At 50.9% G+C, this 125,571-nt stretch overlaps 7 protein-coding genes across 10 annotated transcripts; 4 read left to right on the top strand and 3 right to left on the bottom strand.

Moving 5' to 3' along the window:
• Positions 1-9,896: 9,896 nt before the first annotated feature.
• Positions 9,897-16,729, bottom strand: LOC122368732 (chitin deacetylase 1-like). Its single transcript, XM_043342946.1, has 11 exons — positions 15,899-16,729; positions 15,393-15,569; positions 14,936-15,040; positions 14,382-14,522; positions 13,954-14,078; positions 13,176-13,384; positions 12,659-12,780; positions 12,171-12,400; positions 11,584-11,754; positions 11,048-11,179; positions 9,897-10,678 (listed from the first exon to the last, which is right to left on the bottom strand). Exons 1-11 carry the CDS (start codon positions 15,936-15,938, stop codon positions 10,532-10,534), a joined length of 1,599 nt encoding a protein of 532 aa, XP_043198881.1. The 5' UTR covers positions 15,939-16,729; the 3' UTR covers positions 9,897-10,531.
• Positions 16,730-18,847: 2,118 nt separating this feature from the next.
• Positions 18,848-28,647, bottom strand: LOC122368730. The gene is made up of 11 exons (XM_043342943.1): positions 28,566-28,647; positions 27,902-28,119; positions 25,319-27,573; positions 24,900-25,051; positions 24,436-24,598; positions 23,908-24,128; positions 23,476-23,637; positions 23,054-23,192; positions 22,266-22,420; positions 21,883-22,042; positions 18,848-21,609 (listed from the first exon to the last, which is right to left on the bottom strand). Exons 2-11 carry the CDS (start codon positions 28,057-28,059, stop codon positions 21,452-21,454), a joined length of 3,723 nt encoding a protein of 1,240 aa, XP_043198878.1. The 5' UTR covers positions 28,060-28,119; positions 28,566-28,647; the 3' UTR covers positions 18,848-21,451.
• A 14,230-nt stretch (positions 28,648-42,877) lies between these two features.
• On the top strand, positions 42,878-71,936 carry LOC122368722 (maternal protein pumilio-like). Of its 2 annotated transcripts, none has more exons than XM_043342932.1 (7): positions 42,878-43,184; positions 54,037-54,148; positions 62,127-62,213; positions 63,637-63,948; positions 65,658-66,720; positions 68,708-68,847; positions 69,915-71,936. In XM_043342932.1, the coding sequence occupies exons 1-7, from the start codon at positions 43,074-43,076 to the stop codon at positions 69,989-69,991; spliced, it is 1,902 nt and encodes a 633-aa protein (XP_043198867.1). In that variant the 5' UTR covers positions 42,878-43,073; the 3' UTR covers positions 69,992-71,936. The 2 variants fall into 2 exon arrangements, with proteins under 2 accessions (XP_043198867.1, XP_043198866.1); XM_043342931.1 differs by having other exon boundaries at positions 54,037-54,157.
• Positions 70,062-109,809, top strand: LOC122368723 (probable endonuclease 4). Of its 3 annotated transcripts, none has more exons than XM_043342934.1 (8): positions 70,062-70,718; positions 81,441-81,798; positions 86,301-86,437; positions 87,709-87,868; positions 98,245-98,363; positions 104,197-104,305; positions 108,467-108,571; positions 109,504-109,809. In XM_043342934.1, exons 2-8 carry the CDS (start codon positions 81,441-81,443, stop codon positions 109,689-109,691), a joined length of 1,176 nt encoding a protein of 391 aa, XP_043198869.1. In that variant the 5' UTR covers positions 70,062-70,718; the 3' UTR covers positions 109,692-109,809. The 3 variants fall into 3 exon arrangements, with proteins under 3 accessions (XP_043198869.1, XP_043198870.1, XP_043198868.1); XM_043342935.1 differs by lacking the exon at positions 70,062-70,718 and adding an exon at positions 79,184-79,458; XM_043342933.1 differs by lacking the exon at positions 70,062-70,718 and adding an exon at positions 80,868-81,030.
• A 415-nt stretch (positions 109,810-110,224) lies between these two features.
• Positions 110,225-115,332, bottom strand: LOC122368724. The gene is made up of 6 exons (XM_043342936.1): positions 115,118-115,332; positions 113,776-113,932; positions 113,098-113,451; positions 112,693-112,815; positions 110,935-111,048; positions 110,225-110,661 (listed from the first exon to the last, which is right to left on the bottom strand). The coding sequence occupies exons 2-6, from the start codon at positions 113,930-113,932 to the stop codon at positions 110,501-110,503; spliced, it is 909 nt and encodes a 302-aa protein (XP_043198871.1). The 5' UTR covers positions 115,118-115,332; the 3' UTR covers positions 110,225-110,500.
• A 317-nt stretch (positions 115,333-115,649) lies between these two features.
• Positions 115,650-118,530, top strand: LOC122368721. Its single transcript, XM_043342930.1, has 6 exons — positions 115,650-116,130; positions 116,342-116,492; positions 116,807-117,127; positions 117,294-117,578; positions 117,838-117,975; positions 118,214-118,530. Exons 2-6 carry the CDS (start codon positions 116,342-116,344, stop codon positions 118,375-118,377), a joined length of 1,059 nt encoding a protein of 352 aa, XP_043198865.1. The 5' UTR covers positions 115,650-116,130; the 3' UTR covers positions 118,378-118,530.
• A 457-nt stretch (positions 118,531-118,987) lies between these two features.
• LOC122368726 lies at positions 118,988-121,718 on the top strand. Its single transcript, XM_043342937.1, has 3 exons — positions 118,988-119,106; positions 120,850-121,012; positions 121,354-121,718. The coding sequence occupies exons 2-3, from the start codon at positions 120,850-120,852 to the stop codon at positions 121,716-121,718; spliced, it is 528 nt and encodes a 175-aa protein (XP_043198872.1). The 5' UTR covers positions 118,988-119,106.
• Positions 121,719-125,571: the final 3,853 nt, after the last annotated feature.

Raw genomic sequence — 125,571 nt, 5'->3', positions numbered from 1 at the left:
AACTCCCTCGCCGTTTCGCCTCTAATTGAGCTAGAGCCTCGCGGAAAAAAGCTTGTGTGCCGTTATAAGACGCAAAAATCAGGTACTACCCGATTTTAAGGTCTTAGGTCAGCCAGTGACCTCTTAGGTCACGTAAGTGCCACAAGGCACGGGTTCGGTTTTAGGTTAATTACTTTACCAAAAAATGGTCGCACTGCCGCGATTTTGGCATCATCGTGTTTGTCTAGCTCAGGCGCGTTGAATGCTATACTTGGTGTTCGGGTGAACTCAACTTAAGGTGTTAACCTCGGGTCAAGGTCAGGTCGGAGCCCCTCAGGTCACGAAAATGGTTGAATGAGGTCATATTGCATATCATTCGATTCGGCAGGTCTTCCTGAGTCCAATGGTGGCTTTCCCGACTCTCTAGCTCCATCTGATCAGGAGTTATTGACGAAAAACTTATATGGCCTTAGTGACGTCATACATGACGTCACGCAAAGTCAACAATGCTTAAGTCAAGCACTGGACCTTGCAAGAAGTGCATGAAACCATTCCCGGTGCCCGAATAGCAGCTCCCAATTTCCCTTGTTGACTTAAAGTGGTGTTAGATCCTGTATTATACTCAATTATGACGTCATAACTTAACAGATGCACGTCATATATTTAGTGCTTGACATCCAAATGATAGCTTACATATGACAGAGAAGGTATGCAAAGTTTTATGAAGTTTGCTTGACTAGTTGTGGAATAACAAGCAAAAAACTTTTGCGGGAAGGCCGCTGGCCTCTCGCTGGAGCGTTTCCGACCAGTGTGCGGCGGCGAGGAGTTTCACTCGGCTTCATGGGCGGAGCAAAACAAACGATGCCAACGATCACTGAACGGGATGGTAATGGCACCCACAGCAAAATTGTATCAAACGCTCAGATAATGCGCGTAGATTTTAAACTATGGTAACTTGAACGTTAATAAACTTTGGACGGACAGCGCCATACGACTACCTAGCATTTGTAGTTAGATTTTCCAATCACGTAGGGAATAGTGGGGTAAGACGGACCAGCTAAGGCTGGCTTGAAGTCGAATATCTTGCTACACTGCTCTCGAACCTCATATTATAGTCTTCTGAGTGTTTATTCCTTTCTCGGTTGATATGTGCAAAGGCTGGATTTAAAATTCAAGATATCTAGGCGGTGGTTACCCTTAATTAAGGGGACATGTCAAAAACACCGACAAGAAAAACGCGAGGTAAGACGGACCACCTAGCAGTGTCTGCTATCTATTTATGTTTGTGAGACTTGTGCTCTGACTTATGTGCTCTTGTAAGAAGAAGTAAGCAGAGTGGTAAAATAACGAAGTAAGCCTTTATTCTGTAGGACTGAGGACATGGGTGGAAAAGCAACTAAAATCTGGGAAATTATGTGTTGACTGTCGTTTGACATGAATGCATGTTAACTCAGCACTTACATATATATGGGTCATGGCTTGCCTCACATGCAACAAAAACTCCATCCTGAAAAAGATAAATTATTGAAAGTTGTGTCAATGTTTTAGCAAGATTTTTATCTGATGGTAGAATGGACCACCACAGGGTAAAATAGAGCACAGCATGCTCCGTCTTATCCGTAATCTAAGTTTTGTCATTATCATGACATAACTTTGAAACTTTGTCTTAAAGTGTAAACATAACATTATTATTAACAGTAAAGTGAAAATTAAAATTAATCATGCAAGAAAGGCGCCTAAATTGAATCATCTTTAGACCTCTTACATTAGATCAGTTTGACGTAAAACAACATTGTTTCCAATGGTTCTAAAGCCATGCATCCTGGCTGCTGGCCCCATGAGCCCAAGGTTGCAATTAACGCGAGGGAAAATAAAGGTAGTTATAGCATAAAGCAGCGGATAACAGCAGCGGTTTAGCCGGGAAGGCTGGTGGTCCGTCTTGCCCCACTGGGCCGTTTTACCCCACTTCCCCATCCCATATACCTACTTAAATAATTTATAAATTGCCTTAAATTTATCAATCAGGCAAAGCTTTGTGTTCGTCTTTGACTTATGACCTAAACATTATTGGCACCAGGTCAGATCAGGCTTACTCATGGCTCTAAAAAGACTCGTATTTTGTCCCAACCTAAAGGGCCCAGCAGAGGTATGTACTTATCTGATGTTTTGCTCCGAAAAAAAAAAACAGAAAATATTAGAATCCTTACGATTTTGAGTGGACTTCAGCTATTTCTCGTCCTATGCCTACCCAATTATAATCACTATTATCATTATTATTGATAAATAAAAGAAACGTTTTGACCGATAGGCCTACGCATGAAAAGCCTGATTTTCTAACCTTTCAAGTTGTCTATCATTTTCAACAATTCTATTTTAACATATAAGCGACTCATGCGCCCGCGACAGAGATTAGAGCTGGTTTGAAACCGATGTTATTGACAGAGACGGTACACCTGGCCAAAACATTTTATCTACAGAGCACCTGGACGGGTCGACGTGCAGATACGCCACCTTTTAGCCGTCTAATTGGCCTAATCTTTCAACTCGGCTGCAGTCGTTCCAGAAATAGCACATGCACGGCGCGTTTATCTCTATTTCATTCGCCGCCATTTTCAGCATGCAGTCGACCGCACGTCTCATCCGTGAAGTGAAATAGCGATAGTGTATAGAAGTCTACGCTAATGAGGTCTCGGCCCAGCTGCCATTTCCCGCCCATCTCTTGCACCGACCTCTCTCCGGTAGAGGAGCCTACATCAGTCCATGTATGAACTACCAACCCGTGACGCGACGCAGATGAGTCGGCGGAAATGGCTGTGGTTTGGATGGGGGACCTCGGCATGTTCAGCGCTTCCTTCGTGCGCGTCCATGTCCATTGTAACTCTTAAGGGATTCATACTTACCTTACGGAGATGCATTTGCCGATATACCTAATAGGAATTTCGACAAACCATTTTAATGACCGTGATGCTTGGAAGATGAGATTCGATTGGTTGAAAGACTTCAAAACAATGCAGATCGTTACGGTAAAGCAAAATTAAGATATCCATTCGTTAAAGGGACTATCCCACCTTTAACATGGGGTTTAAGTTGAGATAGCCAAGTTTGCGGCGAGGTTCAGAAACCACTATCTATCTAGGTTGCAACCCCCGCGGCCTCTTGGTGTTGAAGAAATTCGTTCCCTTCATTTGAAAATGGGCCTTGCGCAAGGCCCTATCTTCAACATGGAGCGACCGTTAGTGTGACGTCACCTCGTTTAGTCATTCTGATTTAAATGGGTTTGTTCGTTGAAAAATCGCTTAAAACTTGGTCTGAAGTTTGTTGTGGTGCCTACAGAGTAAAAAGAATCAGCTTTATGACAGTAATGTGGCCTGGGGAAGTAGGTAATTTTGGGCTGTGACGTCACATATTTGAAAGTTTGTGTTTGGAATATGGGAAGCCTAAGATGTTTAATGAAAAATAAATGCCAGAACCGTGTTCCTGGTCATCCAATCTATAAAGTCGGGCACAATTTAACTGGTTTTAACAACATTTTAGAAGGTAGGATAGTCCCTTTAACAAGAATGCTAGCCATTGAAAATAGTCTCGACTGACACGAACAAAACAGTTAATTTCCCATTTCAATTTCAACGGAAGGTAGGCATGATAAACGTTCAGATAGTAGCGCCCACCATTGCGCTGAGATCTCTTCAACGTACCAGCGCGCACTGGGGAGAGGGAGTGCTCTCACCCGCCATCAATGCTGCATCCCCCCAATACTGATTACAATGCAATGCAGCGCAGCGTTCGCGTTGCGGCTAACCATTGTGATCGAATGAGACAATTGCGACGCAGCGCGGTGTTTTGCAGCGCAGGGTGTCAATTGACACGGCCGTGTGATATGTGTCGCGCGCGCCACGTCTGCAGTGTTGGGTGACGATTGCAGCGCGCGGCGTCGAATGCAGCGCGGTGCGCCGGCCGTGCCGCTGCGTAGGGAGCCCACTGCGCGTCTGCGGCCTGTCGATCTCGAGCGCCGGAAACCGACCTCCTTCCGGCCGGAGGCGGGTGATATCGGTCCCCGGATGGCGACAGCGCATAATACCTACGCAGGCCATCCGTTATGAATCGGCCCCGGGCGGAGCGTTACTGAGAGGCTGGGAAGAAAGGATCAAAGGCCTGGTGGCACGAGACTGCAAGTTGCGAAAGGCATATGAGCTGTAGAAGTTGGCCAATGACCAAAGTGATATTCACTGAAGCGTTTCCGGCAGGCCAGAAATATTAAACGGTGGGTGAGATATATGGTTAGCATGAGGAATCCCTCTTGTGTGTAGGCTGTAGAGTGTAGAATGTAGATGCACACATTCATAAGCGCAGAACAGCGTGGCTATCAACCCGAGTAAGAATTCCGAGTAGGAGGGAATGCTATGAGGAACATGACGTTTATCGATATGGATATTATCAGTGACTGTCAGGAATGTTTCCCATAACTAATACAACTGTTGTTAATGGGCAATGTGTCGAGAGACTACGAAAAATGCATAAAGTCGACGACCGATGTGGGCGAGAAATGTTAACAATGGCTAAGAAATGTCGTTGGCTGCGTATGATGAATATGCGAAAAGGAATGTCGTGTAATAAATAAGTTCTTGCATTAGCGTTTTAAAGTCAATCTGCGGCTCCGAATAAATTTGTCGGTCGGTTTGACTTATTCATTAATTTGAAAATATTTTCAAACGTTTTGGATGATTGCAATACATGCCGATACATGCTATCAAAAATCGATAAATTATGTGAAATTTATGAATGAATGTTAGACAATTTAACGATGCGCTGTACGGGAAGGCATGCGGTTGAACTCTGTGACAAGTAAGGTCAATGGCTGTGAATAATGTGGTCGGATACTGTACCTAAGTGAGTGTAAGAGGCATGATCGGATCGGATAAAAATGAAACCGTCTGTGGCTTAGTGTGGCTAGTGTCTGTGCCTGTGGCTAGCTTGGTGTTAACCCGCGACCGCCTGGGGGGGGGGTCGGATCCGACCCCCCCCCCCTCCGTTTTTCTTGAATAACTCATGAACCACTTTCGCTATCTACTTGAAACTTGGTATACCTTCTCCCCCATCAATTTGACGTCTCCTGTGCGATTTGTAAGAAAAAATTTCAAAAAAATTTGAGATATATCGATTTTAGTGATGTAACTACATGGCGTTTTTAGTCAAAAAGGGGTAAATGTTTAAAAAATCGCCAAAAATCAGGGTTTAAAGCAAATTGCAAATTAAGGACATTAAAAGACGCAGCTCAACGAGTTCTTTTAAATGGTTATCTCGGATTTTCCATAAAATGCGTTTTTCACCCCTAAAAATTCAAAAACTATATTTTTTGGAAAACAGCTAATAAAATCCAAAATTTTGGGAATTTCCAAAAAACCGGAGTACATGTTGTAGAACTCTATTAGAACATTAGATGTCCCAAATTTCAACTTTCTATCTTGATTTTTGACCCCCAAATTGTAAAAAATAGCTCCAACATGCATAGGACATGGTGACGTCATAAGCATTTTCGTGAATTAGAGGCACTTCTGAACATCGCATGTGAAAACAAATGGCACCACTAGATTCCTGGGACAAAGCTCGTCTAGAAAAGTGCATTTTTATGTCAAAAGTAAAAAAGTTGAAAAATTGACCTTTTTTCTCAGCCCTCGTATAGTATAAACGATTTTTATGCTTTCAATGCACACTTATCACTAGTACAGTGACTTGGGGTCACATATAACCATTACCATCGGATTAGGCGTGAAAAATAAGCCATAAAACATGTGTCGCACGCCCATGTAGCAGAAATTGAAAACCGTGACCTTTCGTGACCTGACCTGACCTTGACCCGTACTTAGTATGACCCCTATACACACATGGTACCTTCACTAGGCCTTTGAGGTCATTTTTGGTGAGTTTTGAGCAGCAGCTATCGATTCCGCTGTCCGTAAGCCTAATCATGCAAAACCCCTGAATTTGACCTTTGACCTGACCTTGACCCGAAAGTTGACCTCAATCTTAAAATCTTAAGAGTGCTTTGGGAAGGTCTCGTAGAGACCTTTCGAACGCCGCCTCGCGGGGCTCGATACGACCATTGGTTCTCGAGATAACAGGGGGGGGGTCGGATCCGACCCCCCCCCCCCCCAGGCTGTCGTGGGTACGGAAATAGCCCAGGCGGTGCCGGGTTAAGAAGGTGTTCTCTAACTGTGAATATGGAGAACCTACGTTGGCTAAGGCCAGGATCTACTACTGTGAAGAAAGTTGTCAATGGCTCAGTCATGGCTATGGTGAACGCGGTGACTGTGAGAACTGACTGACTGAAGAAAAGTCGGTGACTGTGAGAGAGGTGCCCTGTGACCACTGACTGTCAGTACTGTGATGCAGTCTTAACACGTGCAGTTTAGCGCGGAGTGTATGACTATCCCGCAATCATCACTGACTTGGCACGACCGTCTCCTACTCCACTGTTCATCTGTAAATCGCTCAATAATGGAAGCTTGCTGCGGCCGGGGGAAGCGACATATATCTTATGACCTTAGCGTTGAAAGCAACCTTTTTACAATGTGGCGTTGAGGCGATATCGTCCGTAGGTATAATCTTAGAGCTTGGCCTGCCTGTTTCGCTTGCGTTCCGTGCAAGGCCCGTCGCTAAAACTGCAATAGGAACGAGTCGGTGGCATGACACGGTACTGACAATACGGTTTACACCTAATCGCTGTTATTATGTGGTAAATATAGAGGAGAACGTCACTTAACGCAGTCACGGAAAATGATTGCGTGAACAAAAAAGCTCGTCTTTGTGACTTGCAGATTGTTTTGTGAAATGTGCACCCTTCTCCAATCGTATAAGAGCCGTTCCACTTGCGTGTTTTCACACGACAGGTGATCTATGTCAAAGTGGAGATACTTTGCGAGTGTGAACGACACAGTATTGAGCCGACGGCTGGCGTGAAAATGACTGGTTGCAGCGGGCTGTTACCGGGCCGTTCGAAAGAACGATATGCTAAAACTGCTTTGCCTTTTTCCGGTCTCAGAAATAGGAGACTGGCAGTGTTGGCGGAATGGCTTGTGATCGTCGACAGTCCAATGCAGAGGAAAATGGGGCCAACATCGGTAGTAACACCTAACGCCACGGTCAGTTGCCGCTAAATAACATGACTTCCGGCGGACCTATCACCAAGCTGATTGTTTTCCACGATAACCGACTTCATCAGAAAAACTTCACGAATGTTTCAAATATTCTTACAGAAGTTGATCGTGTCTTGCAGAAGGCATTCTTTATATAATGCACAGCTGGTACACGAAGTTAACATTTGGTGCAGTGCAATCATGAACCGTTTAGCGAGGAGCACAACAGATACTGACGTTAGTCCCCGGTATACCTATAACTCGCTGGTAGAACTCGGTATCAGATTAAGCAGTCTGATCACGTTTGTGAGCCGGTGGAACCCCTCGCTTTTTTCGCGAGTAATTTGCGTTAAGAGGGGTTGGAATACGACGAAAAACCTCAAGGCTCAAGCAACAATTTTATACCTACCTTAAAAATTGCACGACCCAACTCACATGGCCTTAGACCTGTGGTCTGTTTTTCGAGACCATATCAGGCTAGAATAGCGATTCGGTGTATGTATACAAGTCAGGGATGTTATCCACATATTACCATGTTGTTTTGTAGCTAGAAACGTGCGATGCGAAATGACGTTTGCCCCATCGATTATGGTGGGTGTCAAGGTCACGTAAAGGTTAAGTCAAGACTGTTGACGACCTCAGATGACCTCGGTCGACTCTTTTGATTTAACAAATTTTAGTGTGAGTTTTGAGGCTGATTTCGAATATAGCACCCATTTGAACACTTGATTATATATTAATTTAAGTGCTTATGAAACATTTTCATGGGCACCAAAAGGAATGATCGGATCGATCCCTTCCCACTATAAGTTAGCGGCTGTGAAAATACAAAAACGGGCGAGTGCTCTAACGCAAATCTTTCAGAAAGGGAGCACGGCTCCAAAGATGCTTGTATGTAGTGTACTATGTTGTATGCCTATCAATCGAACAGTCGGTGCGGGTAAAGATCTGTTGAATCGCAGGGACGTTTAATCTGTAGGTATTGAATGTTGGTAGTGACCAATATAGATTAAACGTCCCTACAAATATCCAGAAATAAATCAACGCAGTAGGAAGCCCTAACATTGACCTGACCTCGGACATAAACGTTCGACGCTCAGCAATGCTGCAGGCGGACTAATTGGCACCGACACAAAAGGCCTAATCTGGGATTATTCGTACGCATAAATAAGACAATAATGGAGCATAATTACCTGAACTTTTATTATTTAAATATCTAATGTTAAAATTAAGGAATGTGCAGCGGACGCCAGGGGCAAGTTCAAGCCGCTATCAGGTGTGCCATGAACAGGGTTAACGTGCTTGATGTTGAGCCTGTAGCCATACGATCCGAGCATTGAGCATTTGCATGGCAGGGCGATTTTTCTTCCCATCAGAATTTGCATAATACGATATCGTCTGTAATCAGCATGAAGGGCTGGGTCAACCTCACTGATGACCGGCATTTTCGCTGTGAGAACTGTGACCACTTTCGAAGGCGCCCAGGCTTCTGAGCCCACCTCGCTGAGGGCATCAGCGCCATCTGTGTTGCAGTAGTTGGTTTTACACCCACAAGGCTACGCCCGAAACAACTGTGACACAACAGATGGATTACACAAATGCTTTTAACGATCGAGGGCTGCTGGACGGTCAGGTGTGAGTATTCTGGTTATAGCGACTAAAATCGAAATCTGATAACATTACATCTTTTTGCGTCATCCATCCGCGCCAGGGCGGCCAACCGATCGTAAATCGTAATACTTCTAGGTGGGGTGGGGACCTTTTTACGCTCTTCTAGTTCGGCTCATATGTCACTTTGCAGCATCACCTTTCCATGCTTCTATCCTCAGGATACTGAAATCCTTCTCCTCCACGCCGCAACCCCCCTCCGGGCTGGACAGGCAACTTTATCTCATGCGGGCTGCTCCCTTGGAGCGGCACCGCTGCTCCTGAGGGAGCGCACCCCGTAGCCGGGTGCAGTGAGTGCCTTGGGGCTGGGTGGCCTGTCCTCTGGACGGGCTCAGCCCCGGCGACTCACTAGGGTGCCTGCCCAGACCAATGTCTCCCCCTAAATCCTATCATCCTTCCGGCTCTGCAATGGTCTTGTCGACCGAAAGGGCCTAACCCAACAAAACAAACAAACAAACACTTTGCAGCAGGTGATCTGCAGTGTTTGAAAGAGCGTTAAAAGATGAACCAGTCTATAGGTTATTTCTAATTTCAAGTCTACGGTCAGGTACCCAAAGATCATCAAAGATCACATTTTTCCCATTCTGAAACCATTCGACAAATTGGTTCATGCCTATTGCCTATTGCCTAGCTCACGAAATATTAGGGCTAGGACGTCGCAGAAAAATTTTTGAAAACCCATTTAAAGGTCTTTCGCTAAGGTGCCCTCTGATCTGACCTAAGGCCATCAGCTTGGCCTCCGAAGGGCAAAAACCGTCAAAGTTGTTCTGTGTTTTTATTCATTTTCAGGCAAAGCTTTTAATATATCGAAGCACAGCACATCTCGGATGTATTCATCGCTCTTAGGTGCCTATCAAAGATCATTGTCGAAAACTGCTTGATACATTCAACGATTGAAATAACCTAATGGGTGGTCAGTGGTCCCTGACGTAATTTCCCAATTCAGTATTCAATTATTACCTACCTAATGAATGATATTTCAAGGTTCTGTGCTTACAACTCACTCAAACTTTGCAAGCACCCGCCATGTTCCGAACAATTTAGATTTAACGATTACACGATGGCTTATGACATGCAACTACCATTTTTTATCCAAGCAAATAAAACTCAAGTACCCACATGACGCTTTTGAAGCCTTTATTGATAGTCGCAACCAGTGTCCACGTTCCCGATAACTTCATAAATATGCCATAACAACTCGCAACATCAGCGTAACAACACCGTAACAACAAAGGCAGCACTAAGCAGATGCATGTGCGTGTTGAGTATATAAAACAATCAACACCAATAACTTAGGGTTGGTGCAATAAAATACTGCGCAATTCCTCACTCGCATTTCAACGCCGTAGCAGGCTACATTCACGCCCGTACGACTCGCATAACATCCCAAAACGAGCTTAAAGGTAAATCGACCTCAAATCGCCGAAAAAACGTCACTCGAGATTGCCCCCAGTGCTCTTTTTCGGAGTCACCAGTCACTGACTCACGCAAGAGCAAATTGCTGATGATTAAAAATTAGCATGAGCTTTCGGTAGACGGTACGATGTATCAATTATCTGATGTGTCCCTCCGTCATCCTTATAAACTGCGTATGTATCATTAATCTTACTCCATAGTTCTAGATCACTGACAATACTTAGTTCGCTTGCCTTAGCGGTGGGTTTCCTCATTTCATAGCATCACCATTATTGGGTCGTAACAGGTTGGTGATACTGGAGTATCGTTATAGCATTTCTCGTGCCGACCAGCGCTCACAGGTCCACTCCGAACTCATCCCTCAGCCACGGGTAGTGGATGGGACACTCGAAGCACGTGTACAGGTAACGGTCCGTCCGGAGCACGCGGCTCCGAACGTGGCACGTGTTGGGAATGTTACACGCCTTGTCCTCCAGCGGAATCTGAAAAAAAAGATAAATTCACCATTAAATTGGGAAGATTTAAGGAAAATGTTCTCTGTTACAAACGATGCACATAATATAAGCGTGCTATGACGAAAAACAGGTAAATGCTCAAAATTCATACGCATGTCGAAAAAGGATATGAATATAAATTAATGCTTTCAAGTGAAGCACGAGTGGGTCAAATAAAAACGAAATGCATCCAACAGTTACAGCAAAAAAAAAAGATATCGCTTTCCATATTCAGTATGTGCTCACACAAATAGCCATTACCCAATTTCTGAAACGCGAAAACCATGCAAGCCGAGAGTCACAGCTCAATTTTGCTGTGACTGACTCTCCTCTGGTACAAACAATGGAATATCTGACCTGTTTGCCGCACTTCCACTCCTCCATCTGGTTGATCTGTCCCAGCGGTTTGGGGTTCTTCATCCACTGGATCACCTCACGGTTGTTGAGCACCCAGACATCCTGCATCTGACCGATGGCGTCCAGGAAACGCTGTATGCGGGACGGGAGCGTCAGAATTCAGAACTCAACAGTTGGGTCGCAGCCAGCCAACAGCACAACCGATCGGCAAAGGGCGTGGACACTGAACACCGGACAGTTGTCAAAACTGCACACATTTCACGAACAGTGCTGGACAAACTTTCACCAAAGCGTGCATGCAGGAGCTGTTGTCAAGCATCGCAATGGCCAGTGCCGAATAACGATGCAACGCAGCATTCCGGTTTAATTGAGACATAAATTTAAGACTAATCGCCCTTTATAGGTTTAAACGACGTCGTTAAAAATCAATTAGTGTCATGATGGCAGCATTTACGTCAACTTGATGTAAGGCAGTGTATTCTGCCGTACTTTTCATGAAAAACAAGAGGACAAACCACCGTTCGAGTGATACTCACGGAGAAGGCCTTGAGGTTGGACTTTTTCTGGAACCATCCGGTGTGGAAGTAGAGTCCGAACGGTGCCCGGTTCGTCGTGTAGTGGCGCTTGAAGTTGCTCATGAACACCTGGAACTGTTCCTCCTCGTCCTCCACTTGCGGACAGTTGTCTACCATCGCACACGTGTATTCCTGAAAATCGTGGCCAGTGGTTCTGAGGTAATGTTCTCAGCTAGCCTCACTTAGTCGGAAGTCAGTTTCTCGGTCTCGATAAGACTGTCCTAAATTTGAGATAAATTGCCTTATTAGGTAGAGAGTACGATAGCATGTTAAGTAAAACACAAGCTTGAGAAAAGTGCTAACTACCAAATAAAATAATAGTACCATTATGAGAAGCTAACATAATCTTTAACATTTTGATTCGTATGAAACTAAGCAGTTGCACCTAATTGATACATAACCGAAGGTTTGTTGTCAATAGTTAAAACACTATTCTTTAGAATTGTGTTTTTCTATTGAAAAACAAATCTGAGTTCCCTGACAATTTGGCAAAATATACGATCCCTTAGTTGTACCTTAACTGTCGGATCAATCTTGAATCTACTCACGTGCACTTTGAGCTGGTTCATCACCATCTCCCAGATGCCTGGGAAGGACCGCGACGGGCACTTGACTCCCTCTCCGACACACTTGTGCGGGATCCGGTAGTCGAGGGTGTACGGCCAGAAGGGGATATCGGAGTACGGAGCCGTCACAGACGAGTCGTACACGAAGCCGAACTCCTGCATCATCACAAACTGGCGGTTCCAGCCGACACGCAGGAACGGCACGCGCATACCTGAGGGGGAGAGGGGATGAAGAGTGTCACAAAATGACGGCTTTGGGGCGAGGTGCTTGGGATGCTGGTTACTTACTGCTTGTTGCATGGGACTGCATGCATGGGACATAAAAGACTTCGTTCGGCAAATTGGCAAGCACTCCTTTGAAACAACGTTTTATCACAGACTGATTAAAACAATAAGGCTAGTCGCTTAGGAAGACAACTCTGGTCGTTTAAGAAGTTTAGGAAAATGACTTCGGGAAAAGACGGACTGACCCCACATGTCCTCCATGGAGATTCCGGCGTAGCGGTTGATGATGTTGGCCTGGCCGACCATCTCATCGAACCAGTCCTCGATGGTGGCGTTGTTGGTCCACCAGTCCTCCGGCTTACGGTGACTGTGAAAATAATACAGGATCGGTAATCATGCCAATCACGAGACCCATCGGATTACCTTTGATTTAGTAGGACCTTATCGCTGTTTATGCCATTCAAGGAAATTATGTCTAACATTCGCGAAGAGTTACAATTCATTTAATTCATTCATTCGCTTATTCATTCACGCCTTCATTCATTCATTCATTCATTCATTCATTCATTCATTCATTCATTCATTCATTCATGCATGCATGCATGCATACATGCATGCATTCAATCATACGTTCTTTCATTGAGTTATCCATGCGTCGCAGGGTGAACGAAATCTGCCAAGGGCTTGACATCCAACACCCTCTTTGACACGGACTGACTGTCAGAGCTGCTGCTTTGTTGCGATCCAGAGTCCCAGACTCACGTGATGCTGTGCACGGCGATCTCGTGTCCGAGGTTCCACAGCTCCTGCACGTCCCGGTAGTTGGTGAACTCGTGGGAGACGAAGTAGGTGGCGTGGTATGGGCAGCCGTTCGGGTTCTTACGCTTCTCCTTATCAAACAGCTTCCTGTAGATGTCGATGTTCTGAGAGTTGACGGCGTCGTCGAAAGTGACGACGACCATTTGCGGGACCTGAAACGATAGGCGTGAGTGACTTATTGCCTCACTTAAGTGCGTTACGCGAGTCTGAAAGCGTAGGGAATCATGAGTGCCTATTTAGCTTTCTGATATTATTACAGAAATACAAAGTGATAAAAAAGATAAATGCGATAACGTACTTTAAAGTTCCATCAGCTTCCCGCTACTTCAACCAGCATTAACATATAACGTGGCCACGTTTTCTACTTCCCGAGTTTCACTTAACCTATACCGTGGTATTATACCTCTTTGCATTAAACTTGACCTCCATTTGGCTTGTTAGTTGTTTGCATGTGCATTGTTTGTAAATTAGCCCAACCATAACCGCGTCGGTTCCATATAACGACCCGCTGGCAGATCCCGGTTTCCAATGGCTTAGTTCCGCTCAAATAACTAGACTCTAAAAACAGCTGCCTACGCACCAATGCTTGTTCCAAACGACATTCTAATAACCTGACCCGATTCTAAGCGACACCCCACTGACCTAGCTCGACTCAAGAGTTAAGTGACACTCAAGTGACGCTCTACTGATCTGAGCGAGCTCCAAATGACGCTCCACTGACCTGGCTGGGCTCCAGGTTTCCGGGGATCAGGGTGCCGTCGGTAGAGCACCAGCAGCTGGGCAGAGTGCAGTTCTGGTACTTACACTTGGGAGCGGCGTTCGGGTCGTGCTCCGGGTCACACCAGCCTGCGGGGACGAGGTCACATGGTTCAGTGGTTCATGGTTCAGGAGAGTTCAGTTGGAACAATAGACCACAAATCGACTAAGCGGTGTATATTAATCAGACCACAGTCAGTCACACAAGACATTTACAAGTATCAGTACAAGGAGAACATAAAAACAGTCTCCAAATGCATGCATGTTAAATTTTTCAAATGTAAAACAACACACTGGAGTTCGTTCGAAAAGCTATTGTGCCACGATCATTCGAGTGCAGAGAAGTAAATATGTGGTGATTCGGTGATCGCTATTGAACTTTGAGGAGCATACCTTCATCGCTATTGTCCGGACAGTCATTTTGCCCATCGCAGAAGAGCTCGGCAGGAATACAGTCGCCCGTGCCGCAGGCGTGGTGGTTTTGAGGACAGATGGGCTCGATCGTGTTCAAAATCGGCTTCGGAGTGGTCATCTCTGTGGAAACAATGAGCGACATGTTAATGTCGGTTTTCGTTACAGAAGCACGAGTGTGTCATAGGTGTTATGCATGTAGTAATTGCAATATCGCAATGTGTCTGTGTGGTGCTACATTTGATATCTAACCGCGATTATAGAGAAAATTGTAAGTCTGGTGAATAAAACTGAAGAGAGAAAGAGAAGAGATCGAGAGGGAAGGAGGGAGAGGAAGAAAGAGAGATCAAGAGCCCTAAGGAGAGAGTCACGACCACCTCTCATGGCTGTGATAAATGCTTTATTAGCATCGCGTGGTAATCTTCACCGCTATCAAAGAGAAACGGTGCGAGACCACAGCCTCTCTAACCACTGAGACTCTCCGAAGTTAGCCACAGACGAAACCCACCCGAACCCGTAACCCTACCGGTACTTACGGACATTTGCTCCGCAGTTGCGCACTTTGGCCTTGAAGTCACAGATCTGACGGTCTATGTCGAACATTAGATCTCGGGAACATTTAAACTCGTACACTTCTTCATCTGAAAAAGGAAGAAGAAAGGACGGGTAGTCGGGTATGAATAAACACAACTTTAAGCCACAAATCAGCAACACCATCCTGACTGGTGGGATACTTTTCATGCCTTCAGCCATACAGTGCTCTCATCCCTGACCCGGCCCATATCGCACCAACTACCGCTATAGCATGCTTTGAGTGACTACCCCAGCCCTCTGTCGTATATATCCACTGAAACCCAAGCCCAGGACGGCAGCAGAATTGTAATTGCTCACCGATGCAGAGGTAGAACCTCGAGATGCTGCCCGAAACCATCCGGGCACCCGCTCCATTACAACTGAAGTGTCATAACACCTAAGTTAGTTATAAACACTCACCGATGCAGAGATAGTACTGGGCGCAGCTGTCGCTGGTGTGCATTAGCTCAGGGTCCCGGTTCGGGTCTCGGTAGAACTTGCCATTGCTGACGCACGGCACCTGGTAGCGCGAGCTGTCGCGGTCCTTCTGCCAGGGGAACCGCAGCTTCCCCGGCCATTGCTTACCGTTGACGGCACCTGGCGCACGGCGAAGGGAAATGACTGGGAGCAAATGATATGCTACAGAAGGCAAAGAATGACTAACTACTGGCGGTATGTGCCAAGCTGACCAATACCGTAAGGTGAACGAAATCCTTCTCCGATAGATCATGGCGGTTACCGGTTTCACTTCAGATCAATGCACAAATATAAATGCACTTTTGGCAAATCGCAACATGAAGTTGTTCTGACTGCACTCGCCCTGTAAGGAGGGGGAGAGACACTTCTTCACTTCTCGCTAATTCGAATGAGATTATTGCTAACATCGGCGGCAGACCACAGTCCAGCCGTAGGTAATTTGATCTTACCTGCGCAGAGGAGCGTCACCAGCCATATCGGGTGCCACATGTTGACTATCTGTCGTCTATCAGACGCCGCCAATCGAGCGACCGTCGAGCTCGAGCATCACACCAACACTGAGCTGACAAAGTGTGTCAGAGCAGTCTACGGAGCAGGGAAACCGAGCCACACGGCGACGGAGGCTGCGGCGACGGAGGCGCACATCGGGGCCAGCCGGGTCGGCCGCCCTGGGCGGAGAGAGGTAGAGAGAGGAGACACCCCGCGCGCCCCTCCTCTGCCCGGAGCAGGCACACGTCGAGAGGGTTCCTGGCACCGGCTGGGAAGTGTCACACTCACAGACATTCGCCGGAAGAAGAGGTCGGAACACCGCCTCGGAGGGTGTGGTCGGCTGAAGGAGTCGGGGACTATCGTGGAGTGTGGCAGGATAGATGTCACGAATTATGCTTCCTAAATGCGTTACGACATCGCTCTGCGTCTGACACGTGCCGAGCGGTATAACTTTGCTCAGTCATCTCCAACAAAGGACGATGACCAATTCGCAGTCATCCCCACAGCGATGTTCCATATTCTTTGTTCCGATCCCCGCGGCTGGTCTGATTATTCGGGTTTCGATCGATCTCCTTCACCCCATTATTGGCGGCTGTGTCGGCGACTCGTGTGGCCAGCGGGCCGGAACGGGGCCGTCTCTGCCCTCGTCCCGCCCGTCGAGATGTCTCCAGTCACGACACGCTCCGCTGCGCCGCCGGGACGGCTCGGGACGCGCCGGCGCACTGCACGCGACACCGGCCGACAGGAAACCGGCGAGAAAGTAGAAACTGCTCCGGCGCGGCCCGCCGACCTGAGACTGCAGTTAGGGGAACGACACCGGCGGGAGGCGGTCACGACCGGAGTCATCTGCCGCGCCAGGGGCGAGTTCATTGCTCTCAGCAGTGACCGGTCATCGCTCGACAGTGATTACAGTCACGTCCAGTGACCCGTCACCGCGTGACAGCGACTACGGTCGTTCCAGAGCACGCAACCATATCGCCGTAGCTATGAAAAAAAAATCAGAAACCAACACGGCACATAAAACTGCCACGGCTTGGGGATTGCAACAGCATACACTGTCATAACACCGCGGGCTGCAATGGAGACTCAAGTCGCAACTGCTTCGCAACATAACAGCAACGAGCGGTGGAGAATTCAACAGCAAACAACACACTAACACCGAGCGGTAGTCTTTGACAGCGTACAGCGCAGAAACGCCGAACAGTGGAGACTGCAATAGCAAACAGCACAGTAGCACCCAGCGGTGGAGACTTCAACAACAGATTGTACAGTAGTTCACAGCGGAGAAGACTTCAACAACGAACATCACCGTAGCACCAAGCTATAGAAATGTAAACACCAAACAACATGCAGAAGCACTGAGCGGCGGAGACTGCAACAGCGAACAGCACAGTAGCACCGAGAGGTGGAGACTTCAATAGCAAACAGCACTTAAACCGCGAAGACTTCAACAGCTAACAACATAGTAGCACCAAGCGATGGAGACTTCAACAGGAAACAGCATAGTAGCACCGTAAACACCAACAGTAGAAAACACGGTAACACCGCATGCTAGACTTCTATAGCAAACATCACAATACCTCGTGGAGACTTCAACGGCAAACATCACAATAACACCGAGAGACGGAGACTTCAACAGCAAACAGAACAGAAACACCGTAACACTGAGCGGTGGAGACTTCAAACAACAAACAACACAGTATGATTACGCGGTGGAGACTTCGACAGCAGACAACAATGAACACAGGAACACCGTAAATAACTCAACAGCAAACAGTAGGTACAGTAACACCGAGCAGTGGACAACAGCAAACAGCACATCAACACGTGGAGACTTTAACTCCAGACAGCAAAACAACACCGAGCGGTGGGGACCTCAACAGCAAGCAGTACATAAAGTTACACTTGGAGAATTCAACAGAAAACAGTACAGTAGCATCGAGCGGCGGAGATTTCAACAGTAAACAGGACAGTAATGCCGGGCAGTGGAGACTTCAACAGCACGCAACAAAATACCATACGGATCCCACAGGAAGACATCAACAGCAGACAGCACAGTAGCACGTGGAGACTTCAACAGCAAACAGCACAGTAGCAACGAGCGGTGGAGACTTTCACGACAAACAGGACAGCAACACATGGAGACTTCAACAGCGAAAAAAGCAGTAATACAGAAGCACCAAGCGGCGGAGACTTCAACAGCAAGCAGCATAGCAGCACCGAACAGTGGATACTTCAACAGCGAACAGCACAGCAGCGCCGCAGACTTCAAAAGCTAACAACAAGTAACAAAACAATGAGCAATGGAGACTTCGACAACAAACAGCACAGAAACACCGTGGTGGAAAACTCAACAGCAAACAGAAAAGTAGCACGAGCGGTTGAGACTTCAGTAACATGAAATTAAGACCACGCGAGACTGACAGAAAATTACAACCACAGAACGGGGCGGGAACTACAAAAGCACACTTTTAGTAGCAGCACGGGTGGGGACTTCAATAGAAGATACTACAGTAGCACAATAAGGAGACTTCAATGTAACACACCACGGTAGCACAAAAATGTGGCCTTAAATATAAAACAAAGAGTAACATTGCGGAAAAAATGTTAAATACGTGCTGGATGTAATAGGGTTGGGCCCAGTGTGTATTGGGGACAGTTGACGGAATTGGTTACTATAAACATATCGACTGAGCTTATGTTCTTCGTAGAAACATTGCAAGGATTTTATCTTCGCACAACTCTATGTAGCGTTATTGTGTGTGTAACTGGGTAGACTATATTACACTGAAGCAGTCAGGTGAGGTGTCCGAGAATGCTCGATGATTAATCTTAATTAGAGAAATCGTTAAATTACACCGTTCACCCTATATTCTGGCATTTGATCTTTTCCAGGAACCAAACGCATGTCACGATATCACATTCACGTATATTCCCTGTATTACATTGACAGCCCCATATAACATCAACACTGTTCCCACATAACATCGAGCCATTGTCTGCCGTTTGGCAGATATCCAGCCGCGTCCAACGACTATCAGCAGGGGGTCTCTTGACCTCGGAGGTCGGGCAGCTCAGTTCAACAGTCACTTGACAACACCAGCGCAGCACGGGCAACACGGCGGTACAGTCTATTCGAGCACTGTGAGCGGAAACGACCAGCAGGGGGAGGGAAGGTTGAGAAGAAAGATGAGGAAGGGATGGGAGATGGGAAGAGGGACAGTGAAAGGACGGAGAGGAAGGCGAGATAGGAAAGGAAGGGAAGAAAGGAGAGGAAAGAGAGATGGAGAGAAAGAGAGAGGCAAAGGACGAGAGAGGGAGGAGAGAAAGAGAGAGGGAGAGGATTAAGGATGGGAGAAGGGAGGAGAGAAGAGGAATGGAGGGGAAGGCAAAGAGGAAAGGATTGGGAGGAGAGGGAGACTACAAATGGTAGCAGATTGAGGACGGAATGACAGATTTACCAGAAAGCAGCTACAATCAGGGATAAGAATCAGTTGCAGTGCCAGGGCCGTCGCGGCGTGGCCGCCTCAGAACATGAGCTAGTCCGTGGCCGTTTCACAGCGAGGAGTCATTGCACTGGAAGCTCTCGGTCGGAGAGCGGTGGGGAGGGATGCCACTGAGCAAGGGAGACTGACGGGCCAGGTCAGGTCAGGTCACGACGGCACAGGTAGGGGGGACGTACTAGGTAGGTCAGCTCAGCTCAGCACTCAGCTCAGCTCAGCTCAGATCACAGAGATACACGACAGGACAGCCAGTTTGGAGGGGACACGACAGTAACACCAGCTGAGCAGATACCGACAGAAGGGCGCACACCGGACACATTGGCGAACGGTACCAAAGCTGTGCGCTCTACGACACGACACGACGGCAGGCTGGGCTCCAGCTCCCAGTTTCTACAAGAGGTCCAGGGGTCTCGGTTGACATTTGTCACAGTTCGTGTCCCACGCTGCCGGAATATAACGACCACTAGCAAGGACAGGACAGGAGCCGGTGCAGAGCGAGACGCACAGTCAGTGGCAGGCTGTCTTATTGCTACCCGCCGCCCAGGCCAGCCAACGTCCTCAAATCAGCTGCGCACAGTGGTTTACGGACAGCGCGCACAGCGGCTCACGGAACATGGCGCACACTGCCATCGAACACCACACGACAGCGCGATCGCGTCCGCCGTCCAGCGGCTCTTCCCCACATATATGCATACCAAAATATTAGCACTATCCCATATAATAAAAATACTCAGGATATGATACTGGAATGGATACATATGCCCGGTCGGGGGTGGCACCATACAGGTAATAATAATAACACATCTCGGTGGTTAAATATATATCAGGTACGACACACATACAGGATATTTTCAATACTGTAAATAGGATAGGGTAAACGAGGCTTCTCTATTCCCGCTCGGCCCAGCCGCCCTCCGAAGGGGCGCCAGAGCAGCTCCCGCTCCGCCCGACTAGCTAGCAGCTACGATTCGCAGCAACACCACACACGATACACATGCCCCCGTCTATAACACAGCGAGCTGACTTAGCATAATATGCCCGTATTTGGCAGAGCCACGCCACCCCGACACGGGGTACTAGCCCATCCCGACTTCCGACCGCCAGAGAGACGCTGTCGTCCTCTGAGGGAGGGCCTCTCCGGTCCTATAACCGGGAGCCTGGTGCTACACTATGTTCTGTCTATTCCAATCAGCAGTGACCTCCCATCGGCACCGAGACAATATCGACTACAGTGTTGCTGTGGCAGGCGTGTGCGTATGGAGACGGTAACCCCGTGGACTGGGATCTGGGGTGATATTGTGCGTGCTGGGGAGCGGAGAAGGAAACCTTGACTGGGTGAGGGCAGTCAACGGCAACGCAGTTTTCACAGCGTTCGCCGTCCGCTGGACAGACAGGGACAGGTCTCTGAGACTATTGCACCGCCGTCCGACATGTCCGACAGACCGAGGCGTGGCGGGCCGCCGCGGTGACTGTCTGCTGACAGTCAGCCGGCCATGAGAGAGCCTGGCCGTACACGATGACTGGTAAATGGGAATGTTGTGGTGGAAACAAGTGAAAACAAACGACTCTTCTAAAGTATGTGGCTGCCCAACGGCCTACAATCTATCAAACGATGAACTAAGACTGATAAATATCACACCAACTTTGATTTTAAAAGAATGCCGACTTCTCAAAACACATCGCATCTCTCCTCTTGAACGAAGGAACTTCTTGCCTTTTCATACAACACTTAAAAACTATCTCGAAATCCAGCACGAAAGGTAAACTGTCTTCACCTATCTGTTCATAATAAATTATTCTAGGCTTGTTGAGATTATTGCCACAGCTGACAATTACAGAAAAAAAAATCCTCCTCACACAGGACATCACATGGGGCGCCAGTACCCGCACCTCTCGACGACTAAACATCTTATGACGATTCTTCCCAGTTTTAAAATCGCCCAAGGCCATGACCCAGTGCCTTCCAATCTCATTCCGCGACCCCTGACTCCAGTTCAGTGCCCCCTGACCTCAGCCAGTCGAGCCCAGGTCGGGTACCAGCTCCAGGAGCAGGAGGTCCAGCAGCTGGAAGGCCAGGTCGCGATTGATAGTGGCGGACTGGAGCGAGTCCAGCAGGCTGGAGACCACCAGGGTGACCGTGTCGCGACCCAGCGCCAGACACGCTGGACCTGCGGCAGCACATCAACAACGGTCAGCGACTTAAGGAGCCGTGCCTGATATGGTAAACCGGTAAACCAACATCTTATTGTAGCATGCTATAGCTGCCTCGCGATTACACAATCGCAGAGCCTCAAAATTCTGGCCTTCATTTCACAATTTCGGCCTGAGTGGAAGAGATAATGCAAAAGCTAAATTGTGAACAGCGGACATCGACGCATCCACCGCTGATTTCCCAGTCCCATTCTACAGCCGCCCCTATTCTCACGTTTCCTCTAACTTACCACAGGCGTCCACGATGGCATTGACCACCTCTGCCCGGACGTCGCCGGGGCTGGGCGGTCGGGACGGCTCCGGCTCCGCCTCAGCGGAAAACAGGGCCTGTCGCACCATTCGCAGGTAGTCGACACAGGCGGCGGGACCAAACAGCTGGTCCATCACCCTCTGACGACAGGGAGAGGGAGCGTTAGAACAAGGGTCAAACGTCCTCTGGCTCTGACAGTAGGAGATGGCATACAGACAGAACCAGCGTACCACGAACTGTGCGAATGTCCGCAGAATATGAGCAACAATGGACGATCGAATGGGTGACAAACGAACTGTAGTTTCTTGATAGTTAGACTTTGAAATATAAAGCTACGCTCTGCGATCTGCGCTGTAGGCTCACCTGCAGTGAGTGTTCCAGTAGTCTGCCAAACACCACTTTGGTGGTGCGGACGGCCGGTCCGCTGGCAGCCCAGTGTCCGTTGTGACGCAGCACCTCCACACAAAGGTCCAGCAGGGCAGACGAGAGAGGCAGGTGGTGTTCATACTGACACACCTCTGAAAGACAGAAGGGGAGGGTCAGAATACCATCACCACGCACAGATCCAGGAAAGCAAATGAGAGGCCAGTCATGGTGCTTGGACTGACAAACCTGTGCCGGAGGAAGAAGGGTCAGAATTGCTCAGAAAAAAAAACTAAAATTAAGCACGGAGGATGGTGAAAGGTTGCACTCATTTATACGGATACATCTTTCAACGGATAGCCTGTCCCTCAGCTCAGTTGGTAGAGCACCGGACTTCCGGTAGTGAGAGCCCAGGTTCGAGACGCTCCGGCGCTCGATATTTGAGACTCCTGACGGGGATGGTCTGCGGTTGGTGGGAGCAGCCGCAGCCAGTTGAAGTCAGTTGAGTGGGACAGGCCGTGTCCGGCTCTGATGGGTACGTTGAACTTTGGCATCTAAATTCTCCCGTTACCCGGCATTGCGCGATCGGACGGTAGGGTTTGGGGTCCACGCAACAAGCCCTGCTTAGCGTGGGCTCCGGCTCTGTCAATCCGTCCATTCAAACATTCGAACTATTTTTTTTTTTTAAGGAAGAGGGCTCACGACTTCTGCAGTTCCGCACACATAGAGGGGTGTCTATTCACTATACAAGACAAGCGCTCCATTCGAACCACCCCACCAGCACCCACCGTCCTCCGAAGAGAGGTCCGAGTCCTGGTGTTCCCCTCCGCCCGGCCCGGCCGGGGGTGGCGGCCTCTGTAGGGGCACCGCCGACAGCTTGTCCCAGTCGACTATCAAGTCCTTGAGCCGCATCTCTACCGGCGACATCTGCAGATACAGAGCGGGGTGGCGTGTTATAGTAGTGGCTACATAATGGCAGTGTAAGGGGGGGGGCGACCACGAACGACAGACACTCCATACTAGGAGTGGGAGCGCGGTGGTAAATGAGCGCAGTGATCTGCTGAGAGAAGATTAATTACTGATAAGTACCACGGACAATGAAGATTAATACAAAAACAGACAATAATACGAAGTAATATCCCTACATTAAGCACTTCCTTAAATCGCCGAGCACTCCCTGAGCATCGAATACCACTCCGAAATCCCTCACCTGTTCGTCCGTTCCGCACATGACGTGCACGTTGTACTTGTAGCTGACGCTAAGCGCGCGCGGTTCCTCCGTCGAGCTCTTCCGCTGCGACTCGTGACTGTCGAAACTGGGCAGCGCCGTGCGGATCGTCTTCAGCACCCCAGACATGGTCTTGGTGAACATCTGACGGAAAGGGACGGAAGTCAGCGAAACGCTGGGATGACAATTATATTAAACCGGGCGTGTTAGACAAGCGTATGTGTGAGGCACACGAGCAAAAAAACTAATGCGAAATCAGAGGAAATATATAACAAGAGCCAACACATGCAGATCAGGGCTCAACAAGAAACCGCATGTCTGTAACTTCAGCAACCAACATAACGACAAAAAAAAAAGGTCCTTATCCCCAAGTCTCTCAAAGTGGCCCCCTCATCTTTCTCGCAGTTTCCTTACCTGATCGATTCTGGGCACGTTCATGACCGGTTTCCTGATGAAGGCGATGCTGCCGTCCGTCTCGTAGGCCATGAACTCCTTGAGCTCGGCACTGGTGGAGATCTGTGGCCTCGCGCACAGCTCACACAGGTAACGCTCCAAGAAGGTGCGCCGGGACACGATGGCAGCGTTGTCCAGACGGTTGAACGGCAGAGTCTGCCATCGGTTCGGCTCCTTGATGCCTGTCGAAGGAGGTGGTTGGATCGATTACGGTTCGGACAAACGTCGGGCGATCAGCGAAGACAGCAACAGTTATAACCTGAGATACCATGAATGCAGAACGATTTTTGATTGAGTTACCTGGCCGTGTGTCGTGTGCGCCCGGTCCTTCTGCATACAAGAAGATAGCCGAAGAAGAAGATAGCCGTTTCCAAACATACAGCACTCGAATGTATGTATATTACTCGGTAATAGAGCAAAAAGTTTGTAAAACATCACAGACGCGAGACGCAGCTTAGCTAAGCTGACTGTACTCTTGGGCTGACTCACCTCTCAACAGGTGCTTGTACTCGGGGTTGGCCTCGAGTCGGGAGTGCAGGTTCAGGAACTCCCTGAAGCGGCGGCGCACCACATTCGTTTTGAGCACCATGGACGTCTCGGAGGGGTCCACTCCGTCCTCCCCGTCAGTGGCCGCCAGGTACAGACCGTCGTACTGCGGCCGGCACAGAGAGACGGTCAGGAGTGTCAGCAATACGGAAATACGTCGATAATGGCGGCGACAAGGCAGTATCCTATCGCTCGCTTGAGTGTAAACTGGGGTTCTTGGAAGTGTCATCTGCAAAGATCGTTTTGCATAGTGACCTTTCGAATAGGTATTCAGTGTTCAGAACAGTATATCCACGAACCATGATTAGCCAAGCATCATCGGTGCTAACGGGAACAAAATACGCGTTTCAGTCTGTGCGAGCGTGGTCGTTCGTGTGCAGTCGGTGCTTGCTCTCTGTCTAACTCACCTTTACGGTATAGAGTGTGTACTCGCCGCCGCCCCGTTCCCGCACCGTCTCCGTGCCGCTGATGACCACGTTGATGAAGATGCGCCCGTCCATGGGGAGCTCAGCCGCCTCCATAATCTCCTCGGTCAGAGAGGCCAGCTCCAACTCACGCTCTGAAGAGAGACGAAGGACGATGAAAAATAGGCGAAATAGGTTAAATGAGAGAACAAGCTGTGGACAACGAGCGGTGCGGGTAGAGATCGTTGTAAGTGACATCAAAGAAACAGACAACATAATATCAAATGATTAGCGACACAGTGCAGGGGCATGCACCAATTTCAAACGAAAAAAAAACTGATTGCGTCTGGAATGGGCCACATTGTTGCTATATGCCCCTATAAGACCGGCGGTAGCGTCTCCACAGAATACCGCCGACTCACCGGACTTGTTGCTGTAGAGTGACGTGGACGAGTCCCGCTGCAGTCCGTCCAGGGACCGCGGCCCCGGCGAGCTGGTCGAACTGGCCGAGCTGCTGTCTCGGTTAAACAGTCTCTGACGGACTCCATCGATCACAGAGCGCACCGCCTCCGCGCCGCTGCCGCTCGCCGTGGAGGCTGCGGACGCCGGTGGGGCCGGGGGCGGGGGTGGGGGCTCGGGCGGCCCGTCCTCCGCGAACGGCGGCAGCGCCGGAGGGCAGCTGCTGTAGCTGGGGGTGTCCGTACTGCTGCTCAGACTGCTGCGGCTCAGCTGGCGACGCTCCTCCAGCACGGCGCGCAGCTTGGCGATCGTACCGGCAAAGTCCTCCGCCTCCTCGTACTCGGGGGATGACATTGGGGAGCTGGAGATCGGCGGCGCGGCTGATGGAGGGGAGGAGATCGAGCCGCCGGCTGAGGCCGGAGTGGTAGTTGGAGCGCTTGGAGACGGCCCCGCGGTGAAGGTAACCGTCGTAGACAGGTTAGACGCCGATGGAGGCGGTTTCACCGGCGGTCGGTCCGTCTCGGTCGACAGAGAAGTTCCGGAAGGCTGCTGCGGGGCGGCGGAGGCTGGACTCGCCGCCGGCGCCGCTACTGTCGCTGGTGTGGGTAGAACGGCTAGCGCCGGCGGCGGCCGGTTGGTCGGCGGCGGCGGCGCCTTCTTGGAGATACCCAGTGCCGCCGACTGCAGCATGCTCTGGAACTTTGCACGAGCCCTGTTGGGGATGCTGTCGCTGCTGGCACTGCGGGAGATATTCCCGGCCGGGCGGGCGTCTGCAGGAGTTCGACTGTCGGTGTCTATCGCCGAGCCGGGACTGACCTGGTCCTGTCCGTTAGGTCGGGTCTGGGGGACGGTCAGACCGACCGACGGAGCTACTGCGGCGGCAAGCGCAGGCGTAGAAACCGGGTCGATCTCATCCGCCCTGTTGAGCGGGTTCCTCTGGACGGCTCCCTCGCGGACCAAGCTGGCCTTCCTCCGCGACTCTGTGCTATCCTCTCCAGACACACCCAGTGCGTTCAGGTCAAACGCCGAGCGGGACGCACTCAGCGCTGTCTCCGAATCCGCGGCGGGTAGCGGCAGGCCGGGCGGCGCCGGCTCCAGCGCCACCACATCCCCCACACTGCTGCTCCGTCGGTGCTGCATGCGCCGGCGGCGGCGACGAGCACGCTCCCGGGCCCGACACATACGCTCCGCCTCTGCGTCCAGTCTCTGTCGGTATTCCTGCTCTGTAATCCCCAGCACTACCTCATCGCTGCCGAACGGGAACCGACTCCGGCTGGTCGGATCTCCGAGCACCGCCGCCGGCCGCCACAGCTTGGCGAACGGACCGCAGGGCGCCACCTGCAGAGCAGCGTCGGCGGCAGGCTCCGGCGGCCGCTCTCGACGCCGGCGAGGCGTACCGCGTCTCGTCTGAGTGCCGCAGCGTGCCGTCTGCACCACCGCTGGCCGGGTTACAGAGTAAGACGGACTGGCTGTGCGTGCTTTGCTTGCCAGCGGAAACACGATGAATTCGTCGTGGGTTTGGGATGCCTTGTCGGCCACGGTGACTGTAATCATGGTGGTCACAGGTGCCGGGGAGACCGGGGAAGTCGCACGGGTGATGGCAGCAGCAGCGGTGGCAGTGCCAGGATCAGCTGTAGGTGCAGCGGCTGGGACCCCGCAGACCGCCGCGTCTATATCCGGCACAGAGCTGGGGACCGGCTCCGCGGCAGTGAGCGTTAGAGAGGGCTCGGAGGCAGTCAGTGACGGCGCTCGGTCCCTCTCTGCGGGCAGTGGCGGCTGCTCCGGCGGCTCGGACAGAGCCTCCAGTATCCAACGCAGTAGAACCGCCGGATCGCTGACCAGATCCAGCAGCGACCGCAGCAGACTGGCGGCCAGCAGGCGCGCCAGGCACAGCTCCGGCGAGCCCTGCAGCCGCAGCCGGGCGGGCACCAGGTCCCGGATCAGTCTCCCGGCCACGGCCGTCAGGTAGGCGGCCTCAGTGACGGCACCGCGGCTCACCGGGTGGCGCGGTCGGTAGGAGGACTCCACGGGTCGCCGGCCGCAGTGGGTCGCCGCCCGCCGGTACTGCTGGTAGTGCAGGTGGCCCAGCCGGGTCAGACGGATCAGCAGCCGGCGCGGGCTGAGCGCCGCCGCCCGGCCGGCCAGCTCGTACACGGCGTCGTCCAGCAGCGCCTTCCCCCGGCGCGGGAACGATACCTCGCGGCTGATGTGCGTGTACCTGGTGAGCGGGACGGCGTCAGACTCATTTCAACTTTAATAAAGCTAGCCCTATCACATTCCTCCACCTACGGGCCACGGATGTCTTTATTTGTTTATTGGGGCTTTAGAGCGCACCGATATGGATGCTAACAAGGGTGTCTTGTCAGAATCCATACAACAGAGTCAACCAATGACTTCTTCCTTACGGGCAGCCGAGAGCATCGTGAATATCTCGGAGCGTCGGCATCTCGATCACTCATAACTCTTGAAATCCCTTCACTTAACACAGCTCACCCCACCGTCTCCCGAGAGCTCCCTAACGACCCAGCATCCTCTCTCCAGCTCACCAGCTCAGGATGTACTGCCGCTCCACATCTCCGACCAGCCCGATCAGCTCTGCCTGGAACGCATCCCCGGCCGGCTCGGGCGGCGGCGCGGCCGGCGGAGGACTGGCTGTTGGTGTCGGCGCCGGTACCTGGTCAGGCAGCGCGTGGTGCGCCAGCATCTGTAGTTCGTCCAGGTAGTGACCCCAGCGCTCCGAGGGCAGCGGACGCCGACCCAGCAACTGAAGGGGGAGGGGGCGTCAGACGGGGGAGGGGCAGGGGTGACGTGGGAACGGTTGGGCAGTGACCTTTGAGGATGGAGTACTGACGCAGAGCGAGTATGGAGGTCTGTTTGTTAGCAGGTAGGTATGTTTAATCAACAGTCGCCATCATTTACCCAGTTACAGACAGTGAACACTTGTGTGATGTCAACATGTGTCTATGACCACCTGTGACAATCACATGGTGCCTTTGGTATGGTTATACGACTAAAACGCGCGAAAAGTGCATCAAAGGGTAAATTCGATCATATGTAGCTGAAAGATAGCATTAAACCCCTTTGAATTGAACTGAACCCTCCCACCGAGTCCTCAAAGACGCGCAGAGCGACGAATGCGCCCCTTTCATACACCGCAATCATGCATCTATGTTGGTTTGAAGTCCAACCACTGATCCCTATCCTGCATACCTGCAGGACGAGTCCGGTGGCCAGACAGAGCGAGCAGAGGAGCAGCAGGGCCAGCAGCGTCAGCAGCGGCACCGTCAGCTGGGGCAGCAGCAGCACCAGCACGACGGCCAGCGCCGCGCAGGGCGCCGCCGCCGCCCGCTCCATTACCGACGCGCCGCCCCCGCCCCCGCCACCGCCCCCGCCACCGCGGGCGGCGGGCGGCGCGCGACCGCCGGGCTGCCGGGCAGGGAGGGGGTGGCTAGCAGCGAATGGAGGGATAGCCATTGGCTAGCCATTGGCTAGCGAGAGCAGTCTTCACACAGCTGAAGACTGCTCTCGCTAGCCATACCTGCGAGAGCAGTCTTCAGCTGTGTGAGAGCAATAAACTAACTTAATGCGTGTAATTTTTATAGTCAAGGTAGGTAATAAGAGTTCAGGACTATGGGTTGCCTTTCAGATGGTCTGAAAGAGAATCCCTTCCCTTACTGCAGGTACTGACTGATATGAGTCTATAAATAGATTAGACTGAGAATCAAAAGCATATCAATCAGATTTATTTTATTTTTGATGCCTTGCATAATTTACCAGAAACACACAAACTTTTATTCTTCAACACAACTTACCCTCACCAATAAAACTGTCCCATAGATTACCAAATAAAAATGCAGCCAATGTTTGATGAGCATATTTTTGAAAACATTGAATGCATACTCCTGCATCTCATCTTATCTAACTAAATTAGTATCTATATGTATTCCATCCTTGCACCAGCCATAAAAACATTAACTGAAAATACATTGACAAATGATCCTAGCTGACACAATTGCTACTCATGTCAGTTCATGTCAGAACTCAGAAGCATTATCATTAACAGTTTTCAATGACTGTAGGTGCCAATGGAAATTAATTGTTCAAACTCCAAACACAAACAAATACATATCAAGATGTTGAAACAAACTTTGAGCTTTTGTTAAAAAGGCAGCTAAATGCAAAAATTCATTCATCCTTGTTTTGATGAGTTATCTGAAGACCTTGTAAAAATTAATCTTTCATAAGATTCCAGCAACTAGAACTACTGATACATGCAAGAGTACAATTGTTTTTTATATTGTGCCTGTTTTGGGAGCTCAGCATTTGAACATTACATATATGCCATGTTTCCTAAATCAGACTAAATATCAATATCAGGTATTTAAACTAAGTCATTGTTTAAATGAGGCATGAGTTGGTTTGTGAAATAGATACCTACAGAATCTCCTTTCTCAGATTTTGAGAAGAAAGGTGGCATTGCTAGCATACCTAGATTGTAATGGCAATGGCGTCCTTCATCCAGAGGCCAGAGGGTAGGCCTAGGCCTAGGAGGGTTTTGGTGTGGAATTAATGAGGTAATGATTAGTGCTGCCTGCTACCTTCCCATAGGAATGCCACTCCCATATGTGCCACCAGGTATTGGGCAGGCTCCCAGGCCAGGCCACTGGTCTGGTTGGTCACTGCTACCATAGCAAAGGTGGCTGCCGACTGGCCAATGGCCATACTATTATCTCAATCTGGATAATTTGCCAGCTGGCACCGTATGGTGGCGGTAGCAGAGCTTGTTAATTTATGTGTTCATGGCCATCTTCTACCATTTTCATATCAATAAATAACATAGCTATCATACTTCACCAGCTAGCCAGCCAGCTGATTTCATCCAGTTGTTAGTAAGGCCCCTGCCGACTGGGGAGGCCGTCAATGAAATATATCCATTTGATAATCAGCACCAGATGCTTCAATTTACAGACTTCAATTCCATTCCAATGTAACTGGCATGGCATCAATCAATTTCAGCAAGATAATGTTCACTGTTGGACAGTGCTGGAAATGAGGCCGCTTTCTGGTCCCGGCGTTTTATTCTCCTCGCAGGTTAATCCCGTCCAGCGTTTAGCCTTTCGGGACCCACTCAGGGTCGCGGTTGTTTTCGCCGCTCGCCCTAGTCGAGATGCAAAGTTAATAGTCACACGAAGCTTATTTAGGGCCAGCCAAACCAGTCTAGTCTGGAGTTACTGTTAAATGTATGCATATAGATGAAAGTAAAAGGTTTTGTAGAATCGATTTATTTCGAAGTCGTATATTCAGAGGCCCCAAATAAACTTCGTGCGACTATCAACTTTGCATCTCGAATGGACCGAGCGGCGAAAACAACCGCGGCTCTGAGAGGGTCCCGAAAGGCTAAGCGCTAGACGGGGCTAACTCACCCGGAGAATAAAACGCCGGGACCAGAAAGCAGCCTCATTTCCAGCACTGGATATACCATATTGATTATTAAATAGACTTACCTTGACCTTACATGACATAAGTGGTGCCAGAATAAATGCACCTCATCTTTACATTGCAATAGCTCTGAAAAAGAATGAAGTGGAAGTTTAGCGACCACGGACTATTGTGGGATGCGCGGTGTTGACGTCAAATCGGAAAATCAATTATCAAAACCACTATAGCTTTTGATGAAAAAAAATACAATGCAACCTCCTATTGATCACCAATGAATCAGACGCGTCATTATCGGTGGCAAAGATGGTATTGAAGAAAAAGGAACAAGGCCGCTAAATTGGCCAAGGCCTAAAAATTGTGCGATGCATTGCAATTTAACGGTACACTTGTTACTTGTTATTAATTGTTATACTTATATGTTTTGATCATAGCTTCTTTCAAAATTGTTTTTTAGAGATAATTCATGTTAGTTTTAAATTAAAGAAAAAGGGGTTTCAATAATCATGGAAATAACATTTGAAAGCAAGCTGTGGAAAGTGAGACACCACACTGCACCGAGAATACTGAAAATATAGCGGCACTTAAGTCGTGTGCATGTCCAGTAGCGGCGGAACACCTTCATTTAAGGGGGGGGGGACACTGCCGACTTTTGATCCCATTCTTTCCATGCAACGCCCATAGGGCTAATGTTAAAATGCCGAAATAAAACGGGGCACGGTGCCCCGGTGCCCTCCCCGTTCCGCCGCCTAGTGTATGTCAATGAGTTCGCGGCTTCAGCCAAACCCTAATCCTACGTAGTTTTATCCTGTGGTCCACTCCAAGGCCGTATATTAGGGTCCACTCCTTATCCATGATCACGCTTCCCTGTCCTGTGCTGATGGTGGCTTCACTTATGGGAGGCGGGGAGGACGGCTCCAGTAAAAATTACGATAAATCGCATCGGCATCCGGGGCAATGTCCGTGCCGGGGTGACTATTTGAGAGATTTGGGCCTTTCCCACTGGGACCCGCCCGTCCGCTGTCCGAACGAAGTGGGCTTAGGCACTGCTGCGGCGCACCGAAGGCGCGCTACCTACTTCAGGGCCAGGGGGTGACACCGTCCCGACTTCCCTTTTTATCCCTTATACATCCTCTCGTGTAGCAGAGAATGGACGCAAAAAAAATGTTTAAAATTGACCAACTGAGCCGAAGGCGGTAACATATGACATTCGTAATATATTTCATGCGATCGGTGAGAGCATCAGTCTCGGAAATTCTGCAGGTAGATAACTAGGTACTTCTAGTGAAGATTCGTCCGCGCCGGATCTTCATAACATGCGGCTCGTCTGCCTTCACCTGCCTATGACAAGTAATAGGTACATATATGAGCTGGGCAAGGGAAAGGGCAAGGTCGGGGGAGGGAAACGTGTTGTCAACAATAGACGTCACTGCTAAGCCCGCTGGGCTGAAAACTTCCACTGAACCGTTCTCACTAGCGGGGTTTTAATTGGGCTCATTTTGGTCAATTCCGCTTGTTTGCGGGCCCTGGGCGCCTCTCCCGCTCCGATATCGAGCCGGACACTGGCCGATTATTGCTCTTGGCCATGAATCATCTGCCGTGATCGGGGCGCGGAGTGTTTGGGTTGGCCGCGATACAGGGAGCGTAGCCCGGCGCTGCCTTCGAGCCATTGTCGGTGCTAAGTGGCGGGCCCGGCGCACGCGGCAGTCGGGGCGCCCCCGAATCGATCCCCGCCCAGTCGAGTCGGTCGCTGCCGGAGACTGGGGAGGGTGGATTTAGGGGGGGGGGCGGCTCATGTTTCGGCGGCAGACTAAAAGGAGTCGTATGAGAACTGGGTACTGACAACGGCAGCCGGAAGTCACGTGAGGTCCTATCGCAACGGAATGCCAACGATGAGATCCAACTGACGGCTGAGTGTGGCATATGATTGCGTTGGCTGACCCGTTCATTTTCATATTACATCCGGGCCAAACATCTCAATAATGCTAAGGTGAAGAGTATAGCAAAACAATATCATTCGACGTCTGCAGGCGTTCATGCCACTATTTCTAGTCAATGCTTTCGCAGATCCTTATTTACAGTAATAAGTCTCACTTGCTTCAGGTTCTTTGATCTCGTTTCTTCAAGTGACGCTTGCAAATGATTTGTAAGCTAAAACGCTTCCTTTGATATTCAACTCACAGTTTTCGGCTGTCTGAAGCTTTGGTGGTGCCTACGGTTTGGAGAACTGAGGTCCAGGAAACGACCTTGACTTGACCGAACCGGCCCTTACGCTCGAAGTCAAAATTTTAAGCGTTGTTGGATATATCTTAGCATAAAGCTTATAACGATCTGAGAGGACATTAGGTTGACTTAGGAATTATAAAATAATTATGTCATGGCATTAAACCAAAAATTGTAACTAAAGCACGAGTATTGTCTTTTTTTTCGTAATCTACCGTATGGAGTTCTGCAAGTTGCAGCCCAGAAGAGTCTCCGCTATCACATAGCCCGTGGCTGTTCCTGCCGATGGCCCTCCACTCTACCTGTCCCCGGGGAGCGGGCAGCAGGTGGATACTGGTCGTCAATATGGGAGATCCATGCGCTGGGTACACCACAGGCCGTGTCGACACTGCGGTCCTGAGGGACGAGGTCGAGGGAAGGTATAGCGGTATAGTGAGGAGCGGAATGAGAAGCGCGGTCTGCTCCTATACATATATACATCGAGCTGCAGAGCTGGAGGAAGAAGACGTGTTTTATCGTTCCGACATCGGCTATTGAAGCATGATTGACGGTAGTGGGATGTGTATTGAATATTGTGTATGGATTCTCGGGAAAACGCGTTCTTCCAAAAATGCCAGGGGCTCGAAGGAACGAGGTTAAATTTTTGTTCCCTGCCCGGTATCGCCCTGACCTCGAACGGCAGTTAACGTCTGCAGCCCCGGTTGCCTTGCCGCTCAGCTGTTTCACCGGCTGCCAGCAGGTCATCAGTCCACTACAATGGCCTACGAACTGGTTTTATGCTGTGTGTAACCACTTCCTGAGGTCGCCGTGCCTCGGCACATGAATGACGTTAATCCCAGCAGCATAAGGTTGCACGGTCGATTAATTCAATGGACAATATGCTTTGTGCAAAAACATTGAGCTTATGACCACCGTCCGTCTGTCGGATTGCATAGAACAGCACGTAAAGCAATGCAAGGATTATTTTTCACATCTTTTCTATTTATTTGAATAGCCACTAACTAGTAAGGTTGACTAGTTTTGTACACTCACGTCAGGATTCAGAGCACCGAGCGAAGCTTCAGCCTCGCGTGTTGCCAATTCCACGTGCAGTTTTTACGTCCACAACCCCGGTCATCGGCCGATTCAACTAACGAAGGCCCATCTGCGGTCCATCCTGCTACCCGCACCGGACCACGCCTCGCCGCGCCGGCCCCGTGCTGATGGAACAAAAACAGCGGGTCGTGATCGACGCAACTGATCTCTTCCGCCCGCCGCCGGGGACGGCCGAGCGGCAGCGAGCCGCTATCTGGCTGTCTGGCTGTGTTCTGACCAGTGAGCACACGCCACTTGACGACCCAGTCATGCGGTAATTGATGAATATTTACAGTCGTCGTGCGGAGTCGTAAATCTGTGGCGATGGTGCTAAGCGGCACAGTATACTCTCAGGCGCTGACAACTAGCGACATCTATGGACACTGGTGGAAGTTTGAGGAAGACGTGCGACGGTTCGCTATTCGCGTCTGTCGTGCCTTGCTGCTTGGTAAAAGAATCTGAGAATAATCATAATGAAATAAGAATAATAAAGATAAACTTAAGCTCACAATTATCAGCTGCTTGCATGGCATAACTTTATGCATGTCTGACAGCCGTTTATCATTAACAAATGATTATTCTTAGGTTGGACAATTTAATTAACAAGTAGGTAACCATATTCTCCCCTCCCCACCCCCACCCTGCAGCTAGTTGTCTGTACCTTTGATGTCGTACGGCAACAGGTTTCTATTGACGGAAGGTGAACGGTGAGCGGTGGGGGCGGACGGTGGACGGAGGATGGTTGACGGTGGACGGTAGACGGTGGACGGTAGCTGACGAATGACGGGTAGAGGGTTGCACGAACTTGCTTACCGTCCACCCTGCAAGCGCCCTGGGCTATCGAGTGCAGGCAGCCACCGGATACGCCGTACCGCTACCACCACTGCATTGTTGTGGGCACGGGCGGCGGACCCGGTCAGTGGGTCCGATTACCCCTCCCTCTCCCCACTCCCTCCTCTCCCGCCTCTGCTATTCGACCTGGTGACCTATGGCGTTCGGCGCTCTGACCGACCGGGCCAGTGGTGGCCGTGTCAGGACCACCCACTCGTCGAGAAACATTAGATGGGACATAACGAACGCCGCCGTCGCTCGGCGGCAGCTGGACGTCCGAGAGCCTCGTGCCGACTGCCCGCCGTGGAATGTTATCTCAGCGGGTCCGACTGGCGCGCCGGCCGCTCAGAGTATCGTCAGACCTGTCCGGTCCCGAGCGAGCTCTCCCGTGAGCACCGCGCCCGTGAGAAGGACGCACAGGTGTCAGGGACTGTTTGATGTCTGAGGAGGTCTCAGGGTCGCGGTCCCGGTCCGCCCCTCCCCCGCCAAGTGGCTCCAATTCTGGCCCGTTGGGGAGCAGGGTCGACCGGCCGCTTACGTCGGTGTCTGGCTGCTGCACGTAGCGTGCAGCTGACCGTCCCTGCTGTCATCAGCACAGTTCGTGTGGGCTGTCCGACGGCAGGACTGCAGGACAGCTGCAGAACGGCTCCACAGTGACAGGCAGGCGTCGTGGCGCGGTCAGGGGTGCTTGTTCTTAGAGATTGGATGCGGGGGTCTGCTCCACTTATCTCGAGCTCCTTTGAATGCTATGGCTCGCGCCGTGATATCAACATAATTTATTCTCGACTCGGCACTGGTCAAAGTTATCTCCTGGGTTAGTTTACCGCACAGTTCGCGTTCACTGCTCTTTTTTAAGTTGTCAACATTTGCAGATTCTATTGAGACACATGATTATCACCCGTTTGCAACTTTCCTGCAAGGGAAAGTTGCAACTAGCTTACATTTTGAGCCAACAAATGCCCCCTGCCTGCACCTGTATCCCCACCTCTTCTTTGTACCCACCTCACAATGCACTCAATAGACAGCTCCTATCACTTGGCGCTGCTACCGGTTAGTAACGACCGGCCGAGGCCAAGCACCATTGATCAGCTCGGCTTTATCTGCCGGCGCGAGCTGTCGGGGTGCCGTCCGACGGTAACTGAGCACCTCCTCCGCCTGATCGCCGCCCCGCCGAGCCGGAAACTCCGCGACTTCCTGCCGCTAAGCCCACTCATCTCCTCCTCTAACTCATCGCACAGCGGTCTGAGTCTGACAGAGAGGGAACTCGGACAATGGTAACGAACGAGCAGAGGTTAAAGGATCTAAATAATCCTTCTCAGCTGCAGCTTCGAGTTGGGTGCTTCAGCGCTGGCGGATCTAAGCAGCCTTGTACTTACATACGATGGAGGGGGAAGAATGGGGGGGGGGGTGATACATGCCCTCAAACAGGCTAAAAAAGTATGATTTCGCTTTTTAGCACATCGCATTCTCGGATTTCGCATTTCATTAAAGTTGAAGCAAGCTTTTCCTTTTAAAAAAGCTACCAAGCTTTCTTTCTTTCTTTTTTATTCAGACCTCCCTCCAACGGGCTATTGGCTCCCAATTACAGGAGGGCTCCTGCTCTTCCCGGTCATTGTTTTCCCCACCCCCAGGCTACGGCTGAAGTGGGAGCCTACCCCACACCTGGTGACACAGCCGGGGACGACGCCCGCGGAGAGAAACGGCAATTTTCATCTATTCCGAACGTTTCCGGAAAGGTAAGTGTGGTAGATATGGGGGAGCATATGCTTCATCTGTCCTCCCTCTAGCTTTGTCAGTATGTTTTACTATGCAAACTGTAGGATTCAAATTCTTGGAAGAAACTAAAACAGAATTACGCTGTTATGAAATGCCGATGCATCCACGTGAACAACGAGTGTTTGGCTCAAACGAGCGCCATCCAAGATCGCAAATAGCGACCTGATGCAACAAGTCTTTGCTTTGTATTTGCATTTATCTTCCTGGAAAATCTGTCCGACATTGTTAGCTCGGTAATTTGTCGGAAATCTGTCAAGCAGCGCGAGTTAACATAACATGATAATTTAGTACCATTTATCGTGTTTTGCGTCTTACTAGGATGTCATTAGCGTTTTACATGCCGAACCGGAGTGAGTTTGTGGTGCCTCAGCTGTCTGCTGGGCTCCAGCTGTCACTACCTGGCCTTCGGCTACCATGTCTTGCGCTCAGCCGGTCTGTACTGAGTGTCACGCACTACAGCTACCCTGTCCTGTTCTACCATCGACCGACCTGTCAACCAGCGAGCACCTGGCAGGCGCCTCAAAGTCGCCCTTTTCGCCTGGCCAGGGCGATCGTACTTACATAACAGTATACCTGAGCTGCACACTCGTCACCGTACTTACATATACAGCGGATTGTGCACGTTTGGGGACGGGCCTGCTCCGTAACGAGTGACGACTGTAGACGTCCTCGCGCAAAACATCGCGTGGGCTCCTTGACCCCTGCATGGCATGCCTCCGAGCACAATGCCAGCGAAAGTGTCTCTATTGTCTCATCAAACACAGTGGTCGTTGTGCGGAATTGAAAGCGACATTTCTGTCACAGCTGGGTCACTCCCGCGAGGAGATGGGCTCATCGTGACTCTCGGGCTAGAGCCACTGTCAAAGACACTACACGTTCACTTAGAATCTGTAAATAATGCATGACACCTTCCGAAGTGCTATTGACAACGCGAGACCGGAATCTGAGCACCCATTTGTTGGCGACGGCTCAAACCCACAAACTCAGTACCCTGACAGTCATTTTGTACCCAGGTGTGCTTGCACGTCACCCCATCAGCTGACGTTTTGTTACGTTTGTTACCGTAGCGGTGTGGTGCACATTGATCGCACGAGCGCGAGCCTGAGCCCCGCGGATCGAAGGTGGTCGACTGGCACCCTAGGCAATGTGCAAGGTGCATGGAAAACTGCCAGCACGCCGACCGAGTCACGCTGGACGGAAGTGTGGCAATCATGCAATGTGAGGTGCAACTGAAGACATTGCTGTTAGCACTATCATGTGTTCATGCTTGTGACATATCACGATTGACGAATGATGGTGGCGAAATATTTTCCTTCCGAGTTGTTTCATAAATCTAAAATGTTATGATTTATCTGCCACGTTTCCCGATCAGTCAGGTTAAGACCCTTCCGGCCATAGCAATGGTATGTCTTCCGCTTCATTTCATCTCACGGAGGGCACGCGCCAGTTGTCATCCGTGGGAACACGTCCCGCTGCACGTGGCGTGTCACGTGCCGCGGCGACCCGGCCCGTCCTGACCCGCCGACCAGGCACGTGGCACGACGTGACGCGTGCCCGTCTACGTGAGGTCATTTACCGTGACGCTGACGAGCCCCGGCGCCAACCAGTGGCCGTCTCGGGGTGGGATGTCCCCTCGACATGCTGTCTGTGGCCACTGGCCGTCTGCAGAGCCGGGCAGATGACATCGAGCTAGCATGATTCTGCTCACTAATTGGGCTATATGTGGCATGTCCGAGCCAATGGGATTCCCTCCGTTATCCACATTAGTGGCAAATGGAGAACCCTTCGATGTCCGACCGGACCTTGCAGAAAGTCCCTTCGCCGTACTATACCCGGTGCCCGAGGCAGCTCCTTTGGCGACCTAAGCTCGAGCCAGTTTACTCTCTGGTTCGGTCTCTGCACACATTCAACACGGCAGCATGCTCGCCATGCAATATATGTGATCCTGCAGCACGCTGAATTCATGCGGAACATAGGAATGAGTAATTCGGCCCCTAAAGTAATGGCGATCCCGGCAGGGGCTGCAGGGCAGTGACACTATACGTGGGTCGCTCGTGCACTGGGCGAAGGGCTCAGTCCCAGGCGGTCGCCCTGATGGAACTAATTCCCATGCATTGGGGCACTTTGGCCTGAATTTCGATTGGACGCCCGTAGACGAGGTTATGCTAATTTATGGCTAGTTTTGCTCCGCAGATCACATTCCCATCCATTTCCATCCAGTGGGACGGCCGTTTGACGAGACCGTTTTAAAATAGAGGGCCGCTATATATGTAGTCTATATGCCTTGGAACATTTGCAGATATTGTGACATTATGCATTGTATATTTTTCTAACGATCGCCGTCTTATTATCGCATTGACTGTCGCTATTTTTATGTCAACATCTCTGCTATTAATGGTCGTCATTCATCGAGACCATTTACTTTCCGACCACGAAGAGCGGAAACTGCTCTTGCCGAGTCCCGACCAGAGCGTTAGCCGCGGCAGTGTTGATAGCAGGATGGATGAAGCCTGTTTTTGTGGCCGTTTTATCGCGTTCTTCTGTCGTTTGGTCTGTTTATCAGGGCAGTGGGGCGTAACAGCTCGTGGTTTCCTTCAGGCTCATAACAGATAGCTCAACGGGGACAGAGGATTACAGGTACATTGATCAAAGACCTGGCGGCCCACCAGCGCGACAGCCGGTATCAAACTTGCTCCCTATCGTAAACAAAAATATTGTTTCGGCTCAGTTTGCATAAAATGTTCCGCAAGCCTCCGCGCCGTTTGGCGCTGCAATGCGGGCATCCTAAGTCGTCTTTGAAAGCTGGAACTTCCGCGTTTGGCACACGCCAGATTCCTCGCCGGCATATCTGCATTGGAATTGAGCGGGTTTCAGCTCGGCTGCCAAGAACAACGCGTTACTGTCGGGCCGGTTTACTCCCCGAGAATAATGCATTCCACCCAGGGCGTGTCGCTCGCCGGAAAAAGTCACTCCTCTCTCGGATTGTGCCTCTCTTTCCGCTGTTGTCGCCAGCATTGGACTTTGTATAAATAATCTAGCCGCATTGGCGCAGCGCTGCGGAGTCATTTGCCTTGACTGTTCTACTGCCGCAGCATCGCAATGCGCCGGGGTGGGGTGGGGCTGATTCGCCGCTCCGTCGGTGGGCTCCCGTGTGGCTCCGCTGGGGCCGGGCCGCCAGCAGCCCCGCTCATGCATCACGCTTCATCACGTGATGAGCCGATCATCCGGGCCGATCGCCGGCGGGCCGCCGTCGCCGCCGGCCGCGTCGCCTCCTAATCCCGCGGGGCGGTGTCGCCGTATCCCTATCCCACATCGCCATTGATCCCAGCACGGAGACGTGGCGACACGAACGGCCGACGAGCCCCGCGGGAGGAGGCGCCGAGCCGCTGGCGGGGGAGGGTGGGGTCTGTATCCCTTCTAGAAGAGAGTGGGAGGAGTCGCTTGCTAGGGATAATAGAGCAATGCCCACTGTCCATTTGCCCTTTTTTGGTGTGTTTGTGTGTAAGGAGGGCTGCTGCTTCTCGCATGAGCAGACAGAGACGCCCGGCGCTGTCCTGAGAAGGACAAATGTTTCTAGTGACGGCCGAAGGACCACCGGCGCTCATGGGACAGAGTGCCGGCTGCGGACACCCCGGGGACAGCCGGGTGGCTGCAGCTGCGCCGACCGAGTGGGGCCATGAGCAGCGGTCGCCGCAGCGCCCGGGCCCGTGAGCAGAGCGTGTGATCGATGTTGGACGGTTTGTCTTGGCGGCCGGTCGGTGGGCCGCTGACGGTCTGCAGCCGGCCGCCGCACCGGGCACGTCTGTCACGGAGTTACAGCCGCCCCGCCCCCGCCCCCGCCCCCGCCCGCGCCGATCGCCGCCCATCGCCGGCACTGCGGGAGGCGGAGGACAGAGAGGACGCTGGCCAGGAGAGAGGTTCGGCTGCCGGCGGCTGCCTCCCGTCCCCCCCCCCTGCCCACCCAGTTCCCCGCCCCGTCCAGAACACACGTCTGTCTTTCTGCGCTGCTATGCACGATGTTCCTGTCTGTACCAGCTCGCGGGAGACGGTTCCGCTTCTGACGCGATGAGTGCAGTGCCATTCCTGCCTGTCAGTCTGACGAGAAGAATGATGGAAGAAAAACGATTGCCACACACGTATAGTGTTCGCGAAAACTATCTTTTAAATGCTACAAAAATAAACAACGAGTCGAGTTATCAAATGTTTGTAATTTTAATTGCCTGAATATTTGCCAGCAAGCTATTTCCCCATGATTAATGGTTCATGATGTTTGTGTGTTTTGAAAAGCCAGTGCATGCATGTAACGAAAAACTTTATAACATTTTCGTAAGAGGAGCTTCTCCCCTTGCCGAGTATCTGTTGATTTTTCCGTGTGGCACGGTGTTTTTCGTTAGTGCTGTCTGCTCAGCTCGGTCGGTCGGCTGCGCTGACAGCATCCTGACGGATACAGGGACGATGGTCGGCCGCGGGGTAAGAGGCTGAGTAGGTAGGATAGAAAAGCTGGCCGGGGCAAAGGGGTAGCCGAGTGAGCAGGGGAGACAGAGGAGCTGGCCGGGGGATAGGGGTAGCCGGCTGAGCAGGGGAGACAGAGGAGCTGGCCGGGGGATAGGGGTAGCAGGCTGAGTAGGGGAGACAGAGGAGCTGGCCGGGGGATAGAGGGACCGAGTGGGACAGAGGGGTCGGACGGGGTAAAAGGTTGGGAGGGTGAGTGGGGCAGAGCGGTCGATCTCAGGGCATAGGGATAAGAGGCTGAATGGGGCGGGACAGAACAGCCGGCCGGATATACTAGGGCCTGTTGAAAGACTGGGACAAGGATGCAGGCCCGGGGCAAACGACTTAGATATTTAGGTATATGTTTACCTACTATTTATGAAATATTTGCAAACTGCCCACATGTGTGACTTCGCAGTACCTACTGTCAAGTGGCAGTTACTGGGCGTAAAATATTAAAACCCTCAGGCCTGCTAAAAGGCAGTTTTCAAGGTCCTGGATTGCTTGTCTAGTCTAGTCTATTTATAGCACTATTATTCAGTTCGCGATATGGAACATTGGCCACCTATTTGATCCGTTCGATCCATTATTAGCATCTGCCAAATTTTAGTCGTTGTTTTCGTAGGTTTTCCGCTTTTCGAATGAAATGCCAATTGTTTTGCTTTCTTGGTTCCATGAATTTCAATCAAATAGGCACCAAATGTGCATTGTGAGCATAGCTTATATTAGAAGGCTTTTATATTCGTCAACGTTCAATTAACATGAAAGCAGCACATTATTAGATTCCATGCATTTTCAACATAAATTTATCAGTAAAACATCTGCTAACAGCCATAGGCAATAGTCGTGGTGCATTGTGTGTATTGACCCAATTCACTGAAGAACAGGAAACACTGTACTATCAATTTTAGCGTTCCTTGCACTTTGCAGATTTGCTACCTTTTAGCTGCCATTTTCATTGTACCTAATGGAGCATTTGCAAAGTGCCTGCCTGCGTGTGTGATCTGTCGGTACTGTACGTACATGCATACCTATTACCTATACATACTGCAGTGACACCATTTATAGCATTAGAACATAATCCATGTTGACAGTTGACGACATTGTTGGTCTCAATATAGCCTCCCAGATACACTGTAATTTTCTTCACCATGACGGTGCAATAAAACATAATGCGATTGGCACGTGCCACCCGTTCGAATGTCTTAGACCAGGCGCAGCCCTGCAGTTCCACCGATAAAACTCCCATTACGGTGCCACCAGTCGTAAGGAGCTGCCCATCGAATCAAACTAAACTCGCACTAATTGGCCATTCCGCGTCACTGGCGGCGGTACGTCAGTTGGTCGGAGTGGCAGACCGCAGTCCCCCACCCCCTCCCCGGTCGGCCAGGGGACCCGGGACCCACTGCCCGCCGTCGTCCGGTGCGTGCTGTTCGGCCGCCGCCGGCAGCGCCGATTGACGCCCATTACTTCATAAAGCCCACCCATTTATTGTTTCATTGAGCTCGTTGTGAGAACCGGCTGCGGCGCCGTGGCACGAACGCTGCTCTGATTGGCTGGCGGTGCCGCCCCGCCCCCTCGGCTCAGACCGGTCTCGTCTGACCCCCGCCAGGCGGCGCTGAGCCAGCCGGGTAAGCACTCTTAGCGGCGCTAAGTCGGCCCCGGCGGCGGCGGCGGCGGCGCCAACATATGTGCCGACCAACAGTCGGTCGCGGCGGGCCAATTGAGAGGGTGCCGGCGGTGGGCGGTGGGTCGGTCGGGCGCCCGTCGGCAGTCGGTGGCCGCGGGTGGTGTCGGTGGGGTGTCGCACCGAGTGTCGCCGGGTCAGCAGTGTCGCGTGCCGCGCGGGCCGCCGCGCCGCGCCTCTGAGCGTCGGTCGTCTCTGACATGGGTGTGGTGACCGTGGAGCGCAACATGAAGCTCAAGGACAAGCGCTACGTGACGCCGCACGAGCTGATGCTTTACAAGCCGCTCAGCTCTGAGACCAAAAACAATAAGGTGAGTGCCGAATTAGTTCGTCAATTCTTTAGCCGAAGGGAGCAACCAAAAGTGTGATTCGAGGACCAGAAACTATCGGGAACCAAGAACTATCCGGGTGGAAGTAAGGCTTTCTACAATTCCAATTGGCTATAGTTGAGGTTAAAATCATTTGACAGTAGCCGTCCCACGAGCCTTCTCCTGCATAATTAACGTCGAGTGCAACATTCGCTCCTTCCTTTACCTCATACACGCTCGATAATTTGCATCATATTTACATTCATAAGAGGGTGGAAATGTGGAGCTCGCTTAAATCCTGCAATTTTTCAGCAGTTCGGCGAAACTTTAAAATGCCATTTAAATGTAAATGCGCTGCTCTGACAGCCTGTGCAGGCTCGTGGCTGTTTTTGGCTTGTGGACTGCCTGGACTTGGACCGGTGAAGAGTGGGAAGCAGGGGGGGGGGGGTCCTTACAATGCAGCCCGCCGACCGGCCCTGTTGAGTATGCGACCGCTGTGGGAAGCTTGTATGAGCTTCCGTCCGGGCTGACAGCTCACTGGGTCGGCTGCTCAGCGTTAGGGGCTGGAGCAGCCGCCCTAAAAGGAGCTGGCATGTTGGTCCGCCCACCGCGCCGGCATAAAATCGGACAGACCTGGCTTCGGCATTGATGCCTACCATTATGCATTTGTGTGCACTCTCCTCAAAAAGAGGCGCTGGAATGCACCCTTGCTATAGTCCTTTCTTGAAGACGCGCAATGTTGCGCCCGTGGGCCGTGGGAGTCGCTCAGCCACTGTAAAGTGCAATGAATGCACCCTGGAGCAGCAGTCAAGGGCAGCGGTGTGGGCTCCAGACTGGCGGCGGCCGACGGTCGGATAGTGACGGGGGCAGGGCGGCCAGCCGTCGATTCCGGCATGTCGACTAGTGGTGCCAATTTCATGAAATTTCAATTCCAATTCCGATCCAATTCCAAGAAATTGCCAAGTAAATTTCCAATTTTGTCCAAAGCGGGTCCTATTCCAATTTTTAACGATTTTCGCATTTTTTGCGTAAATTTTAAAAGTGTTTAAAAGCGTTTTAAAGGCCTCCGTTTTAACCCGCGCACCGACGGGGGGGGGGCGGATATCCGCCCCCCCCTGAGGTTTTTCGCGAATAGCGGGAAAACCGCGGCGCGTAGCGCCGCGAAATTTGGTATGACTATTCCCTTATCAATTTTACACATGGTGTGCAAGTTTGAACCTCCTACCTTTCAAGGTCAGGTCACCAGGTCACTTTGAATGACCCAACCTCAAGTCACTGTTTTGCAACTTTGTCACCGTGCCAGAGCTACAGTAGATGTCGGAGGCCTTTGAAAGTCGCAGGATGTTATTAGGTCATTAGTAGCTACAATTTGTATATCTCGGAATTTTGATATCGGTGACCTAAGGTCAGGTCAATTTCGCGACCTCCCCATTATAAGTCAATGGGGGAAAAATCAACTCCCTGTTTTTACCACTAAAACGGGTCGGAATGGCCCCATATACCATACATGACTTCATATACGATCAACCTTCACTACCTTGAGGTCTGTTTTGCTGTTGGGCAGCTGTGAGGTCATGTGACGTCATCAAAGGTCACCAAAGGTTTTTGGCCAATAACTCCGTACAGCAACAAGATACAGACGCGTGGATGGTCTCATTGTGTTCAGCTCGTCAAGACGCATCGAATGATATACATGATGACCTCGAGGTCACGTGACCTGAGGTCAACCTTTGACCTTGACCTTTCGAGGTCAACATATATATCATTCGATGCGGATTGACGAGAGGATCACGATGATGCCCTTAGTTTGTTCCTATCTTCACTAATTCGAAAGTTATTCGAGAAAAACTCTCTCCAAATTTAGCGCCGCCATTTTGACTTTTTCGACCCCTGTGACGTCATCTTTGACCTGACCTGAAAATGACCTTAGTAAAAATTGTAGATCTTGACCGTGCGTATCCGATGCCGTTTACCGCTTGTCGCTATCTTGCTTCGTTCTCGAGATCTCAGGGGGGGGCGGTCATCCGCCCCCCCCCCCGTCGGTACTAAGTTGGCGCAGACCCCCGTCGGTGCGCGGGTTAAAATTTTAAATTTTAAAGGCCATGTGTTCCGATTAATTTCCAAAAAAATGTTAAGAATTCCGTCCAAATTCCAAATTGGAATTGGACAAAAATTGGAATTCCAAGAAAAGAAATTCCGATTGGCACCAATAATGTCGACCGTGTTTTGATTCCGCTCGTCTGGCGGGAGGTACCGGGCTCAACCAGCCACGCCCAAAACACCGGCACCTTTGTCATAAGCCCAAAATAAGCCGTGAGTCCTTGTAGCTCGGGCTTAGGGCCGTGCAGGGCCGTGTTAGTCCGTTATAGTGTCAGTTTGTGATTGGAGCAGCGGTGATGTACGATGTCGATTTATTTGTGACGTCAACCTTCATGGCTTTCCCATCTGGTTATACTTGTTTTACTTCACATTGTTTCTCTATTGTCATTGTTTGCACCAGTTTGCGAATAATTGTTGCAGGCTGTGGTGGTATTTAGGTACGCCCAGGTTTTTAATAACTGACCCTGTCAGATCTCAATAACTGAAAACTTCACGTCAACTGAACTGAGCTGCCAGTTCATGTCTAACATTTCCAGTCACTGCACCGTCGAATATCTGCTGATTAATTGACACACTACGGTCCGGGCGAATCGATGGACATCGGTCCGTTGCTGCATTCAATGCGCACTGCTTACGTCATTTCCATTCACTGCCCACTGGACATTGTGTACCTATGAATAGCTGGCACATCGTCGTCAAATATTGCCCTGCCCGTGCCACATAAACGTTTGTAGTCAGTCCAGTAAGTCGCTAGCTCGATGTGTGACTATTATGAGGGTATAAATGGCGTGCGTATGGACACTACAGTGGACTGCTTGTTTTGGGATTCATTTTTCTTGTGTCCACAGTGTGACTGTGGACATGAAACTGAAAGATGAATATTTTGTTATAGGCCGTTTTTGTGACGGTTAGCTGACACAAATTTGATAACATTTGGTGCGATTTGGTCAAATTAGGTTCGTAGTTGCTTTCAGCTTGTGTTGCACTATATCTGTTTTCGAATAAACCATTGAAATGAAACAAATTCACTGTATGAAAATATTTGTTGTAGAAATTCGGTCAAGTTCTGTGCATTCGGAAGATAACCCGTCGTCAAAACGGCTATAATAGGTATACATAAGTAGTGGACGTGGACGGGGATTGAAACAAGTTGAATTTCGCGAACGGAGGAAAGCTTGTATCTGAGGGTATGAAATTTTAATATATATTTTGCGCTATTTTGGCAGTCCTCTTTTACTCAAATGTTATACATACCTACCTAGTTATTTAATAGGTATGGCTGTTGGCCATCTAAGGCATCGATTTATGTACCTTCCACTCAGGTGCAATGAAACATACGGTGATCAGCATTGTGCTGATCGGCAGCCATTGTGGCTGTTTACGGGTCACGGCTGTCTCGCGGGAGTCCTTTACTGCCTTTGACCATTCCCATTCATTTTCTTCTGAACCATGTGCCCCGCCGGCGTCCATTCCATCGGTGCCACTTCCGCCACCGTGCTCTCTTCTGCAGATCTTGGTATTACCAGCGTACCGTTTATGCATACGTGCTCACTGGTCTCAGTGCTCCCACACCAACTCAACGATCATCACTTGCAGAGTGGGCCGCAGCACCATGCCGCGACCTCGCAGCGCCACCTCCCTCCCCCCTCCCCCATTCACCAGCCACGTATGGCCCCGGGCGTCGGGCGCGGGGCACGTTGCCGGCCGACCCCAGCCATTGTCGCCGATGGGCAATGCTGCACTTACAGTATACGATGAGCAATGCAATACTGGCACACGCCCGTGCGTTTGGTGTTGTTTGTTTTTTTTTTCGACGGCTGTTGTTTGCGACTTTAGTCGGCCAATACCAATATCAGCTCTTTGATGATGTGAATGGACTTATTAGGCAATGGTCGAGAAATATGTAATTCATTACAACTTCGTATTATAAAGAATAATTAGCCTAATATCATTAACAAATGCTGTTTCAAACGACGATTTGTTGGTTCCAGTTTCACTACTTGCAGCGCTATATGAATGTAAAATTTATGGCACCGTTATTTCGATGTGTTCTTTTGATGAAAATGAGCGGTCTGATGATAAAAGCGGCAGTAACTTTTAGCTTTTTATTCTAACATTTTTGCCATAGTTCTTAATATCTTGCGCTAGATGGTTCTTATATTTTATATCGTGACCAAAGACTGTTTGTGCAGAACGAAGCACAACAATAAACAACAACTTCATACGAACGATAAGCCAAATGCAAAGACCAGTCGTCAGACATCCTATAGAGGATGCTTCTGCCTCAAGTTATTCGAGTCTCCTCCGAGTCTTCCTGATTTTTCGCTCCGTATATGTGAATTCCTCGATCATAAAACTGGGTGGTCGGTCATGCGGTTAACTCGTTACAGTTGGCGTTTGCGCGGCTCCTAAATGTTTAAAAATAGCAAACGACATCACAAATCTGTTCACGGCGTGACGCATACGACCATCTAAACGTCTGCAGACAATCATTCCGTACCTTGACAATCTGTTCCGTATCTCTCGCTGCTGTCATTTTTGGCTAAAAATCGTGCCGGTCAGTGCAGAAAGCCGCACGGCGTGTGACCCAAGATTGTTATGCCCCGTTAACATCCTAGTCGTGTTCAATGTACGCCAAAATTGCTCCGCTCAGCGATATTTTCGTCTCAGCAGACGGCGTCTCCATTGTTCGCGGATATCTCTGAATCTGTCGCAGAGCAGATACAGAGCAGAGAGATTCGCCGGCGATATTCGCCGATGCCCGACACTGAATTCGTCGTCGCGGAAACAACCGGAAGTCTTTGTGTCTCATCAGCAAAACAGTGTCGCAACTGATGATAAGACTCAAATGACGATGAAGTGCAGCTAAAATGGCGGTCTCTATTGAGATGGCCGCATACCTTGGGGATACAATCCATCTCGGCTGGAGCATTGGGGACGGAGACCATGGCCATCGGCGGGGTGGTCGCTGGTGGGGCCGTTTTCGGCGACACTTTACCATTTCCTCGTTATATACCGATCGCTTCGAATCATAAAGTGTAGCCCGCCTGGAGTTCACCATCGATTCTGCTAACGGCCTATGAATTGTTCACTTAGTTGGCCGCCTCTTTATAAAGTGGTACGTCATTATCGGATTCGCTCTGGGATTCATCAAAGTGCTCGCGTTCTCTTTAGTGCCGAGAGCCCTTGGCAGAGATCTAGGACATCAATACCATATCACAGAGTTAATGAAGTTACCTCTGGGCTGAGAGATTTTGTGTCAGAGCACAAAGAGAAGCTTATATAACCCAACTTCCGTCGCGGTACGAGCTTTGATAGCGTAAACCCATTGCTATGCATGTATTTTGAAGTTATTTCCCGACAGCTCGTTACAATCAAAAACTTGTCGACTCGGCGCGATGAGGTGTTGGCTGTTCTCGCCCTGCCCATCGGCCCCATCTGGGGTGCCATCCGTCGCCGTCGCGCCCTACGGGCGTCGGTGGGACGCGCGCTGCGGCAGTCTCCTCTCGGTCATCGATCACTGGCCGGCGTCAAATTGGCTGACCGGTCGGCCGGCGGGCCCGCAGGTCGGCAGGACGGGGCTTCACCCCACGCACCGCCGCCTGCCGCCCACTACAGGGGCTGGGAGGACGGGGTGGGCTGGCAGAGAGCTGCAAACGGGCTACCATAGCTCCCGGAGCCTCGCAGCCGCCGGAGCTGTCGGATATGAGTAGGACCTTGGAGTCAGAGAGGGCAGCAGAGATGTGTAAAATTGGGAAGATATGCGGAGCGACACAGGGCTTGGATTTTGGTGTTCTGTGCAGAGATGTCATTGCAAGTATATGAGAGGGCTAGCATGGCCCAAAGAGCTGGGTATCGCTCCGACAAGCCCACTCAGCCGTAATGGATTTAACTAATGGAAACTGTCAATTCGAGCGTGAGAGCGCCGGCAGTGTCCATGGCATGTCTCTCGTTCATTGGAGAAGATTGTGCTGCCGTTTAGTTCAGCACGGCGCGTTCAGCATCGCACGGCATAGGCGCAAAACGGCACAGACTCAGACTCAGACTCAGACGTGTATTAAGGAAATCCACTAAAAGCGGCTATTACATCCTCTCGTCAAAAATTAAAACGGTGGTTTCAAAGTCAAGATAAAGAGAGACAAGCATCACAATCACACTCGCATACATCATAGTCAAGATAATACAAGAAACATAGATACAGACAATACCAGCACACATACACACCAGATGGTTAGCTCAACTCAGTCAGGTTGGATCCGTCAGCAGCTGCCTGAGGCGGTGCTTAAAAACAGGCACCGGGAGCCCGAGCAAATCGGGTGACAGGCGGTCGTAAAGAACCGGACCACGGCTGATGAAGCGCCTCTTGCCTGCTTCGGTTCTAGATCGGAGCACATATAGTGAGTGGTCCTGTCGGGTCACCCTAGCTTGCGCTCCTAGTGAGCTCCTAGCGGCAGCCACGGTTGACAAACCGACGGCTAACACCTCGGGCTCACCGAAGCGCAGCAGTTTGTGCACCATGCACAGTGTGCCATGCACCACAAGGTTCTCCACGCTGAGCCACAGGGATAACACGGGCAGACACCCATACGAAACAGTACGATCACAATCAGGCCCGACGACGTATGATCTCGGTATGCCTCTGCCGACCGACCCGAGTCGCAGTGCGTGTCGGGAGACGGACGCGCTGCTCCTTCGCCCGCATATAGGATGCATGGGTGTGGGCTGCGCGATTGTGACGGCCCGTCAGAGGCCGGGTGTCAGGTGCGTGTCGGCCGGCAGACGGCCGTGCCAGCCGGTCCGGTCGCAACTGAGTGGCGGCGGGCGGCAGGGGCAGCTCCCAGCCCTATACAGCGGCCTGAATAAGGGTCCGCTGAGCAGAACCACCTCCCAGCCCGGCGAGGGAGAGACTATACGAGAGAGAGGGGGGTGTGGAATGAGGCTCGTCTTTCGAGGTTTCGAGGAATATGTGTTTGAGTGCTCGGTCGTGCGTAAGTTGGTTGGGCTCGTAAGTGCTGTATAAACGTTTACACTGGCTCAATTTGTGGAGAAGTTTCCAGCTGACTGTTTAAATGTTGAGGTTTAAATTCTGAAGTTTTCAAACCAGAGTGAGTAGGTTTTACCCACGCAGTAGTTCCCAATGCAGTTAAAAATTTACCTTTTTAAATGGGACTATGAATAAGCTATTTGCATTCCATAACAGGTTGTTTCCTTGTTAATATATGCATGCTAAGATTCAAACGCTGCCTTTGTTTTCCGCTCCAGTTGCTATGTAATTCTGGCTTCTGCATAATTAAATTCAAGTTCCCAAAGGATCGTTTTGTGAACTTTTGTGTAGCCGATAACAAACTTTTGAGGCTAGGCATGGATGAACATCCATTGCCTGACTTTTGAAATGCAAACTTAAGACTTTAGAGAATTAGTAAGCATTAGCAACTATAAAGCGTATGCGCTGCGCGCATTGCTACTGGAGGCTATTATTTTTCATTTCACTTGCTTTCCACGTATGGACCTGAACTTCTCTATCTATCTTGAGTGAATCTTTATTAGTTTATTTAGGAAATTTAACTTCACCCAGAGACGGACGAAATCATTGCCATAGTCAGATTCTCAGTTCAGGCTAATGAAAATCCAATGCACTGACGGGGTCGGGGTTCCAGAGAATTAGTTCGGTTCATTTCGAGTACCTCACTCGTTGGAGTTTCGTGGAGCGTCACGCCCTCTCTGATGGCCTCGGCCTAGCGCCGCAGCGATTCATGGTGTGGCACTAACCTGCCCAATCACTGACGGTCGAGTCGCCCGTGCGCCGGAGCGCCGCCGCGCTGTTTGGGACGTCTGTCGCCGCCGACGATACGCTGCTGTCGCTGCACCGCCTCAGGCGCCGGGCTATTGACGGAGGAGGTCGACACTCAGCAGAGCCAGACACTCGATAGGGCAGGCTCGGCACTCAGCAAAGGGAGTCAGAGATTCGATAGGGCAGGCTGCAACATCTGACAGGCATCCGAGGTCCAGCACTGAACAGGGAGCGCTGCTCGGACCGTTCCCCATTTCATCCTAATTAGGTACGGTTACCAAGAGAGATTCAAAGTAATATTCATTTCGAATTTTTGAGCAATTGTAGCTGGCTCGGCTTGCTACGACCCTGCAGGTCGGCAGCATTTCCTGGCTGGAGACTCTGACCCACGGCAGGCAGGTCTGGCCGGCATCCGCCGCTGGCCGGCCATTGTGTCAGCACGTGCGCAGGTGGGTGTGGGAGCGGACCCAGTGGATCCATGCCGAGTGGACACAGTGGGCCGCCCGCCGCCACCGAGCCATTGTCCACGTGCCGCTGCGAGTGCAGCCGACCGGCAGACCGCTGACGGCGCGCCCGGCGGCGAACGTCGGCCACCAACACGGCCTGCACGCCCCTCCCCGCTCCCCGCAGCCACACACCGCCCCACATCGCCCAGCGCCGTCTCAGTACACCCAGAGGCCAGAGTCGAGTCAAGTTGCAACTGTGCCTTCTTTTTACCCGCGTTTGATGTAGCTAACTTTCTATCCGAGATTTGTTTTAACTTCTGTCGTGATTGAGGTGACTCGGCTGTCCCCGTTGTGCGGCGCCGGCCGCGCAGTTTGTTGTGGTTCGAGCTCGTGTCGTCGGGGTCGACTGGCGTGGCCAGACGACATTTGTCGTCGGTTCGGCCGGTCACTGCCGGCCCCTGGCGCCCGCCGGTGTTATAACTGCCTGCCCCGTCGCGGCCGACGGCGGTTCGACCCGCTCTGTTACCGGTCACCGGGGTGGCCAACGTGGCAACTGCCCGGCGGGCGGCGGGCGGCGGGCGGCGAACGGCGGCACGCGCAGAAACCAACACCGTCAGCAGCGGCACGCGAACACGGCAGGCAGACCGTGTAGCTGGCGGGCGGGTCGGTCTGTGCGGGCGGACAACGCGCCGCGATGGCGCAATGCCGAGCCGATGTTCCTTCTAACAGCGGAGAGGCGGGGCACGGCTGCTGTCCGACAGCCCGTCAGAGGACCGCACCTGTATCGGCCCGCCAGCGCGGCACCGGTTTGCCAGTCCCCCGGTTCGCTGGTTTGTCACTTCGTTAGCCTGCCAGTCCGTCGGCGTCTCAATCTGTCAGTTTGATCGTGTGTCATTCTGTTGACCTTGCCATATTTTTGGAAGGCTCTGCGCTATAACCAGCCCTGACGGAGCGGTGCAGGGGGCTGTGCTATCGCCGTGAGTCAGTGACTGACAGGCTGTGTGGAAAACAGCCGCGCTGGCCACACCTATCCAAAGCGGCCGACCGATTTGCATACGCACGCTGCAGCGAGCCACACCCGAGCAGAACTCAGCACTACGAGTGGTCGGGCTGGGCGCAGAGCGGCTATTTCTGGCGTGGTATCGGTAATGGGGACCGGCTAATTCCCCTGTTGACCGCGTTTCCGAACCTCTTCAGAAAGATCCCGCTCGGCCATTGGCTCGGCTGTGATGATATTATACCCTGGAGAGGGATTGACATTATCGCTCACACAAATAGCCATACCGTGGAGAGTGGTTTGTGACACCGTCTAATCGTTCCTTCTTACAGGTTGGGAAGGATAGGCGGTGGTATAGAACCGGCTTAATTGATATTTTATTCTTAAGTGTAGGTCAGTGAAATTAATATTTAAGTGCCACTGATGTCAAAAAATTGTCTCTTTTACTTTGTCGAAAACAGCGTTTGTCGGAGAAAAAGCCCATTCATGATTAATGTCCTGAATAGCTCTTAGAAAGAGGACAACCAACATCGCCGTGATGAATGATATCTCGGAATGAAGCAATCTCACCGGAACCTGGATATCATGCAGCTATTCTGCACTGCCGGTTAATTAATTAGGCGAATCCATCAGCCTGGGCCAAACCTGGCTTCGCACCCACAGAACATGTGCTGGTGCTGGAGGGCGTCTGATGAGACTCCTTCGATCTCCCACGGTGATATTAAGCCCGCTAAGCCCGTGAGCCACGTAGATTACCCACATATTAGATAGCAGCTGCCACCCTTAACTGTCTGTTTTCGCCATATGATGCGCTGCAAGATGTTATATTTCACACAAAAATACAATATCCTATATTGAGCATAATGTGGCATGTCAGCTGCGACGCCAAATAACGTCACCGCGGCATTCAGTCGAGGTCAACGCTCAAAATGAAGGTGCTTACAGTTACAAGTGTATTTTTCTGGGGTTACGACTTAAATAATCTGGATAACTTTTTTTTCGGAATCGGAATCGCGCGAATTCCGATCGCGCAATTCCGATTCTATGGCAGAATTTAGAGTCCAAAGTTTTACGTGCGCACAAAGCCGCGCACGGCCGGTCCCCTCGCTGACTTCGCCTGGTTGGTGGCAGGCCGTAGCCAGGCGAAGTCAGCGAGGGGACCGGCCGTGCGCGGCTTTGTGCGCACGTAAAACTTTGGACTCTAAATTCTGCCATAGAATCGGAATTGCGCGATCGGAGGGTAGAGGGCAGGGTCATCGCAACAAGCTTCGCTTAGCGGTGGCTCTGTCCTTGTGAATCCTTCCCATCAAAAGGTTCGGACTAAATTTATAAAAAAAACTTTTTCCAAATCTATAAGAGTCTGAAGGGTGTTATTTACATCCTATGTCTTATATTGCTGTAAAACGCTTCCTTGTTGGCAGCAAAAATGCAAAAGTACCGTTATTATGTTTAACAAATGGAAACGTTTACATCGATCATTTATGAAGGAGAATGTGTATGATGACTGCCATTTTGTTTCAGCGCAATGGCCAAGTTCAGCCGCTGTCGAATGGCCTTATACAACATCTTCTCGCGCAACAGCAGCAGCAGCAGCCGCAGCAGCAACAGCAGCAGCAGGGTCAGCTACAACAAGGTGAACATGGTTAGTGGCTTGTCTACCATGCCGTAGTTTTAGGGTTTTTTCGTAGTTTAGATGAGTTTAGAATGCATGGTGATTCGCTTTGATGTGATTCAGTTTTTGTTTTGCTTATTTAGGTATGTGACATTCAAATAATCCCCGACCATCATCCCGGACCATCATGACTTAGTCGACAGCTTATTACACGACAATCCACTGAACAACAGGCCCGATCCGACAGACAAACGGAAGCAATTAATAAAGGCTTGTTCTTATCGTTAAAAACAAATAAATTCTTCTCTCACGAATAAACTTAATATTTACCATAACAAGATTTCACGGTCATTAGCGACTAAACGTACAATATGTGTCGATCGCTAATTTGCCGAGGAATTCAACTATTTACTGGTCACCTGCCTCTGTGTGCAAAACATAGCGCCGTACCTATATTATGTAAAAACATTTAACACTGTCAACACTTGCATAGTTATATGTCCTCCTCGATAATCAGACTGATGTCGGACATTCATCAGATCACGTCAGACAGGCACGTTGTCGGTCATCTTTGGCCGCTGGCAGCCGAAGCGCTAATCCAATCCATCATGCGCTCAGCGCTCCAGCGGCCACCCAATAGCGTCTCGGATTTACGCCTGGTTTGTGTTCATTTTGTCGGCGAGCCACGGTCAATAACCAATCAGCAGCCGCTAATTGACTGTTCGTCGGCGGACTCCCGAGAGTGTGGCCCGATGTGCTTTTTCTGTCAGCAGAGGTCGGTGCTCTTGCTGCGTCTTTCTTCCACGTTTTCAGTTGTACAGTGTCCTGTTATAATAGTCTGTCAGTGTCGAAATCATGATTCAGACCTCATGTTCTGGTATTGAAATTTGAAAGTGCCATATAGAAAAGGCGACGGTAAATATCATAATTATATTGTTTTAAGAGTATGGTAAAATTGAATTATGTATCCCAATGAATGGTAAACAAGCTGGAATATCTAATCTCACCAAATTCATGCTACACAATTGAGCTTTTTCACTCTTTTAATAAATCTTTGCTATTCATAGGTATCTGTGAAATGCCTTTCCTCTTCTCCACCGTCTCAGGCGATACTTTGCGTGACCGGTGATAATGTAGCAATTGGACACACTCATTCCGCTGATTTGATGGCACATCAAAGTGTGGCAATATGTGAGTGTGTGTGCACTACGTATGGCGATCGCCATTCATTAGGGCAGTGCCGTTTGCCCGGCGTAGCGTGTGCGGCCGCTGGCAGATTTATGCTCTGTTATGTGCGGTCGTTATCTGTGTACGGCAAACACACCGGTCAGGCGGTGTCGGTACGACCATCGATGGGCGATCCCGGCGGCCCACAGCGCGTCGACACCAGGTTATCGTAGCTCAGCACACAGCGAGACGGTGTTGACAGGCGTGTGTGTGAGGGCGAGAGGAGAGAGAGACGACTCGTCTGGCGCTGAATTCAGTCAGAACTCTTCAGCCTGAATCGCTTTCGAGGAACGGTCCAGTTATATGCAATGCAATGCATTCCTGAGTGAATATACCTGTATTCCTTTCTGAACACAGAATAACAATCTCTGGAATGAATGTCTTTAGTCTGCATTCTTCCAGCATATTTACGTTTCACGTAATGCGGACAATGCTCGCCGCTGCGATCCCTCCGTGCAGTCCGTTGACCGGCTCGGATGTCCCTCCTCCCAGTCCGTTCGCTCGGTGTCGGTGTGGGTGTCTCGTTAGCCGAAACGAGCCGCTGTCGTGCAGCGTGTGTCACCGGCACGGCTCGCAGACGGGACCGGCACTGCCGTGCCAGCGTCATTGTTCGTGCCCAGCCCAGCGGCACACTGTCCGGGAGGTCGGGGTGCAGCCGAGCGGGGACCAGGGGTCCTCGCTCGCCGACCGAGAGCCGGGGGTGCAGGGGCGCCGACCGCGGCACTGAACTGTCGCCGACCGGTGTGTTCTGCCAGTGACCGAGCCGACCGTCCCGAACAGCACGGAACAAAAGGAACTGGCTCGAACGGCTCGAGTCGGGTCGTCACCTCTGACCCGAGTGACCCGACCCAGTGATCCCGCGTGATCCGGCCCAGTCCCAGGTGACCGTGAGGAATCCCGTGGCCCTGGCCGACTGCAGGTGATCCCGTCGGATCAGCTGAGATCCCGTGAGATTCTGTATGACTCTACCTCACGTCTCCAGCCACCCTCGTTTAGCCCAATCCAGCCGAGCCACGTCCATCCCAGCTCCGTCCAGCCCCTTCCATCCCAGCCCCGTCCCCACGTTCCATCCGAGCGGGCACGTGCTGTGCCGAGCGGGCACGTGCTGTGCGGCTGACGATGCTACTGTTGTGGCTGGCCGGGTCGGGGGTCGCACTGGGACCGTCCCCAACAGATGAGTCTCCGTAATGACCTGCAGGCGGCGTCACCCAGCGTCCCGCCCCTGGTGAATGGTGACCACCCGCCCACCCCGGCCGGCGCGGCGGCGATGGAATGACGCCGGGACAGGAGTCGTATCGGAATGGGCGGTCCGCTGGCCGCGCTCCCGTGACTCCGAGCTGTCAGAGAGATAGGGAGAGAGGTGTCAGAGCTGACAGCTGTCCGATAACTGGCACAAAATTTGTCTCAGGATTCTATCACTTTGTCGCAGCTGTTCGAATGTTTTGGTTCGCACTTTCCAATGCAATTGCTAGGCTCTGTCTTATTTCTTTGATGGAATATTTGAACTGTTCTAGGGCATAAAAGCGCCCAACGCTTCCGCAGGCGTCCCAAATTTCATCATCAATCAGCATCATCAGTATTGACAGCGTCGTATCCTCGTTCTAAAACAGTTTGACCTTCCGACCAATCAAATCAACCGGACCATGCGACCTTTGACCGTCAGACGATACAGTCAGCCGCCGTGGTGACGCCTCAGTCCGGATGGCACCGCAAGTCAGAGAGTGACAACTGACAGAATTGGCTGGCACCTGTCTCACAGCCACGCCAATGACATTCTAATTATCGCACAAATTGGCTGTTCTGACATGGCAGTCCTTCTGAGCGGATCTTCAGGCATAGGTGTCTTGCTTAGGCTTTTAAAATTTATTTTCAATTTATGTTACCTATTTATCTCACCTTTTTGTCGTTCATGTCTTCGACGCATCTTGGAGTCGGATGAAATCGTCTGCGATGTCATATTGTACCGTCTTATTTACTTTCCATTGAAAGATGTTTTCTATTTCTCGTTTAACTCTTATCTCTACTTTTTGCTCCGACCGTTCTACTTACCCTGTTCCTTTTGTCCTGTCCCGTACCATTCTGTCCTCTCCTGTCCCTTTGGTGTAGCCTATCCCGGTCTCCTCTGTCCCGTCTCGTTCTGACCTCTCCTGTCCCTTCGGCTTATCTGTCCCCTCAGTTCCACACCTCCTCTGTTCCGTCCCATGCTGTCCTCTCGGCTGTTCTGTTCGGTGTCCTCTGGCGGCACGCGCGCTGGCGGCCCGGTAATGACCAGTCGCTCGCCGAGATAGCGGTAATTTACGATCCGTCGCGACACAGCGCGGCCACGACTCGATAGCGACTGTGCCGACGTCGGACCGGCCGCGACTCGAAGTTGGACTCGGACTCGAATTGCGACTACTGGCGGACTGCGCGACTCACTGTCCGACTCGGGAGTCGGAGTCGGCGACGGATGCAGAGTGAGAGAGGAGGGGCGGAGTGAGAGGACGGGACACCCCGTTCCGCCGACGCGGACCGGAAGTTTCCGCGGTCCATCCGGCGCCGGCAGCTCATTATGCATGTGGCCGGCCGCCGCTGTGAGACGATGGACGTGGCCGCGGCGTCCGGCAGCGAGCTGAGAACGATCAATGGTGCGCTGGGAGGTCATCATCAACCCAGCGCCGAACTGGACCGCACGGAGCAGTGAATCCCCTGTGACAGTCCCTGGTGGTCTCTGGTGGTTCCTCGTAGAGATCTGAGGACTGACCGACCATCATCGGTCCCGTCACGTCCCAGGCGAGCAAAGCACGTCCTCGATACTACGAGTACACATCTCTCTGACATCTGTATGTCACATCTCTCTGACATACCAAGAGGTGTGAGCCCCTGCACCACCGGCGACGGGTCAGCCTTTGGTCTGGTAAGTGGACTGGTGGTCTGCATGAGAGCCTGTGAGTGTGGACCCATTGAATCCACTGAACCGTGCGTCGCTGGCCGGGGGCGGCCGCTATTGTCGAGTGACCCCGTCCGGCGCTGATAAATCCCGGCTCGGCCGGCGCCCCAGGAGCCGCGCGGCAATGCCGACCAGCCGTGCCGTTATTACTGGCGGCCCGGTATTGCCGCCGGCGGCTGGCGGGGATTACGCCCCCTCGGACTCCCTCGGAGCACCGGCGGCGGCCCCGTCCCGTCATCAGGCGCGGTGTCATCCCGCCGGACGGTGGCGGCTTCTCCCCGCACAGCGCGCGCCACCGCGCCGGCGCTGGACGGAATCTAGCTCATCGCCACCTTTTCACGCACGGCTGCTTATTGCAGCACGCCGGAAGAATTTATATGGGAAGACGTAAGCATGGTATCACTCAACGAAGCACGCTAGCGAGAAAATGTTGATAGATCCACTACTCATTTTAAAGGAAGATGGAAACCTGGTATTAATACGGTGCTAGTTATTAGGAAATGAGATTAGCTCCCGCATCAAAATGCTCGGTTGCATCTGGCTGGCGGCGCTGTGTTTATGGTCGGCCTTTCTCGCCTTTTTCTGGGGCACCGGGCCGCGCCGGAGCGACTCCATAGCTCTGCTGTCAGAACAGAGCGAGCCGCTTCATATCGGCTCGCCACATTCTATCGGCGCCCATGGTGGCGCCGAGGTTTTGCCGCTCGGTTGGCCGCGTCGCCGCTGTCGGGAGCGCCCAAAGTAGATCGATGTTGGGAGGCCAGCGGAGAAGGCAGAAGGCGCCGCTCGCAGTGGAGACGCGCTGTCGGCGCGGCCGCCCATAGCGGCTGCTCTGTTTTCCCCGGACGAGGCAGCCTCGGCCGCGCAGATGCCGCTCGGCCGACGAACAGGCCGACGTTTTTGTCCGAGCTCAGCGGCCCGCTCGAGTGGAATGATTGATGACGGAGGTGGCGACGACGCAACCAGCCGGCTTATTTCGTTTTCGAACGGCTTTGAAGTCGATCCGAATGGGATTAGTGCTACTTCGAGGCTGGCGGTGGCAGCTCGAACTCTTCCATGGCTTTGGCTCAAGTTCGGAGTGGCCTGCCCATCTTCCCATTCGGGCAGGCCCTCCCCTCCCTCCAACCGCCATGAGTTCCAGTCTGCTTTTGTGGAGACAGCTCCATCATATTCGAGCCATAAATCCGGCTAACGTCCCAAGTTTCCGAGGCGCTGCGTTCAGACGTCGTGCGACAGGCGTTTATGCCCTGGCAAGGGGGCCGGACTGAGTTACGACCGCTGGGCTCCGTCACGACAGCGGCAGAGGCTCCACGAGGCTCCCCAGTTCTGACTGTCAATCGCCCGAGCCCCTTCGCCGCGACTCCCACCGCGAGTCCCTCAGCCCAGACTACCGAGCCCCTTAGCTCCTCAGCCCCGACTTCCCACCGACCGAGTCCCCCAGCCCTGACTGCCGATTGCCGAACCCCCAGCCCTGACTGCCGAACCCCCAGCCCTGACTGCCGATTGCCGAACCCCCAGCCCTGACTGCCGAACCCCCAGCCCTGACTGCCGAACCCCCAGCCCTGACTGCCGAACCCCCAGCCCTGACTGCCGATTGCCGAACCCCCAGCCCTGACTGCCGAACCCCCAGCCCTGACTGCCGACCGCCCAGCCCTGAATGCCGAACCCCCAGCCCCGACTGCCGACCGCCCAAGTCCCTCAGTACCGAACCCCTCAGCCCCGACTTCCCACCGCCCGAGCCCCTCAGCCCCGACTGCCCACTGCGAGTCCCTCAGCTCCACGGGCTGTAGTCCGACCACGAACAGGCCAGGGCTGCACCGGAGTTAACTGGCTAATGCTGCACCACTTCTGTCGCTGAGTGCTCCACAAAGGCGCCCGTCTGCCCGGCTCAGGGTCGGGCTTAACTGCAGCAAACGGCTCACCACGGTACCGTGATCTTCAGAAACCTCTGGCCGCCGCGCCCGCTGAGCCGCACGGTCGGTATGTCCGGCTAAAGAGAGTGGCATGGGAGCTCCGGTGTCTGTCTGCCCGGCTCACCTCCCATTGGATCCGGATACAGGAGGCGAGACCAGAGATCAGCGTGACAAAACGGGAGGTCGGGGCTGGAGACACCGCGCTGGTCCCACCGGCCGCACCGCCGGCGTCGTTTCACTTTCCGCCGTTGTGGCGTCTCTTCCTTTGTGAATATGTGGAGTGTGACCTCTCGCGGCGTGGCACCACCGACGTGGAAAGTGCTGCGTGACGCAGCCCGTGACGATGACGTCATCGCCGTGACGATGACGCTGATTGGTACGGCCCAGCGGACATCTCAAGGGTTGTGAAAGATATCAAATCTGAACTTCTGGGCTATTATTCTTGGTGGAACGAGATCGTAAGGGTTTACGGCTTTTGGTTTTCAGACATCACGTAAAAAAACAAAGTTAACATCGGTCTAATTTTGGACCTTATGTATGTTTCTTTCCAATTAATTTGATATGCAGAAGCCAGTGCTGGGAGATCGTCCAAGTCTGAACTGTTTCCTCATGGTTCGGTGAGTTTAATATGCATGTGCTGCTCGGCGAGTCTGACCGAGCCACCGTCTGCGGTCGCAGTGAATCGATGCGTCACTCGGCGGTGCCAGGTGCGGTTGTCGTCAGTGTCGGAACTGGCAGACCTTCCTGTCATGAGAGCCTTCCGTCCGGCGCCGGCGCCGGGTCACCGCTGACCGCGGGATACGCGAGCGGGCCCAGGCCTACTCCGAGGGTCCAATTGTATAGCGAGAGAGATAAGCAAGCGCCAGAGCTGTCTCAGTAAGTCTTCCAAAAGTATTTTTAAATTGTTTTGGTTTTCATAAAATATCTGTAGGTCTCGGCTGCTGGTCTAAACTGCAGGCCGTAACCGAACACTGAACAGTGACAGTTTTGTGACGGATTGCCCGTGCACAGTGTCCTCTCTAACTGTCCGGTACAGCTCGCAGAGCACGTCACGGGGGGAAGGCATGCCACACAGAGTTCGCAGCCACCGGCACAGCGCGTGCTCGAACTGCGACATTGTGCCGGTGACCGCACCGCGCACATCTGTGATTTATTCTCGACGCACGCCCGACCACCAGCTGGTGAATCTGCGATCTGGGGATTACATAACACTGATGTGGGTGTAGCATGTTTATGACGTTATTTATGGAGATGACCGGTCAGAGAGGTCACTGACCTGACTACTGACCGTTGTGCGAGATCACTGACCCAACGTGATATCCAAAGAGACAATATTTTTCGTTGTTTCCATTGTAGCTAAGATCTTTATTTATTCACTTAGGGCTTAAAATAAGCAGAGCGTTTTACATGAGAAGAGACGTTAGTGCAATTTGCATATTCCTCTTCAAGAACTGCAGTTTGTCTCATTATTTTCTCGTAACTCCTCAATTTATGCTTGCTTTTTTGCCTCCACATCCTCTACAAGTTCCAAGTGTTTTTCATTCCCAACCGTGACACTCGAGCCAGCACAATTAATTTCGGGACACTGGAGACGCTGGGTGGGGCTCAACACGTGCAGGGTAGCCGCGGACGGTCGACCCGACAATTGAATTTATGGCTGTCTGACTGTTGTGGCCGAGAATGGCACACATTAATACCACTGCCGAGAGCCGGCGAACCCCTTCCCCCGGCGGGCGGCACGTGACTGAGACCGAGACCAATTCCTGAAACAGAGCCACTCCGCGCCGATAATCCTCTGCCGAACCGGACAGGTCCCGTTGTGCGGTCACGTTTCCAGCGGCAGCGGCCTCCCATCGCTGCATCATCGTACGCATGCCGGGCGGTCCGACGGAATCGGCCGCGCTGACCGCCGCCCCCGGTATCTCTGTTGCAGCGCTGTCGGGAGGAGCGGCCGGGTTCGGTCTGCCGTCGTACCTGGCGCCGGGACAGGAGCAGGCCGCCATGGCTGCCTACCTCGGAGGTGAGTCCGCCGCCGCTGAGCGCCGCCGCCCGTCCGACGGGAACCGGGTCGGCGGGTCAGACGGGCCTTTTTGCGGCAGGTCAACCACCGGACGACACTGGGCCGGCCGGCCGAGCGCTGGTCCGGTTTTTGCGAGCCGTATTCTCTCGGGCGGCGACTTTTTGTCGGCGAACCGGGCGTGGATCACCGTTGACTGGCATCTCACGCCGTCAGCGCCGCCGTCCGACGAGAGCCGGCAGGCCGGCCGCGCCGCACCTGATCTCTGGACCAGGGTCAGCCGGCTCTGCACCCGATATGTCGGCCGAACTAACCGCGCCGCGAGGTTCCGGTTTCGACGGGCGTAGAACAGCCGGCGTGTTTCGATCCGGCCTGGTTTGCCCCGACCCCCTCTGTTTCCACAAGTGTGTTTGTTTGTACTGTCAGAGAGTTGTGGCGGGCTTGGGGTGATGCCCATATTCCGACCCGGGCCTGTGTTTTGACAGCGTGTGCCCCGGCTGATCTGTCTTGCTCCACCTGCCATGCAGTTGCTATTTGTTATCAGTGTCAGCCTGCCGCTGCTGAGAGTCGCTCCTATTCGTCCGGCGCTACCGTCCTTCCCCACCCTCTCCCGCCGGCTTCGGCATCCTCCAGCTGTTCCGTGCCCTCAAACATCACCTTGGCCGCTTTCTTACGCGTCACAACGTCACCTTTTTCAAACGCGGCCCATATGTCCCCCGCGCGCCCCACGGCGCCTCTGGCGTGCCAGCCCGCCCCGCCGGCGCCGGTGCAGCTCCTGTGTCGCCGCCGAGCTCGGCCGTCTCACGGAAGCCGAGCTCGGAGCTGGCATACCTGACCGTCAGCGATCACAGCGGCTGGGGCGCCGTGAGCGCTGACGTGTCCCGCCGGGATCACGTTCGGGGCTCGGTGGAACGGCCGGACGGCTGACTCGGCTGCTGACTGACCGGCTTGCTCGGCTGCCGGGCAGAGACCCGCCATGGACCGGGGGAGGGTGTTACTTGCGCCCCGTGACCCGCCTGGCGGTCACAGGAGGTGTGACCTATGTAACTCACGACCCAGTTCACGTGACCCACCTTACGTGACCTGGCACGGTGACCCATCTCAAGGTCACTCGAGGTGTGATCGACGTGGAGGGTTATGTAACGACTGACATGAGGTGTGACAGTTTTGTCTGGCAATCTGTATCGAAACTGGCGTTAAGTGCTGATCTTTTGATGTTCTCTGATCATGTCCGTCAATGTGTTAGTCTGATTTATGTCGATGCCTTCCCTGTCTACATCACTGTGTCTTCTTGCTCGCGTCAATGTCGGGCCTTGAGTCGCATTCCTCACTCGTTAGCCCTCACCTGCAACCGTGTCACCTGTCCGCTCGTTTCAATCGCACCCCACCTGTCTACCCCACCTGACCGCACCATCCCCTTCCACAGGCGGCTACCCCGCCACCAGCGTCGGCTACCTCCCAATGCTGGGCGGCGCAGACGGTCAGGTATCCCAGGCGGACCCGGCCGCGGCGGCAGCAGCAGCTGCAGCCGCCGGGCAGCTGCCGTACCTGCTGCCGTCTCAGCAGCCGCTGGCGCTGCCGGGACTGAGTCTCCTGGGGGCCGTGCCGGGCGGCGCCGGGCTGATGCCGCCGCTGGTTCCTCCCGGCGGCGCCGTGCCCGGCTTCATGGCCGGCGGCGGCGCGCAGGGGTTGGTGGTGCCGCCGCCCGGCGCCTCTGTGGACGGAGGTGTCACCGGAGGTGAGTGTGACGCCGAGCCGCGCCGGACACGGCTTACATGCCGGGCCGGTGCTGCACGAGCTGTAACCGGAACTGGGTGCCGCAGCGGGCGGAGATCGGGCAGGTGATACGCGCTGTTTCCTGTCCACGTATCCCCGCAGCCGGTGCAGAGGTGTGTTTGTAACAACACGGCTGGTCGGAGGGGCGGCACAGGGCTCGGGTGGGGGCTCCTCCTCACTCCTGTCACGCTGGGAGAGTGGGGATATCGACGGGGCGGTGGTACCCTTTGAGGAAGCCTTTCTACCGACGGCACGCCCTCTCTTCATTTGTCGTGCGTTGGTGGCCTGTAACCATTTGCAATGCGGAAAGGAAGTGCTCAATCAACGTTGCTCAATTTTCCTAATAGAGTTTGAGAAATGAGAGGCTTCAAGCATTATCGTTGGTAGTCAAGTTCTCTTGAATCTTCACACTACCGGCGTCACAGTTTACAGATTATACAGACCATCCCACGATCCTTAGCTCGGACAGGGGCCCCTCACACGACGCCGCCGCTCCGCCGCCCCTGCTCACCGGACCGGCCTCGCTCTGCAAGCCACAGCTCGCTAAAAATTGTGAGGAAACTCGAAAACCTGTTTCCGCTCTGACGAAATTGGTTATTAAAACCGGTTGTGAGCACGGCCGCGATGTGGCACTGCCGGCTGAGCCGCGGCGGGTCGGCCGGCACCGAATGTCGTGCAGCAGTGCACGGCCTTTGTTCGAGCTGACGGACCGGCTCGATTACGCAAACGGCAGCCGGCTCAAAAAGGAGATTGAACTCATGTGTCGGAGATTGATGGCGGTCGGATGGAGGACGGCCCCGTTCTGCCCGCTTCCGGCCCCCAGCGGCCGAGGGAGGACGTGGCTGGCTTATGACCGCATGACGCGAATTCCTCTCATGATGGCCGGCTTGGCGGCGACGTTTTATTATTGGTGCTTGAGATGAAAAATTGTTATGGACGGAATTCATGATATTACACTTAGAGCTGACGTTTAATGATGTGATGCACACAGGGTTCAATGATGTCCAAAACTTTTAGCCGTGTATAGGTACCTGTGTAACTGTTTATCTCTATGGAAACCATTCAACGGTTTACCTAACATAACGGTTCTTCATGCGGATCCGTCTGCCGTGTAAACCGCGATAAGGACTGTTTTAATTTTGTTTCCATCATTAGGACGGCACTCGCCACAGCTCCAAATTTGCACGCAGAATGGCGCTGGTCGGTCTCACGCCGGTTTATGGAACAATGCGGCGGCCTGCCATGTTTTCCCGTGCACCGGTTGTCCTTGATGGCGACACTGGACCGCAGGTGGCGCCTCGTCCGGTCCCGGTCGCCGCCAAACTGGCGCACGAGGTGTCGTGTTCCGACCGACTCAGGTCGTATTATGTGCAATGTGCATGGCCTCACTCGCGTGTGTGCGGCATTCGCCTGCTACTCGAGGTCTAAGCTACCATATCCTGGTTGAAAATGGACGAAGTCCGTAGACGGTCTGTGAAATGCTTTCATAAACTATCGCTACGCAATATGATGTCGGAAATAATTTGTTCGTTTAATCCAGGATATATTGCATTGCAACTGATGAAGTTTATTTTCCCTGAAATAGGTATAGCGAAAGCGGACCATTTTTCTCGATGTTTAGGCGTTGTATTTGCTTCCTCTGACATCACCCCACCATCACTGCCTTCCCAGAGTCTCTGCCGCTGGCGCTCTCGATGGCCGGCTTTCAGAACATCCTGGGCGCTCCACTGACGTCTGTGACCGCGCGGATGCCCACTGGTCTGGAGCTGGAGCCCCTATGGGCCCGGCCTCTGGGTCTGGCTGGTCTTCAGACAGCCCAGGCCGCCGGTCTGCTGACCGCCAGCCAGCCGCAGTCCAGCCGCCGGGGACACTCCAGCCGCGCCGGCGGACGGCCCGCGCGCGGCCGCTTCCTCGAGGAGTTCCGAAACAACCAGCTGCCTGGTCTGCAGATCCGCGACGCTGCCGGTCACCTGGTGGAGTTCTCCCAGGACCAGCACGGCTCGCGCTGGCTCCAGCAGCGGCTCGAACACGCCGCAGACGAGGGGCGCCGGCTGGCCTTCGACGAGATCGCGCCACACGCCTTCACCCTGATGGACGACGTGTTCGGTAACTATGTCATCCAGAAGCTGTTCGAGCTCGGTACGCCAGAACAACGCGCCACGCTACTGCAGCGAATGCAGGGCCACATAGTGGAGATGTCCGTACAAATGTACGGCTGTCGCGTAGTGCAGAAGGCCCTGGAGACTCTCGACCACAGCCAACTATCGAAGGTCACTCGTGAGTTCGACGGTCACGTTGTCAGACTGTGCCGGGACCAGAACGGTAACCACGTGATCCAGAAGTGTTTCGAGGCGGTGAATCCGATCCCGGAGCTGATGGTGCGTGCATTCCGCGGCCACATGGGCACCCTATCGGCCAACGCCTACGGGTGCCGCGTGATCCAGCGTCTGCTGGAGCACGCTGCCGAGGAGCAGACCCGTCCGCTGGTCGACGAGCTGCACTCGCTCAGCAGCGAGAGGCTCCTCTACGACCAGTACGCCAACTACGTGGCCCAGCACATCGTCCAGTTCGGCGCCGAGCCGGACCGGCGGAGAATGGCCGAGAGACTGCGCGGCCGGGTACTGCACGGCTCCCGCAACAAGTACTGCAGTCCGTTCGTGGAGAAGTGTCTGCAGTACGCGCCGGCCGACACGCGACAGCAGCTCATCGAGGAGGTCCTGGCCTTCACCGACCAGTGAGTCGGGATGGAGGGAGTTGGATGAGATGGGGTGGGTGGGGTGGGGTGGAGGGTGGGACTGGATGGGTGCACGGTCACGGCAGAGGCCGTTGCAGAGCTGAGGCGGGGGCGGAGGGATGAGTGGTGGGTGCACTGGTAGTGAGAGCTCGGGCGGTGCTGAAATGATGACGGCGCTCGGCCGAAGAGATGGGCTGTTTTGAAAGAGCACTAGGAAAGTGAGTGAAATTACTATGGCGTCAAGATGCATGGAAATTCTGACAGGCTCTTGATAATCCGTACTCCAAAGTGTTTTACTATACGCTTACATTTAAAATGGAATGTAAAACTGAGGTTTAGTTAAATTTACCGTGAATTCAGGCACCGGTTTCGTGTGTTGCGAGACCTTGATACTGGGTCTTATTTCCCAAATCGCCAGTTCTAAGTAGACAGGCATATCAGACCACTCCACAAGAACCACGGCTTTGGCTGAGCCTATGAAAGGAGCCTGGCTGAGCATTATGGAAATCGTACAAGGTCATTTATTCGTTTGTCATATTCTACAGTCCGAGTCGTCAATACCGTTCTTTTGAAATTATAAGTTACTTGTATCGCTTTACGCGTGTGCCAAATCAATCGCCGTATTCGTCCGTCGTAGATCATTTCCTCTATCGCTGACTGCTGCATGGATCGGATACGATACACGTCCGTCATCATCCGACATCCACGTCCCAATATTTACTGAACTTGCCGATACTCCTGCTTACTATTCACCGTATCAAACTCCACATAGTTACCATAGTGTTGCAACTTGCAAATAACTTACCTTGTCCAACTATACCCTTTCCACATTGTCCACCTCGTCCAACCACCCTGTCCACGCTGTCCACCATCGTCCACCCGGTGTGCCATCCATTGTCCTTCCACCATCGCTCGCTCACCGTCAGTCTTCGGCTACGCCCGAGCGCATCGCCTGGCTTTTTAGCCGGGCGCGCTGGTCCCGGCCTAATGGGAACTCTCATCTGTACCGGCCGAACGGGACGCGGGACCAGCGCCGGTCTCAGCTGGCTCTCTGCAGAGCTCCGTCACTGCAGGACGATGGAGAGGATGGAGGGGCTGGGGAGGGCAGGGCCGACAGATGGCCTGATGGAACCCCGAGAGGTCAGATGTATTCTGTTGTTGTCGGGAAGTGCAGAACGGCAGAGATGTTATTCATAGAGATATACGAGGAGAATATCTCTATGGGAGCACTTTCAGTGCTAGTTTCATTTCATTCACTGTCCTCAACTCGACTGCGCTATTCTACGGACTAGCGGAGTAGGTCATGGAAGCGCTCAGTTTCTAGATGCTAAAAAATGCTAGCGTTTTGGTAGAAGTAGCTAGGCTGAGCCAAAGGGGTCGATTTCCATGGGGTAAGCATCCCCGTGGGTACATAAGGCGCGTGCGAGTCAGTTCAAGGAACGATAGCCGTCACTTTGCGCCGCCATTCGGGCGAATTGCTGCTCGTTGCCGCTGTCCCTTTAGGCGGTCGGGGCGGTTACCGGGGCGTGCCGCTGAACTCTTTGGTCTCACTACACGGCCGTAACTCGCAGATGGGAATTGGACGACCTTCATTCCGTATACATACGCCCCACACACTCGAACGCTTCTTCGAACTTCGATGGCGAAACTTGTGTAATCCAATTCGTGTTTCATGATTGTATTCAGTAAAGGCGATACCCAAGTTCCCGTGCAGTGTGTGATGCGTTGATGCGTTACAGCCCTTTCAAAGTGTGCGGGTAAAACTTAGCCGAAATAAGATTGCCCGTATGGTCTTTAAGGCCCATACGGGCCAATAACTATACAACTGTTTTAGTGTTTGCTTATCATATAGACCGCCGTTAGGTTATCACATTCCTCCAGGTGTATTGCTCTTACTCTGTTGCTATTTTCGTGTTTTTCTCGCCGTAAGCCTTTCCGTCGAATGTCGACTCACTGGAATGCATTTTTTTTTCCTGCACCGTTTCAGAGAGTTTTTCGAGATGTGTCAGGATCAGTACGGCAACTACGTCTACTGGCGCGCCGTGGAGAACGCCGGCCGGGAGGACTTCAGCAGGCTGACCAGCAGGCTCATGCAGCACCTCACCGAACTGAAACGGATGCAGTACGGTAAGAGAGCGGCGGGATCGGCCGCCATTTTGGAGGCGATGGTCAAAGATTAGCGAGCAAACGCTATTTAATATAATGGATTTTACCTGCAGCCAAAGGTTATGCAAGTGTGTTCTCAATGGCGACGGCTCCGCTGTTCGCATCTCTTCGGTACATATAAACTAATGCGAAAAGCATATCTGCTGAATGCCTGGAAAGACGCTGTGGGGCTACTGAGGTTCTGGGAACTTGGTGCATTAGGGCCCCGCGGCTATTCCACGAACCAAGCGTAGCTGTGCTGAAACCCAGGAAAGTATGGCTGTTCAGTATCCCAGCAGCAGCTCAGACGGTGATTACCATTCACTGGCACCTGCAGCTTCCCGGGAGAAGTCAGCCTCGCAAAAAATGTAATTTTGCCTGTCAGTCCATTTGAAAACTCCCCGGTGCTGGGGTATTCTAAATGGACAGCGTGGCACGCGTCACCGATGCCATGCATCTCAATGGAGCAACATGTCAGCCTGAAGCGGCTGTAGGACACATTGGTAATCCAATTCCCCGAGCGGGTGCGCTTCCGGGACGGCCTCGCAGACTCGAAATTAATCACAGATCGCCCGCATCGGACGGCCTGCGCAAACTCGGAATTATGTTCCGGCGGCCGGTCCTTCAGGTCGGCTGGCTAAATGGCTCCGTGCCGCGATGGGGGCTGACGGATGTCCGCTGAGCTCGACTCACTCGCAGCGGCTGCGATCGATTACCTGTCATTTATCAGGAGAGATTCAGTCGACCTCATGAGCGTGATTAGCCGAACTTCGGTTTGATTATGGGTAATATGGAGTTTGTAGATAGGTGGGGAACTTGTATAACGACTTGCGGCGGCCTGCGGTTATCGATGCATGGCGAGGACGGCAGTAAAATTTATGACTGATACAGTCACGTGACGTCACACAAAACACCTTAAACCGTCAGTTTGGTTAACGAAACAATGACTTTGACATTCACTGTAACTATGCCAGTTTCTTCTCCTCTCCACCATTTTTTTCATCTGCCAAGTCTGTCATAATTACGTGCGATTTTCTGTCTGTTCGCAGCCAAGCACCTTGTGAAGAAGATCGAAGAGCTCGAACATTCTGACCGCGGTAGCAAAGGTCAGACGGCCGGCCGGTGAGGCGAGGCGAACAGCGCTGAGGGGTGCTGACTGCTGAGGGTCGCCGGCGGCAGCACCCCGGGGCTGGGAGGGTGTATCGGGTACCGGGAGGAAGGTGTTCTGGTACTCCCGGCGCAGAGAGGCGAGCTGCAGTGAGTTCCGGTGGCTCGCTCGGCTGTGGCTCGGCTGTGGCTCAACTATGACAGACTATAGACCTCTGACACGGCAGTCGGTACACCAAATTCCACGGCCCGGGCTGCCGCGAGCAGGTATCTCCAAATAGCTCCGAGCAATTTCAAACTGTTCCGAGATAACGAGAGGGGCCCGGGCTGTAAGACCCTTGCCATGTCATCAGAGGAGTTTGATGAGCTGCTGAACGAAATGGGCAATCGACCTGGCTGTTACGGTCCCACTGTGCCAACACGTAATACGAACGCCAAGTCAGCTCGTCATTGCCTAAGAACCGAGATGGGCCAGGCCCAGGGCGAAATGGGCCGGTACGCAACGTGGTTCCTTTAGTGGCAAAGCCGAACGGAAAGGGAAGGAACAAAAGGAAGAGACAGTGATATATCAAATGAGCCTCAGCAGCGGGATGGCGGCAGCGGCGGCGCAGAGAGCCGGATGGTGATGCAGCGGTGCGCCGCACGGGCTCTCGGGAGGCATTACGGACGCCGCCGGTGGCCCGCTGCTGCACTGTTCCGGCGACGAGGGCCGACCAGCCGACCCGAGACGGCGGCTCCGGCACGCAGTGAGTATGTACGCGGGCGGCGCCTGAACGAGATCTCCTGCTTTGGATCTGTGCGCGTGCCGCCGCCTTTTTGTGATGGCGAGCCAGAGCCTTTGGCGGCGTGCGTGTCTGTATGTTTGTGTGTGTGCGTCTGTGTGTACATACGCGCTGTGCACGAGCTGTGTAGCCGCCAGCGGCTCGGCGCCACTGTCGTGTGTTGGAGACCGTGTCCGACTGTACCATCGCTTTCACATCATGTACATATAAAGACTGCGCCCGCCGCGCTGCCCCGGGCGCCTGGGCCCCGGGTCGGGCGGCGGGCGGCGGCGCTGACACGCCGACCGGCGGCCTCCCATCCGGGGCAGCCGGTCGGCCGACTCAGTGCAGCTCACTCATCATTCATGTCATAATGCTTTATAATTTTTCCATCAATGATGACTGCTCCGTGTCGCATCAGTGGAGTCGGCACCGACCGTTGCCGGGTTATTTCTCACGGAAATGCATGAGTTTATCCTTCAATGAACTCTACACGGCCAAATTTTATGGTAGACTTTTACCTCTGTCTTCATTTGACTGCTCAAAGTTAATCATTTTACCGCATTGACTAATGATTTTCTGAGAGCCGGTAGAGCGGTCGGTGCAGGATCCACTGGCGCTGCGATGTTGTCGCTACAAGCCATGACATCCTGCCAATGATGTACAGCAGCTCATCGCAAACATGTTTTGATGCACTGCATTGATTGCCTTTATCGTTAGTTTGTAGTTAAGTTCTTTTTTCTACTATATTAACCTAGTTTAGTCGGTAGCGGCAGGAAGCAGGAGGCAGTACCGTCAGCGGAGCGGAATGGCAGCACCGGCCGAGAAACTTTCTTTGCCGAAAAGATAAACTGTATTGAATAATTTTCTTAGTAAAGCACATGCACTTAGCCAGGCAATGCTTCTTCTACATAATGTGTGCACATGCATACCTCCTATCCTATTAGTGTGCGATTTTCAAACTTAGTAATTGTTTGCTTAATTTAGTTCACAAAACGTAAAGATGCCTGTTCACACGTAGAGTTTCTCGCAGCCTCGGTTTCCCCTCCGGTGTCCGCTGGCGGTGGTGCATCGCTTCGGTAGTGGGCTCTTATAGGTTAGTCTCAATATCTGCATTTTACCCCCGGCTTGGCGTGGGCCACCGGCTCTAGATTCACTCATTCATCATGTGATCCCGGAGATTTAATAAACCTGACGATGCGGCCCGGTGTGTGTACAGTGTACAGTGTTTGTGCCTGTGTCTGTGTGCGCTTCGTATGGTCGAAACACTGGCTTCCCGGGGCGTCAAGGCACGGACTTTCTGGAGCGCTGGCACCGGCTGCTCCAGACTTGGTGGAGTGTTTCCAGACAACGTATATAAAAACGACACTCCCGTACATATGGACACGGTCACTAACCAAAACACGGCTACACGACACGTTCAGTAATTGCGGAAACCCAGCTGCTCGCTCGCGACGTTTCGGGCGATCCAAACAGCATGGTGTGTGTTGTAAAATACGGATGCGAAATAACATAAGCTGCATGGTCTCAACAAGTGCATAGTAGTGTAAATAGGTAGCACATATCTACGCACATAAAACATAAGCTTAGTTTACATTACCTCATTAACTTGTGTAAACCTTTGTGACTTTTTAGGAGAGACCTGAAACGCTCTGACATTTTGTTTATGGGTTGACTTGTTTGCTCCTTGAAAGGACTTACAACTATAAAAGGAAAATAGTTGAAGGCTAAAGTATTGAGCGGGGGGTATGTTTCGCTCAGTCAATGCAGTTTAAAAATGTTGCCATTTAATGTGGTTTTGATTTGTTTGGGTAAAGTACAAAAGGTTTGTCACAGCCAGTGTCCGTTTTTGGCTTACGCAAATCTTTTAAATGTATTAAAAGGAATTAACTGCTCACAAAAATAAGTTAAGACACTCTTTATCGTCCTAGCATCTTAAGGGAGCAAACTAGCTTACAATTTTAGCTTGACTTACATCAAACGTTCTAAGTACTTCGAGGTCTTGAGTGATACACGCTGCTTTCATTTCAAACGCCTCCTTTCCATCATTTTTTTATACTTCGATAGCTACTGGCGAGCTCGTGTTTACGTCAAAACCATTCGAATAGCAAATAGAGATCGGTTTCTATCTATGTTACCCAAACGGCACCTGAGATAAGCAAAGATTAAGATAAGCCGTGGGATAGTGGGAGCGAACGGGCGGAACGCCTGCACGGTAGGCTTCCCGGCATACACCGGTGTATTGCGGGACAGTCTACTGTGGCAGGGCCGTCCAGGAAAAAATGAGGCTAGTCTATGTGCATTGCGCATAGACTACCTACCTAATGATCTGGGCATACCTAATGCTTGCCATAGGTCCCGTTACTTGCAGATTTAGCAATAATCTTCAATTAAGGTCTTGTATATCAGTCATAGCATGCTGTTTGGTGTGGTTTTGAGAGAATCGACAGGAATTAACCGTTTTACAGTTTAAGTTAGCTAATTTTGCTGCTTCAGTTTTTCCCATATGCTTCTCTCATAACACGGGAACAAAACGACCACAAAGGTCGACACTCAACTAAAAACAGAAGGTCTTGAAACAGATGATATGCTGATTGCCGAAGCCTTCATATTTCTCCCAGAGCTTCGCATAGGTATTCTTCGTTGTAACGGAACGTGACCAATACATGATACCTGCCATGAACAGCACTAATATATTTTGAATTAACGAGAGGGAGCTAATATGACATCAAAGTTAAAGGTCCTAGTCCATTGGTTGACCTTTCAAGTCAGGTCAGTGACCCAAATGTCGGGAAAATCGGGGCCTGCTTGAACTTCTCGAAGTGAGGTCTTTATATGGGATCTCGTGGTAGGTAGGTAGGGGAGAGCCGTCCTAACTCCCTAACAAACCGTCTTAAATGCCCAGGGTAGATACGGCGCCCCTGCCCTTATTCATGACACAATTGTTTCTTTGATTTTATCAACATTACCTGCAGGTGAAACAGATATTATTATAGTGAAATACTGACGAAAGCTTGGTGAGCGCCATTATCATCGGGTAAATTTTACAGCAGAAAACATGATTTTATGCTATTCCTTTAAACCGGCAGTTGCTGAGGTATTTCACCACCCGCCGTTTGTCTAGGGTGGGGGGGGGGGTGGTGGTGAGGGTTTAACGCCCTCAGCCGATAACTTGAGATTTGAGAACCAATAGATGCAGCGAAACGCACTAGGTAGCAAACGAAAGAAAGCGGTACGACGCTTCAGATGATTATTTGAAAGTTGAATTTTGAGGTCACAGGTCGGGTGAGGACTCACTGGCGGATCCAGGGGGGGGGGCCACGGGGGCCATGGCCCCCCCCCCAAAGGCCTAAAGTGGCCTGTTTGGCCCCCCCAAAACGTCAGAAAAATTTCTAAGAAAATATACCTTGATGGAGGTTTTTAGCCACTTGGTGAAGTAAAGTTTCCACAGCATAATATGGAAGCAATATGGTAGCAGTGAGGGTCAGTCAAAAGTTGCGCGAGCGGAGTCGACCTTCAAAAAAAGACTGTTGTTGGCACGTGTTTATGGCGCGGCAGCTGGTAGTTGGCGGTGTTTCGCGTGGTGTGGCATCACTGGCGGATCCGGGGGGGGGGTAGCACGGGAGCCTGAGGTGCCCCTGACAGGCCCGTGGTGCCCTTGCTAGGCCTGTGGTGCCCCTGGACCCTGGCAGGCCTGTGGTGCCTCTGGCGGGCCTAGGGTGCCCCTGCTAGGCTGCTGATGCCCCTGGGACCTGACAGGACTGTGGTGCCCCTGACAAGCCTTAAGTGCCCCCAACAGGCCCGTGATGCCCCCGACAGGCCCAAGGGCCTGCGTGATGCCGTGATGCCTGCGAGGCCGGTGGTGCCCCTGCGAGGCCGGTGGTGCCACTGCGAGGCCGGTGGGGCCCCTGACAAGCCCATGGTGCCCCTGCGAGGCCGGTGGTGCCCCTGCTAGACCGGTGGTACCCCTGGCAGGCCTGTGGTGCCCCTGCTAGGCCGCTGGTGCCCCTGGGCCCTGACAGGACTGTGATGCCCCTGACAGGCCCACGGTGCCCCTGTAAGGCCGGTGGTGCCCCTGTAAGGCCTGTGGTATCCCTACTAGGTCTCTGGTGCCCCTTTGACAGGCCCATGGTGCCCCTGCGAGGCCGGCGGCGCCCCTGGCAGGTCTCTGGTGTCCCTGACAGACCTGGGGTGCCCCTGACAAGCCTGTGGGGCCCCTCACAGGCCCGTGGTGCCCTTGCTACTTGCTAGGCCTGTGGTGCCCCTGGCGGGCTGGTGGTGCCCCTGCTAGGCCGGTGGTGCCCCTGACACGCCTGTGGTGCCCCCGGGCACCAAGGGGGGTCATGAGTCATGACCCATGTGGCCCCCCTTGGATCTGCCACTGATACATAATATATTGATTTGTAAAGGCGTTATGGCTTATGCAATATGCAATTGCAGGCACTTGGTATGCCTCACTTATCCCTTATTGGGGGCTCTGGCGGGCTCCTGAGGGCCCACGTCTATCTCCGGGAGCCCTTGACAGGCTCCTTTGGGTCCTTTCAGTCCACTATAGCATAAGAGGTCTCCATGCGAGTCCTATACATCTGAGGGCGTACCCTGACGTCTGAGGTACCCAACTGCAGCTCCAATGGTCTCTTACACTGGCGGATCCAGGGAGGGGGCATTTAGGGCCATGCCACCTTCCCAGAGGTCTAAAGTGGCCCGTTTGCCCCCTCCCCCAAACGATAATGAAACATAGTTCAATCAGTGCGTGGCCTAGGAGCCGAGTTAGCCAGGCACGTACCCAGGATTTCGCCCAGGAGGGGGCCACCTGCTTTCGAAGGGGCCCCCCACAGTGTATAGGGCCCCCCAGGTTCCCCGGGGGCCCCCGGGAGTCATGAAGAACCTTTCGATGGTGGGGGGGGGGGGCATAGTGGGTCCGGTCTCTCCTGCAGACGTAGGTGAGAAAACGCCACGTGTGTGGGAAAACGCAATTCAGTTCTTTACAACCTAATGTAGCATTTGGTTGTGATTTCTCGCGTTCAACTTCATCAAAGTCAATTAAAACGGTCTCTGTAACGGTCTAAGCCTTGAGAAAATGTGGAAAATTGGAAAGTAAAAATATTTTTGCTTGAGGAGTGTGCATGAAACGCACGGCATTTTATGAGCGAGCGCCTCAATTACTGAACATCCTCCAATTCCGGATATGTAGGTATATAATATAATAGTGGGGAATAAATGTCTCGTTATCGGAATTCCACTATCTGGCAACTAGCCCTATGTAAACGCGGCTATTATATGTTTCACTAGGAATCGAGCGCAATTGTACTTTTAGCCAGAAAATAAATGTTTGGGTAATTCTGGGACACTGTATTAATTGGAGGAATAGGACTTAGGAGGAAATGCGATTGCAGATCGACCCACATCCCTGTGTTAGCCAATGACGCCTTTGGGGCCAAGGTTGGGGGGTATTCAGTTTAGCCTTTTTGTTTTTCTGTGATATCTCCGGCACCGTGAAAGATATTGGCTCCTTCAGATGAGTGCCTACTTCAGTCACTACTTATATCCAGTAGCCAGTAGCCACTCAGATGATTTGGGATCAATCAGGTGATAAGCGTACTTTCAGCCGACCAGGGGCCCCCAGTCGACCAGGGGTTCCCAGGCGACCAGGTCCTCCAGATGACTAGGGGCCCCACTGCCCCAGGCGACCAGGGCCCTCCAGGCGACCAAGGGCCAATGCGATCAGGTCCCCAAAGCGATCAGGGGCCCCCAGGCAACCAGGGGGCCCCATGCGACCAGACCCCCGGCTACCAGGGGCCCCCAGGCGACCAGGGGCCCTCTAGGTGACCAGCGGCCCTCAGGCGATCAGGGGCCCCCAGGCGACCAGGGGATCCCAGGCTACCAGGGGCCCAAGGCGACCAGGGTCCCCCAGGCGACTAGGGGCGACCGGGGGCCCCAGACAACCAGGGGCCCCATGCGACCAGGCCCCCCGGCTACCAGGGGCCCCCTGGGCGACTAGATACCCACAGGCGATCAGGGGCCTCAATATCATGCAACCAGAGGCCCCCATGCGACTAGGGCCCCCTAGGCGACTAGGGGTCACAGACTAGCAGGGGCCCATACGACCAGGCCCCGGGCTATCAGGGCCCCCTAGGCAACTAGGGGCCCCCAGTCGATCAGGGGCCTCATGCGACCAGAGGCCCCCCATGCGACCAGGGCCCCCTAGGCGACTAGGGGCCACAGGCTATCAGGGGCCCCATGAGACCAGGCCCCCGGCTACCAGAGGCCCCCTAGGCGACCAGGGGCCCAGGAAACTGGGGGCCCTTGGATGACTGCAGGGGCCCCTCGGGTACCCAGGGCACATAAATGAAACTTTAATATCAATTTTTCTTCCGAGTAAAAGACGTTTTATCCAGTGTTTAAAAAAAATATCCTGGGGCCTGAGGGGCCCCCTGAGCGCCTTCGGCGCTCAGGGGGGGCCTTGGCCCCCGTGCCCCCCCCCCCCCCTTGGGTACGTCACTGAGTTAGACAGGGGGTGTTTTACCACCTCCCGGCCCGCAAAGGGACCCAAGCACTGACTCGAAGCGGGCTAACTGGTCGACAAAAGCAATGGTAAGTGCTTACAAAGTAATATAAAGGCATGGGTCGGGTGGGCTACCATTTATATATTTTTCTTTCTAGTTAAAAAAAAAATCATAGTGTCGGGGCTGTGACGAAAAATAAGTGGCCTAAATCCGATGAGAAAACAGGATTTGGGGGTACCCTAGGTTTGGCTCCAGCATGAGTTGCCCCCCCCCCCCCCCAAAACGCAAGCCTGGATCCGCCAGTGGGTGAGGTCCAGGCCAAACAGCATAAATTGGGCTTTCAGAAGCATTGACTTCCACACCTCGTAGTGTGCGTCTCTCGTCATAAACTCTGTCAAGACAATCCTTCATGCGAAAGCTACACGAATGTCAGATCCATGTAGGGGTCAGTTTGCACAGTTCAGGGTCAGGTCAGGTCAATCATGAAAGCACACATTCCCTAATATCAAAACTGGTATTCGCAGTATATGACATGTTTTATGGGTACTTTGGGGGGGGGGGGGGGGTAGAACACGATTGTGGCATTCCTTTTATCATACGAGTATCTAGGTATGTATTTGATCGAAAAGATCAATTTAAGAAATATATGGCATGCATCATATTTATGAAGTAGTCACAAGAAATTGCCAAGATTCAGATCTGTCCTGATGTTGGAAAATGTAGAACAAAAAAAAAACGAAGATAGCTATTTGATTGTTCATGGTATTGGCAGTCTAATGGCGTTTGCAGAAGGCGTGTAAATCTGTTCTGTAATTTTACCTTGATTATTTTTGAACTTATGCCGTTTTGGTCGAAAACTCAGAAATCATGATGTCACTGAAATCGCAATATCTCAAAATCATCTGATCGCTTTTTTAAATCTTCACGATAAACTTCAATCAATTCCCTAGAGATGCCCAGAATTCGGCGCTATAACACGGCGAAAAAAGTGGGGCGGTTAAACCTCGCCGGCACAGGCCATTTTGTGTCCTTCGACGGCACAAGGGTTGATATGGACCCCCCCCCCCTCGTGTTTGGCCCCTGATCGAGCTAGAGCTTCGCGGAAAAATGAGCGTGCTGTCCGTGACGAAAGGAAGCCGATGATAACCAATTTTAAGGTCCTAGGTGATAGGTCATTGATTGATCTTCCAGGTCAGGTCAATGACCCAAAAGTCGGGAAAATCGGGATCTGTTAGAACGTCGTTAAGTGTGGCCGCTATCGGGTTTTTGAGGTGCTGATCACGAATATCATGTTAGTTTTGATCATGCAGATGATGTCTTTATGCATTTAGGCCAGGTCGGGTCAGGTCAGGTCAGGTCAACCAGTAGGGTATTCGTAGTACGTGTCAACCGCCTCTGACAGCTTCGTGACATGTTACGAAGGCACCGAAACTATGCTTCATAAATGCTCAAATTGCTGCTAAATTCGAAAACTAGCCTAGAAACATGCAAAACTCGAAAAAAATGTCATCAAGCGTTAATGGCCTGACCTGACCTACAGGTGACCTTGACATCCACCCAAATGGCATGGGAGCAGAATCATATCAAATGTTTGAACGCTTGAAACCACGAAAAGAAAGACTGCAAACGCGCGGCTAATGAGAGCCGACATACGCCGAACCGTGATTCCAGCCAAACATGGTCTCGAGAAATACGTCACAGGTCAAAGGTCACTTGGGTCCGGGTCATGAAATTTTTAGAGCATGTGTAAAATTGATCAACTTTAGGCATTAGGATCAGGATTAAGACTACTTCATCCATGGTTCGGTTCGGTAGTCTCCATCAATAGTCTGGCCATGCCAAGGCCATGCATTGACATAAAGGTAAAGTAGAGAAATAAAGGAAATCCTCATGAGAGATATGGCATCAAAACCCCGCGAAGCAGCAAATGTCTTGTAAATAGACGCAGAAGGGACATTTATTTCTTACACCCTTGCATGCGGTGATTTGTATTTTTCCGGTGCCACTTTCTGTTAGATATACAAATATTATATAGGTGCTGTGCAAGATTACTTTACTTTATACTGCTGTGCGGATAAAGAATAGCGATTTAAGCGTCCGATGAGGAAATGACTCCGTTTATTGATATATTTACACTCAATTAGCACGACGAACAGTCACTTGGTCCTTGGATGCTAGTTCGATATTTCGCTGAAGCGCAGTCTGTTCTGCGTTTGATGGTATGTTGATGTGCTATATTATTTATCACTTTCACTTATTATCATTATCACAAGGTTTTATCACTTTCAGGACTTTTCAGGGCTGCTCATTTGTTAACTTATGCTCAACATGCTTATAAGTTATAAGCTCATTAAAGGAAATAGTTCACTTTCACGAAATTATTTTTTTGCAACGGATTTATGATTTTTTATGTTCAAAATAATCAGCAAAGAAAATAAAACCTTTTTATAACAAAATATTATTTTCTATATTTTGATATAGGAAGAACTTTTCAGTTTCTGTAAGGCACACGCGATCCAGTATGAAAAGAGCATGGGTCCCGAAAATTCTTCAGAAACAGAGAAATTATCGCAGCCACCGGCATTTGGGCGATCTGCTCGATCTGATAATGTTCCCCTGAATGTCCTAATTGATCAGTACGAGAGTTTCTCTAGAGTTCTCGTAGATAATTTCTCTAGTTTCTGAAGAATTTTCGGGACCCATGCTCTTTTCATACTGGATGGAAATATATGCAAGGCACACATCCTCAACGCAAGACACCTTTTTCGGGACGAGAAATAGAATATCTTTGCCTAGGATTCAGATTTCATTTCAGAATGTGATAGGTGCATCCAAGACTATCTAAACCATCCTATGAATCTGTAGTGTCCTCCCACTTGCTTTCACAGGTCCATAACAACAGTATTCCGTTTCGGCTATATATTCTTGCAGACGACAGCTTCAATCCAATGCCAGACAGCGACTGCCCTGACGAGTCCCCAAAACACCCGACATCAGCTCGCAGAGAACATAAACACTCCAGGAAAGTCTTAACCACGCCAGAAACGCAACACTCAAAGTACTGCCAAACACTACAGAATCCTATCCTAATTCCTATGGGTGCATCCTATGAAGGGCGAAGGCACCTAATGACCTAAGTACAGCCCTCATCTCACCGCATGGTAGGTGGGTAGGTACTCTAAAAAAAAATCAGCTCAAAGATGAAAGATAATGTCATCAGTCACTCATAAATCTTAATGTCATTATGTGTGAGGCTCTACACATCAGCTTTGGCTCATTGTGGTAGGTATAAACGTTTCTCCCACTTTGGCAGCAATACATAGAGTATAATTCATTTAATGATAGACCCAATCAAAAGAGTCAGAGTGGAGCTTGGGACATCTCTGTTCCATGAATTCCTATTGGCTGATCACAATCCCTCAAGCTATTATCAGTTTTGTCTAAAAAATATATATCTTCCAGGCAGTGAGATGAGGGCTGAAGCAAGTGGCTGTCCTAGACACATGGGTGTAAAGTGAGGGTTAACTTGCACTTGAATAGAGTTGATGCCTTGTATTGTCATTGTCCCATTCATGCTTCATAGTTTTATTAATGATCATAGAATAGCCTGTCTCATCTGAAATAACAAAGTGGTTGAATAATAATAAATAAAATCTAGATAGATTTATTCCATACTCAATTCATCAGAACAGCAAAAGAGAAGTTTTAGCAATGATTTTGTTATCCCAAGAATGGTGCTAGGACAGGACATACCCAGTTTGACCACTGACGCAGTCCAACTCACATGGAGGGTAAAGGCATATTGTTGGTGACCAGGTATATAGTTGGAACTTGAAGTCCTGAGGTTATTGTTTGATATTAATTGGCAATTTTATAAATGTAAGCAAAGGTCCTTTGCCCCAAGTTTGCACTGCTCCAGCTAGGCTTCAGTTTATCAGAACTGATGGTGCTGCTGATTTACAGTGGATGGGCTCTGGTACTTAACTGTACTTTTTATCTGCATCTAAAACTTAACATATTCAGTCTGAAGGTCAGAAGATTGGTAATCTTGAGTTAGTTGAAGGAGCAGGTGAGCCGTGACTCCGTGAGCATGACAAACCCACAAAGTGTCACCTAGCTCCCTCGGATTTGGCTGCTTCACTTGCAGTCAAAAGTAGCTAGTCGATGTACTGAGCTGTCGATGCCGGGCGTCCCCACGCAGATGGTTCAGACCCGCGGCTCCAGCCGGAGCTCGGCGCCCCCGTCAGCTCCATCGGGCGGTGGAAGGGCCACCGGTGCCGCGTCTGGTGTCGGCGAGCAGCCCACGGGATCTCGCAAAGCGCAGAAACGGCGCACGCCCTCCGCCGCCGCCACCAGCAAGAAGAAGGTGAAGGTGCTGAAGGCTGAAGACTCCAAGCCCGCCCTAGGCCCTGCGCAGGTCGCGGTGAAGTCTGCGGCCTCTCGGCCGGCTGCTGCCCGCGGTGTGCTACCCCCTGTGAAGGAGGAGGCAGCGGCGCTCTGCCGGGCGCCGTTTGAAGCCACCGGGCAGCTGTACGTGGGCGCCCATGTTTCCGGAGCGGGTGAGTAGTGAGTGAGGGTGTGAGTGGTGGTTGCCCGGGCTCCAGAGTCATCTGGTGCCTACCCGAATGGCCTACTGCCTACCCACTGCCTGTAAACTACCTAACTTAGGCCTCATTTCCCTCTTACCATCAAGTGCAATTTTCTCCTGATTGTCTCCGGATACAGTATAACTAACGGTGCTTATCAGTCTTTATTAGTAAAAAGTAAAAACGTCATAATATTGCCCGGTCCGCTCTTGATAAGTATCACGCAAATATCGAGCAGCGACCAGGGTCCTTATCGGAACACCTCATTATTCGTCATATGAGTACTCATCAGTCTCCAAGTTAATTATCTTCTCACTATTTCACTTCGTTATCTTTCCTTCAAATCTTGTCTTTGAGGTGATACACAGGATAAAACCACAGAAAAGTCACCCAGATATGCATCTTTTCACAATTAGGGCTGTACTTCACTTTCCCGGTAATTCCCGCGAGCTGTTCTACAAGCCGTCACGCCGGTCGTTTTGCGCCGTTCCTGGACATTCTCACGGTCCCAAGGTGTTCGTTTCCTGCGTGACCTGTACCCGGCCTGTGGCCGAGTTTGTGTGATGTACCGACATTCACAGAAGGATTCCCACAACCCGACAGCTGTATTCACGATTGGAGACTGTGGAGGGCTGCACGGCGGGTATTCGGGAGTCCGGGACTCGGGAGCGGTTGGTGGTCAGCTTAAACCGCCGTGTAACCTACCAAAGTTTTGTGGGATGTATTAAAGGGACACTCCCACCTTAACATTAGTTTTGAGTTGAGATAGCCAAATTGGTGGCCATGGCCTGCAAATACCGGTTTGGGCACTCACAACATCGACAAATGCTTTAATTCGGAGATATGGAATTTCAAACTTGCAGCTTTCGGATTCTAAGGGGCTAGTGCATTGGTATGCCCCCTTAGAATTTGTGACGTCAGCGGAGATCTAACGATTTTTAAATCTTTTACTAAAACGTTTGGTAGCACGCGGTGGTATATGCTGCTTTGCGCGCAACAAATGCCGCACTTTCAAATAAAGTCGCTAGGAACAGCGGAGATCCCAAAAAGTAAACAAAAGTAAAAGTATAATATCTTGAAAACCGGTGAATATTTTTCGATGAAATTTGGTAGATATTCGTTTTCGCTCTTTCTGAACCGAGCGACATCACTTTCGTGCCAATTCATTAACTTTTTTGAAGGTGGTGGTCGTTAGGTCCGATTAGCAGGTGGCGAGATAAACGGTGTGAGTTTGATCAGGGCTGATGACTGATGAGTTTGAAAACTGCCGCCTTTGCGGGCGAACCGCTAATAAATTTGGGCTGCCAGACTCCTTGCTGTGAAACACTTGTTTTAGACTGCCATACACGTAATACTTTCACCAATTTTATGGCCGTCTTTTTAACCCTCGCCGGCACAAGGGGGGGATGCAACCCCCCTATGGTTTTTCGAGAATAACTCGCGTAAAAAGCGGCTGATCGCGACGAAACTTTCAGTACCCTCGCATTGATCAATTTTACACCTACCTTGAAAATTTCATGACCCTGACCCAAATGACCTTTGACCTGTGACCTACTTTCCGAGACCATGTTTGGCCGGAATCGCGATTCGGCGTATGTCGGCTAGCATCCGGGCGTTTGCAAGCTTTTTGTGGTTTCAAACGTTCAAACATGTGATTTGATGTTGATCCCATGCATTTGGGTGGATGTCAAGGTCACCTGAACGTCAGGTCAGGTCATTGACCTTTGGTGACCTCGGTCCACTTTTTCGAGTTTTACATGTTTCTCGTAGTTTACATTTTTCTGTAGGCTAGTTTTATGAGCTGAATTCGAATTAAGCAACCATTTGAACATTTACAAAATGGTTTTGGTGCCTTCGTAACATGTTGCGAAGCTGTCAGAGGCGGTTGACACGCATTACGAATACCCGTCACGACCCCTACTGGTTGACCTGACCTGACCTGACCCGACCTGGTCTATATGCCCAATGACCTCAGCTGTGATCAAAACTAACACGATATTCGTGATCAGCACCCTGAAAACCCCCAATGCGGCCACACTTTACGACTTTCTAACAGGTCCCAATTTCCTCGACTTCTGGGTCATTGACCTGACCTGGGATGGAAGGTCAATGGATGACCTAGGACCTTAAAATTGGGTATCATCGGCTTTCTCCCGTGACGGGCAACACGCTCGTTTTTCCGCGAAGCTCTAGCTCAATCAGGGGCCAAACGCGAGTGTGTGTGGGGGGGTCGTACCAACTGGCTCTTTCTGTCGGTGTCCGCGTTTGCAAATTGGGCCCAGTTCCCACCATACTCTGGAATTTGTGGACTGCGCATGAAACATGACCCCGATAACCACTAGAGTGAAACTGGATATAAGTCCATAGCAGTTAATCTACTTTGATGGAATATCCAGAAAAGTTCCTGGTTGTGACTGTTCTTATAATTATTGAGCGCTTTAAACGTTTTCGGTACCATTTCAGGTTGACTTTGAGTAATTATTTCTTGGCTGTTATCTAGTTAAGCATTCTGATAAAAATGCGCACATTGCATCGCATCTTTAAGCGATTAGATGAGTACCAAACATTATCACAATATATCGCGAATTGCCCCAACCACGTCGTGCGTGTTTTGCCGAACAATGGAAAACGCTTAGCAGTCACAAACAAAGCCTTGGCTTTGGCTTTAGCGTAGGTACCGTCATCCCATTAGTCATTTTTCTTTGGCTATCCCAATGACGCTACAACTGCGTATTGTAGATGTGACTTCAGCCGATGCCGCCATCGTCCAAGAATTTACACGGAGGCCCCCGCTGGTTGTGTCTGTGAGCGTATTTATTTATGACACTATTGCTTTGCCCTATGAGTCGCAATATGATATGTACAGTTGCTAATGTTATTTGCTGACGGAAGATGGGGCAGCCTTTGCCTGTTTTTAACACATCACACACTCACACCTATTCGTGGTGAGCTAATTTGGTCGGGTTCTGGCTAGTGATTCGTTTGCATAAATCCTTCCATGTTGAAGGAGTGGTGCATTTTTACCGTGGTACTTGGTGCTGCCCTGCAACAGGAAATATTAACCATCACGATATGCTCGGCCTTAGCAATGCTGCGAATAAGGAAAACCTAATGCCACTTTCTCACCTAGTGACGGAAAGTGATGGATTTTCCTATAGGCTGTCGGCCAAAAAAAAAAAATCGAATCGCAATGAGCATGAGCATAGAGGAGCGCATTAACAATAATAGATTTGACAAGCATTCGTCATCTTCCAGTGGGAAATTATCATATTCCTGGCAGACGTATCTCCCGTAGTATCTCTTTCCCAACAACTGAGCACATGTTACAGTAGTACGGACTTCGACATGGCGCGGAAAATATCAGTGGCTGCTCTATACTGCCGGTCTGCCCCGCTGCCCCTTGACCCGCCGTGCCGTGCCAAGTGCTGTAATACCTATCGTTACCGCTTACATAGTCATAGGGTGAAGTCGTATAAGAGTACGCACTTAGTGGATTTTTTGCTCTCATTTGTTTAATATTTGAAGGAAAGAAATCGCAAATAGGGAATATTAAAGTTCATTGAATTAGCCATCAACCCATGGGGCAACGATCCTTCAGCGTAAATGGAAGTGGTCTAAAACTGACATTTTCTGAACCGTTGCACTTGCGTACTCTTACCATATGGGGTGTGTAAGAGTACGCACGCCAGGCGGGTGGAGTACGCAAGCATATGAACACACACCTATGCAGCTTGCACTGTCCAAATGCTTAACTTCAAACTCAGAAGGCATTTAAGTTAATTCTAGTATCCAAAAAGAAAAACATAAAATAAATCTTTCAAGTCTATAAATCAGGAAATAATCATCTCGTGTGTTTCTTAAAAAAATGCACAATCAAAAAGGAGAATAACTCGTATTTGGAAGAATTTCGGGTACGCATCTGCATCACAGTGCTCCATTGATGATATACCTACTAAACAAACGTCATTGAGCGATAGATTAATAATTCTATATTTCTGTATATTCGATTTAATGTATAATTCTGCGTACTCTTACCCTCCTGAACAGTGCGTCCTCTTACCGTACATGCAATTCGCGCACAAAACAACCCCGAAACGTTGTGCAAAACTTCGCAAACAGAATATTGCACTGTACAGTATTTCCCCAGATAACCTCACAAGTTTCCCACAACAATCACGGAAATGTACCTTATCTCAACTGCCAAGTATCAAAATTATTGTACCATATCATAATAATATCATAACGCTCGAAAATAATATTCATCGCCTTAAACTCAACAACGTCGCCGCTCAACGCCCACGTTCCGTTGGTGACATGCACGCACTGGCGGCTTCATGTCACTTCATGAACTCGACAAACCCGCATTGCTAAGCAACCGAAACAGCTGATGCGTACTCTTATCGCCCGCGTACTCTTACCCGCCCTTACCCTACTGTGACCTGAGCTGACCTGACCCGTCCCGTCCCTGTCCCCAGGCGGCCTGTGGAAGGCGGTTCGGGAGGCGCACGACATCGGAGCCCGCTCGTTCGCGCTGTTCCTGGCCTCCCAGCGCACCTGGAACCGGAAACCTCTCTCGGAGGAGGACGCCGTCCGGTTCAGAGAAGCCATGCAGGTAAGTTAGGGGGGACCCCAACCGCTGAGCTGCCCGAAGTCCGCGGCCGAAGACCGTCAACAGCTCAGTTTCAGCTTTCAACACGCAACTCGGGCGCTCGCAGGGAGGCGCTGCCCGTGTCTTTCAGGCTGACTCGACTTGTGGTCCCCCATGTCTTATCGAGCGCGGATAAAAGCTGTCCCTTGGGAAGCCGACCGATGGGAACCACCTCGGTGCCCGCTCGCTCACTGAGGCTAGTTTTTCAGCTGTGCTCCGGGGCACTACTACCGGAAGCATTGAATCGACCTTGTCTCCCGTTGATATGCGACTGGTGGCCACTCAACCTAACCCTGGCGGTGACTTTTTAGTCGGGGTTTCACATTGAATCGACAATGTCGACGTCCCTGTTGACTCTCAGCCCCGTGACCCTGCCAACATGTTGGCAGGGTCACGGGGCCCTAGACTAGTATGTTAACATACTAGTCTAGGCTGTCGTTTACCACAGTCTGGTGTAATTTGCTCCATTTCGTTTATCTACTGCAGCATTTGAGTGGACATTCATTTCGGTCTGTGCGCCGGCCGGTGCTCCACGCAGTGTGGTCAGTGGCGGCCAGCCGCCGAGCTGGACAGCACACTGCCGTGAATCGCCTCTGTCGGTGTCTAGAGAGATAGCGGCACTTCGTGATCACTGGGGAGTCGGCAGTGGACAATGCACTGTCTCAGTGAGGCTATCAAAAGCTGTATCATGCCGCCTGAAAAATCTCAGTTGACTTGCCCGTCTGACCCTAAAAGGGCATCATGTTCTATTGTTGGCACATTTTGTTTCCTTTCCCGGATTGGTCTGCACTTGCGTGCCAGCATTTGTGTCGACCCCCACAAAAGGGAAAGCAAAATCCTTGTTAGGAAATGGTATTCATGTTAGCGTGTTACTTTCGCCATCGCTCTTCAGTGCACTGGATGTAACTCGGGAAAACCGGATGAAGGCTGCACCTTCATAGTTCCTCATGGTGCAGATATAATATGAGGCCAACAATTATCATACGAGTCCAACATCGGACATTCATCCGAGCTGTTATCAGTGACATGTCGTAACCAAGGCTTCCAAAAACTAAAATAAGACTTTCATTCTTGCATCTACTGCATGGTATGGTAGACCTTGGAAATTATAATCATTGAAATTATCGGATGTGAAATTAATCAGGGTTTATTTTGCGTGTTTATAAGGCGTTTTAGTATTGGTTTCGTATTGCCATGACTGTTAATTAATGCTGTGTTACCCCTCCCTCTCCCAGAATTACGGCTACTCGGGTGACCTGGTGGTGCCCCACGGCTCCTACCTGATGAACCTCGGCTCTCCGGAGCCGGAGACCCGCTCCAAGAGCTGCGCCCTGCTGCTGGACGAGCTGCAGCGCTGTCAGAAGCTGGGCCTGCCACTCTTCAACTTCCACCCAGGTGAGGATAGCGCGGACAGTTCAGCACGTGGGTGTAGGTCTCGTGAATCGAACGTGCCACGTTTTTAGTATCAGGTTGTGATGAGATGTGATTGGGCAATTGAGAGCCATATGCGATATCGAGTGGCATTTATCTGCTGTTCGCTAGGCAGTTATATCGTCCCTTCTGTATTACTAATGACTTCGTTTCAGTTTGAAATTTGAATACACAGATGCCTGTATCATCTTCGAATTTGTCGTTTACTTTTCTCGTATTTGTTTTCTAATCACGTTCTCAGTGTGCATCCGGCAATTTCAGGATCAATGGCTCTATAATTGATCTGTGCTGCGCTGTCAAGAGTCGTATGCAGAAATTACTTTTGATCACATACAATGAGAATTGGACACGACAGAGTGTCTGGTCGTGAACCTGGAGACTTCCGGGCATGCTTGTTCCATTTTGATGAACATACATACTTCCGTCTCCTGCAAACGGTCTCAGTGCATTCGTGATCATACTGTTTTCCGTTGCATACTGCGTTGCCTGAAGTTGTACCCAAGTTAAAACGCTGCGGTAGGTCGTCCTTGGTCTCTCAAGCTCAAGTATCTACCATCCGGTCGGTGTCATTCGTGTGTTCGAAGATCCGTTTATTCCCCTTTGCTTCTAATGTACAGGCTCATGTATCACGAACGGCTCGTTTCCTGGTTCTGGCGAAAAACAGTACAGCCCCAGCCAGCAATCCCACTCCGTTCCCGATCGGGATTTTCGGACTCAGCCCGCACCACCCCGATCGGGACCGGAGTGGGACGGGATTGGGAAATGAGACACTTTGTACGGGCTGGAACGGTCCGGATATCCCAACCTACCCCGCACGGCCGGTTGGGAGATCCCGCACGTATCCGGACCGCCTTATCACGTTTTAACAAGCGCTGAACTCCGATCCCGATCGGGATTCCCCAAATCTCCCCGCACAACCGGTTCGGAAATCCCGCACGCACCCGGACCGCCTTATGGCATTTTAACAAGCGATGAACTCCGATCCCGATCGGGATGTCCCAACTCGGCCCGCACGGCCGGTTCGGGAATACCGCAGGCATCTGACATATTAACCGCAGTCTCACAACCGCAGATTGCTGTTATGCAGATGCGACCACTTTGCTTGCGCCACCGCAACCCCCTCGCCTCTTCATTATTCTCCAATTCAACCTTTATACCTAATGCCTGCACGACAAAATGAATTACATTGGACACTGAAATAAATTCACAAATTTACTGGTTGCACACAGGTCAATTTTTTACAAATTCACAGCCTGGCCAGCACATTCGTGGCGTCGGCCATCATCTTAGCGCCGCTGCAACTTGCAAGGCGCTGGCACAGCGGACTCACTTCCGGTGTTCACAGTCATTATAGCAGGCCTGCGCCTTGTTCGTGTCGGCTCCTCTGCGGACAGTGTGTGTGTCCGTGTGCCGTCACGGGCTTCAGAGAGCCACCGCGAAACTATGTAGACGGCTGGCATCTGGTCGGGCGGTTCACCACTGTGCGAAGAGAGCATCTGAAAATGACCAAGAGGTAATTAATCAAAGTCTGGGACACACTAAAAATCACTAAGAAATAACCCACATCTGACATTTTACATGGTATGCCTGGTAATTCAGGTTTTCAAACCTACAATGCAACCATTAACGACACTTGACAATGAGACCAAACATCTTCTGTCCATGATAACTGATCAAGCACGCGACAGCACGATCGTAATTCACATGTCGTACAACCACAACGAACATAACAATTTTTATTACCTATAGCTTTCCCGCTCCCTACATCACGGATGAAGTGTGCACTACATATACTCACCCTGTTCTTAAAGACGGACTGATTTCCCTGCAACGACAACAGTTGAACCGACCGCTTGCTAGAGCCAGTTCAAAAGCAATATCCTGAGGCAGCAGCTCAAAGTTACAGTTTACGTCTGTTACTGTCCGGTGAAGGAGCCCGCTGGGATACTGCGCGGGATTTGTATGGGAAATGTATTTAGGTCAATGGATGGCTGTGAATGAGGGTGGAAGTGGGGGATGGGGGTGAGATTGCTGTGATGATAATACGGTGATTCACTACATAAATGGCTAAATGAACTTTAAGTTGATTTACTCCGCGAATTACGTCGAAATACGATTCAATGTAAAGTAACGCGACCGTTCTTGCTACATATTTGGTGACCGTGACAGGACACTGGGCAAACCGAAATGGATAAATACGTAGAATTAGCGACAAGACAAGGCTTATCCGGACTGGAAGCTCTAGAATTCGCATCGAAGCAATATGAGAAGGATCAGGAGCGGGAAGAAAGAAAGCTAACAAGGGAAAGGGAGCGTGAAGAAAAGGAACTAGAGCGTGAGGAAAGAGAGAAGGAAAGACAGTTTGAAATAGAAAAGCTGCGACTTTTGGATGGTTCGATGGCCAGCAATGGTACAAGAACGAGTAAGAAGCTTCCAAAGCTCCCTCCATTTGAAGAAAATGGTGACATGGACATATACCTGACAAGATTTGAAAGAATCGCCCAGTCTAACAACTGGAACAGAGAGGATTGGGCGGTATCATTGAGCGCTCTGCTCACTGGAAAGGCTCTGGAAGTCTATCATCGTTTGAGTGCAGACGAGGCTGATGACTATGAGGTCCTCAAGGAAGCACTGCTAAAGCGGTATGGTCTTACTGCTGACGGTTTTCGCAGACGTCTGCGGGAATCGCCTCCGGAAGAAGACGAGACACCGGAGCAGTACATAACACGTTTGTCGACATACTTGGATAAATGGATGTCCCTGAGTGAGTTTCCGACATCTTTCGATGGTCTCAAACAGTTGACCCTAATTGAACAGTTTCTATCGAGCTGCCCAAAGGAACTCGAGCTGTTCTTGAAACGAAACGGCCATAAAACACTAGAAGAAATATCCAGCGCTGCCGAACAATATCTAACGGCCAGTGGACAAACCCTGCACGGACTGCGCGCAACGGAAAAGGAGGCTATCCAGAAGCGCAGCTGGAAAACTTCGACACAGCCAACGACGACCATGCTGCCTTCTGCAGCGGCCCTTCAGGTATCGGCAAGAGCGCAAAAATGCGCGTTCTGCACGCTCGGGCATGAGACGGCACAATGCAGAAAGGCAGAAGCACTCTCGGTGGACGAGCGGCGCCGTCGGCTTCTCGCTGTCGGAGCTTGCTTCATCTGCTTAGGTCCTCATCACATTGCACGAACATGTAACAACGTGAAATGCTGCGAAAGGTGCGGAAAGCGACATCACCGCCTGCTGTGCACCGAAGAGGAAGCTGCACCCATCGTGACTGCTCAGTCCCAGGTTGAAGAGAAGGAACAAGTTCTTTTCCAAACAGCTAGAGCGGTGGCAGTCGGACCCGCTGGCAAAAGGAACGTAAGAATTATCCTTGATACTGGTTCAAACCAGTCATTTATATCAACATCTCTCTCTCGGGATTTGAAATGTCAGCGGCTTGGAACCCAGCGCAGAACGATCTCAACATTCGGTGGTGATCGCATAACCCACAAAACGATGAACTCTGTTTCCATCAAACTGATGAACTGCAGTGACCCGACCAAGTCTGTGACTCTGACAGCGGCGGAAACTGAGCAAATATGTGGCCCCGTCAACGTCAAGTCAGTGGACTTGAACGACTATCCACATCTGAAGCACCTGACCCTAGCTGACTGTCCGTCTAGGTGGCAATCAGGAGATATCGACATACTGATCGGTATGGATCACTATCAAGATGTCGTGAATGGGCAGGTGAAGACCGGAGAGCGTGGCCCGATGGCGTGGGAAACCATATTTGGATGGGTTCTAGGAGGACGTGCTGCTGCCGATGGAACAGCTGCGAATGGGCAGGTCTTGTTTCTTCACACTGGAACTCTCCGAGAGGACATCGAGCAGTTGTGGGCGCTGGAAACCATCGGCATAGAACCACCGACATTCCCATCGAAAGTGAGTGAGACGCAAGCCGACAAAAACAAGGCCGTCGAACATTTCGAACGAACATGCACACGGGACGCAGATGGACGATACCAAGTTCGCTGGCCCGCTAAAACGGATTTCGATGAGCTCCCTACAAACAAAGACGTCGCACACCGACGACTGGAACGATGTGAGACATCTCTCGACCGCTCTGGCAGGCGGCAGGAGTATGATCAAGCCATTCGACAGTACATAGAGATGGGTTTTGCTGAACCCGCCCCGGTGGTTCCCGACGGACCGGTGCACTATCTCTCGCACCATGCTGTATACAAAGGTGACAAGATCCGCATCGTTTTCGATGCATCAGCAGGAAGTCCTAGGTCTTTAAACGACATGCTTTTGCCGGGACCCAACATGATAGCAGACCTCACCGGCATCCTCATTCGCTTCAGACTGAACATGGTGGCGGTGTCAGCAGATATTGAGAAGGCGTTCCTTCAGCTGGCACTCCATCATCAAGATCGTGATCTCACCAGATTTCTCTGGCGAACGCCGGACGGGGAAGTGACCACCTATAGGATGACGCGGGTGGTGTTCGGTGTAGCATCATCTCCATTCCTCCTACAGGCTGTCATAAGACGACATCTTGAAGGACAGCCCGATGAACTGAGGGACACGGCTGATCGACTAAAACGTGACGTCTACTGCGATGACCTGCTGACCAGCATGGCAACCGAATCAGAAGCAAAGGTCTTCGCCCAAGAAGCAAAGGAAGTATTTTCGACGGCAAAGATGAACCTAACAAAATGGAGGTCAAACCGAAGCATCGATGTGGCAGGAAGCTCGGACACGGCAAAACGAGCAAGTGAGCCAGGTATCCTTCTAACGACCAGTGACGGAGAGCCGACAAAAGTGTTGGGAGTGAGATGGGTACCGCACGAGGATCAGCTCATCTTTCAGAGCAAAGATCTATATGATTTGGGGATGCAGCTACGGCCTACAAAACGGAACGTGTTGAGATTATCAGCTCGTGTCTACGACCCTCTGGGTCTTATTTTAGCGTTCACCATGCGTTGCAAGATGCTGCTGAAGGAGCTGTGGACCCTCGGTACAGCCTGGGATGAAGATCTGCCGCTCTCGTCAAGGCGGAGTTGGCTCGAGTGGCTGAATGGTCTTCGGTCTCTCGAGGCACTTCGCATTCCCAGACCGTACGTTTCGAACAACGTGGAAAAGTTCACCATCCACACGTTCTGCGACGCTAGCAAGACTGCTTATGCTGCAGCAGTATATCTCCGGACATGCGGTAAGACCAGCCCTGAAACGCGCTTGATCATGAGCAAAAGTCGGCTTTCGCCAAGTAAGCCCATGGCTATCCCACGCCTGGAGCTCATGGCCGCCGTTCTTGGATCGAGACTAACGGCTTACGTGATTGAATCACTGCCCTCCAAACCTCAGGACGTCCTTCTATGGACTGATTCTGCTGTGGCGCTGGCCTGGATCCGAAGTGATCCTGGCCGCTGGGGGGCGTTTGTCAGCAACCGGGTAACTGAGGTCCAGCAAATGTTTCCACCAGCAAAGTGGAGGCATTGCCCAGGCGAGTGTAACCCAGCCGATCTGCCGTCCAGAGGAGCATCCGCAGACAAGCTTGGCGAGCCTTTCTGGCAAGAGGGACCCAGCTGGCTCCGAGAAGAAAGGGAAGAATGGCCTCCTCAGCGTGCCTACGAACCCAGCGAGTGCAGAGCGGAGGAGCGGAAAAGTGGGCCCGTGATCACCATGTGTTCCTCCGCGAGCCAGGAACCAGGTGTCGGATCACTTATGTCTGCAGAGAACTACAGTTCGCGTAAACGGCTGCACCGGGTGACAGCTTGGATGCTGCGATTCCTGGCCAATACCCGGAAGACGGAGCCGTCGACAACGGGCGATCTGACTGCAGAAGAGCTCAACCGAGCAGAAGAACTGTGGATACTGGAAACACAGAAAACAGCATACGGACCAGAACGGGAAGTATTGATAGCAGATCAGGCCGTACCTCGGACATCACACATCTACGAGCTAAACCCATATCTGGAGAACGGAATCCTCCGGGCGAGGGGACGACTACAAGAATCGAAGTTGAACGAAGACGAAAAACATCCGATCCTGCTGCCGAATGATGATCACTACGTTCGGCTGCTGATCCAAGAGCGACACGTGGAACTATGTCATGCGGGAGTGCAGCAAACGATGTACTCCATCCGTGACAGGTTTTGGATACCAAAAGGCCGACAAACGATTCGCAAGGTTATACGAGCATGCCCAAGGTGCCGTATTTTCCATGCAGAGCCGTTCACGCAAGAAACAGCTCCCCTTCCAAGAGAGAGAGCGTCTAGCGGAACCCCCTTCTCACAGCTCGGAGTGGACCTCGGAGGACCTATCTTCGCCAAAGACGGCGGCAACATCGTCAAGACATACTTTGTCATTTTTACGTGTGCGGTAGTGAGAGCCGTTCACATAGAGCTGGTTAAAGGCCTCTCTACAAGGGACTTCTTACAAGCTTTCGATCGATTCGCCGCACGAAGAGGAATGCCGAAAACGGTGACAAGTGACAACGCAACAAACTTCAAGGGCGCAGCAGCACACCTCGCTCATTCCGGAGTAACCTGGAAATTCAACGCACCCCGAGCTCCATGGTGGGGAGGTTTTTATGAGCGACTCGTGCGCACAACGAAAGAGGCTCTGCGCAGAACGCTTCATAAGAGTATGCTCTCATTTGAAGATCTGCAAACTCTGCTGTGCCGCATAGAAGGTGCAATAAATGCAAGACCGCTATCGGCGTTGAGTGAGGACATTGATGACCTTCGGTCACTGTCTCCAAGGGACTTTCTACAAGTCCCTGCACTGGACGAGCCCGATGTCCCGGGTTTGATTGAGCCTGAGAGCCAGAGCCGAGTGCTCAGGAAGCGCTGGATACATTGTCGTGAGGTTCTCGCTCATTTATGGAAAAGGTGGCACACAGAATATTTGCGAGAGCTGCGGATTCCTCCCCGAGAAGAAAGAAGCAATCCAGCTATCGGAGATCTGGTAATCATCAGAGAAAATCCGTATCAGTCCCGATCACTCTGGCCAATGGGAAGGATAGTTGAGCTTCATCCAGGCAGAGATGGACTGACACGAGTCGCGACCCTGCGAAGGGCAGACGGCACTACATCAACGCGGCCTGTACAGAGGCTGCATCGTTTGGAGTGCGGCTAGGCCTCAGGATTGAGGAGACTCCTACAAGGATGCCGGTCAGCACATGCCACTGTGTTCTATCGGAACGGATTGAGTGAAATTGTCATTTCACCGGGGGGAGAATGTTACAGTTTACGTCTGTTACTGTCCGGTGAAGGAGCCCGCTGGGATACTGCGCGGGATTTGTATGGGAAATGTATTTAGGTCAATGGATGGCTGTGAATGAGGGTGGAAGTGGGGGATGGGGTGAGATTGCTGTGATGATAATACGGTGATTCACTACATAAATGGCTAAATGAACTTTAAGTTGATTTACTCCGCGAATTACGTCGAAATACGATTCAATGTAAAGTAACGCGACCGTTCTTGCTACAGGAGGGATAGACACTTGACCAACGCGGCAACGAGACTGGCCGCTGCGCTCAGAGGACGCGTCTGCCTGCACGCGGCCCATCTGATTGCTTTTCCAGGCTTTCTGGGCCACCGGATATGGTGCCCGAAGGGCCTTCTCAGATCGGTTGGGATAACAACGTAAATCACAAGCCTGTCTAAACATGGGATTCGAAACATGGGATGGGATTCGATTGGGCTATCCGTATCGCGTCCCAACCGATTAAGCATGCGGTCCGGAAATCCCGAGTCACCCCTACCGCCGGCCTCTGAGGTCCGGTATCGATTGGGACAACCCAAGCCTACCCAACCCGGTAGGGACAAGTCGGGACATCCGGAGCCTATCCCGACCGTCCCCAACCGCATCCCGGACGAATTGCTGGCTGGGGCGTGACGCGCATGTTCGTTTGCTAACTATCTGTAGGCTCGACAGCAGCGTTGGCAGGGGGTGGCAAAAACTGGTTTTTGCCAGTGGTTTTAACCGGTTTAAACCGGCTGGCAGAAACCCCGGTGGCAAAAACTGGCAAAAACTGGATAAAACTCAGGTGGGCCAAACCACAACTTTTCTAGTTAGGAATGGATCTGAAATGTACAAATGCATTTCTTGATGTTATAGAGATGCACCAAACATTCTGAAGTTTGCCTCATTACTTATCCCTGCTTAAAATGTCTATGCATGTCAGTAGGCATCCACCACAGAATGTATTTCCATGTAGGGGAGTGGGGCAAGGCTGCCACGGTAGGGTGCAGTGCGCATGGCAGATACCCCTTCGCACTTCTGATTGTGCAGGACTCACTCTTGCACTGGCTCATTTGTCACCCCCAAAAGGCGCCTTATGGAAAGCCCATGAAAATGTTTTTGAGTTATAGAACACTTCAACGGTCAATGTCACTTCTGGTTGAAAGCATAAAGCTTTCACCGAATTCTCCTAAAAATGTTTCATCTTTAAATCCATGTCTAGGCATATCATTGTGCTGGTTTTTAGTTTTTGCCAGTTTTTGCCACTTTTTGCCGGTTAAAACCGGTTTAAACCGGCAAATGGCATAAACTAGTTTTTGCCGGCAAAAATGCCAACTCTGCTCGACAGCAGGCTATTTTGAAGTCTCACGATTTCTGCAGCCCAGTCTGTAAAGCTCACACGCCGCCCAGTTGCTGTCTAGTTTCCAGCGGCTGCATTTTACCGCCACTTCTGACAAAGGTCGGCCGATTGTCTGCTCGTGTTTGCTGCTGTAAAACCGTTGAGCGTTTGATCTTTGTCATTATTCTTGTGTGGTTGCCAACTTTGATTTCTCCGTTTTGCCATTTTCCCTGAGAATAAATTCTTCGAGTATTGATCGCGGTTCATTGCCCATCGGCGAGGGCTGTCAAGAGCACGCGGCCTGGGTCTCTTCTACAGACATATTATTCTGATAGGTCAAAGCCTAAAGTTAATGTCGAGACCGTATTGAGATAAAGTGTGCAAAGTGCATCCCACTACAGCATTGGTTTGAGATGAGAGTAAGCGGGCGATCTCCGAACATCAGCAAGTATGTATCCGTAAGCCGAGAGGGCCTCCAAACTCCCTTGAACATATACTTAGAGATGAAGGAAACTATTCAAACGAGGCCACTGCTGAACAGTAAATAAATGAAATCAATCAGCCAGTTAGATACCGCAGAAACGTGCTCTCAAAATGAATTCACGCTGGCGCTCATTTTCATGTATAGGTGAAAATACAGCAGTGCTTGTCTTAGGCTCGCATATTGTGCGATTGAAAAACTGAGGGCAAAGCTTTGAAAACAAGTATTTCGAAATAGGTGAATTGAGTTTTATCTTACAAGTGTGCATCGTGCAAGAGTGTAAGTGCCATCGAGTAGCTCGCACATTTTTCACCTTTGTCGTCCGCTGCTCAGCTCTGTTGCCTTGCTCCTACTGCAATAGGACAATGCCCCCTGGGTCCCCTCCACAGCCTTTCCTTCTGCAGCAGGACAGTGCCCCTCGCCCCGTCCCTCCCGTTCCCACTGTGCGCCGTTCAGTCCCGTACAGCGGTGTAGGCTGGCCGGTTTTCCGGGTCTGTGTCAGCGCGACTGGTTTCCCCGGAACAGCAGCGTCAGGCGTGTCGGCGACCGGCAAAGGTGGCTGTGTCGGCGACCTGCAGAGGTGTCCCACGGTCTGTGGTATCGCGCCGATCGGCGGCGGACAGACGGGTATACACGGCCACGGAGACGCGGCCGGGGCAGCTATTTTCTGGCTGTCGCAGCCGGCCGGCACCCACCGGGGTTCGGACAAGATAGTGGGCTGTAATGTGACGGTCTGGCGAGCTGATGGGTCTCCAATGATGAGATGGATTATGCGAAAAATGGTGTGTAAGTCTGAAATATATGCCGGCGGAAAACTTGGACGCGCTGATACTCGGTGTTATTTTATATGGAAGTAGTAAAATGCTATTTTATTATTTAAGTTGATGACTTTTATAATCCTATTCTAAATCGTCGAACGCACCTGAATATGACTATGGGGATAATGAGCCTCATTCACTAGTTCCTGCCTTTTGACTGCTACATCATAATCGCTTATCGTAGTTGGCTCAACTCTGGTGAATTTTTACTGTTCGGTAGTTCGCAAAGTTGGTCGTGCTCTCGTTAAACCAGCCCCCGGAGATGAGCCTGTCAGGTTACGAAACTCATCTCGCAATGATGAATTGTGTCGAAGTAATTGTCCCAGGTCTATCTGCGGTTCCGACCGGGGAAGCGAGTGCGAACTTCGGGCGCCGCCCACAAATGTCACGGGGCTGAATTAATGACGTCACTAGTGTGTGGTTTCTGACGTCATTGGTCGGATGGTCTTTTGTTGGCAGGCTCAACGTGCGGAAAAATCAGCCGAGACGAGAGCGTCGCCCACATCGCTCGGGGCATCAACGACGCCCTCAGTGTGACCAGCGGGGTCACAGTGCTGCTGGAGAATATGTCACGCCAGGTCAGTCGCTATAAGATCACGGAGTCAGGTGCTGTGAGGTCACGTCAAGTCAGTCACCGTCAGGTTTGAGGGCATCCATACCGCCGTGGCGTCACAGACTGTGTGTCGTTTTCAAGTCACTTCTTTGTTACTATGATCTGGACTATTTTGTTCCTAAAATTGGGAGGTGCGCTTATGGTCACTTTTAGATCATCTCACATCTGCGTAACTGATGGTGACTGATAGGTACAGTGGCTGATCTATTTGTTTTTTTCATCTCGGTCTGCTAACGTAGCGGAATTAGTTAATTAAGGAGTTATTATGGAATGGAGCAACCGTCTTTCATTCGTGTGCTGGGACAAGGCAGGTGTCCGATAAAAAAAATGTGTACCAGTGGAAACAGGTGGACTTTCCACCTCCAGAGAGCAAGTGGACCCGCGATGAAAGGTCAGATACCCCTTAGCAAGAAAAAAACACACGCTTCACAGACCCCGAAAGATTACAGGTTTCGATATCATGGCAAAACATGTGGATGTGCCAAACAAAAAATGTTAACATGTGTTTCCCTGTCACGGATTTTTCTATGCAGACGTTCACAAAGATGTCATCAAGCTGAAATAAATGTTGCTTTGTGCAGTGTTCATGGATTTCGTATCTCGGATGCAGCTAACGGATTAGCGGTGAAATCTTATTTTCTTCATGGCTTTGTGGTTGCTGCACACTAAACGGCTCAGCTGTTGTGATATCCTACCTTCATCCATGCAATAACGGCGGCAGAGTTCGCAGCTGGCCTTGAAACGTCTCGTTCTCGTACACAAGTCTCTGCCAGGGACTCGGAGCACTCTACTCTGAACACCCGACTCTCAAGTATAATCACTGATCCCCTGTTCAGGTGCCCCTGTGTGAGCACTAGGATTATGCACTCAGGGGAGGATTTGTTACAGTCCCGCGCCTGGTGGTGCGCCGTGCGTGAGGCTAATACAGTGAGCCGCGTGTCCATATCCCTCTGATTCGTGGAGCTGGATCTTTGTCCAGCGGGGTTAATACGGACAAGACGCCCTTGTCGGCACGAGCAGCAGTGGGCGGAGGTGGGTGGGGCTGATAAGAGTACGGGGCTCCACCTCTCCGCCCGCCCGGGAGCTCACCTTACCGAGCGCAGGCTGGGGAGCGGCGCAGGTGCTGGGCGGCTCACGCAAACCTGCGTGAGTTTGCGGGCCACGCACCCGCTCGCTATGGACTGCAGCTGTGTGATCTGTGAGATAGGTGCAGTGCCTAAAATGCGTGCGGCGATGGTAAAGTGGGCATGGGCGTCCAATGTTTAGGGTCTAAATCACTTTCGTCAGTTTCGCGAAACTTCTTGTAGCAATGAAGCGTGCTTATGTGAATCAGCGATATGCGTACAAGTTAGTAATTTATTTCACCTTCCGTTTCGTTTCATTTTTACTATTCATAAGTGAACGCCCACGTTCGCGCTAACTTTGATACTGGCTGACAGATTTCCTCAGAGGAATACGTCGGTCGACTTGCGATATATATTTGTGACGGATATCAAGATTCATGAGATGGTTGCGATATCATTTCATATAACAGGCGACCCCGATCGGCGCTGGGTGCCGGATGCCGCTTGTCGCCAATCATTTCTACAGTCAGAGCTGCACCAATCAGAGGAACGGTTCATGGGAGGGCGGGAGACGCATGGGATAGCAAGATAGACCGAGTTCTCGAGCCTCCCCACCATTCCCTACTCTCCGACTGATACTGGAATTCAGGACTGCAGTGCGACTGCAGTCTAAAGTTGATCGATCAGTTCCGGATCTCCTCCGCCCCACCCTTACGTAAATTTATTATCCTACGTCAGGCTCGTCCAGCCACCCATTGCGTTTGTGGAGCGTTGCTTCCTGGCCTGAAGGACCAGCGATGTGAACAGGCCCGTGTCTGGACGGGAGAGATGTCCCGTCTCTCCCCGGCTGGTAAATGGTGTGTCTCGGTTCGCCCACCTACCATATGGTTTCTGTGTCTCCTGTGGTCAGTTGGTGGGTCACAGACTCCGATATCGGTGTAAAAATAGCCACCCAGCCCGCCATCGGGACAGGCCAGCCATGTCGACGAAGAAACACGGTCCCACTGATTTTCAGATTCGGTGCGCGAAAAATTGGCTCGGGCCTGGCCTCGAACTTGAGGTATAAATTCCTGGCAGCGATAGGTCAGAGACACTCGATAGAACAATGTAACTGCGGCGCCATTTTTCGCTCTCAGAAACCATATACCATCGGAGGGTGTCGGGATTTACGCTTATCCCACAATTTATGGCGCTCCCGGAGAAGGTTCCAAACTGATAATGGAGTACCACCCAGTGAAGTCCTTAGCTGGTGTCTCATGAACGCAATTATTTCGGCTCATATTACGATCGCAATTTATGGAACACTTTTTATGAGGTGCATTAACAGGAATTTGTTCATCCATTATCACGACCCTTTAACATTCCTCTTCTTTTGGTTCTTTTCCCTGCCGTTTTTTCCGTGGCTGATCAATTAACCGTCTTTTCTCCTAACCCCCTCTAAAATTCGTTTTCAATGGTCCCTAGGTCTGAGAAAGCACACCGACCAAGGGGAAGGAAAAACAGCATACATTTTGACGCCCATCGATTGTGACCGTATCGATATTTCGATTGCCTGCTCCATCGATATGTCGAGGACACCACGTCCCTTGGAAAACACTCTCCCGAATCCCCATCGACCATTTTAGCGCAGGTCGTGGTGAAGTCTCTGGGTCTTGTACAAAGGAGTTACGTTATGTGGCGGTGGATTTATGACGAGTTTTCCTCCCATAGAATCATCATGACGTGGCCAGGTTTTGGCCTCTTTCCCTGTTTCTTATAGGACACGGAATGTGTGGAAAGTAGTGGCCACGGCCGGCCGCATCATGCCGGAAACTTTGTTTTGCTGCGCAAATGCAGGTGTCGACGCCTGGTGTTGGGATTTATAGATGTCAAAGTTGGTGTCGAGTGCTGAACGGACGCCCCGATTCATATCTGCTGGGTGATGCTGGTAGCTTCATGCGCATCTGGCTTGAACGTAATGAGCAGAGCAGCCCTCCCGAGACTGTGTGTCCAACACCTCCCGGCTAAGTTCGCTGGGCTCGCCTCTGTTGGGTTCACCTTGCATGCAGGCCAATCCGTGTCCGCGGCTCCACTTTCCTCTAAAAAGCCAGCCCGATCCGATCTGATATCCCCCAGTACAGGTCGAGACAAAGCCGCCTCAGTAGAAAAATCGCGTGTGGGCTGCAATAGCGTCGCTCTACCTACCCGGCTCTGGCCGCAGTGACCTAGTTCGGACTCCTTCCGCTAGAGGGGGTGGATGGCGAGACCGGGCCATATATCAGCCACAATGAACTGACCAGCTTTATCTTCCACGAATCACTTGGCTATGACGGCGATGTTTTGACGATTGGCCTGGCAAGTGATGATAGCATTAAGATTCTGCTAGAGATATTATGCATGGTTAGCCATTCTGATCGATGATAGAGCCGGTTTGTTATTCTGGGGATTCATCACAACCCAGGCGAAATAGCAAGATCTGTTTTATTGATAAACTGCAGACAGTTGTGCTATCTTCTTTATTTTCCTCGCCTTTTCGGCACCAACAACGGTCAATTTATGTAGTTTCTGACGATCCGTTCAGGGTTGGTGAGTGGTAATCTATGATCTGCACTCTGCAGCAGAATTGCACCTTTTTTCTATGAAACCTCGCCCGATGTTTTGTCACTGTCCATCGGCTCCGCTTCTTGAAACCCGTCAGCTCTGTTGGTAGACGCCCCGTCATCCCGCAGAGATGGTTTCGCGGCGCGCCGATCCTCCGGGACGGGTCGGCTTCATACCCCGGCAATGTTCCGTCACCTCCGCCTTACCCTGGTTCACATACACCCTGCTCCGCTGGAACGTGCTGGTACCGGAGGCTCTCAGTCCCCCGGACGTTCCATTGTTTGCCTCTTGGCACACACTGCTGGCATAACTGTTAGCTTAACCGGCCTTGCGACCACAATACGGTACCGTAAACCAGAGCAACTTTGTACCACTTTTTAGGTTTTTGTTGAATATCTTTTTTAATTGTTGTCCAATCTGGCTAGTTTTTTTGCAAGGTGGAAGCTACAACCTTTGTCAACAGTTTGCTCTAGAGTCAAAGAATGCTAGCATCTTGAGTTATTTTATTTTTTTTATTGAACAAGTGGTCAAAGTTGTAGAGGGGTTTTACAACTTTGTACCACTGATTATAATCCTATTTTATTCAATGCTAACGGATAAAATGGTATTTTACAGAGCATCTTTGGTCCACATAAGTTCTTTTAAAAAATATCCTGACACACCAGGACTTCAACTGGCTGAAAACAATCACAGAAACACTGGTTTACAATGGGGCAACAGATTCACAGTGAACGGCTGTTCCGGGCTTTGGATGGAGTAAAATCACATGAGCACTCTGGCTTTTAAATGAGCAGCTGAGTAAGAACCACAAAACTCAGCACCTTCAGAAGTCACTTGACAGTTCTCTAACAAATGAAGGTGAATTGTCCACGGGTGCCAACCGGATGGGAGGCTGGAGCTTGCGGATGACATCGCTGAATGAGTAGGTAAGAATATCATCATGCCTAGGCCACTTAAACCTATTATCAAACTGCTCCATGGCACGGATTTTCGTATCTTATGGCACAACTCGGACCTGAAACAGGAAAAATCATATTGGATTGGTATGGAATACAACAGGCTGGGAAATAATCTGGATTTGGAGGGCTAAAAATGAAATATAGACGCAGCAGCATAACCAATCGACTATTAACATCAATAACTTCCAGCATTGACTGTCATAAATGACGAAAAAAAGTATGCTATAGTGATGAGAAGCTTCCTAAGAATGATTTCCTGGTGGACCAAAGTTGTAGCATTTTGACGGAAAAAGTGCTTGCAACTTTGACCACCACCCCTAAAAAAATGACCATAAAAAGAAAATGGGGGTTTTCTTCCTCTAAGCCTTTGGAGAACTCATGTACTTACTGTCTAGATAGCCAGTGTCGCTCCAGTTCTTACCAGTTCCGCTCCTTACATCATCCTAGCAACTTCTGTTTTTTACGCCAAAATCAAGGCTTTTATTATAAAAATTCTGCTGCTGTCAAGGTCACATAACAAAAGCAGGTCTGTTCACACATAGTTAGGGCACATATTGGGCTAAATTGCCTGCATGAAAAAATGTCCCAAATATTACGATGGATTTTTTAAAAAATCAGCAAAGTATCTTTTCCATGGTGGACCAAAGTTGCACCGATGGACCAAAGTTGCTCTGGTTTACGGTAGGTCTCCTGGACGCCGATTTTAAGGGGCCGTTCGGCACCGGGCCAGGGTCGTCAACCGTGCGCTATTGGGGCCCACAGAGGGGTCAGACGGTACGCATCCGGATAGCTGAAACGGCGGCACATAACTTTGGCCATTTTGTAACAGGCGGTCGGCGATTAGGAATGCCGCACTTTGAACGGGATCCGATGCTGACCCTGGTGGACCATCCACCCGCGTCTTATGGCGGCTTTTAGGTTCTTGCTAAACGACGTGAACTTTCTCTAATATTTTTATTTTTGCTGTACTTTCACTTCAAGTATGATGATTGATATCAATGAGTCCGATTCCGGTATAGAACGAGAAGAAAATGGGGACACATGAGGGGCCCTGGTCTATCACTGGTCTCTGATTTGGCCTTATCAAATCTTGATGTAGCATCCTAATTAAGTTGAGTAAATCAAGCACATCTGATTAAATCATTTTAAGGATAATACGATGAACGATTGCCTGACCTCACCTAATTTTCTGCAGGGCAACACACTGGGCGGTGACCTGCGCGAGCTGCGGGCTATCATCGACCTGGTGGAGGACCAGGACCGGATCGGAGTCTGTCTGGACACGTGTCACGCCCACGCGGCAGGTGAGCGATTCTGTCCATCTCCCCCTATCCTCCCAGTCAGCTGCGGGGCTTGTTTGCGTCGACCGGCCTGCTCCAGTGTCATCACTGTGGGGCGCCGCTTTCTCAGACCCAAGGGTGGTGTTTAATTCGTGTAGTTGTTGTCCTCTCACCATGAAATGGCGCAAATATCGATCGCCTGGCCCCGTGGCAAATTTCTATCTCTGTGACGGATCTGCATGTCGCATGAAGGGGAGTCCCTGTCAGCGGGCACGGAGACTCTTTGGTCAGCGAGGACTCTCCCGCCGGTTGGTGTGGACTCACGGTGCCGATTTCCCGGGGGTCGCCCCTGCCGCTGTTCCTTCCGTGCCCCGCTCGAGGCGGTCGGTCGGTCGGTCGACTCGCGGCTATAAATCGGCCGGCGGCTCTAATGAGACGCCGCTCCTGACGGCTGCGAGCGCCAAACGACGGCGAGTCGGCCGCCGATCGACGAGTCTGCTGTAGGGCAACGTGCCGTGCCGTTTGGTAGCGTTTACCGTGTCGTACCGGACTGTTGTGACGTGTGGTAAGGTGTACCGTGTTCCTTGCACTGTGATAGCTGCACTGGAGCGTACTGCGTACCGCACCGGATCGAACCGTGTACAGGGTGTCTCAAAAGTTCGTTTACACATTTCCCATGTCAATAAAGCATATAAGAACCGGTCAAAAATCTAAGGTTTTGGTGTCCGTGTGTACACTAGACAAATATGCATCTTTGACAACTGATTCGGAAGGTTGGAAACCAAACCCTTTGCTGTATCTCCAAAAATATTTGCCCATACCGATTTTCGTCACTCCGTCAGCTGCCGGAGGCTGATAAAAGGTTACCAGCTTTCAAGCTCTTGTAGGGGAATTCCCCGCAGTTTCTGCGTCGGATTTAGGTTTGACGAGCTCCCCGGCAACATCCGCTTCTCCCTGAAAGCCGAAAGCTTGCATCGACACCATCCGTGAGTATTTTGTAGGTCTTCTCTGGCGCTAACTCCTTCATGAATGACTGGCGCCGACCTCCCAAGCACCATTTTCCTTTTCAAAACAACCCCATTCCTGAACAAATGGGAAGTGCCAGGGGCAAATTTTTCGCAGCATATCGTAGCAGAATGTGTCGGCCATCTGTTTCTTAGACACATTTTGCAAAATTTGCAAATCCCGAACGCTCGTCATTCCCAATGCCAAGACCTTCGCTGGGTTCCGGAGTGTTTTCCTCAGGAGAGGTTCTGCTTTGTAAACGGCCAAAACCTGTCCATCGTGCGGTTTTGTCCGGATTTTGTGTGTAAAAGAAAGCTATTTGCTCGAGATCTGCCTCTTGAAACTTCGTTAGATAAAACTTTACAATAATTGACACTTTTGGAGGGTCACTTGTCCTCGGCATTGACGATTTTCGCATTATTTTCCCTCAAAATTTAGCGTTATAGATATTATAAACAATTTTAAATGATATTTTGTCTTTATTTTATAATGACCTGCAATTTTTGAAACTGGGTAACCTCTGTCTGTGAGCTTCTAGTCATTTTTCAATAGTTAGGACTGCATTTTCAGCTGCTTTCCGGAGCACGAGTCTGCTGCGGTACAAGGGTCGTTCAAAGCGCTGTTAGTCTCGCATGGTTTTGTCCTTCAAAAATTTTAGCCACCGTTTTTATTAGATGACCATCATGTTGTACTCATCATCGCCGACACTTTGCCATGTGTCATTTCCGACCTAACCATTCCCATTACTCGTGAAGCAGAGAGTTTCTCAGCCGACCCGAGTATGCGACCTCCATTTTCATGCCTGATCCATGGTCAGAGGTGAACCCTTTTTGTGTGCTCATGAAGGGTCGAATGCGCTTGAAAACAATGAAGCTGCTTGAGGAAGGTTGTTACCAATGCCCATGCAAAATTTCGACTGTTAATTTCATGTTGATTCAGAATTATTGACAAAAAAGCATGGCTGGTACCTGTAAGCGAACTTTTGAGACACCCTGTACTGTGTTGTACAGTTTGGCTCGTTGGCGTACCTTGCGACTTACCCTACTGCGCTCCGTACCACGCTGTGTTGACGGCGTACTTGAACAACTCAGTAAAGACATGTCAAACTTTGGCCTTGTTGCAAGTGATGCCAATAGGCATGTTAGTTGAGATAGCAAACATGTCGGGTCCTTCTGAAGTTGTGTCGAAAGTTATCTTTGAGTTATGAAGCATTTCATTGGAGCCTTGTTAGTGTAAATCAGAGGTGTCAGGAGCCGGCGTAATAGTGAGCCGTAATAAATCGGCCTTCTGACACTAATCATGCCTATGTAGCGTGCTGTTGACAGCTGAGATGGAAAGAAATTCATACAAATTTTACGTGGAGCGGCATTCACGGAACTGAATATTCTCTCACTCGCAAAACGTTTACTCTTTTTTCATTTATGCTGATGAATGAAAGAACATGGGTGTGTTTTACAGTATAACTAGTACACTAACACACAGCAATTTGGAAGCCTTTTGTGTTGATGTACCATCCGTAATTGGCACGTTGGACACACATTTTAGTTTCGACTGTGACTGTAAACCCCAAATGTAATGCTGAGCAGGCGGTGCTTCTGTCTGTATATGTGACGCTGAATGTTCGGGTGTTTGTTAGCCGAGGGTCCCCAGAAACACTATAGTTATATTTTTCCCAAATAATAAAATGAGATTTTACTGCTTGCCTTGGTATCACGCGAAAATATTTTTGCACCAGAAAATTATATTCTTTATTTAACCCTATTCCTGGCGGGCTCCGCCGGGACAAGAAACTGGCGGGGGGGGCCGATTCGGCCCCCCCCCCCTGAGATCTCGAGAACGAAGCAAGATAGCGACAAGCGGTAAACGGCATCGGATACGCACGGCCAAGATCTACAATTTTTACTAAGGTCATTTTCAGGTCAGGTCAAAGATGACGTCACAGGGGTCGAAAAAGTCAAAATGGCGGCACTAGATATGGAGAGAGTTTTTCTCGAATAACTTTCGAATTAGTCAAGATAGGAACAAACTAAGGGCATCATCGTGATCCTCTCGTCAATCCGCATCGAATGATATATATGTTGACCTCGAAAGGTCAAGGTCAAAGGTTGACCTCAGGTCACGTGACCTCGAGGTCATCATGTATATCATTCGATGCGTCTTGACGAGCTGAACACAATGAGACCATCCACGCGTCTGTATCTTATTCCTGTACGGAGTTATTGGCCAAAAACCTTTGGTGACCTTTGATGACGTCACATGACCTCACAGCTGCCCAACAGCAAAACAGACCTCAAGGTAGTGAAGGTTGATCGTATATGAAGTCATGTATGGTATATGGGGCCATTCCGACCCGTTTTAGTGGTAAAAACAGGGAGTTGATTTTTCCCCCATTGACTTATAATTGGGGAGGTCGCGAAATTGACCTGACCTTAGGTCACCGATATCAAAATTCCGAGATATACAAATTGCACATACTGGTATCCTAACTAAACCCTGAAGAGAAGAAATTGATCGGTCAAAAACTCTAGCTCTGGCGTGATTGCAAACTTTTCTGAGGTAGCGTCACCAAACCGCCTCTGGTGACCTGACCTGAGGTCAGATCAACTCAAAATTTTCAGACATGTTGCGTAGAAGCCTTTTAGGAAAAGTCAGAAAATTTGAGCTTCCTAGCTCAACGCGTTTGGGAGATATAACCAAAAAACCTCAGGGGGGGGGCTCCTGAGGCCCCCCCCGCCAGGAATAGGGTTAATACCAATGTGAAAGAGAAATATAAAGTTTCATTGATATAAATTCATGCTTACTTAGTTTTATAAAAGTTGCGCCAAGTCTCCACGAAGTAACTACTCGTTACATTTACATGGTTCAAACTTACACTGTTGCCGCTGACTTTGACTCTACTGGCTCTTTTGATCCGTAAACTGCAAACTTTTTTTAATAAGTTTTGGGTATGTGTACATACGTATGCTTTAGTCTCTACGCGGTGTGCTATGTAACGCCCATCTCTCCTCCGTCTTACTTCCCCTCTCCCTCCTTCCTCTCCTGTCCCTCTTCCCTCTCCCTCTCCCTCTCCATCTCCCTCTTCCTCCCCCTCCCCCTCCCCCTCTCTCTCCCCCTCCCCTCCCTCTCTCCCTCCCCTCTCTCCGTTGTGCCCGGAGGCTGACCCATCTCCCCTGACCACAGGGTACGACCTATCGACCGAGGCCGGTTTCAGCACGCTGATGGCTGACTTTGAGTCCGTCCTGGGCCTGAACAGACTCCGCGCCGTCCACCTCAATGACTCGAAAAGTGAGTAGCTCAATCAAACGAATGGTGACGTTAGTGATGCCCCTTTCTGATAGTAGTGACGTCAGTCTCTAAAGATATTCCTCCGTAGGCCTTAGTAACGGAATGGTCAATCGCGAAGCATGACTGGCCAGCATAGAAATTACGCGGCCTATGGCAACTCCTGAGCCAATCAGATGAGCGAAGGCGAGAAAGCTGCTAAGATAGTTGGGGCAGTAGCTCAAAAGCACTCGCAATCATTCAGCGGGCCGGCCGCCGCGCTGGTCCGATCACGGCCGTCTGATCGGAGACATTAGTCAGACTCATGAGAGGCCGTTTGAAGTAATTCAGCGAGAGCAGCCCAGCCTGCTCCCCGTCCTGCCGTCTCCCGCCCGTTTCCTCTCCCCTCCCCCTTCTCTGCCGTTGCTGATCGGTTGTTGGTAATTTATGGCCCCTGCACTGATGTATGTGGGCCGGCTATTGGACAGCGAGAGGCACCTGACTATGACGGTGCCGGCGAAATACCGCCTCTGGATCGGAGAGGCCGCGGATCGGTCCTCCGTTGGAGAAGGGGAGGGGTTAGAGTGAGCGGTGGGACCGGGGAGGTCACCTCAAGTAGGGGAGGATGGGGTAAATTGGCCGCTTTTTTAGGAAGCGCTGTTGCTCGAAACTGGCGACATATTTCTGCACTCTCCTCAACGCTGGCAGGTGTAGCATTCATTTTACTTTCTGGTACAGTAAACTGAAAATGATAGAGCAACTACTTATGCCTGATTTTTTACGTTTTACAAAGGTATGCAAAGCGGCCAAATTGCCCCGCAGGGTTATTTTCTTGCAACACTGACACTTGCAGCACTGACCCTGACTTCGTCTCTCGTCCTTCCCATTGTCTGCTGTGCTCTCCTGTCATCTGACCAGTCAACTGACCTGTCATATGACTTTTTGTCTGATTTTAGGTCTTGTCGGAAGTCACAAGGACCGTCACGAGAATATCGGCAAGGGCACCATCGGAAAGGCCGGTATAATGCGTGTGCTGGCCGACCCGCGCTTCCAGCGGCTACCGATAGTGCTCGAGACTCCGTACGTCGACGACGACATCTACCGGCGAGAGATCAAACTGCTGTATGGCATGATCGGCGCGTGATGGCGCGGGCGCCGTGGCCTGGAAGGACCAGGTGTTGGATGGGGCTGTTGGATCTGACGGGTGTGTCGTTTTTTTGTACAACTCAGTGTGATAAAAATAATACACGACCGTTTTTTAATTATTATTTTTCTTAGTAACTGAACGCGCATAACAAATGGAGTACCTATTTGTCACAAAAACTGTCGAATGATGCGCTTACGCTTAGACAGGTAGTTAGGCTTCGGAGTGAGGCAGATTCTCATAGCTTCTAAAACAAATCAGAAATAGTTAGCTTCAGCACAAAAGGTGGTGCTCCGTACTTTATCTAGTGGATGGCTTAGCTGATTGAGCTGGGCAATGGGCGTAGCTTTCTCGGCTTCGCTAGCTGGTCATCTGCGAGGGGGCGCTGCTTGTGACTGAGGGCTTTGAAATGTCTCACCTTTTTCGCCGTTAGTCAACCGTACAATAACTTGACTACAGGTCTGTCATGCGTGGAATTGATAAAGTAATGGCCAGCATCATGGTTGCACTAAATTGCTTCGATCGATCATTACTTTCGATAGTTAAATGCCACTTTATTGACCTTGTTAATTCAAGTATTATATGACGTACTTTGATGTGTAAACCAAAATTTACGAGTATTTTGGTAAACTTTTTAAAGGAATCAGCGCTAAATTTATTGCAGTCACAACTAAATGCGTTGTAGTTATATCAATCATTTCGCCAGCGAGCTTGACCGGCAGACGCACACATGCAGCCGCGGACGAATCACTGAGGCAAAGGTTCCCAGTAAGGCACGTCCGACCATCTATTCACAGTTGAAGCAGAGTTTAGATGGGGTCGGCCCTCTTGCAGATGTGCATGTCGATGCAGGCGTCGTAGCAGCACTTGTCACTGGCCGCGCACTGGCCGTCGTGCGCGCACTTGTTGAAGAAGGAGAATCTGATGCAGAGCAGACGCAGACGGGGACACTTGCCGCCGTGAATTGACGCTGTGGAGGAGGGAGAGAGGGTGGTTAGAAACCTCAGGTAGGCCAAAGAGAGTTTGGCCTTACGGCACATTACGGGAGAGACCTAAAATGCTACATTACTGATTGGCGGGAGAAACGTTGCCGATAAGTATTTTACACGTACGCATTTAATCACGGCATTTTATCTTCCAAACATTTGGGCTGTCTTTTTTCTTGCAGGTCATTGATTTACTTTGCATCTAATGCACACTTATTGCTCGTGTATATTATTTTATCATGCATGTTTCTACTTACGGTCCCCAGCCCTGTTGGTGCCGTCGTCGCAGCAGTAGGGCTCATTGGTGGTGGGCCGGATGCAGAAATACCGGCAGCTCGGACCCTCCGGTATCGGCTCAGGCTGCACGATCTCTGGAACGGTCACACAGAGGGCCGTCAGAGGCGTAGGAGATGTGCTAAGGTGGCGCAAAGTTAGACTTTACTTTCCGTTCCATGCGCTTGTGTTGAGTGCAACTTACACGAGTTTTTTTTTGCATTATTTTCCGTTTTATCATTAAAATGATATGCTCAGTACTAAAAGCCTGTAATTCCTTTTAACGGCTTAACGAATAAGATACCGGTTGAACTGAACACAACAGATTTATCAATATATGTACAGGGTGTTGCAGGTAAATTGGGAATTTTAAGACCTAATTTCAACATGCTATAAATACGGTGAATTAAAACACAGAAAGTTGAAACTTCGCACGTGTATTGTGTCATGTACGCACAGCCTTTTCACTCGATGTGACCGCCGTCGGCGTCCCGCACCCTCTCGAGACGGCGCCGGAAAGCGGAGCACGCGCGCCGGGCCTCGTCCTGGTCAATGGTGCTGACTGCCTCCTGATGGCCTTCTTCAGGTCAGAAACGTTGGCAGGAGTGGTCGAGTTGGACTTTTGTTCTACCACGCCCCACATCCAAAAGTCGCATGGATTCAAGTCAGGCGAGTTGGAGGGCCATATGTCCTTGGGTACATATAGGGGGATCCTCTGGCTCAGGAAATCTTGTACCCTCTTTGAAGCATGTGCTGGGGCGGAGTCTTGCACCAGCATGACTTTGCTCAAGTCATAGTATTTCATCATCCAGGGGATGAGAGACTTCTTCAGGATGGTCAAATACGCGTCAGTGTCGATCATCACACCAGCAGGCATGAAATGGGGCGGCATTATGCGGCCATCACTTGCGACGGCCCCGAACACCATTACTGATCCCGGATTTTTGCCTTTCATCACGGGAGCCACTTCATCAGGGCTGTAGGCGATAGCCCGCGAGTTCCTGCGGTTGGCGACCTCTTCTACGATGAACTTTTTCTCATCGACAAATACTCTGACGTCACTCCCGAGGTGCTTGAGGAGATTGAGGACCTTCGGTGCCCTCTCCCTTCGTATCGCTCTTGCTGGTTCGGTCAGGAGGCTTCGTCGTTTTCTGGTAAAATACTTCATCCCGAGGTCCTCTCTCACGGCTCTGCTGATGGTGCTCTTGCTCACGTGACGGGCACGCGCAAGCTTGTTCATCGAGGTCCTCGTTTTGGCCTGTATCGAGCGTTTCAAGCCGCTCAGGAATGTTGGTGTCCGTTTTCGGTCACTGCGAGGTGTGTGAGAACGTCGAGCGACATCCCCTCCAGCTCCTACAGTCGCGATAGTTCGGTACACGGTAGACTTTGGGTACCCAGTTAAACTTATCATGTCCTTCGCGCTCTGTCCGGCGCGAACTAACTCACCAATCGTTTCCCTCCGACACTGCTCCATGACTGCGTGATATGTTAGGATTAAAATTTCAATATCAAATGAAAAACAATTGTTGAAATTATATTGTGTCAAATTTCGATCATGCTGCTCCGCATACCAAATTTTTTGTAAGGTCATGAACTTAGTCCCAATTTATCTGCAACACCCTGATAGGGTAGTGTACATCGCAAAGTAAGTTGATAGATATCGATGACTTTCGGGTATTTAGTTCTATAGATCCGGCTGCGTGGGATTTACTAAAAATCGATCATAATTACTCTGTCCTTACTTTCGGTTTTATTGGCGGTTATGACGAGGATGATCTCGTTGTTATCCATTATTTGGAGGAGGGTGTTGTCACGGGATGTCTGGTGAGCGTCAGGCATCTGAATGGAGCCTCCCATTCCCAAAGCTGAAAACAACCGACACGTGAAATAACTGGTATCAGGCCGTATACTCGTATATATGGTTTACACCAATACGTGCATACCTATTATCATTCATGTACGAACACCCCTATATGTATTCTTCCGCGATTCAATCAACTGTTGAAAATGTCAACTCAGCCCATTAAAATGTAAGCGCACGTATTTGTTACTCTCGTTGTTGTTTACAGCTAAGTTATCTCTCTAGCGCCAAAAGGAACGAAAAGCTCATAACGATCATTAAATATTCATCCCGAGGCATTGCTTACCTCTGGCTTGGCCCGGCTTCTTTCTGTTAACCATCACGACTCCCTTGTTTCCACCCTGGACGTTGATGAGCGAGCCCTCGACGTTCTGCTGCTGCTGGCTGGAGACGATGTTGACCTGGTTGTTGGACACCTGCCGACCGGTTCCTCCACTCCCGCTGTCGCTGCCGTCGCTGCTGCCGTCGCTGCTGCCGGTGCCGGTGGTCTGCAGGGCCTGGACGGCGCCCTGGTTGTTAGTGGCCTGCGTGGCTCCGCCGAGACCAGTCTGTTTCTGTACGGAGACGGCGCCCGTCTCTCCCCGGTTGGTCTGCTGGCCGTCACCGGTGGAGTTCTGAACACTGGTGGCGTGCGTCTCACCTGGGAACGATAATGACGCTATTAGTCCAGCCATGAGGACGAACGTTACATACATAGAGCTTCAAAGAAAGCTTGAGTCAAAAGAATAGATCCGATGCATTTAAGTACAGATTGGGTCGAAGAGAAAGTGGACTAAGCTGCTTAGTTTTGCTAAAATATTTTGGAAAAAAAAATTGTTTAAAACTGAGTTTCAGTACCAACATTCTACGCAAAATATAGGCACTCGTACGATTACGCACTGTGTTGTGCTATAAAAGATTTATTGACCTCATTTACGAACTAATGGTAAACACGAGCTCTCGCTTCTTTCTCGCCTGTGCTCACCGAACTGGGAGCTGGTCCCTACGCCCTCGCCCTGCCGCCGGCTGCCGAAGACGATGTTGGCCCCGCTGCTACCCTGAGAGTCCTGACTGGCGAGCGGCCCCGCAGCGGCCAGAGTCACCACCAGCACCAGCGCCAAGCTTCGGAGCACCAGCCGCATCTGTGGGAAGGGGACGGGGCGTGGTGCTGTCATAGGAACACGTAAACGACTCAATTAGAATATTAAAATAGAATAGTTATACAATACATCATGCATCGCTCAAAAATGATAAACATTCGCACATACGAATTCAATCACACGAGATTTTCACCGCTGCCCCTTTAGTCATACCACCCCGAATGTCGATGCTCTGGACGAGAACCGTTGCGACCAGACAGCCCACATGGTTAATATGTCACCTAGAGCAAGTGCTTGAACATTCGAGTAGTCCTAAACACGTTTCTGCACGGTGGTTACCTTTCATACACTAGGTATCTTCCCGTTCATTTCACGCTTGAATGCATTCAGGCCTGCAGCCAACAGCCCAACAGCACAGGGATGAAATCTGAACAAAGCAACACACGGCTTTTGGGCAAATCAAATCCAATATTCCGTTTGGCAGGCGCATTCACTCAGTCGCGTTCTGTGCGAGCCGTCTACCCGACATGCGCGCTGTGTGTTATGCGGGTTGCCTAGCCATCAGGCGCGCTGTGTAGTGCGGGCTGCCTAGCCGTCAGGCGCGCTGTGTGGTGCGGGTTGCATAGCCGTCAGGCACGCTGTGTAGTGCGGGTTGCATAGCCATCAGGCGCGCTGTGTAGTGCGGGATGCCTAGCCGTCAGGCGCGCTGTGTGGTGCGGGTTGCCTAGCCGTCAGGCGCGCGGAGTTTTGCGGGTTGGCTAAAGCCGACAGGCGCGCTGTGTCGTGCGGCACATGTTGCATGAGGGCTAGAACGTGTTCAAGAGCTACCGAGCAATTAGCGATGGATTAAGCTCACCAGTGGGTAAGGACGAAAGCCCATCTAAACGTAAATTTAGTAGAGTTATGCATTGAGTCATGTTAGATTTTAGTTCAGCGGTAAGTGTTAACTGTTTTCTTTGACATCATGACACCGGAAAGACCATAAAGTAAATATACCACAAAGGGCGCTGTAGCTGCGGTGTTATTTCTTTCGTTATGTGATTAGCTTGAATGCTGCAGCATCGTTTGTACTGGGAATGGTTTAGTGTAAGGCATGACTCTAAACATTATGCACTTAAATCTGTGAAAGCATGCGCTATTTTCAGCATTGTTACGTGAACGGTATACAGAAATCATTAAGACGAAAATGAAAGCGTAGAGAAAATAAATGGTTTAACAGTCACTCACTGTGTCTGTATGCGTGCTCTGCCGTCTTCCGTCTTCCGTTCCGTTCGTTCACGTGTCACTGTCGCGCGTCCGTTCGTTACTATTCCGATCTGCCACTGAGGCCTCCGTCGGACCATGGGTAGATGTTATAGCCGACACCCGGCCCCGCTGAGTCTCCCTCAACGAGAGGCTAGTGTTTACGTCTAGAGCAGTCGTGCAACACTCGCAGCAAGACTGTGGGTTTTCAGTGTTTAGAAATTATCCAAATCCAATGACGTGAGTATGACGCAGTTAGCGCAAATCGCCCAGTAGAAGAGCTCACAGTTCAATCGCCACCATGCATTACATTTGATGAATCCAATGCATAGCATGCGTTTTGTGGAATGTGACGTCAAAATGAGACGTCATAAATTTCACGCAATGAGACATATTTAACAGAAGACTGTTAGGCGATGAACACAGAGGAATCAAACGTTTCCAGCGATTGCCGGATTCCATTTAATGGGTCATTTGTTTTTACCCTATTCTATAATACATATACCTATGTACATAGGTACGGAAAGAGCCGACAAACAAACAGACAAGCAGATAGACAGAAAAAGAAACAAGAAGATAATATGATATCAAGATTTAATCATGCTGGCGCTTAAGGGTTTAAGGGTTAAACTTCGCTTGTGCCTTTTAACTTTGCTGCTCTTTTACTCAAAGGAGGGTCATTTAGCAGCGACACACAGCCCATGACATCGGTTTTCCGGCCCCTGCACGTCAGTGACGCCTGCACTGCAGATCGGCACGTGTTAATATAAACACTGGCAAGCCCTGCGACCTACCGATCAACAGTAAACACTCGGTTCGGCTCGCTCGTAGCAGCGCAGTGCAGCGTGTCGGCTATATCATCTGCCACTGGTCCGTCGACGGTCTCAGTGACGCATTGGACCGGTACTGGAAGGATCAGGGGACCGTGACACGTGGAAAGACAAGGAAACGGACGGCAGAAGAAGGTAACGCACACTCTACGTCTACACACGCACAAAGTAAGTGCATTATACTTACCCGCTTAGTTTATTGTTGATTCCATATGATTGAGGATATTGAATATTTTACGTTGAAACTACGCTAAAAATGTGCCTAGTAAAAATAATAATACCGATCATGACTATGGCAGATCCCGGTGGTGCCCGTCTAAGTTTAGTAGTAACGTAGCGCAGATCTGTGAGCATTATCCCACCGTCCTGCTCTCTCCAGATGCAGCTGGTGCTCCGGAGTCTGACGCTGGTGCTGGCGGCGACCCTGGCCACCGCGGGGCCGCTCGCCAGTCAGGACTCCCAGGGTGGCGGCGGGTCTTCGATCACCTTCGACGAGAATATGTGGAGAGGTGGAGGCAACTTCCAGGCTGGTGAATATGAAAAAACTGATGCATGACATATGTAGAAGTTCGGTGCAGACATACCTATTTATTTCAATTTTCAACCAGCATGCCTGTGTGTTGTGTAATCTTGATTGTGATAACATAAAATCTCGCTTCGTGTAAAATTGTTGAATTAAACGATACAATGTAGCCATGCAAGTCGGACATGAGAACAGTAAAATGTTAATCCTCTTTCAAAAACGATGAATTCCGTTATCCGACACCTCCTTTCAACTGAGAGTCCAGTAGGGTGCCACTGTCAACCGAATTCAGCAGCTGCCCCGCGTCTGTCTATCCTACAGGTGAGACGAGCGCCACCAGCGTTCAGAGCTCCACCGGCGGCGAGGGCCAGCAGACCAACCAGGGCTCGGCACAGGCCGCGTCCCTGCAGCGGGAACAGACCGGCGGGCCCGGAGGTAACGTGCAGGAGATCAGCAACCAGGCCGTCATACAGGCCCTACAGCAGGCCAATGGCACTGCCGGCGGCGCCGAGCAGATCTCCAACAACCAGATCAACATCAACTCCAGTCAGCTGCAGCAGAACGTCAACGGGACGCTGGTGAACGTCCAGACCGGCCTCGAGGGAGTCGTCATCATCAACGCTGATGATTTGGCCGGGCCCGGTAAGATCTTTGGAAGGTTCAAGGTGATACTAATTGTCACTAATCTGGAGATGTCGGATGATAAAAAACTAGTTGTGGTCAAATACCATTCTATAGTTTCTGCACTCCATGCCTCACCCACGACGACCGTCAGTCGCTAATGTTTGTATCTGTGTTTGACCGACAGGCGAGTCTGACGCCGAACTGGAGGTATCCGGTGACGCTCTCTTCTTCATCGAGGAGCAGGACGGCCTGACCAACGCCTCCCAGATCACCAGCAACCAGGGCGTGATCCAGACGCTGCAGGAGCTGACTGGGAACGGCACCGGCGACGGCCAGCAGGCGTCCAACACGCAGGTGAACGTGCAGGCCACCCAGGAGCAGGAGAACGCCAACGGCACGTTCGTGCACGTCCAGGAGGGCCACCAGGGCGTGGTCATCATCAACACCAACGACGAGTCCGGAGCAATCGGTGAGTGGCTCGAGAAAATATGTTGTTTTTGGTTTGAAACAGCGTGAGGATGCGGGAATGTTTGGACGTGAATAGGTGAAAATGTGTGATCAAACGTTTGCCAAATGTTATGTAGACGTTGAAATGTTAAACGGTGATCAAATGTTACGAGCATTAGCATTATGCTATCCCGATGAAGCAAATGGTTCACCAGCCTTGAAAGTCTGCAGCGCTGCCTTACTCAAACTACATACCTACTCTGTGCCTCTCTTCTCCGCAGTGGAGCAGACGGTGATCAACGACCGCCCGCTGGGAGAGGTGACGGACGACAGCGCCACGTGCCGCTACTTCTGCTTCAGGCGCATCGAGCGCACCTTCTACTGCTGCGACTTCGGCAACAATCAGGACCTCGGAACATGTGAGTATTAGCTATAATCAATTACACAACTTGTATGCGCGTTCACAGAATATCTTACTAGAATTCGGCGAGTGGTGTGTCACATTTAAGTCCTTGCATTATTTGTATCGATGGGTGGTACTAGTGGCCTGGCCATGCATTTGTTATCAAAAGCAATTTTCTCTCTCATGATAGCATAAGTTCACTCCACCTTCCAAAGTTCCCATCTCACTGATCACGTCTCCGTCTGTTCCCGTAGCCGACTATCACGACGGGGAGTGTCCGGAAATGCCCGAGCTCTGCGAGAACGACGAGACGACGTCATACACCAAGTGCGCCTTCGACAGCCAGTGCACCGAGGAAGAAGTGTGCTGCTACAACGGCTGCGCGCGGCACCACGTCTGTCAGGTCCCCTTCCTGTAACCGCGAGAAACGGTGCTCGGTGCTCGTGTGTTTGTGATGCGTGGCTCGAGCGTGTCGCTCGAGCCAGGATGTCGAACGATGTATTCTGGGACCGTAATTTTGCGCTGTTTGGCCTTATCGTGTTGTGCCAATATACTGGATGGCTTTGTTGAATCATACTGATTTGTGTTAAGTTATATGTCTTGGTGTTGATTTAAGTCATGAAGACTGGATGCATGCTTCATGCACAAACAACATTGTTCCACACTCAGGAATAAAAACAATGCGCTTTCAGGAAACAGAAACTATGAGATTGCGTGACAATTTTGTTAAAACGCCATGTCATCGGTTGCACAATGTACAATATGTGCAGCATTGCATTCTCAAGAGTACCGCAACTACCGACTTAAGCCTGAACCTGTGATATGGGACAGCCCCCTCACTGTCCCCATCAGTTTAAGTGCGCACCGGTTTGTCATTCTCCGCTCTGTCAGAACCTCCGTTCCGCGGGGGACTGCGGGGCGGCCGGCTCGTGGTCCAGCCGACCGAGTGGGCCTTTCCGTGCGGTCGTGGTGGAAACTGTCTCACCGCAGCGTCGGCGGCAGGTATAACATTCCGTGCCTCCGTCCCGACGGTCTCAGTGACAGATCGGATCAGTGCCGGACGGAACACGGTCGCGAGGCACGTGCGCAGTGCACACAGACGGGAACGGAAGACGGCAACGCACACCCGCATAGGGAGCACTGAGCTGTGAGTATATGTTACGGGCAGGTCTAAGACAACATTTTTTTCCATAGCCTATCGAAATTATCGAAATTATAAGGCCGGAAGGCCGGCTATCATGCCGGCTGCCGGACTCCAGCACAATAAAGCTCGTTTGATGGCATAGGCGACCCGCAAAACTCCACGCGCCTGACGGCTATACGACCCGTAAAACTCCACGTGCCTGACGGCTATGCAACCCGCACTACACAGCGCGCCTGACGGGTAGGCAACCCGCAAAACACCACGACCCTGACGGCTAGGCAGTAGGCAACCCGCACTACACAGCGCGCCTGTCGGGTAGGCAACCCGCACTACACAGCGCGCCTGTCGGGTAGGCAACCCGCACTACCCAGTGCGTCCGTCGGTTAGGCAGCCCGCACAACACACTGTGGGCTGGGCGACGTGTAAATAAGTCGAGTTGAGGACATATTGCACCGGGAGGCATGGCATGACTATGTGTCAAAAGCAATGCTAACATGAATCCGGGTTTCGCCTAACAGGAAAGATAAATGTTTTCGTACAAGGGCTAGTGGTCTGACCAAAAGTTGACGGGTCCTGTTTAGTTTCTGTAGCTTGGCTAGGTTAGATTGCATACCTAGGGGAGAGCGGGGCCAGTTGAACCACTTTTTATATATTGACATGCACAGCGAGATCTAGCTGTCAAATCGAAAAATGCACAACGCCATGAAAAAATATGCTCTTTTGGCTTTATTTTAAGATATGTAAAATTATGTTTCAAACATATTTTGCTGCCAAACGCATGCTTATAAAACAGCTCTACGCCCGTTTCAAATGACCCCGATGCGAGGGTCAATTGAACCAGCCCATGGGGTCAATTGCACCTATCCTTAACAATGGGATGTTTTCCTCTTTAAGGCCACTTTCTTAAGGAGATATTTTGTCCGGTTTACTTTTCCAAATGCTACATTCAATAGGTCGTTGGAAAGCTAAAAGTGAAAAGTTCCTCATAATAGGTGACATAAAGTACATAGACTATGGTAAAATGGGCGGATGAGAAAAATGAGAAATATCTCAGGCTATAGTGTGCTTTCAAGCAAAAGGCTGGAGAAAAAGGGATCAAAAATTGAGATCTATTAAACTAATAGTTCAGTTTAAAAGCTCGTTTCAAAGTTGGACTATTTCCTTTAATGTTTACAGCCCCTGAACAATAACCATTGCAAAGGTCACCGGGGTCCATTGAAACGGCCTGTGGCGCTGTTTCAACTGACCCTCAGAGAAGCGTTTCAATTGACCCCATCCGCTCCCGCCATCTCGCACGCGCCGTAAAGCACATGTCAAACGAGCTGGAGGGACGGCATCATGCTGAATGAAGGGCCAAATAAGGTGTTATTCCGGAGCCAGGAGTTCTTCTTTCAGCAAACAAAGGTATATGAGATATCACAAAATATTCATAAAAACGATTTCTCCCAAACGCCCCTCAAAAACACAAAAACAAGTGTCAAATCAAAATTACCTTCCGTTTGCCGCCCAAACGCCGTTGACAAAGGAAGTGGTCGAGCGCGGATGCCCAGTGGTGTCGGCAACGCCATATGTTGCATATTGTTGAAAATAAAGCAATGTTTCATCTGACCCCGCGTTTCAACTGGCCCCGCTCTCCCCTATATCTGTCGCTAGAAGTCAATAAATGAAAGTGTTTGTTAAATATAATGCAATGCTAATAATAGTCCTTTTACTTGATCACTAAAAAAACTGTATTCTTATCGGCAGATGAAGTCGGCTCTGCAGATCCTGCTGGCGGCGCTAGCCGTGTCTCTGGTGACCTCCGGATCCTACTACGGCAGACGGAGCTCGGGTCGGAGTCAATCAGCCATCACCTTTACCGACAGTCGACGTCCACCGGGTCCACCGGTCGGCAGCAGCGTGCAGTTCGGTGAGCCAGAGCACCGTGCAACATTGCGGTTACGGCGGTACGACAGGGATTGCGGCAAGGAACAGCACGACCAGAAACTGGGAAAACCGGACAGGAAAAACCGACAAATGTTTTTGTTTACTTGTTCTGTTTTGCTTCCATGAGAATAATTTCTTTTGACATGTATTTCTTCAGTCATTTTATTAGGTAAGTACCCATATACCGGGTACAGTTTACGGATATACGCACACGCATTTACAAACGCATAGGGGACAATTGTCTTTCCCCTACTGTTGGGAGCTAAACAAGGATACTTTAATTGGCCTTTTTTCTTCTCTCATTATTTGTAGTATCGTCCCCAGGTGAGACGCACGCCACCAGTGTGCAGAACTCCGCCGGTGACGGCCAGCAGACCAACCGGGGCGAGGCGGGCGCCGTCTCCGTACAGAAACAGACCGGTCTCGGCGGAGCCACACAGAGCACCGTCAACCAGGGCACCATAGAGAGCCTGCAGAGGGCTGAGGGTGGGGGAGGTGGCGGCAGACAGAGCTCCGACAACCAGGTCACCATCAACTCCAGCCAGCTGCAGCAGAACGTCGACGGCACGCTGGTCAACGTCCAGGCCGGCCATGAGGGCGTCGTCATCATCAACACAAATGACGAGACGGGCGGCATCGGTGAGTTCAACTTTAAACAGTGGGCCGCGGGCGATATCGTCGTCTACTGAGCTCTTCAGAGACTGTATTCATGAAAGGCTCAGAGTCTGAAAGTAACTGACTTCACCTGTCATTGGGTTTTTACCTGTTGGTGATCAATACATCATACAATCATACAAACTGCATCGCTTCTCTCTCTCTCTCTCTCTCTCTCTCTCTCTCTCTCTCTCTCTCTCTCTCTCTCTCTCTCTCTCTCTCTCTCTCTCTCTCTCTCTCTCTCTCTCTCTCTCTCTCTCTCTCTTTCTCTCTCTCTCTTTCTCTCTCTCTCTCTCTCTCTCTCTCTCTCTCTCTCCCTCCCTCTCTCTCTCTCTCTCTCTCTCTCTCTCTCTCTCTCTCTCTCTCTCTCTCTCTCTCTCTCTCTCTCTCTCTCTCTCTCTCTCTCTCTCTCTCTCTCTCTTCGTGAGGCTAACATTTGTCCCTATCTGTCCGCTGCAGTGAACCAGGAGGTGATTAACAACCGTCCGATCGCCGGCCAGACTCCGGACAGTGCCAACTGCCGGTACCTGTGCCGCCACCCGCATCGCGACTCGCTCTACTGCTGCGACGACGGCACGAACGCAGAGGCTGAGTGTGAGTGGTCCATTTGCATCGCTGGGTGGGATGAGGAGAACGGACCTACTGTTAACGCCAGACCCCTTGAGACCCTAATTTTTCGCGATTACTTTTAAATGCGTGAAGGAATTTCAACCAAGCTCAGGACATGGCCGTTTCAAGACAGGCCGAAACTTTTACAATTTAGATATTTTATCGCCATTTCAATATTTCAGGCACTTGTCATTGACTCGTAATGTTAAATTTCGAGCAAGATTTTCATCTGGTGTGTAGAGGCTATCACCAGTCAGTCTGTGATACGTTATGACGTCACAGCTAAGCCCCGCCTCTGTGGTCTTGGCCTGCGGCGGTTTCGGGCCGGCGCGCGGTCACTCTCGCTGTGGCGGGGAGCGGGGACGGGCGACGGTCGAGCGGTGCCGAAAGCCGGCGGAGTTGTGCGTAGCGTCTTGGCTGACAGTGCCCAGAGAGCGACATGATGACTAAGGAATCATAAATGCTCAATGCGCATTGCTTCTACAATGCTGATATGTTCGCTGATTTTTTTTTTTATAAGCTGCATATGACGGGCAGATGGCATATAACTGACATAAGGTTAGGAAATATTCACCTGTATTTAAAGCCTATGGCGTTGCAGATAATGCGATAATGGGATGTCGGATGTCACCAAGTAGCTGCCGATTTGTACATCGCTATGCAACCATCAAACAACGCAATAATAAGTTAATTGCCTGAGCTTCACATCATACGGCTCGCTCGTATTTCAAACAGATAGGGTAAGGTGCCTAATTAGCGACCCCCTTAATTTGAACCGTCATTGCTCACGCTCTGTGGGTGCCACTGTATTACTGGCTTGATTTTCGGAGAGACCGTTCATTTTTCTATTAAAATATAGTCATTTTCTGCCCCAATATTCACTAACTTATTTGTAGTGAGCATTTTGGCAAACCATTGCAAAAAAAACGCTAATAGGGAACTCTTCCCGATTAGCGACCGGGGAGGGTCGCTAATAAGTCTATGGGTTTCTCCATATTAAAAATGGCAAAAAATGCGACGCCTGAAAAGATGAAATATGATCTCAAAAAGGTAACCTATACGCAAAGCACTCAATCACTCGAACATGGAACGTTTATCCAACACATTTACGGAAGTAAAAACTGATCACGTGATGCACCGAAAGGCGAAAAGAAGGCGGAAACCCAAATTTTGCGGGCTATCTCGTATGATATTCGAGGTCCGCGCTGAATTCGGCACCCCTGCAGTCGGTGACGACATTTGGCATCCCCTGCCACACATTGCAAGCTTCAGCAACACCTCATTTTCATTTCTCTCTTTTCCCCTTTCTTTCCCTTCTTGAGCTATTTGCGACCATGTCAGGCGCAAATAGGAAATATGAGTTGCGACACATTTTTAACCGCCATGCTGTGCACAGTTGAGCGATTCACTATGGGAAAACGGCAATCAATTGAAGAAGGAACGTCGATTCAGAATAAAAAAGGTGCATCATCCTAATGTGCATCGCTTTTCATCAGAGAGGGCCCAAACACACACGTTTTGGATAAGAAACTCGTCATTTTTATTTAAACTCACCTGAAACATCCCACCAGAAACATCGACGACCGGAAAATAATTTAATTTGATAACCAAAGTATGGCTGACCTTTCGACGATATTTTTACCCCGTTTTCTCCTGCCAGTTGTTCTGTAGGGAGGTAGGTCGCAAATCGGAAAGGGTCGCTAATTAGGCACCTTACCCTACCCTACATCGAAAATCGTATTTGTTAGGAATCGTTAACGTTTGTTCGAAGCACGACTGAGTAGTAGGTTGAGGAGTGATGGTCCTCTTGGTCCTATATACAAGAGTCAACAAGAGCCTAACATTTACTTGACCGTCTGCTGCAATTGACTCATAGCACGTGAAGCGTCAGCGAAATTCATAGTCCTTCACAGATGGCAGGGGTGTCGTTTGTACAGAGGTCGCTGATGGGCACGGGTCAATGCCGCAGTCGTGGGCGGAGCCTAATGTCATATGACGTAGAAAGCCTCTATCCAGGATGGAAAAACAGTTAACATTACGAGTCAATGACAAGTGCCTGAAATATTGAAATGGCGATAAAATATCTAAATTGTAAAAGTTTCGGCCTGTCTTGAAACGGCCATGTCCTGAGCTTGGTTGAAATTCCTTCACGCATTTAAAAGTAATCGCGAAAAATTAGGGTCTCAAGGGGTCTGGCGTTAACAGTAGTGTTGCTGGCACTACTGAGACCGGGGCTTGAGGGGCAAGTTTATGGGGAACATTTACATCTCTCTTGAAATCTTACCCGGTAACACGCACGTGGCTAGAATTCGGATACAAATTATTCACGCACATTGTCCCGAAGAAGAATGCCTGAATGTGGATACTGGATCTTTTAGTATTTTATTGTTGAGCCTCAGTATGATCGACACCCATTAAACTCTCCACCGCCCTGTAGTTATCTGCCTTGCTGCTGTCATTCGGCTCAGATTTCGACTCCCGGCTCTCCTCCCCTCATCATTCATCAGTCTCTGACCACCGACTGACGTTTTCTGCAGGGGATATTCACGGCGGCGACTGCCCCGTGGTACGTGGACTCTGCCCCCGCAAGGTGTTCTTCACCAAGTGCGCGCACGACGGACAGTGCGCCCCCAGTGACAAGTGCTGCTTCGACACGTGCTCGGAGAGGCACATCTGCAAGAAGCCCGTCAGGGCCTACTGATCACAGCCGTCAGCCGGGACGGTTTGAAATGTTCGTCCTTTTTTGTATATGTTGTGGATGTCATTTCATGCTTCAAGCTTTCAAGGGGAAATGGTCCGTAGTCGAACCGGTTAATCAGAAGTGGCCAAAAAAGCACCTGTCCTCTGAGCAGCCACCCTTTCCGTATCTGTGTATTTTGACTAGAGATCTACTCACTCAGACTGAAATTGGCAACATTATGATGGGAAGGTAGCTTTTTATCGAACAGAGCAAAGCTCAAAACGGAATCAAGGCGACCAAGCGACGGATGGTGGCCAGATCATTCCCGGATTGTAGTGGGATTGACTCGTTGCAAAGCTACAAATGTCCATCCCATGGCAAGGCCATCGGATTGGCAAGGGAACAAACAAGGCTAAAATTAGCTTCGAGGCGACACAAACATTCGCAAAACTACATCTACCTTGTTTACGAAATCGTGGAACAGCCTAAAACCTGCAAAACCATGAAAAGTTATGCCTGGCAACGTCTCCCACAACTATCTTTGGCACAAAGGACAGACTGAAACACCGAAATCGGCTTGTGAAACAAACCTGGATAAT

Source organism: Amphibalanus amphitrite, unplaced genomic scaffold (assembly GCF_019059575.1).
Source record: "Amphibalanus amphitrite isolate SeventyFive unplaced genomic scaffold, NRLGWU_Aamphi_draft 000971F_arrow, whole genome shotgun sequence".
In the NCBI taxonomy this organism is placed as follows: domain Eukaryota; kingdom Metazoa; phylum Arthropoda; class Thecostraca; order Balanomorpha; family Balanidae; genus Amphibalanus; species Amphibalanus amphitrite.
The sequence above is the reverse complement of the archived record's forward strand: the minus strand, read 5'-3'. Positions and strand labels throughout refer to the sequence as shown.

Excerpts from the sequence above, each read along its gene's own strand:
- LOC122368732 (XM_043342946.1), bottom strand. The coding sequence starts at position 15,938 with ATGTGGCACCCGATATGGCTGGTGACGCTCCTCTGCGCAG. Across the intron at positions 15,041-15,392 it reads CCAGTACTATCTCTGCATCG|ATGAAGAAGTGTACGAGTTT; the intron begins GTGAGTGTTTAT and ends TTCCTTTTTCAG. Across the intron at positions 13,385-13,953 it reads GAAACCTGGAGCCCAGCCAG|GTCCCGCAAATGGTCGTCGT; the intron begins GTCAGTGGAGCG and ends CTATCGTTTCAG.
- LOC122368730 (XM_043342943.1), bottom strand. The coding sequence starts at position 28,059 with ATGCTGGCGCACCACGCGCTGCCTGACCAGGTACCGGCGCCGACACCA. Across the intron at positions 27,574-27,901 it reads CGGCAGTACATCCTGAGCTG|GTACACGCACATCAGCCGCG; the intron begins GTGAGCTGGAGA and ends CCCGCTCACCAG. Across the intron at positions 24,129-24,435 it reads GTACAAGCACCTGTTGAGAG|GCATCAAGGAGCCGAACCGA; the intron begins GTGAGTCAGCCC and ends CTCCTTCGACAG.
- LOC122368722 (XM_043342931.1), top strand. The coding sequence starts at position 43,074 with ATGGGTGTGGTGACCGTGGAGCGCAACATGAAGCTCAAGGACAAGCGC. Across the intron at positions 54,158-62,126 it reads GCTACAACAAGGTGAACATG|CGCTGTCGGGAGGAGCGGCC; the intron begins GTTAGTGGCTTG and ends TCTCTGTTGCAG. Across the intron at positions 68,848-69,914 it reads ACTGAAACGGATGCAGTACG|CCAAGCACCTTGTGAAGAAG; the intron begins GTAAGAGAGCGG and ends GTCTGTTCGCAG.
- LOC122368723 (XM_043342933.1), top strand. The coding sequence starts at position 80,971 with ATGGTGCTAGGACAGGACATACCCAGTTTGACCACTGACGCAGTCCAA. Across the intron at positions 86,438-87,708 it reads GGTTCAGAGAAGCCATGCAG|AATTACGGCTACTCGGGTGA; the intron begins GTAAGTTAGGGG and ends TCCCTCTCCCAG. Across the intron at positions 98,364-104,196 it reads TGGAGAATATGTCACGCCAG|GGCAACACACTGGGCGGTGA; the intron begins GTCAGTCGCTAT and ends AATTTTCTGCAG.
- LOC122368724 (XM_043342936.1), bottom strand. The coding sequence starts at position 113,932 with ATGCGGCTGGTGCTCCGAAGCTTGGCGCTGGTGCTGGTGGTGACTCTG. Across the intron at positions 112,816-113,097 it reads GAAGCCGGGCCAAGCCAGAG|CTTTGGGAATGGGAGGCTCC; the intron begins GTAAGCAATGCC and ends GGTTGTTTTCAG. Across the intron at positions 111,049-112,692 it reads AACCGCCAATAAAACCGAAA|AGATCGTGCAGCCTGAGCCG; the intron begins GTAAGGACAGAG and ends TGACCGTTCCAG.
- LOC122368721 (XM_043342930.1), top strand. The coding sequence starts at position 116,342 with ATGCAGCTGGTGCTCCGGAGTCTGACGCTGGTGCTGGCGGCGACCCTG. Across the intron at positions 116,493-116,806 it reads TGGAGGCAACTTCCAGGCTG|GTGAGACGAGCGCCACCAGC; the intron begins GTGAATATGAAA and ends TCTATCCTACAG. Across the intron at positions 117,579-117,837 it reads CGACGAGTCCGGAGCAATCG|TGGAGCAGACGGTGATCAAC; the intron begins GTGAGTGGCTCG and ends TCTTCTCCGCAG.
- LOC122368726 (XM_043342937.1), top strand. The coding sequence starts at position 120,850 with ATGAAGTCGGCTCTGCAGATCCTGCTGGCGGCGCTAGCCGTGTCTCTG. Across the intron at positions 121,013-121,353 it reads CGGCAGCAGCGTGCAGTTCG|GTGAGACGCACGCCACCAGT; the intron begins GTGAGCCAGAGC and ends TATCGTCCCCAG.